Source organism: Gossypium arboreum, chromosome 6 (genome assembly GCF_025698485.1).
Source record: "Gossypium arboreum isolate Shixiya-1 chromosome 6, ASM2569848v2, whole genome shotgun sequence".
In the NCBI taxonomy this organism is placed as follows: domain Eukaryota; kingdom Viridiplantae; phylum Streptophyta; class Magnoliopsida; order Malvales; family Malvaceae; genus Gossypium; species Gossypium arboreum.
The window spans coordinates 108,032,839-108,177,017 of NC_069075.1; the positions used below are offsets into that span (position 1 = coordinate 108,032,839).

The following is a 144,179-nucleotide window of genomic DNA, read 5'->3' on the forward strand; positions in this document are numbered from 1 at the left end:
CGTGGTTTTCATTACAAAAGTGATCATTATAATTGTCACCTATAATTTGGTTACTTTATTTTTTTTATATTTTTAGTTGTTGTTAAAGTGATAACATGCCAGCAACAAGTATTGGGTGTAGTGATAAAGTACATTGCACTTTCACTTTCAATATGAGATGCAGGTTTGAGCCTCGGAAACAATATTATTGAGAGAGGCAACTATACACCACGAACATAGATGTTAGAATTAAATGACCCGAATTCTTATTTAAATAAAATACGATGGAAAATAAAATAAAAGTAAAATCCATATAAAACTAGACTTCTTTTATTTTATTTTAGAATAAGGTTTTTTAAACCTTATTAAACTCCATCTATTTTATATTGATTAGGATAAGGTGTTTCAATCCTACTAGAATATGGCTTTACAAGCCTATAAATAGACATAGTCTATTCCTCTTGTATTGATTCAAATTTTTGACATAGTGAATTTTCTTCTCCTCTGCCCATGGTTTTTTCCAGAAAAGGTTTCCACGTAAAATCTGTGTGCTTTTTTATTTTATTTTATTTTCACAAATTGGTATTAGAGCTTTCGGGTTGTTCATCTCAATCACGGTAATGGCGTCTTTGAAGTATGAAATTTCGCTATTGGATCGCAACACCAGATTTGCATTGTGGCAGATTAAGATGCAAGTAGTTCTTGCGCAGATGGATCTGGAGGATCCCTGCTAGGGATAGATAAGATGCCTTTGACATTAACAGATGAAGAGAAGAAGCGTAAGGATCGAAAGACGTTAACACAATTACATCTACATTTGTCCAACAAAATTTTGCAGGATGTGATGAAAGAGAAGATTGCCGCTGCATTATGGAAGAGGCTAGAACAAATATGTATGCCAAAAACTCTAACAAGCAAGTTGCATATGAAGCAGCGTCTTTATGCTCATCGTTTGGAGGAAGGTGCGTCTGTACACGAACACTTAATAGTGTTTAAAGAAATTCTCTCAAACTTGGAGGCCATGGAGGTTCAGTATGATAAGGAAGATCTAGGGTTGATTCTACTTTGTTCGTTGCCCCCGTCTTATTCAACTTTTAGAGACACGATTTTATATAGCCGCGAGTCTCTCACAGTTGATAAGGTTTATGATTCTTTGACCTCGTATGATAAGATGAAGCATCTTGTGGTTAAACCCGACTCTCAGGGAGAGGGTCTCATTGTTCGTGGGAAACAAGATTGGAATGCTGATGATAATCGTGGTAGGACACAGGAACGAAATCCTCGTAGTAAATCTAAAGGTAGATCGAAGTCTTCAAACAGAGGTAAAACTTGTAACTTCTGCAAGAAGAAAGGACACATTAAATCTAAGTGCTATAAGCTACAAAATAAGATTAAAAGGGAGGCAGCAAATCAAAAGGGAAAACAATCAGAAAATTTCAGTTAAGCTGATGTTGTAGAATACTACAGCGATGGTGAACTTCTAGTCGCTTCTGTCAATGATTCTAAAGTAAGCGAGGAGTGGATACTTGATTCACGCTGCACCTTTCACATGAGTCCCAATCGGGATTGGTTTACAACTTACGAAACAGTGTCTGAAGGTGTTGTTTTGATGGAAAATAATGCTTCGTGTAAAATCGCAGGTGTTGGAATAATTAAAGTTAAGATGTTTGATGGAGTTGTCAAAACACTTAGTGACGTAAGACATGTTCCAGAATTGAAAAGAAATTTAATTTCATTGAGTATTCTTGATTCAAAAGGGTACAGATACATAGCTGAAAGTGGGGTTTTAAAGATTTCCAAAGGGTCCCTTGTTGTGCTGAAAGGGCAGAGAAAGATTGTCAAGTTATATGTTTTGCAAGGTTCTACTGTTACTGGTGATGCAGCTATCGCTTCCTCTTCCTTGTCAGATGATGATATTACTAAACTTTGGCATATGCGCCTAGGGCATATGAGTGAGAATGGCATGGCAGAATTGAGCAAAAGAAGACTTCTTGATGGGCAAGGAATTTGCAAACTGAATTTCTGTGAGCACTGTGTTTTTGGGAAGAAAAAGAGAGTTCGATTCACTAGAGGAATCCATAACACGAAGGGAGTGTTGGAGTATATTCATTCTGATCTGTGGGGGCCATTCAGAGTGCCTTCGAGAGGTGGAGCTAATTATATGCTAACCTTTATTGATGATTTTTCCAGAAAAGTTTTGGCGTTCTTCCTGAAGAAGAAAAGCGATGTGTTTTCCGCATTTAAGTCTCGAAAAATTGTGATTAAAAAATAGACGGGAAAACAGATAAAATACCTCTACACAGATAATGGCTTAGAGTTCTGTTCTGATGAGTTTAATAGATTGTGCAAGTCAGAAGGGATCATGAAACACTTGACAGTTCGTCATACTCCATAGAAAAACGGCGTTGCAGAACGAATGAACAGAACGATCATGGAGAAGGTTCGATGTATGTTGTCAAATGCCAACTTACCGAAGTCATTTTGGGCAGAAGCACCCTCTACTGCATGTTTTTTGATCAACCGATCTTCATTTGTTGCTATTGAGAAAAAGACTCCACAAGAGGTATGGTCTGGTAATCCTGCTAATTATTCTGATTTAAAGATATTTGGGTGCCCTGCGTATGCTCATGTTGATAATGGAAAATTGGAACTGAGATCCATTAAATGCGTTTTTCTTGGTTATAAAGCTGGTGTAAAAGGGTATAAGTTATAGTGTCCTGAAAATAGAAAAGTTGTGATTAGTAGAGATGTTGTTTTTGATGAAACTGCTATGCTACCTAACTTATCTCTTAAAGACTCTTCCAATAAAGAAAATCAAAAGCAGGTGGAGCATCAGATTAATACAGAGTCAACTCCTCAAGCTAGAACAAAAATTGAGAATAGAGTTGCTTCTTCACCACAATACTCTATCACCAAAAACAGAACTAGAAGAGAAATTAAACCTCCAAAGAAGTATGCCGAGGCTGATCTAATTACTTATGCTTTAAATATGGCTGAAGACATAGATGCGAATCAAGAGCCATCTAATTATTCTGAGGCAATTAGCTGTGAAGACTCAGAAAATTGGATGTTTACTATGCAAGAAGAGATGGAATCACTCTACAAAAACAGAACATGGGACCTTGTGAAACTTCCTAAAGGTAAAAAGGTTGTTCGTTGTAAATGGGTGTTTAAAAAGAAGAAGGGACTCCAGAAGTTAAAGAACCTAGATATAAAACAAGGTTTGTTGCAAAAGGTTACAGTCAAATTCCAGGAGTGGACTTCACAGATGTGTTCTCTCCAGTTGTTAAGCATAGTTCGATTCGAGCTTTGCTTGGTATTGTGGCTATGCATGATTTGGAGCTTGAGCAGTTAGATGTAAAAACTGCATTTCTGCATAGAGAACTTGAGGAGGATATTTACATGTAACAACCAGAGGGTTTTATAGTCTCAGAAAAAGAGGACTTTGTTTGCTTGCTGAGAAAGTCCCTTTACGGTTTGAAACAGTCACCAAGACAGTGGTACAAGAGGTTTGATTCCTTTATGACTTCTCATGATTTCAAAAAAAGTAGTTTATACAATTATGTTTACTTTAAGAAAAACAGTGATGGTTCTTTTGTGTATCTACTTCTTTATGTTGATGACATGTTGATAGCAGCAAAAGATAAAGGAGAGATAAGAAAGGTTAAAGCCCAACTAAGCGAATAATTTGAGATGAAAGATTTAGGACCAGCAAAGAAGATACTTGGTATGGAGATTCTCAGAGATAGAAAAGCAAGTAAATTGTACCTAAGTCAGAAGGGGTACATTGAGAAAGTTCTTTTGTGTATCTACTTCTTTATGTTGATGACATGTTGATAGCAGCAAAAGATAAAGGAGAGATAAGAAAGGTTAAAGCCCAACTAAGTGAAGAATTTGAGATGAAAGATTTAGGACCAACAAAAAGATACTTGGTATGGAGATTCTCGAGATAGAAAAGCAAGTAAATTGTACCTAAGTCGGAAGGGTACATTGAGAAAGTTCTTTGTGTATCTACTTCTTTATGTTGATGACATGTTGATAGCAGCAAAAGATAAAGGAGAGATAAGAAAGGTTAAAGCCCAACTAAGTGAAGAATTTGAGATGAAAGATTTAGGACCAGTAAAGAAGATATTTGGTATGGAGATTCTCAGAGATAGAAAAGCAAGTAAATTGTACCTAATTCAGAAGGGGTACATTGAGAAAGTTCTTTGCGCAGAGTGCTAAGCCTGTTAGTACTCCTTTAGCAGCCCATTTCAGACTTTCATCGACTTTGTCTCCACAATCAGATGATGAGATTGAGTACATGTCGCATGTTCCATACTCTAGTGCAGTGGGATCTCTCATGCATGCTATGGTTTGTTCACGTCCAGATTTATCATATGCAGTCAATGCAGTTAGCAGATACATGGAAAATCCTGGTAAAGAACATTGGAAAGAAGTTCAGTGGATTTTAAGATACTTACGAGGCACTACTGATGTTTGCTTACAGTTTGGAAGAACTAAAAATGGAGACATAGGGTATGTTGATGCTGATTTTGCTGGAGACCTTGATAGAAGAAGATCTCTCACAAGTTACGTCTTTACAATCGGAGGTTGTGCAATTAGTTGGAAAGCCACTTTGCAAACTACAGTCGCTTTGTCTACCACTGAAGCTGAGTACATGGCGATTACTGAGGCTTGTAAAGAAGCTATTTGGTTGAAGGGACTTTTTAGTGAACTTAATGAAGACCTTCAAATCAGTACAGTATTTTGTAATAGTCAGAGTGCAATCTTCCTTACAAAAGATCAAATATTTCATGAGAGAACAAAACACATTGATGTTCGGTATCATTTTGTTCGTGATATTATTGCTCGTGGTGATATTGTTGTGAGCAAAATTAGTACTCATGAAAATCCTGCAGATATGATGACTAAGTCACTTCCTATAACCAAGTTTGAGCATTGCTCAAACTTGGTTGGTGTTCATTGTTGAAGTTAAACCCTTAAGGTGTTTTATGGAAGAGGTGAAGAACTTGTTCGTTGAGAGTTCGCGATGAAGAACTTGTTCATTGAGAATTTGCGTCAAGGTGGAGATTGTTAGGATTAAGTGACCCGAATTCTTATTTAAATAAAATACGATGGAAAATAAAATAAAAGTAAAATCCATATAGAACTAGACTTCTTTTATTTTATTTTAAAATAAGGTTTTTTAAACCCTATTAAACTCCATCTATTTTATATTGATTAGGATAAGGTGTTTCAATCCTACTAGAATATGGCTTTACAAGCCTATAAATAGACATAGTCTATTCCTCTTGTATCGATTCAAATTTTCGACATAGTGAATTTTCTTCTCCTCTGCCCGTGATTTTTTCCCAAAAAAAATTCCACGTAAAATCTGTGTGCTTTTTTATTTTATTTTATTTTCACAGTAGATCATAAAATAAACATACTTGATAATAATAATAATAATGACAAGATGCAAATTTTTCTTATTTTACAAAATCATGCCACAGCTTTAATAACAACAATTAGCAATGTATGAATTTAGATATATTAATAATATTGTAAAAATAGATAGGCTGGCAAATTAAAGAAATGAAATTGAACTTGAGAGCTCGACTGTGTTGGTAAAAATAAATTTTTAAGACTTTGTATGTCTAGGTGTGAGTCTCCTATTTAAACCATTTGTGAGCAGTGTTTAGTTTTATTTCTAGTCTGGAATTATTGTAGTTTATATATTTTCAATTCATGCTATTCAATAATTAATTTTGTTTGTATAATCACTGTAATCATCTATTATTATGATTGTATTTATAATTCCAATAAATTGAATCCCAAATTTTAACATAATACTGGAGTTAAATCATTTGGATAAAGCATTATTTAACTCAAAATTTTTGTAACTTTTCCTTCTTCATTGAAATTTTTTATTCACATTAACTATAACAATTAGGTATTTTTTCTTAATTTGGTTCATTAATTTAGATTTCATTAAAGTTTAATGATGTGATCCTTTAAAATTGTGATATATTATCACTTGAAAATTTTAAAATTTTTATATAAAATTTAAAAATACAAAAAAAAAAAAAACAACAAGTGATGATGTAACGTAATCTCACAATATTATTATACTTTCGTAGAATACAAATTTATGGACCACCTTAAGAAATGTTGTCAAATTTCAAGATTAATATGGACTAAGAAAAACTTAAGAATCAAAGTACAAAAAAAAAAAAAAGTTACTAGCCCATTGAGTTAGATTGGCATGTTCATCGTTATCAATGTAAGAAGACATGAATTCAAGTATATTGAATTATATTCTCTTCTTATTTATGGATTAAGGAAGAGTTATGTATAATTCTAGATATTCTATAAAAAATAATGTTAATTAATCTGAAAACCATAATTACAGTACTGTTTTTGGTATAGGAAAATTTTGATGGCGATGATGATCCAAGCGCACAACAATGATCACACCACGTACCGCACAGAATCATGAGTTCATTTGGGTAATGAAAACTGCAGTGAGGAACATGGGCAATAAAGATAATGTAAAGGGAGAAAAAGTTAATTTGTCAGATTTAATTAAACTGAGGAATAAAATTGGGTAATTAAATATACTCAAATGATTAGGCGAATAATAATATAATTATGTTGAAATTCAATCCGATCTAGCAGGTTTGTCGCTGAGGCTTATGCTTTACTATGGGGAGTCGCACTTTCAAATTAAATTTTATTTTATTTTCCTGATAATTGGTGAATTATATTTAAGACCCCCACTAATAAGCACGATTATTAGACCTCAATTTGATGAGTTGGAGGGCCAGGATTTTACCAACTTTATTCCCACTTTTTTTTTTTTTTTACCAACCAGTCAATGTAATTTGTAAATAAGAAGCATTACAGATTACAGCAGGAGAAAAAAACATTTATTAACTTACATTTTGATTAAACATGTTTTTTTTTTTTAATGAAATATTTGGGTGGTGGTGTGTGAGCTTTTAGGAGACTTAGGGTTAAAACATAGAATTTGGAGGGGTGCACTTTTAGGCATAGGAAAGTTATGAGGCGATGGACACATACCATGCACACTAAACTCAACCTCGCCCCAACTCTCATTATAAGGGTTAATATGTTTAATAAGTTTTTAATTGGTATCTAAATTTTTTTTACTTAGTTAGTACTTAAATTTATATTCTGTTATACATATTGTTTTAATTTGTTATCAAAGTTAAATTTTTAAGAGTTAACATGTAGTTTGCCCCTTAAATTTGTCAAAAAAAAATACTTAATTTGGTACATAAACTTGCCTAAAATTATATATATTTAAAATTAATTTATATTTATATTTTTTATTTTTTAATTTATGTCTACTACGTGATATATTGAGAGATTGTCACGTGTCACTATAAGATTGGCCATCAATATCACATCAACATAAACTAACGATATTATTACGGAGATACCAACCCGAGTGACATAATATAAGTTTAATACCAATTGGATATTTTTAAACAAGTTAAAGGTAAACTACATATTAATCCTATTTGTAAATATTAATCAAAGCATGTATGCATTTTCCCATATTCATTTTTATTTAATAATATAATTATTTTATTAATTTTAGTAATTAAATATATTTTACTAACATTATATATTTTTACTAAATTTTTAACATAAACAATTTAACATATATTTTAATAATTACAATACAATATAATATATTTAATTTTTATATGATTAAATTTTTTCTTAAAAATAAATTAAAAAAACAACATATTACAAATCTAAAATGAGTAAAACTGGGTAATCTTAAATTTTATATATTAAAATCCGACTCATATTTTAAATATACTTTATTTTTATAAAAAAAATTATACGAAACAGGAATCTATAATAGATAAAAAAACTAATTTTAATTGAAATTTCAAATAAATTGGGCAAATCCTACACGTAAAAAATGGCATAATTTACTAAACAATTGAGGATGTAATTCATAAAAAGAAATTGTATTTTATATATGTGGGAAAAAAACTAGTGCTATTTTAAAAAAATAAAGAAAAAAAGTTAAAGCTGGAGGTGCTGCATGGGTGGGGTCCAATGTGCACGTGATAGAGGCGAGGGGAGAGATGGTGTGGTAAGTGGTATCTATAAGCCATGTGAGCGCTTAAACGGGCGGTGGTCAATGCCACGGATGCTTCCTCACCTCCACCAACCCAAATCAAATCTTGCATTGCAGTCTCTTGATACGTTAGTATTAGGTTAAAATATCTCATAAGTATCTCAACCCCATTATATTTTTAATTTTAAGAATGTAGTCATTTTACATTTTATCCTTTAAAATTTAAATTTTTAAAAAAAACTCACTTTATAGCAATAACTCTAAAAAAATGTTATAATGAATTAGAATTTGACAAAATAATTTTAATAATGTTAATAGTCAAATTTAAATTTTGAAATTTAAAAATAAATAAACTAATTTCCTAAAAATAAAAACACATTAACTAAATTTATATTAACTTTCCATTAAAATTGAAATGAAAGATAATGGTTTTCAACATTATTATTTAATGTATAAGATTTAAACTTTACTTAATAAACAAATCTTTTATTGCTCAAATCAACAAGTCTTGATAATATTAAACTTAGTTTTCATCAATTGTTATTATTTATTTGATATTTTAAATTAGATTCTTAGATATTCTATCTTGATAATATTAATTATATTATTTTGTATTAAACAAGACAATTTAATTAATAATAAATTGCTAGAAACACTACAACAATTTGGGCTTCTGCAGTATTTTCTACACCAATAATGAAGGACATAGTTTTATAGGGTCGAGAGTTGGAGTTGGAGGAGGCAATTCTTTTTACATTGATTTTAACTTGATTATTTATTAACGTTATGTATTTTTATTTATTAATATTTATGTTACATACGCTTTCTATATTTATTAGATAGGACAAGTACCTATGCTAATGGACAAAATCATACTATAATTACAATAAAAAAACATAGCAACAAGAATGAATGGCAATATATATATATATATATATATATATATATATATTCTTTTGCTCCCTTTTTCAAATGTAAGAACTACCATTGATATAATGATATTGCAAATAATTTAGCAATTATCCAACTCAATCACATTTTTAATTTATGGTATATGAATTCATAATATTTTATTTTAATTTTTATTATATGAATGTAAAACATTATATAGACACGATTATGAGTTGAGTTGTCTACCTAAATTCAAATGTTTGTTTGAAAAGTGGGCCGATTAAGGAAAAAATATAACCCAAAAATAGTCTTGGATAAAAAAATGTCCATTTTTTAAATGGGTCAGGCTTTGAGTAGAATTTTTTGAATGGGCCTACTTGAATTAATTATTTTGCTGTTGTTTTGCTATTATTTCATTATTATATTGCATATATTTTATTGTTATTGTTTGGATATTGTATAACTCTTATTTTATTGTTAATTTTGCTACTATTTTAAAGGCATTTGCATGCTAAGTTGCAACTATTTTAGTATTATTTAAGTATAAATTTTTTTAATATATTTTCAATTTGTTGGAAAACATTTATTTTAATGTTTTTAGTGTATTTGATGTATTATACTTTTTAAAATTTTTATATAAAATTAATCTAAAAATTAATATGGGTAGGCCAAGCTAGGCTCAGACATAAAATTTAAGTCGGGTTTAGACATAATTTAAGTCTCATTTTCGGGCCTAGAAAATGAACCTAAAATTTTATATTAGCCTAGCTTGAATTTGGTCCGACACATGATTAGGTCTCTGAATGACTATATTGAAGCTATTAATTGAATTTTTTCAAAAAAAAAAAGAAAGAAAGAAATTTTAGATTTAAATATGAAATTAAGAAAACAGAATGAAAAGTATTAAAATGAATTGATTAAAAAAGGGAATTTTATAATTCATTATTTATTTAAATTAGTTTAATTATGAATTAACCGATCAAAATTAATTGTTTATATTTTATTTTCTATATAATTAAAAATAATGTGGAGTATGGTTAAAATAATTAAGAAAAGAAGAAGCAGCAAAATGTTTAATATGGTTAACAATTTAGGTATTCATGTTTGACGCATCTCATTATATTTTTAATATTTGTGTAATGAATTATTTTTAATAAATTGAATTAAATGATAGTAAATTGTTATTGCATTTTCTCTACAATAAATGCAGTTTTATTATAAAATTTGTGTCAAATGAAACATCATCCACCACTCATCTCAGATTAACGTTGTAATAGTCTAAATTATTGACAATAACAATTATATGTTCAATTATTTACACCAAAAATGTTTTACCTCTTTTACCCGTTATGGATTCACCCAAACATCCCCTATTTTAACTTTTGGGTTAAATGGTGATTTTTGTTATAAAATAATCAAATAAAAGAATACTTAAAGTAAACAGATAATTTTCTTGTATCTCTTTTTCATTTACGAAAGAGTTCTATTTATAAGTAAATTGAAATTCAATGCAATACAATAAATGAAGCTTATTTAAGTGCTTCATTAACACATTAAACAACTTGCATAATGAATGAGAGGTTTTACCTTCTAAATGAGGGGGTTAGAATACGGGCATTCACATTTATTTGTAACACTCCCCCTTGGATATCCATTAAAGAAAACTGTGCCTCATTAAAACCTTTATTAGGAAAAATCCTATAGAATAAAAACCTAATGAAGGAAAAATAGTACACAATCTCCTATTATAAGTTGTCTCGTTAAAAATCTTTACTAAGAAAACCCAGTGGGACAAAACATTGGTTAAAAGAAAAGAGTACAACGTGTTTTAGACCCCCCTAATGGCAACATCACATAATATCTTTAAGTCGACGCATTCTAATCTTGTTTCGTAGTCTTTCAAATGTTGAAGTTAGCTGTAACGCCCCAAAAATCCTTAATGTTTGTTTTCGTATGTTTGTGTTACACAACTGCATGTCTGATTCAGTGGTTAAGTGTCTTAGGAAGAGTTTGAGAAATCTTGGGTTCAAGCCTTGGCTTGTACAAAAGTTTTGTTTTTAACATGAATAAACTCCTGTCTCTAGTCAGTAGGTTTTTGAATAAATGTAGGTAAAACATGTCAGAAAGAGCTTACTGGTCTAGAGGGTAGGTGGCGTGTTGTTGTTACCTGAGGTCTGAAGTTCAAGTCCTGCTTTGCGTATTGGGGTGTTTCATTTTGCTGCCTTTACCATGTGGGTAGTAAAGGTTGACCGAAATACTGCAAAGTTAAGTGGGGTTTGAATTTGGTGGTTGAAAGGATTATGTTGGAGGGATTTTAAGAGGAAAATATGGGAATTTGAAGTTAGTGGAAGAGTTGGTGCCGAATTTGTATTCTAATCACTCAAGAATTCAACTTTGGTTGTTGTCAACATTTTTTTTGGTTCTTTTCACTTTTTGGAGGCAGAATTGTGCTAGGGAATTTTGCTGGTATCTTTCGTTTTTGCTTATCTCGATTTTGCACATTCCTTCAGGTCCTTTGCTTGTCAATTTACTCTTCTTCCCCTACTCCTCTAACAGGCACTCTTCGCCTTTTCTCTTTGGCTGAATTCCCTCTTTCCCTCTCTCTCAATTCTTTTGGTTCTAACAATTCCCCCTCTTTTTCATCTTTTTGTTTTGGTCGATTCTCTTTGCTTCTCTCCCTCTCTCAATTGGTTTTGCTTTGGCCGATTCTCTTCTTCTTCTCTCCCTCTCTTAATCGATTTAGCTTTGGCCAAATACTACTCATTCTCCTACCCTCACTGTATTGACTTTTCCTTCAATACTCTGTCGATTTTGTGGTCATTACAACTCTTCTCTTTGTTTTGTTGGTTATCATCTGCTTCACGATTCTTAGCACTCATTTGGTAAGTATTCGATTCTTCACTGCTTTATTGCTTGATGTAATTTGTTTAAAGGGTTGTGTATTATTTTGATTAGGAGTCGACTGAGGGATTGGAGATCGTCACTGAAACGATAGGGAAAGGGAAATCTTCTGTTATTGGATTAACGGTATGGATTGTTCCATTGGAAGTTGAATATCTTGTTGGGTTTAGATTAATTAGACTGTATAGTGATTAATTGAATGGCAACTTAATCCATTATAGGTACCTAGAGAGCTCGTGTGTAATTAGGCGACAGAACAGACAAGGTGTGTGAAAACACTACTCCTAATCATAAGCCGGCAAAAGCCGAAAAGTGTGTACAGTCGACACCACACGGACGTGCAGCTACCCGTGTGGTAGTCCGTGTGACTAAACATGGGCGTATGATTAACGAGACCGACCATGTGCAAATTTATGGGTTAGACCATATTGGGCCGTGTGGGCTCCATAAGCATGTGGGCCCCGCACGAGTAAACCACACGGACGTGTGGAAATTATTGGGTCAGGCAGTGTAATACATACGACCAAGGCCACTATGGGTTGTGTGGGCCTACATGGGCACGCAATGTGGGCCGTGGGCCTATTTTCACTGTTTGGCTATTATGGTTGCACAGGTCTCACGAGACAACTGTAGACCTACTGTTGGGTCGGTAAGTTTACCTAGACCCCCTATTTGATAAAATGATTGTTTTGCCCCTATGAGATGTATGACCATATTTTAGCATGCTATTTTAACTGCATCGAGTACATATGTAATATTATGAAATGACGTGACATGTTGCATGATGAGTTGTATGGGGATGGGTTTAATATAATTAGAGGAAGTGTACTGTACTGCCAGCTCTGCTGCAAATACTGTTTAGTGCCATAACCGATACTACTTGGAGTGTAGGGATGGGTGGGTTAATTATATCCCCACATGGAGTGTAGGGTTGGACGGAGATGGAGTGTAGAGGCTGGTTGGGTAGGATTTCTTGATTGTATATCTGTACTGTTACTGTCATTGAGATGGGCTTAGACCCAAACTGATACTGATACTGTAATGGGTTAAGGCCTTAATTGAGATTGAACCATTACTGAATTGGGCTTAGGCCCAGACTGTATATGCTCATTGTTTGGTTATTTGATATGGGATTACACACTGAGTTTCATAATTCACCCATCTGTTTATTTGTACAAGTAGTCCTTAGTCTTAGGTGGATCTATGCTACGAGGGACTCAAAGGTGGTCACACAACCGCACAAACTTTCATATTTGATTTTTAAATTATAAATAATTTTATTTTGGGTATTTTTATTGTAATAAGGCCTATTTGGATTTTATTTTTAATTTGGGATTTTTATTTGTTTTGACTTATAAATGCCAGCAGTAGGAAAATACGCAGGTTTTCAAAAAGATAAATATTTTTCAAAAATACCATGAACACGTAATTGGTTTTAAGAGCTTCCGCAAGAGATAATATTTTAAAAAAATAATGACGTTTTAATATGATTAACTTTTGACAAACGACTCACGTTTGGAAAATAAACGACATGTCTTGAAATCATCTTTAAGATCACACAAAGAGGTTAATTAGAGAATGGGTTTTTCAACGATATCACACTTTACAAAAAACACTTCAATGTGACATTGCCAGATTTGACCATAACGTCCAGGCCAGATTTGAGGTGTTACATTTAGTGGTATCAGAGCCAGGTTACAAAACTCGGCTGTGGATTTGAGTTTCCTTTAAAACTTGGAATTTCTAAAAGAACTGTTTCAAATGATTTGAAGTACTTTGAAATGTTATACTGAATGTGTGGTACACCGAGTCTCCAGTGTCGATTCTGTAAGTCTTCTGAAACTGTTGTTTGTTTAAATTATTTGTTTAAATTGGAATACTCAGATTACTGTAGGTAGTAGACTGTACTAAAATACTCTATTTAAGGTAAACTAAAAACTGTAGTAAGACTGCGATCTGCGAAAACGAACTCTAAATTACTAATATTGTTTCCATAAAATATCCATTAATAAACACTGAAACTGTAAACTGATGCATAAAACTGTTAATACAGATAAAACGTAAATCGATAATGAGCACCAGAGGCATTCGTAGAAGGGGTACTAGAGGCCGCAGTGGAGGCTGTGGAGGTATTCGAGCTGGGTCTTCGTCATCTGGCCACATGCCTAATGTTGAAGCTAGGAGGACACCGACTTCACCTGTGACTGAAACTAGGTCTCATGATAATACGGTTGGGGATGACGCCCTATCCCAAGCCATGTTACGAATTCTTGAGAAGGTCGCTAGGCCCAATACTGGTGCTGTGGGCCGTGGGCCAGTTACGGAACAACTCCAATTTAATGGAGCTGAGATTTTTAGGGGTATTGCTGGAGTTGCTCCTAATGTGGCGAGTATTGGATTGAGGCTACAGAGAGGATCATGGATGATCTCGATTGCACCCCCAAGCAGAAACTAAAGGGTGCAGTGTCACTGTTAAGAGATGAGGCTTATCAGTGGTAGCTTACGGTTAAAGAGGGCACTCAGCCTGATCGAATGATCTGGGGATTTTTCAAGACTGCTTTTTAGGGAAAGTATGTGGGTGCTAGTTATGTGGATACCCAGAGGAGAGAGTTTTTGAATCTGATACAGGGGGATAAATTAATGGCTTAATATAAGGCTGAATTTTTATGATTAAGCCGATATACGCGAGGGATGGTGGCAACTGAGTACGAGCGGTGTGTTTGTTTTGAGGACAATCTCAGGGATAGTTTACGGGTTCTGATAGCTCCGTAAATGGAGCGGGATTTTGCTGCTTTGGTTGATAAGACCAAGATCAACGAGGAAGTAAAGCACGCTGAGCGCCAGAACCGTGAGAAAAAGAAAGGTAGGAACAAGAGAGACTCGGAGCCCTCAAGTTCCTTTTTGAGGCCTAAGAAAAAGGCCAGAGTTGATGGACCGACCAGAGTTGAGGGACCTATTGCTGCTACTAGACCGCAGCCCTGTGCTGATTGTGGGAGACACCATCAAGGCGAGTGCTAGGAATGGACTGGCTAGTTAAACATCGAGTGAGCTTGGATTTTACTACTAAATGGATGGTACTGAGAATTGTGGAGGATGACGAGGTAGTTGTAATTAGGGAGCGTCGGAACTACTTGTCGAATGTGATCTCTACATTAAGGGCTGAGAAGCTAGTTCGTAAAGGATGTGAGGCGTACCTGGCCTACATTAGTGTTTCAAATTATAGGGTTTCTTCTATTAAAGATATCAGAACAGTTAAGGACTTTCTGGATGTCTTTCCTGATGAGTTACCTGGGTTACCTCCAAACTGTGAAGATGAGTTCGGGATCGAGCTCCTGCTTGGTACAGCTCCGGTGTCCGTTGCCCCTTATAAAATTGTACCGAAGGAGCTGTTGGAGCTTAAGGCTCAAATTCAAGAATTATTGGATCGTGGGTTCATCGTCCTAGTGTGTCTCCGTAGGGAGCACTAATTTTGTTTGTGAAAAAGAATGATAGATCCATACGTATATGCATTGATTATCGACAATTGAATAAATTGACCATTAAGAATAAGTACCGCCTACCGAGGATAGATGACTTATTCAACTAGTTTCGTAGAGCTTCGGTTTTCTCTATTACTAATCTCCGATCGGGGTACCATTAATTGAGGGTTAAAGAGATTGATATATACAAGACAACATTTAGGACTCGTAATGGTCATTATAAGTTCCTAGTGATGCCGTTTGAACTGACGAATGCACTAGCAGCTTTTATGGATCTGATGAACCGAGTGTTCTAGCCCTATCTAGATCGGTTCGTAGTGGTTTTTATTGATGGCATTTTGGTGTATTCGGAAACTGAAGATGAACATGATGCACATGTCCGAGTGGTTCTGCAGATTCTGAGGGAGAATTAACTGTATGCCAACTTTAGTAAGTGTGAGTTCTGGTTATGATAGGTAACATTTCTAGGCCATGTGGTGTCTACTGAAGGGATTAAGGTTGATCCTCAAAAGATTGAGGCCGTTTTGGATTAGAAGCCGCCTAAGACTGTATCTAAGATCCGTAGTTTTCTGGGACTGGCAGTGTATTATAGACGCTTTGTAGAAGGGTTTTCATTGATTGCAGCACCTTTAACTAAGCTGTTGCATAAGGGGATACCATTTAATTGGACTGATGTGTAGCAGAAGAGCTTCGAGAAGCTTAAGAAAGTTCTGACTAAGGCCCCTGTCTTGATACAACCAGAGTCTAGGAAAGAGTTTACTGTCTACAGCGATGCATCACATGTTGGTTTGGGATGTGTGTTGATGCAAGATAGTAAGGTTGTGGCATATGTGTCTCGTCAGCTTAAGATTCATGAGGCAAACTATTCGACGCACGACTTGGAGTTGGCTGCAGTAGTACTTGTATTAAAAATTTAGAGGCATTATTTGTACGGTGAGAAATGTATCATTTACATGGATCACAAGAGTCTCAAATATCTCCTTACTCAGATGAGCTAAATCTTAGACAGTGTAGATGGATTGAACTGCTTAAGGACTATGATTCTACGATCGAATACCATTCTGGGAAGGGCAATGTGGTGGCGGATGCACCGAGTCGTAGAGCTATGACTGAGCTGAGAGTGATGTTTGCTCACCTCAGTTTATTTGATGATAGTAGTTTGTTGGCTGATCTCAAGTTAAACCAATGTGGATGGATCAGATTAAAGGTAAACATTTAGAGAACGAGTCATTGGGTCTTCGTTTTCGACAGGTTGAGAGTGGTGATATTGTGGATTTTGGGTTGAATAGCGAATGAGTGCTCTGTTTTCGGGGAAGGACCTGTGTACCAAAGGATACTGATTTGAGGCAGTCTATACTACGAGAGACGCATAGTAGTCCTTATGTTATGCGTCCTGGTGGAAATAAGATGTACCGAGACCTTCGTGAATTATATTGGTGGCCAGGTCTTAAGTGTGAAGTTATCAACTTCGTGGGTAAATGTCTGACTTGCCAGTAGGTTAAGGTTGAACATCAATTACCTTCAAGGTTGCTTCAGCCCGTTAAAATTCCATTTTGGAAATAGGAGAGAGTGACTATGGACTTCGTTAGTGAGCTACCCCTAATGCCTATTAAGAAGGATTCAATACGGGTCATCGTGGATTGATTAACCAAATCTGCTCATTTCATACTAGTTCGTACTGATTAGTCTTTGTAGAAGCTGGCTAAGCTGTATGTGTCTGAGATAGTGAGACTGCATAAGGTACCTATTTTTATAATATCTAATAAGGATCCTCGTTTCACTTCTCGGTTCTGGAAGAAGTTACATGAAGCTCTGGGTAAAAGGTTAGACTTCAGTACTACATTTTATCCTCAGACAGATGGTCAGTCAAAGAGGGCGATTCAGATACTAGAGGACATGTTAAAGAGTTGCGTGATTGATTTCTGAGGCAGTTGGGAGGATTACTTGCCTCTAGCAGAGTTTGCTTATAACAATAGCTATCAGTCTAATATACAGATGGCACCTTACGAGGTATTATACGGTCGTAGGTGTCCTACTCCTTCGTGTTGGACTGAGTTGGGCGAGCGGCGTGTTCTGGGCCCTGAATTAGTTTTTGTTACCGAGGATAAAGTTAGACTAATTCGGGATTGACTGAAGGTGGCATCAGACAAACAGAAGTAATTTGCGGATCTAAATCGTAAAAAGATTGAGTATTTTATGGAGGACTTCGTATTTCTGAAGGTCTCGCCATAGAAAAATGTATTGAGGTTTGGACGTAGGGGCAAGTTGAGCACTAGGTTTATTGTGCCTTACCGCATACTGAAACGTATGGGACCGATTGTCTGTCAACTAGAGTTACCTCTAGAGTTAGACCGGATTCACGATGTATTCCACGTCTCTATGTTGAGGTGCTACTACTCTGATCCTACACATGTTATTTCGGTTGAGGAGATTAAGGTTAGGCCAGATCTAACTTTTGAAGAGGAGCCGGTTCAGATATTGGATCATGATGTAAAGGTCTTAGGAAAGAGATCTTTTCCACTGGTTAAGGTTCTTTAGCGTAATCACAGCTCTGAGGAGGCCACGTGGGAACCTGAGGAAGTGATGCGACAATTGTAACACCCCAAACCCGGCCTGGATGTTATGACCGGATCTGATGCGCCACATTGATGCGTTCAAAACACTTAGTTTGGAAAAGCTGAGTTGGTGTTGTAAAAGACACTTTTAAAGGTAAGTTAAAGTGAATGGAAGCTGCGCACCAGGTAGGAAACCAAGAAGAAGAGGAGGTGAGTCCGTCGGACTGTTTAAGTACCAAGCCCTCTTCGGATCCAATCCTAGACATGCACACCGCCATTGCCACACTCTAACATCTCGTATAATTTTGAGAAAACCGTTGATTATGACCAGCTTAAGAAAATGATTAAGGTTGCAAATCGTTTGCTTTAAATATTTATTTTTCTTGGGAAAACATTTATTTTGCGAAAACTTTGCGGCGTCATCGTGATCTTTTTAAAACAAGTAGATTTTATAAACGAACCCTAGTGCTAGCCGGTTTAATAATCCCCAAAATATAAGTAATTAAAAGAGCGACCTTATTACAACTTTAAGCATAATAAAATAATCCAAAATAAATGCTAAACTTATTTAAAATCCGCAATCAATCTTCATGGCCACTCTGAATCCCGCTTGACTCTAAGTCCACCAATTCTAGGGCTCACGCAAGGATGGAAGAGGAAGGGGTGAGTTTGGGAAAACTCATGTATCTGAAACCCATCCAAAGCCCAATTCAGCTCGAGCCCATTGGGCTGAGCCCTATTCAGATAACGAAGACACAGATGGGTCAAGCCCTTTTCGAATCTGATAGCAAGGCCTTAGCCCCTTTTACATAACAGTGTGGCCCATAGGCCCGTTCAAGAATATGAGTAACAACAATAATAATGAATGCAAGCCCATCCGGGAGACTACTCAACCCACTAACTGCTACACCGCCTGCATCAAGCCCTACACACCATGTGGGGAATATCTCAACCCACCCAAATTTTACACACCACGGTTGCGACAAAAGAACGCTCAAATTCGATCGATTGAGGCAAAGCCTCCAAGACGTGGATGAACCACTTTCATACTTCCTCCATTAATACCCCAATCCAATGCAACATATATTAATAAATGCATATCATGCAAAATACAGTAGTAATCAATCAAGCAGTTCAGCCAACTTAAAACCCTAGGGGTATATCGGTCATTTTGCTCTTTAGGGGTAATTTCGTGATCTACGCTACTGCACAAGCTAATTCAGTAATTTTTATCAGTTTTATGCAATTTGATTCCACCATCTACCTAACAGGCTAATTTGCCCATCTCTTACCCATATTGGTCCGTAAGCCCATTGGGCCCAGTTTTAGCCCATCGAGCCCCTTTTTCCGAAATACGCTAAAACGTCACGCGAACGTGCTTACCACCTTGCGGTGCCAGATCTAACAATTACTCTATGACTTGAGAGCATTCACATACTTACATGACCATGAAATGCCGGAATTTCGGCATTTCGGCTTTTGCCGAATTGAACTAAGAAAGGGTGTTCGGTACACACCTGATTTGCGACAACTGCTACTGAGATCCCTTCCGATATCCTACAGTTGATTAGCACAGTTCTTATTTACAAACCATAATCACTAAACCCCAAACTTACTCATCCATGCTCAAACCATATCCCTAAAAGCCTTTGAAACCTTACCTTCTTTGCCAAAAGCGGTAGCTAGCTCGAATCCGATTTCTCCAACAACCCACGCCTTTAATCCAACACTTAAGAAGACACTAATCATTGACAGAAAACGTCAGTTAAAAACCTTTAGAGCCACATGCCCAATTCGACAGCCTCTCTATATTTTAGGGACTTCGGCTTTTCCTAACTTTGTAAAATATAACCAGATCTGAGATGATGAACACTTACCCCTTACTCCTTTTTGATCTCCACGCAACTGGTGCGATTTATCTTTCAAACGATGGTAAAAACTCGACTCCTGGAGTTCTGAAGTTTCGGCTATAAGCCCCCAATTCTATGGTTTTTCGGCTTTTGTGTGATGAAGGAGATGATAATGCGGGGCTACAACCTTGAAGTAGAATTGCGGTCAGGAATCCAGGATTAAGAAAAGATAATTTGTAAATTAATAAAAGCAAAATAATATAGGAGAACCTGGCTTTGAAGAAATCGGCACAAGCAGTGATCACAGGATTTCGGCTTTTATGGATTCGGCAAAAGTGTTGATGAATAGTAGGTATTATGAATAGTTTGAAGAAGAAAAAATAGAAGAAGAAGAGTAGGGGGGTGGTAGTTTCTGCTAGAGAGGAAAAAGAGAGAAAAGAACAACCCTAAGGTGTAAAAGCAGAAGAAAACGGCACCAACAATACCCTATGTGCCGAAATACTACCCTCATAATCCCCCTGTCGATTTTCCCTCTTCAATTCCCCCCATTCGGCTAACTCCTAGCCTCATCCCAATCCCTTAAATCTCTCCCCTTATCACTCCTTAATCCAAGCAGTTAAACTGATCCAACTCTCCTCTAGCAGAATCCACCTGAACTCCAACACTTACCCCTCCTGCACTAAAAAAATAAATGCACCTATTTGCCAACAAAGGGAATCGAACCCGTGTCTTCCCCAACACTTACACGCCACCTTCATAGCTCCCTAGTGGCGTCACTTAGCCACTTTACCAAAGGCTCATTTTTTGATGCAATTTACCCATCACTCCACTTAAGGCCACTTAGCCAGAACCCCTAACTCCTAAGTCTAAAATTCCAAAAATTCAACTGGGTTTTGGCCAACTCATGGGCCTTCTATAAGCCCATTTACCTACTCAAAATACTAATTCCACATACAAATACAAAATTTGAAAAATCTTTACAAAATATTGAAAATCGCGAATAAACCCGAAAATCAGGATGTTACAACTCTACCCTCCTTAAAGAAATTTCGACCTCAAAATTTTACCTTATCGAGCAGTTGAGGGTCTGTTGACGATCGCCTCCTCGATCTCCCAAGTAGCTTCTTCCTTGCCATGGTTTCTCCAAAGTACTTTTACTAGTGGAACTGATTTCCTTCTCAACATCTTGACGTCCCGATCAAGTATTTGCATGAGTTCCTCCTCGAAAGTTAAATCGATTGTACCTCGATTTCATGAATCGGTATGATATGAGTTGGGTCGATCGATCATCGCTCAACATGGATACATGGAAAACGTCGTGGATACGATGCGATTCTCGTGGTAACTCTAGGCGATAAGCCATTGGTCCAACCCGCTTAACAATCCGGTAAGGCCCAATAAACCGTGGGCTCAACTTACCCTTCTTACCAAATCTCAAAATTTTCTTCCAAGGGAAACCTTCAAGAAAACCATATCCCCACAATGAACTCAATCTCTTTGCGCTTCAAATCCATGATACGACTTACATCTATCGGATGCCTCCTTTAACCGACCCTTATCGACTTAACCTTGCTTTCGATTATGCGCCACCAATTCTGGTCCAAGCACTCGTCGTTATGAACCAAGGGTATTTTGGTGATTTTATAAACCAAGGGTATTTTGGTAATTCTGTAAATTGAGGGTAAAACGGTAATTCTGTAAATCGGGAGTACTTTGGTAATTTTACAAGTCGAGGGCATTTCAGTAATTGGTAAACTAAAGTATTCTAAACATGGATAACAATAAGAATGGGCCTAAAGCCTATTCTCGGCCCAAATGGGCCCACACGCTCGTGTGGCCCTTTTAGCCCAAACCTAGCCACAGATATTCGATTCACCTAGCCTAGTCCAATATTTACTACACAATCAAACAACTTATCCAATTGGGCCCGTAGGCCCATTGGGCCCACATGGCCCCTTTCGGCCCATCGCAGCTCGAAGTAGCAATCCAACAACAAGAGTAGTGATAAATACACACCTGATAGGAGACTGGAGTTAATCCGCGCTCCAAGCACTTCTAGCCGATTCCCAACCCAAACGAGCTCGCCATAACGCGAAAGGGATCAGCCAAGAAAGGTACCTTTGCTCTCCTCATAGTTCTCTCTATTTAAAGCCAGCTTCGCATCCACTCCTATGTTAGCTTACCGATGTGGGATCCCTCCATCATCAGAGTTTAAATTCAACACCAACTCTTGCCATCCCAACATAGCAAAATAATCAACCTTTGCATACCAAGGATTGAACCAAAGTCCTCCTATATGCCAACTCACGCCATCACCACTAGGCCACCAACTCATTTGTGTCATAAATCCAACACATTAAACTTTAAAGCGCACCTACTTGCTTCTAGATTTATTGAAAAGAAAAACCAAAATATATTGCAAGAGCCAAGACTTGAACCTTGGACCCTTGCTTCCTCTATGGCGTCACTTCCTTGTCCCTAAGTGGCGCCACCTTGCCACTACACCACACTCCTTTTTGTGTCACAATTTCTCCAACAATATTCTTAAGGCCTACCTACTACACCTGTGGTTTGATCTACCTTAAATTTTTATTAGAGTCCGTGTTTGAACCCAAGACTTCTCCAACACTTCTCAAGTACACTTAACCACTAAAATAAGCCTTCATTAACAAAATTTACATGCACAACAAAATATTAAAAGCGCCTTCAACCGCTCCCATGCTCAAGGCCCAAAACTTCTAGGCCCAAATTAGTGGTGTTACAACTCTACCTCCTTAAAGAAATTTAGTCCTCGAAATTTCCATTTAACAGGTAGTCATCTAACATCTACCCCACTACGCTACTGCTGCACTCTCGATCTAAATAATTTTAATACGACCTGAGAACATCTAATTACGAAATAAAGAAAGCGTTTATCAAGCACGCATTCAATTCGTAACACACACTTAAATAGGATAAACTTGGCAATCCCGAGCTCGATGCTCCTTGGACCCACATCTAAAGCATCCTCCCATCTTCCTAAGGCATTCACCAAGATGATGGCCTTGCTGCGATCTTTGCAGGTTGGAAAGTTTGGTCGTGCCTTAACATGTTTCACGTAAGCGAAGCTTGGCCTTCGAGAACTAGAATCCTTTCTCTTCTTACACTGCAAGCACCCCGCTTGAAACATTTCCCTAATTTCCTTAACCTTGGTCTCCAATACTTCCTCTACCACTTTCCTTACTAACTCGGCCATTGCCTCAGTACCAAGCTCTGAGTTACCGCTACCCGAAGTTGGCGGACTTTTCTTACCCTTAGAATCCATATCAATACTCTACATTACCAGTACACATCTCAATTAACTACAAAGATCTCAAAAATTTTACTATTTATTCACATGTCTTATGCAGAGATAGTATTTTCAAGTTTCTATTTTCACGTAATCATAGCCTAGCTACGATCTCAGATTCTAGAGTTTTAGGGTTGCCCTAGTTATAATGTCATGATATGGTCTCGTTCTATCTACAATAATATCTTAATACAAATGTAATATGAGGAATGTAAATACTTACAGACTTGGTGCAGGGGATTCGATGTGCCACTTCTTTATCGATCCATAAAACCCATGTTTTTGTTTCTGAAAATAAAAGATTTCATTTGAAAACACTTTTTTTTAAAACTATTGATTTAACCTCGTTCAATAGAAAAACTTTGAACATTTTTGAAAAACCTATAGGAAAAGACTTTTTTTTTTAAAGATTTTCGGACCCGATCCACAGCCGAGTTGTTGTAACTAGACTCTGATACCACTAAATGTAACACCCCAAACCCGACCTGGATGTTATGACCGGATCTGATGCGCCACATTGATGCGTTCAAAACACTTAGTTTGGAAAAGCTGAGTTGGTGTTCTAAAAGACACTTTTAAAAGTAAGTTAAAGTGAATGGAAGCTGCGCACCAGGTAGGAAACCAGGAAGAAGAGGAGGTGAGTCCGTCAGACTGCTTAAGTACCAACTCTCTTCGGATCCAATCCTAGACATGCACACCGCCATTGCCACACTCTAACATCTCGTATAATTTTGAAAAAAACCGTTTGATTATGACCATCTTAAGAAAATGATTAAGGTTGCAAAACGTTTGCTTAAATTATTTATTTTTCTTGGGAAAACATTTACTTATGGAAACTTTACGCGTCATCGTGATCTTTTAAAAGCAAGTAGATTTTATAAAACGAACCTAGTACTAACCAGTTTAATAATCCCTAAAATAAAAGTAATTAAAAATAGCGGCCTTATTTCAACTTTAAGCATAATAAAAATAAAATAATCCAATTAAAGGCTAAACTTCTTTAAAATCGGCAATTAATCCTCATGGCCACTCTGAATCACCTTGACCCAAGTCCACCAATTCTAGGGCTCACCGCAAGGATGGAAGAGGAAGGGGTGAGTTTGGGAAAACTCGGTGTATCTGAGAAACCCATCCAAAGCCCAATTCAGCTCGAGCCCATTGGGCTGAGCCCTATTCAGATAATAGTACACAGAGGTCAAGCCCTTTTCGAATACTGAGAGCAAGGCCTTAGCCCTTTTTAACATAACAAGTGTGGCCCATAGGCCCGGTTCGAGAACATGAGTAACAACAAGTAATAATGAATGCAAGCCCATCTGGGGAGACTACTCAACCCACCAACCGCTACACTGCCCCGTACCAACCCTACACACCATGTGGGGAATATCTCAACCCACCCAGCCCTACACACCACTGTTGCAGCAACGCTGCTCAAATTTCAGTCAGTTGAGGCAAAGCCTCCAGTACGTGGTTGAACCACTTTCAGTACTTCCTCCATTAATACCCCAATCCCATGCAACAGATATTAATAAATGCATATCATGCAAAATACAGTAGTAATCAATCATGCAGTTCAGCCAATTTAAACCCTAGGGGTATATTGGTAATTTTGCTATTTAGGGGTAATTTCGGTAATTTTGCTCTTTAGGGGTAATTTCAGTAATTTTGCTCTTTAGGGGTAATTTCGTGATCTATGCTACTACACAAGCTAATTCATAATTTTTATCGGTTTTATGCAATTTGATTCCACCATCTACCTAAAAGCTAATTTGCCCATCTCTTACCCATATTGGTCCAGTAAGCCCATTGGGCCCAGCTTTTGGCCCATCGAGCCCTTTTTCCGAAATACGCTAAAACGTCACATGAACGTGCTTACCACCTTGCGGTGCGGATCTAACAATTACTCTATGACTTGAGAGCATTCATACCCACATGACCATGAAATCTTTGGAATTTGGCATTTTGGCTTTTGCCGAATTGAACTAAAGAAAGGTGTTGGTACACACACTGCTTTGAGACAACGCTCTTGAGATCCCTTACGATGTCCTACAATTATTCATCACCATTTTAGCATACAAGTTATGCTTAACAAACTCAAAATCCACCCTACCTTATTCTACCAAAGAACCCTTATTGACCATAAGTTGCTTACCTTCACAAGGTCCAATAATACGATTCAAGCTTATCCAAGTCGATACTCCAAGCCTCATTGCTCCTCCAAAGTTGTCTATATCACAGTCCAAGTCAGTCACTTGCCCACAAGGGCAAAATAGTCATTAACACCCTAGGGGCAAAATGGTAATTTTACCCCACAAGGGTATTTCGATAATTTTACCCTACTGGGGTATTTTAGTAATTTTTCAAAACATGGGTATTTTGGTAATTTTATAAACAAAGGGTATTTTAGTAATTTTACAAACCAGGGTATTTTGGTGATTTTATAAACCAAGGGTATTTTGGTAATTCAGTAAATTGAGGTAAAAGCGTAATTCAGTAAATCGGGAGTACTTTGGTAATTTTACAAGTCGAGGGTATTTGGTAATTGGTAAACTAAAGTATTCTAAACATGGATAACAATAAGAATGGGCCTAAAGCCTATTCTCGGCCCAAATGGGCCCACACACTCGTGTGGCCCTTTTAGCCCAAACCTAGCCACGATATTCGATTCACCTAGCCTAGTCCAATATTTACTACACAATCAAACAACTTATCCAATTGGGCCGTCAGAGGCCCATTGGGCCCACATGGCCCCTTTCTACCATCGCACCAAGTAGCAATCTAACAACAAGAGTAGTGATAAATACACACCGATAGGAGGCTGGAGTTAATCCGCGCCCAAGCACTTCTAGCCGATGCCCAACCCAAACGAGCTCGCCATAACGCGAAAGGGATCACCAGTGGTGCAGGCGGTGTAGCGGTTGGTGGGTTGAGTAGTCTCCCAGATGGGCTTGCATTCATTATTCTGTTGTTACTCATATTATCGGGCGGGCCTATGGGCCACACTGTTATGTAAAAAGGGCTAAGGCCTTGCTACATGATTCGAAAAGGGCTTGACGTCTTGTGTCTTGTTATCTGAATAGGGCTCAGCCCAATGGGCTCGAGTGAATTGGGCTTTGGATGGGTTTCTCAGATACACCGAGTTTTCCCAAACTCACCCCAACACTTACACGTCACCTTCATAGCTCCTAGTGGCGCCACTTAGCCACTTTACCAAAGGCTCATTTTTGATGCAATTTACCCATCACTCCACTTAAGGCCACTTAGCGTAACCCCTAACTCCTAAGTCTAAAATTCCAAAAATTCAACTGGGTTTTGGCCAACTCATGGGCCTTCTATAAGCCCATTTACCTACTCAAAATACTAATTCCACATACAAATACAAAATTTTAAAAATCTTTACAAAATATTGAAAATCGCGAATAAACCCGAAAATCAGGATGTTACAACAATAATACCCTCATCTATTCTGATCAGGTAAATTTCGAGGCCGAAATTTTCTTTTAGGGGGTAGAGTTGTAACTTTCCAAAATTCTTTAATGTTTGTTTTCGTATGTTTGTGTTGCACAAATGCATGTCTGCTTCAGTGGTTAAGTGTCCTGGGAAGAGTCTGAGAAGTCTTGGGTTCAAGCCTTGGCTTGTACAAAAATTTTGTTTTTAACATGAATAAACCCCTATCTCTAGTCAGTAGGTTTTTGAATAAATGTGGGTAAAACATGTTAGAAAGAGCCTGCTAGTCTAGGGGATAAGTGGCATGTTGTTATTACCTGAAGTCTGAAATTCGAGTTCTGCTTTACGTATTGGGGTGTTTTATTTTGCTGCCTTTGCCATGTGGGTAGTAGAGGTTGACCGAAATACTGCAGAGTTGAGTGGGGTTTGTGTAACGCCCCAAATTTCGGGAATTCTGTAAAAGTTGTAAAATTTAAAATTCTGTGTTCTGTTTGTTATGTGTAGGATTAATCATGTTGGTGGGCCTCTAGAAGGCCCAAGCTTAGGATAAAACCCGGTAGTTTTAATTAAATTTAATTCTATAAGAGAAAGGGGTTCTGATAAATTGGGCTTTTAGGAATTATTTGTGAAAAATAGATCACAAGGAAGCAAGTGGTAAAGTGGCATGTGACGCCACTGGGAAGGAGGTAGTGGAGTGTGGAAGCTTGGGGAGGACCCAGGTTCAAGTCACAATGACAACAAATTAAGTGATTAATTTTTATGTACAGGAAAGGGAAGTAGTGGAACTAAAATAAAAGTCTCTCAGGAAGAGTTTAAGAGGGTAAGGAGATTGAATAAGGATAGAGATAAGGGAGGAAATCTAGGAGCTGATTGGGGTGAGCTGTGTTGGCTGAATTTTGGACTCTTGAGGAGCAAGAGGTGGCCGGCCAAGGGTTTCTTTAGGGGGGTAAATTCGGCTAGGTTAAAGTGCTAGTATAAATTCGGCAATAGGGAGGGAGTTGTGCCGTTTGCTGCTTTTCTCACCTTCTCCCTTTATCCATTTTTGCTTTCTTCTTATTCTCTTTCTCCATAGCCGAACCTTTCAAACCTCTTGTCCATCTCCACCCTACTCTACATCACTTTCCACCATTAATTTTCTTAGACTAAAGCCGAACCTCAAATCTCAAAATCCCAAAGCTATATTCTTGTACCGCTTTTTCCAAAGCCATATTCCTCAATATGTTTTCCTTTTGACCAACATTCCTCTCCTCTAAACCCCTAGCATCTGTCGACAACATTACCCAGGGTTATAGCCTCAAATCATTATTTTCTATATCACCTAGAAAAGCCGAAACTACTATAGAGTTAGGGACTTGTAGCCGAAACTTCAAAGCTTCTAGAATCAAGTTTCACCGTCGTTTAAAGGTTGAATCTGCATCAGATCTATGTGGAAAGTAGGAAGGAATAAGTGGTAAGTGCTCATCACTCCAAATCTAGTATTATTTTTCAAGTTAGGAAAAAGCCGAAGTCCCTAAAATCTAGGGAGGCTATCGATTTGGGCATAGGGCATAAAGGGTCTTTAACCGATGATTTATTTTGATGATTAATGTCTTCTCAAGGGTTGGATCGAAGGCTTGGATCTTTGGAGCGATCAGACTTGGATCTAGCCATCGGATTTCGGCAAGAAGGTAAAGTTTTAAAGGCTTTTAGGGATAGAGTCGAATATGGGTAAGTAATTATGGAGATTAGTGTTGTGATTTGCAATCTAAGAATTGTAGCAACGTAATTGTAGGCAGTTCGTGCGTGGATCTTGTCAGCAAGTCGTCACAAAATCAGGTGTGTAACTGACACCCTTTCATGGGCTAGATCGGCAAAAGCTGAAAAGCAGAAATACCGAAAAACTGGTATTTTGGGTGCTTGCGAGTGTGCGAATGCTCGTGAGACGTATGGGTAATTATTACTGGTAATCGGAAGTGATAAAACTGCAGTACGCGCGATTTCGTGCGTTTTGATATTTTGGGCTTAATGGGCCAAAACTGGGTTAATGGGCCAACGGGCCCAATTAAGTAAAAACGCTCGGTAAGTGTTTCTGGCTAAACGTAATAGCTACGATATGCATGAAAACCTTAGAAATAGTTAGATTTGCTAGAATACCCCTATGTATGCAAAATTACCATTATACCCCTATGTATGCTAAATGACCTTTATACCCCTAGGGTTAATTTTGTCTGAAAAGCATGATGAATTAAATTTGTATGATGTATGCCATGAATGTATATCATTGCATGGGGACATGGGTTATATTATGGAGGAAGCGCCCGGTGGCTATGCCACAAATTATCTGATTCGTGGCCCCGCCACATATATTCTGATTCGGTGGCACCGCCACAAAAATATCAGATCTGGTGACTCTGTCACATTTTCAGTATCTGGCGACCATGCTGCATATTTCGTGGCGTGTAGCGGTTGGGTGGGTCGAGTATTCTCCCCACATGGTGAAAGGATGGTATGGGGGTGTATGTGGTTGGATATGGTTGGGTTTCTGCATAAGCATGATATATCTGTTCTGGTTTGTTCTAGGCCTACGGGCTTTATTCGATATCTGCTTCCGGCCGAGGCCAACTTATTCTCTCTCGTGGTTTGAACTGATTTAGGCTATGGTTGGGTTGAATTACACACTGAGTTTTCCAAAACTCACCCCTTATTTTCATCCTCGCAGGTAATCCTCAACCATAGTGGGCTTGGAGTTGTGAGGGATTTTGACTGGCCACATGTTTCTACGAACCTGGTTTCTTTCTGGTGAACTGGACGTCCTTTTAATTTTATCTATGGTTTTGGGTTTTAAGTGTAATAAGGCCTTTTAATTATTTTTATGGTTTTGCTTTACTTTTATTATTTTATTTTACTATGATGAAAAAACTATGATGACTAAGGAAAATGGGTTAGCTTGAGGACGCGTTTTCAAAAACATTAAGGGATTTCAAAATAACACGATTACAAGTAAGACTTCCGCTAAGCAAACGTTTTCAAACTTAATCATTTTCTTAAGATAGACATAACCAGACGGTTTTTCTCAAAATTACACGAGTCGTTAGGGTGTGGCAATGGTGGTGTGCATGTCTAGGATTGGATCCGAAGGGAGCTTGGTACTTAAGTAGTCCGACGGACTCACCTCCTCTTTTTCCTAGTTTCCTACCTGGTGCACAGTTTCTATTCACCTTAACCTGCTTTAAAAAGTATCTTTTACAACCCCAACTAAGTTTTCCAAACTAAGTAAAACGGAACGTTTTGAACGCATCGATGTGGCACACCGGATCCGGTCATAACGTATAGGCCGGGTTTGGGGTGTTACAGTTTGAATTTGGTGGTTGAGGAGATTATGTTAGAGGGATTTTAGAAGGAAAATATGGGAATTTGAAGTTAGTGGGAGAGTTGGTGCCGAATTGGTATTCTAGTCACTCAAGAATTCTGCTTTGGTTGGTATTTACTCTTCATTTCGGTTGCTGTTAACATTTTTTTTTTGGTTCTTTTCACTTTTTGGAGGCCAAATTGTGCTAAGAAATTTTGCTGGTATCTTTCGATTTTCCTTATCTTGATATTGCACTTTCCTTCAGGTCCCTTGCTTGTCAATTTGCTCTTCTTCCCCTGCTTCTCTAATAGGCACACTTCCCCTTTTCTTTTTGGCCAAATGCCCTCTTTCCCTCTTTCTCAATTCTTTTGGTTCTAACAATTCCCTTTTTTTTTCATCTTGTTGTTTTGGCCGATTCTCTTTGCTTCTCTCCCTTTTTCAATTGGTTTTTCTTTGGCCGATTATCTTTTTCTTCTCTCTTTCTCTCTCTCAATCGGTTTTGATTTAGCCGAATACTACTCCTAGTCCTACCCTCACTGTATCGACTTTTTCTTCAATACTCTCTGTCAATTTTGTGGTCATTACAACTCTTCTCTTTGTTTTGTTGGTTATCATATATTTCACGATTCTTAGCACTCATTTGGTAAGTATTCGATTCTTCACTGCTCTGTTACTTGATGTAGTTTGTTCAAGGGGTTGTGCATTGTTTTGATTAGGAGTCGACCGAGGGACTGGAGATCGTCATTGACGCGATAAGGAAGGGGAAATCTTCTATTATTGGATTGAAGGTATGGATTGTTCCATTAGAAGTTGAATATCTTGTTGGGTTTAGATTAATTAGACTGTATAATGATTAATTGAATGGCAACTTGATCTATTATAAGTACCTGGAGTGCTCGCGTGTAGTTAGGTGACAGAACAGATAAGGTGTGTGAAAACACCGCTCCTAATCGTAAGTCGACAAAAAGCTGAAAAGTGTGTACAGTCGACACCACACGGACGTGCAGCTACCCGTGTGGTAGCCCGTGTGACTAAACTTGGGCATATGATTGACGAGACTGACCATGTGCAAATTCATGAGTTGGGCCGTATTGGGTTGAATTGGGCCGTGTAAGTCCCACGAGTATGTGGGCCCCACATGAGTAAGCCACACGGACGTGTGGAAATTATTGGGCTAGGCTGTATAATAATCATGGCCAAGGTCATTATGGCCCATGTGGGCCACATGACCTAGGTTGTATAATACTCACGGCCAAGGTCATTATGGGCTGTGTGGGCCACATGGCCGTATGAGCCCGCATGGTCCCGCAATGTTGGCCGTTGGCCCATTTTCACTGTTTGGCTGTTATGGTTGCACAGGTCGCCCGAGACGACTGTAGACCTACTATTGGATCGGTAAGTTTACTTAGACCCCCTATTTGATAAAATGACTGTTTTGCCCCTATGAGATGTATGACCATATTTTAGCATGCTATTTTAACTGTATCAAGTACATGTGTAATATTATGAAATGACATGACATGTTGCATGATGCGTTGCATGGGGATAGGTTTAATATGATTGGAAGAAGTGTACTGTACTGGCAGCTCTGCTGCAAATACTATTTAGTGCTGCAACCGGTACTACTTAGAGTGGATGGGTGGGTTGATTATTTCCCCACATGGAGTGTAGTGTTGGACGGAGATGGAGTGTAGAGGTTGGTTGGGTAGGTTTTCTTGATTGTATATCTATATCATTCATCACATCGAGATGGGCTCAGCTCAAACCGACATCGACATTGTAATGGGCTAAGGCCTTAACTGAGACTGAACCATTACTGAATTGGGCTTAGGCCCAGACTGTATATGCTTACTGTTTGGTTATTTGAAATGGAATTACACAATGAGTTTCATAACTCACCCATTTGTTTATCTGTACAGGTAATCCCTAATCTTAGGCGGATCAGTGTTGCGAGGGACTCAAAGGTGGCTACACAACTGCACAAACTTTCATATATGATTTTTAAATTATAAGTAATTTTATTTTGGGTAATTTTATTGTCTCTTTGGATTTTATTTTAAATTTGGGATTTTCATTTGCTTCGATTTATAATTGCTAGTAGTAGGAAAAGACACGGGTTTTCAAAAAGATAAATGTTTTTCAAAAATACCATGATACGTAATCAGTTTTAAGAGCTTCCACAAGAGATAACGTTTTAAAAAAATAACGATGTTTTAATATGATTAACTTTCGACAAACGACTCACGTTTGGAAAATAAACGACATCTCTTGAAATTATCTTTAAGATCACATAAAGAGATTAATTAGAGAATGGGTTTTTTAACGATATCACACTTTATGAAAAACACTTCAATGTGACATCGCCAGATTCGGTCATAACGTCCAGGCTGGGTTTAGGGTGTTACATTGGCAATGCCTTGGTAAAAAGATCTGCTAAATTATCACTAGAACAAATTTGTGAACTTCTATATCACCTTTCTTCTCAAGATCATGAGTGAAGAATAATTTTGGTGAAATATGTTTCGTTCTGTCACCTTTGATATAACCACCCTTTAATTAAGCTATACATGCTGCATTATCTTGGTATAAGATAGTTGGCATATTTTCTTGTAAAGGAAAATTACATATCTTCTGGATATGTTGGGTTAATAACCTTAGCCAAACACACTCTCGGCTTGCTTCATGCATTGCAGTTATTTGAGCATAATTTGAAGAGGCGGCAACTAATGTGTACTTTGTCGAATGCCATGATATGACAGTACCTCAATATGTAAATAAATATCCCGTTTGAGATCGACCTTTATGTGGATCCGATAAATATCCAGCAGCAGCATAACCAACTAATAGGGATTTTGAATCATTTGAATAAAATAACCCCATATCAATGGTCCCTCTAAGATGTCTAATTACATGTTTAATTCCATTCCAATGTCTACATGTTGGAGAAGAACTAAATCTTGCTAACAAGTTTACAGCAAAAGCTATATCAGGTCTTGTGTTGTTTGCAAGATACATCAATGCTCTTATGACACTTAGATATGCTACTTCAGGACCAACAATCTCTTCATCATTCTCGTAAGGACGAAATTGATCTTTATTCACATCTAACGATCGTACAACCATCGGGGTACTCAATGGATGTACTTTATCCATATAAAAATTCTTAAAGATATTTTCGTAAAAGTTGATTGATGGATATGAATTCCATCTTTTAAATGCTCGATCTGCAAGGCAAGACAAAACTTTGTATTTCCAATATCTTTCATCTCAAATTCTTTCTTTAAATAATTTACTGCATTTTGAAGCTCTTTAGGAGTTCCAATAATATTTAGATCATCAATATAAATAGCAATTATAACAAAATTTGATTCAGACTTTTTTATAAAAACACATTGGCAGGTTGAATCATTTTTATAACCTTCCTTTAACAAATATTCACTAAGACGATTGTACCACATACGTCCAGATTGTTTTAATCTATATAAACTTTTCTTTAATCTAATTAAGCAATTTTCCCAGGAAACTCTATATCCTTCAAGAATTTTAAATCCTTCTCGGATTTTCATATAAATTTCATTGTCAAGTGTATCATACAAATATGCTGTAATAATATCCATTAGATGCATGTCAAGTTTTTCACGTACTACTAGACTAATAAGGTATCCAAACGTGATTGCATACTACAGGAGAATATGTCTCTTCATAATCAATGTCGCGCTTTTGTGAAAATCCTTCTGCTACAAGTCGTGCTTTTTATGTTACGACTTCATTTTTCTCATTTCGTTTTCGTACAAATATCCATTTATATCCTATCGGCTTTACATATTCAAATGTTTGGACTATAGGTCCAGAAACCTCACGTTTAGAAAGTGAATTTAATTCTACTTGAAATTTGTCTTTGCATTTTGGCCAATATTTTCTATTTCTACATTCCTTAATAGATTTAGGCTCAGGATCCTCATTTTATTTTTCTATTTCAATAACAACATTTTAATCAAAATTATTGTCGACAACTATATTTTTTCGGTTTTATTTTTTTCCTGAAGTAACATAATTTATTGAAATTTCTTCGTTATCACCATTTTCAAGCACCTGAGCCTCTTCTGGGGTTTCTTGGTTAGTTATATCTTTGGCCTTTTCTCGGGAACTTGCCTGCACAATATTATCATCTTGAATAATTGCTCCTTTCCTTTCATGAGGATTTTTATCTTTGGAACCGATTGGCCTTCCACGCTGTAGCGACGTAGAAATTTTACTCTCGGTTGGTCGCTAATTGTGGCGATTTATTAAACATTTGAAACCAACTTTCGATTTTATTAACAAAGGGAGCCGCCACCGATCCTTTTTATAGGTGTGATCGGACACCTAATAAATTTATTTTTAAAACAAAAAGAAGGCCAGGTTTAGGTCTACGTGACAGTCCAAAGAAAAATTAGGGTTCGGGAGTTGGTTACGCGCGAGGAAGGTATTAGCACCCTTGCGACGCCCAAAATTGGTATATTATAAACAAGTGTTGTCTTAATTTTCGAAACTGCAAGTCCAAAGTAACATTGAATCGTGATCCGATCAAAACACGAGAAAGTTTAAGTTTCGTTTTCTTTTGAGAAGGATATACTATTTTAACACGAGTCGATTGATATTCACCCAACATAGCGATGAAATCGATGACATAGTGTTTAAATCGGTACGTTGCCTTGCTTATTGAAATAAATAAAACACGAATAAATATTTTAAAATAATGAACAACGAGGTAATATATAAAATGGGCGGGAAACGAAAGATAATAGTTGGAAATACATCAAGGCACATAATACATACAACAATAATATTAAAAACAATGACAATGCGCGACATTAAATGTAACAATAGTATGAAATACGAGAACACAATGAGAACACGATGAATATACATATAAAGATAATTAAGAGTATATATATAAAATATATATATGTATATATAAATAGTAATAGTGTTAGAAATATACTATATATAGTGTTTGAAGTATATACATAAGATAGTAAAATGGTATATGTAACTTGTATTATTAAAATATGTACATAGGGTAATATATACAAAATTTAACTAATAATATTGAAAATACATGTTCATAATATATATAAAACATATATATAATATAATATTAAAACATTTTACATAATATATACACATATAATTACAATGTTAAAAACATATTAATATTAATAATAATACTAATATTACATAAAGATGTACTTATATATATATATTAAAGATATGTGCATATATGATATAATACATGAATAATACGATATTTAATATATACGTAATATGTATAATAAAAATAATAATATACATAATATATAAAATATATACGTATATAACAAAACATATACTACGGTTAATGATTATAATAGTAATGGTATTAAAATACAAAAAGAACAATGTAACATAATAAAATACTATATATATAAATCTATGTACTTAAATAGAAATATACACTATTATAATAATAATAATAATAAATATAATAACAATATTGAAACACAAAAACAAATACAATAAAGATATTGAAGTAAAGTAATAAAATAAGCCTATACGTAAATATATATATACATATATACATAAAACATATATAAACATTGGTAATAATAATAATAATAATGTTGAAATATAAAGGCAAGTATAGCATTAAAAATATTAAAATAGAATAAATAAAAACCTAATACAAACACATATATATATACGCATATAACAAAAGTACATACTAATATACATAATAATAATAATAATAATAATAATAATAATAATAATAATAATAATAATAATAATAATATCAATAATATGAAAATAACAAGGATATTTAAATAAAAAATGAAAATAGACGACAACAGGACTAAAATTAAACTAAAAACAAAGTTGTGGGGCAAATTTGAAAAGAAAATAAGGAGGAGAGGACTAGATTGCAATATGCGCGCAACATGGGAGGACTGAAAACAGAAATATCCCCAATCATTAAAACGCAGCGCTTGGTACGAGGCTAAATTGAAAACCTCAGAGAATTAGGTGGCCAAATTGCAAAATCATAGGAATTTAATTGAGAATCCTCAGAAAAGCGAAAGGGCCAAATGCGCAAATTGCCCTTCCGCTAAAAAACACGCGGATCCTAACCTGGAGCGGGTCGGTCAACCTGACCCGGGGTGAAACGGCGCCATTTTATTCAAAAAAGAAGGGGGCCAAAATGCACCGTTTTGGCCCCTATATAAGACAAAATTTTTTTAAAAAAAGTCAGTTGAGAGAGGAAAAGAAAAAAAAAAGGAAGAAAGGGAAAGAAAAAAAAGGAAGAGAGGGGGAGAGGAAAGGAAAATCCGGCCCCGGGGCCGGTCACCGGGCCCTCACCGGCAGCCGTCCATCACCGGCGCCGGCCACCGCACGTGGTGGCCGGAAGTTCAAAAGGTAATTTTTTTGTTTTTTTCTAGTTTTTTAAAAAAATATATATATTTTATGTTTGTATTAACAGAAAAAATAAAGAAATATATGTATATATATGCGAAAATCGGAAAAAAAAATAGAAGAAAAATAAAAAAGTAACCTTTTTTTCGTTTGCTTTTGTTTTCCTTCGAATACTCACTATTGCTTCTGTATTTGTAGATTGTTTAGGTCTCAATCTATGCTGCTTGTGAATATTGATGGTCACTGTTTTTTTATTTTTGATTGCCGAAAATAAGAAAAGAAAAATGGAACCCTTTTACATTTGATTTAATGGCTCTTATAGCCTTACAATTTTATTTTCTATTACTTTCTGTCCTTTCTCCTTACTGTGTGCAGGGATGGTGGCCGATGGTGGCATGGAAGGCTGGGGCGCTAGGGTATGGTGCTGTAGAGGCGTGCGTGGCAGAATATGGGGCTAGGGTTTCTTATTTTTATTTATTTATTTATTTTATGTTGGGTTACTTTAGTTTAATCGGGTATTGGGCTGGTGATATTTGGGTTTGATGGGCTTTGGGTATTTGGATTTTAGTGTAAATGGGTCATGTTGGGTTTGTGGGTTTAGGGATTGGGCTATAAATGAGTAGTTAGGTTTAATTGTAATGTAATTGGGCCTGAGTAGTTTATAAACGGCCCAAAATTGGCCTATAACACACGCTTCAGGCGTGGATTACTTTCTTTTGCACTAACAATTTGCCCTATTAGGATATCAATTCGTATTGGAGCTTTTTTAGCTGGTATATAAGATTTTGTAATTCTTTTTAGGTCAGTAAATGAATCTGGCAGTTGATTGGCGATGTTTTGCAAATGTATGATCCTTTAAACTTCTTGTTCATATTGACTTATGTGAGGATCAAATTGAGATAATGATGATCCATTCCATGTAATTTCTTTTACCAGTTGTATTTTCACTCCCCCTAATGTTGGGAATGTTGTTTCATCAAAATGACAATCAATAAATCGTGCAATAAATAAATCTACGGTTAATGGTTCAACATATTTAATTATAGAAGGACATTCATAACCAACATATATTCCCAACCTCCTTTGAGGACCCATATTTGTGCGTTGTGGTGGAGCAATTGGAACATATACTGCACATCCAAAAATTCTAAGATGGGAAATATTTGGCTCTTGACCAAAGGCCAATTATAATGGGAAGTACTTATTATAACTTATTGGCTTTAAGTGCACAAGTGCTGCAGCATGCAAAATAGCATATCCCCAAGCTGTAACAGGGAGTTTTGTTCTCATAAGCAATGATCGAGCTATTAGTTGGAGACGTTTGATAAACGATTCAGCTAAACTATTTTGTGTGTAAACATGAGCTACAAAATGTTCAACTTTTATCCCAATTGACATACAATAATCATTAAAAGCTTGGGATGTAAACTCACCAGCATTATCAAGACGAATAGTTTTGATTGCATAATCTGGAAATTGTGCTCTTAATCAAATTATTTGAACGAGTAGTCTCGCAAATGTCAGGTTGCGAGTCAATAATAAAGACACATTTGACCACCTACTATATGCATCTATTAATATCATAAAAAATCTGAATGGTCCACATGATGGATGAATGGGCCCACATATATCACCTTGAATATGTTCCAAAAATGTGGGAGATTCAATCCCAACTTTAGCTAGTGATGCTCTAATAATCAATTTTCCTTGAGAACAAGCGACACAAGATAAATCCTTAAATTCAAGAATCTTTTGGTTCTTTAATGGGTATCCAATTGAATTCTCGATGATTCTTAGCATCATAATAGATCCGGGATGGCCTAATTGGTCGTGCCAAATACTAAAAGTATGCGGCTCTACAAATTTCTCGTTTGTAGTAACATGTACTTAATTGCACTAATAAGTGTATAATATAAACCTGATGAAAAAGTAGGTAGCCTCTCCAAAACATATTTCTTTCCACATTCAACATTTGTAATATATAGATATTCAGTATTTTTCTCATTTATAGACTCAATATGATATCCATTAAGACGAATATCTTTAAAACTCAATAAATTTCTTTGAGACTTAGTGGAATATAAAACATCATTAATGACAAATTTTGTACCTTTAGGTAATAATATAATAGCTCTTATAGAGCCTTCAATAAATTTTGAACTACCTGATATTGTATTAACATGTGCATTACTTATTGTCAAATAAGAAAAATAATTTTTATCTTTAAGTATCGTATGTGTTGTAGCACTATCTGCAAGACACATGTCTCCATTGATTTTGGGTCTATCGAAATTTGTTGAATATTCATATTCTTCATAAAAACAAACAAAATATAATAAGAGAAACATTGTAAATATTTATTAAATATATAAATTATTCTTTATGCAAGAAAATAAAACATACTTAAAACAACATAAAAATGTCAAAATAACATCAATTTTTCTAATGATTCTCAAAGAAATCTGCCACATCTAGGTGAGTTATATTATTAAGGTCATTAAATTTATCACCCTCGTAGGCATGGTTAGTTTTAGTATTTAGTGAATATCTTCATCTTTTGCTTCCATTTCATCATTTTGGGATATAAAATTTGTCTCCATATGCTTTCCCTTCTTTTTAATGGATACTTGATAAAATTTCACTAAATGCTCAGACGTACGACAGGTATGTGACCAATGCTCCTTCATACCACATCGGTAGCATATATTCTCAATAATCTTTGAAGGATTATTTTGACCACTTCTTTCTTGTCTTTCATTATTATTCTTTTTCTGGTGGTTAGAAGTATCAATGTTATGACCACCATGATAACGATTACTAATACGTCCTCGACCACGTCCCTGTCCCCCACTACGTCCACAACCATGGCCGCGACCTCTATATTTTCTATTTTTATAATTATTGTGTACTGCTACATTCACTTCAGGGAATGGTGCAGAACTAGTAGGACGAATTCCATGATTTTCCATCAATAGCTCATTATTTTGTTCAACCACCAAAAGGCATGAAATCAATTCAGAATACCTTTTAAAACCTTTTCACGGTATTGCTGCAGGAGCACATTAGTAGCATGAAAAGTTGAAAATATTTTCTCTAACAAGTCCTTATCAGTTATGTTTTCTCCACATAATTTTAGTTGAGAACTAATTTTGAAAAGTTCTTAATCGTATTCACTTATAGTCTTAAAATCTTGCAATCATAAGTGCATCCAATCATAACGAGCTTTAGAGAGTATCACCCTTTTTTGATGGTCAAATCGTTCTTTCAAATTTTTTCACAACTCAAAAAGGTCTTTCACAGTGAAATATTTCACTTTTAACCCTTCATGTAGATGATGACGAATGAAAATTATTGCTTTTGCCTTATCTTGATTAGATGCTTCTTTATCTGCTAATATAGTATTTCCTAGACCTTTAACATCTAGGTGAATTTTAGGATCTAACATCCATGACAAATAATTCTTGCCTGAGATGTTTAAGGCCGAAAATTCAAGTTTGGCAAGATTTGACATTATAATCACTTGAATTAAAATAAAAAAATACTAATAAAATAATAAGCATTCTCAATCGTAAAATAATTCAATTATATGTACTAAATTTGCTAAATAATAATATGTATGTCAAATATTGGCATAGTGAGGAATAGGCATACTAATAACTTAACACATATTACATTAATTGAAATTTCTTTTAATGAAAAAAAACATGTATATATAATTATCATTATTAGATTTTAGTTGTAAAAATAAATGTGAAAATGTTACCCAAAGCAAATATTTTATCTAGAAAATAAAATAAAAGAATTATAAAAATATGTATACCGTATATAGTTTAACGAGAGTTATCTTGGTAAATTATATCAAGTCGAAATGACATAAACTTCACTATGAACTCGTAGAAGTTCATGTTGATAACATGTTATAAAATAATCAAATAAAAGAATACTTAAAGTAAGCAGATAATTTTCGTATTCTTTTCATTTACTTAAAGAGTTCTATTTATAAGTAAATTGAAATTCAATATAATACAATAAATGAAGCTTATTTAAGTGCTTCATTAAGACATTAAACAACTTGCATAATGAATGAGATGTTTTACCTTCTAAATGAGGGGGTTAGAATATGAACATTCACATTTATTTGTAACACTCTCCCTTAAATGTCCATTAAAGAAAACTGTACCTTATTAAAACCTTTATTAGGAAAATCACATTTGCTTTCATATAAATTTTTTGGGAGCTAAAGTTAGACGTCAAACTTATTCCAATAACAACTTCAAGGTGATTTAAACTAAAAAAAGGCATAAATTCTCATCAATTAAAATAAGACTAACTTATTAATTTCGATATAAAATATATAATTCAGGCTTGGATAGTCTTCCAGAATTTCATGGGCTTTACGGCCCATATTTATTATTCCTTTCTATATCTATTTTTCCCTTTATTCACCATTGTACTTTCGTATAGGTGTTTAAAATTCATTTAATGAGAATTGATATCTAAACTATCAAATTTACTTCACTCTCTTCTCAAAAGATAACCCATGAGAAAGTGATAAAAGGCATATGCATTTTCTTTCTTCTTCTTTTCCTTTTTTTAATAAAACAAACAAAATTAATATTTTAAATGCTATTGTTTAAATTGGATCAGATTAATGGGTAAGACAGAAAATTAATGTATATGACCAATTAACTTATAAATTAATATGGACAAATCAAACTGATTTTAAACAATTTATTTAATTAAACTATATGAATCGTTGAACTAATCAAATTAATTTGATTATCTATCTAAATTTTATAATTACTTTTTTTAGAAGATATATTTAAGAAATGAGGGAAGAAAAGATAGTAGTTGAGCACTTACTAATGATCCAAATAGCTAATTAATCAAACACCAATTAGCACTCTAGAGGTGGGCTCCACTAATTTAAAGATTTATTCTTTGTATCTTTGCATTTCACATAAACTGCCGCCGCCGATTATTCTCTCTATTTTGAATGATAAAATAAATGACAATAGGAAGTCTAAATCATTACAAAGAAGATGGGCCTAATCCTCTATATTCGCGCCGTAAGTTGGCCCACCATTTCGTTGTCGGCCCACTCTTAGCCTCTCACTGGCACTACTTTTATTATTATTATTATTAATAAATAAATAATACTCACTTCCCCATGGCAGGGCAGGGCATGTTTACTTGTGCTTGGCGTCGCGTGGCCTGCCTTGCCCTTGCTTGTTTACAAAGATAATTAAAGCTTCATATTATATTTACTACAACACAAATAGACAATAAGTGCTATCATTTTACATGCTTATATTACACGTTTCTTCTTCTTCTTTGTTTGTTATTTGTACCACACATGGTAGCTATAATCATCCAATCTTAATCCCATTATGGGAACTCTAATTCTTTTTTTCACTTATATATTAGTTTTCTAAGGTAAAGTTTATCAAAATATGGGCACGTTCTGATGATTCATAGTAGAAATAAATTTTGGCTACTTGGTGGGCACTTGTGATATGGGGAGTTACGGTTGAAGAAAGAGGCCGGGAAAAATATTAAATGAGGAACTCGAAAGAGTGATAATCCTTATCATTTTTATGCTTATATTGTGCCTTCCATCCTTATAATTTGTTAAAATTTGATATTCTATCTTGTTTGTGATTCTTAAAATGTTTAGGTTTTATTCTAGAGACTTTGTCTACGATCTCTAAAAAGGACATAAAATATCTTTTTTAATTGATGGAAGATTGTTCAATTAAATATTGATATCAAGATTTATACGTGATTTTAATTTTATCATAAAATAATTTACAAATATATAAATACTGAAGAGTTTTATGCAAGGTGAAAAATGTGAATGCATGACCAATATAACAAACAAGATCAAATCATTTATGGATGAGATGGAAATGCTATATACACTATGAGTTCAAATTTTCACTATGACTCAAACTCCTAAAATAATGCAAGTAAATTATATAAAAAAATCTCATATTACCAAACAAATGTAAGATTATATAAGAAAAGAGGATAGTGAGATTATATTTTTATATCTCCAAATCTTAACATCATATTACTGGGTCAAGAACGTATTACTAATTATGTGATACAAAAAAGTAAAGACTACTGCTCCGCAATAACAATAATAAAAGCAAGCATAAAAGAGGCAGTGGCAGTGAATGACAAAAAAGGAGAGTTACGTTGCCGCAACACAAAGGTCACGCATTCCAAGCGGAGCAAGAGAGTGAGAGCCTAAATCTGACACGCCGAAAGATGCCAACACGCGTACTATTTTTGAGTGGTCACTGTTCCCCACTCACGCTACTGCTCTCCTTATTTATACAATCAACCTAAAATTAATACATCTTTTTTACCCCCCAAGCAAATGGGAACCAATAAACGTTTCAAGTGTTATAATTTTGACGCTTTAGCTTCTAATTTAATTATGTATAATGTTCAATAAAATTAAATTGATAATTAATATTTAATTTAATTTAAATTAAATTAATTAATATATGAAAAAATAATTTATATCTATATATAAGATAGAATTGAACTTAAAATTTTAAAATTCTCAAAACATTAATTTTACATTTAAACTCAGACTTTATGCTTATAATATAATACTTTTACCACTCTAGAGATTAATGAGAAAAATTATTAGTTGAGATTATGTTTTAACTTTTTTTTTCTTTTAAAAGATTTGATATATGCACATTTTGAGTTGAAAATACTTATGTATTGTACTAAGTGGATCTTAATAAAAGAATTTTAAGTAAAAGAAGATAATTTTATTTGCTCAAATTCAATTTGAATATTTATTCAGAAATACGTGTTCAAAACTTATATTTATATTTATATTTATATTATTAAAATTTAGGAAAAAGTGACTTATATTTTGTTTTTCATTGCAAAACATAAAGAAAGTTCTCTATTTAAAAAAAATTAGGGAAAAAATCTTTTAGATCATTTTCTTCAAAGGTCAATGAAGAGAAGCAGGATAGTTGTTGCTAAATCTATCATCGCTTTATAATTGATATGTTGTGCTTTACTATTTGTCTTGTTTCATTATAAATGTATAATATTAGAAATTATTTCCTGGATGTATTTATCTACATCTCATCCCGCCACTTTATTTCGATTTAATTTTTACCACTTACTTTTAACATTTAAATATTTTTAAAAGATTATAAGGCATATGAATATTTCCATAACAAATTTGAAGATAAATGATAATTACATATAGTGAAGTGGCATGGTATGGAAGACGACGAAATAAGTGACATTCATAATCGCTCCACTAAAAAATTTCCTCACCTGATCTACTTTTTTAAAGAGAAATTCACTATTCAAAATTTCGGAAGTGGTTAATTTGATTGAATTGGTTGAGAGCAGGTGAATTGCGCAGCGCGTGAGAGGTTAAAGAAAGAGGGTACACCTGGGGCTCGTAAGGAGCACGTTGTAAAGCGAAAACGGGAATCTTCACGCGTGCGGGGGCCACACCTGGTGTCTCCCTCGTGTGGTCCACACCCTTGGATATGCTCCGCTGCCCTCTACCTCACCTGTCTAACTTACTCACTATTCTAAAAATTCTAAATCTTTATCTAATAATTTTATATTCCATTTCCATCGCAAACAATATAAGATTGATATTTGATATTGTAATAATTTTATATAATCACAATATGATAAAATGATATTACTTTATTCTTTTATTTTAAAAACATTTTTAATTCACTTATATGTAAAATAATATTATTTAATTAATACTAATTTAAGTGACTTTTAACTTAATGAGGTGACTTGATTTATGTAATGATTAAATTAGAAAATATTTTAATTCAATGAAATCAATAAATATGAAATTTTATATAAATTTAGAATAAGTTATTTTAAAATTAATATTTAAGATAATATTTGGTATCTAAATTTAATATTTTTCTTAATTTAAAATTTAATAATTTTTTTTTCAATTTACTACCTCAACTTATAAACTGTCATACGAATTATCTCTAATATACAAACCGAATTAGTTTTTTATGATGTGTCAATATAGTCAATGTATGGCTGGCTTGTAACATGACATAGTTGCCATTTCAAACATAAAAAAACATGAAAAATACTTAATTAAGTTTAATATACGGTGACGTAGCACTACAAGGTATAGGAACTTCCCCCTATATATACTCTGGTGCATGATGAGGAAAGAATTTCTTCCTTGATTCTCAACTCCCTTAAGCTTTATACTTTAGCATCACTATTTTCTCTCATCTTTCACTTTTTGCTCTTTGCTTGACTCAGGTGAATCCATTTTTTTTTATCTCTACGATTATCTCCTCCCTTATTGAACATTAGTATCAACAATTTTATATTTAATTTGTTGTTTTCTTAAATTTAATAAAAAAGTAAATCTATTACTTAGATTGCTCTTTAAAAAAAATATAAAACTTGGGGCGGATCCAAAGAAGTCCTTGACTTGCAGAAATTAATAGTTCAATCTAAACCACATTCTAATACGATTTTTATTTTGATCATAAGAATTTATAATTAATTTGTATTTCTTAATCCAAAATTTTTTACTTCACCCTTATATATATATGAAACAATGCTCCATACTTAGAACAGTAATAGATAGGCCAACAATAGAGTTGGTCTTTCTGCATTCGAACATGAATAGATTCATTCATCACGATTAAAGGAAACCGATTAATTTTAGGTCATTGATAATGGCTTTTCTCCAACTATTAACATTACTAAGGAATATATATATATATATATATATATATATATATATTCTTGAATGATAAATTGGTATGTAAATTATATATATTTAATTTGATATCAAATTTTCTTTATTAGAAGCGATATTCTCATACTCCAAATCACTCTTAAAAGGTTAAATTTTTGACCAAAAATATTTATGCACCAAATTGAAAAAAAAGGTATAACTTGCGTACCAATATGTCATCTAAGCCATATATATATATATGTATATAAATGATTGAGTTCACCGATATTCCTGATGCATCGCGAGGGTAGGTAGAGACCTTGAACTTCTCGGTAAATAGTAAAATTCAACTTTAATCCTTTAAAATATTAACAGTTCAATTTATATCCCTTATAGCCTCTAATTTATTAAATAGAAATAATTTATTTTTGGCCTTTCTAAGAAGTATAAAATTTAATTGAAGTCTCCATTTAAAAAAAAAAAAAAAGAGATTATGTTGACGCATCACACAAATCTTGAATTGACCCGAAGCTCACCCTCGTACTAGCTATGAAATAAGTAAATGGTAATTAAAGAAAAGGCAGTTGGAATGGATTGAAAGCAGGCTAAACATATATAGTTTTTTTTTTATTTTTATTTTTAAAACTTTGAGAAATTATATAATTGTATGCAGCAAGGGTGAGATGAAAGTTATAAAAAGTAAAAATTTTAGCGTTGGGTAAAAGGTAATGTTAATTAGTGTATTTTATTAATTTAGTAATGAGCAAAATTAGAGAGGACCCATTTAATAATTATTATGTCACAATATAAGGGGATGACGAGAGAGAAAAGGTGGTGATATGTTATGAGAAATGGAGGCCGCATGCAAATTCCTTCATTATTTTGCTTCTCTTGTTTCTTCCCAAATGTCAACCCATGCATTTAATTGTTTCTTTTATTTAAATTAAAATAAATCTGAATAGGTATAGTGAAATTTAAATATTTCAAACCTGAACCCTCGTAAACTTCTCCTTGCCATTAAATCACGACTGTTATTGAAGTGAAATTTATTTTTAAGAAAATAATCTTAATTTCAAGTTGGCATGCATGCATAATACGTTATAGAATACATAGAGGGTAATTTCGTCCAAAATGAAGTGGATGAACACGCGCTGAAACTGAGACTGTGAATCCATCCTCCATTATACTATAGTTTCTTTTTTTTTTTCCCCAATGTACAACAGTTGTTTGCATATTTTACACACCAAAACACATAAAAATTAAATTATTAATTATCAAAATTTATAATAAATTAAAACATAAAATACGAAGATTAAAGGATTGGTCTCTTCTTACTATACTCAATTAGGGATTCAGTCCTTCTCCTTCTCTTGTTATTAATATAATGCTTAAATATAAAATTAATATCATTAAAAATTATGTTAATAAACGAAGTGAAAATGTATAAATAATCCATTTCATAAGATTGAGTTAATTTCTTTTCTAAATAATGAAATAATAAAATAACTAATTTGCAAAATTTGAATTTATAATGTCTATATTAAAAATTCTATCACACGCTCTATATGAAAACTGTAAGTGCATACTTAAAATAATATATAATAGAAAATGAAACTTATATAAAACAATCAATTTATAAAAATATAAAAAGATAAAAAACCCACTTAATTGTATAATCTAGTTTAAAAATAAAATGATTTTTTGATAAGTTTCTAATCGAGTTGCAAGGGCTAAGCTAAAATAATTTTTAGGGGTCGAATGAAATTTTAATTTTTATAGTCTATATCTTTATAATTTTTAAAAGATTAAATCAAATTTTTATAATTTTAAGGAGTCAAAGTATAATTTTATCTTTATTAATTTAAAATTTTAAAAAAATTTATAGAGCTTAAATAATAATTTTCCATTTTAGGGGCTATGGCCCCTATCAGTCCCACTAGATTTTCTTCTGTCGAGTTGGTATTAGTTGATGGGTGACACTAACCAATAAGAAACTTAATAAATAGTATAAATAAACATATGATCTAGATATAAAAAATCATTAAACAAAACACAAAAAGGACTAAATATCAAAATAATTATAGTACAGAGCTGAAAATCGAAATTTGACCAAATATGAAATATGATAAAAATAGATAAAGCTATCAAAATTTAGTTTACTTGCAGCGGCAAAAGAAACAAGAAAAAAGAACTTCGCTTAAAACTGCAAAAGTTGAAAAAAAAAAAGGCAAAAATTAGAGAAATGGAACAGTGTTATGATTATGATGTGAAAACCAAACAAAGTCTGATATTCTGTCTGGTATTAAGGAGTCTCTCTTCTTTTAAAGTTCTTTTTTTTCATGCCTTTTTAATACCACACCATTCTTTCCCTTCTCAATCAATCCCAATATCAAAATCAATCCCTTTCTCTTTTTTTCCTCACCCTGTTTCTTTTCCTTCATTTTTGCCTTAAAAAAACAAAGAAAACCCCCATCTTCATATATTTAAGATTACTTGCCCAGACCCAGACCGACAACAAAGACAGCTGTTTTTGATGTTTTCTTTTGGACATGTTTCAAAGGTTTCGTTATACAAAGATCTTCCTTCATTTCTAGACAAAATCCCCAAAGCTGAAGTAACCCCAAAGTAGAGATTTTTTGATGGATTTTTGAGGTCTTTCGCCTGTAATCTTTGTGTTTTCAAGGTTCCCCAGAGATTGAACGGTATAATTAAACTTAATCCATTATTCCAATTTTTACTACTATATGTTCTATACGTATGCTTTTGATATACATAAATATGTATGTATGTTTTGTTTTGATGGGGCATAGAGACGAGATGATGGCGGCGACCTCAGCCTGCAAAGAAGGGACCAAGATAGCTATGGATAATGGCAAGTATGTGAGGTACACGCCGGAGCAAGTGGAAGCTTTAGAACGGCTTTACCATGAGTGCCCCAAGCCAAGCTCCATGCGTCGCCAACAGCTCATTCGTGAGTGCCCCATCCTCTCCAACATCGAGCCTAAACAGATCAAAGTTTGGTTCCAAAATCGCAGGTCCGTAACCCCAACATCTAACCATCTAATATTCCAACCTTTTTTTACTGGTTGCTGACTTTGGGGGGGAGGGGGTTTGAATTTTGTTTGCTTTTTATAAACAGATGTAGAGAAAAACAAAGGAAAGAGGCATCACGCCTCCAAGCTGTGAATAGGAAGTTGACTGCTATGAATAAACTGTTAATGGAGGAGAATGATAGGTTACAAAAGCAAGTTTCTCACCTTGTTTATGAAAACAGCTATTTCCGCCAACAGACTCAAAATGTAAGAATCTTCATCTTCCCTTTCTTTTCACAGTCCATGGCCTATATGAAGTATTTAAAATCTTGTCTTCAATGTATAATATAAAAATCCTTATCATAATAATTGAACCCTTTTCTTGCAAGTCTTTGATCTGCTTTGACTTTTTAGTATTATTAGGTAATATGCATATGGTTGGAGTTAATTGCGGTGGTTGTGTTTTGCAGACGACCCTTGCCACCACAGATACAAGCTGTGACTCGGCGGTGACGAGTGGTCAACACCATTTGACTCCTCAGCATCCTCCAAAGGATGCCAGCCCTGCAGGGTTAGTGGGAATATCTTTGCTGTTTGTGTCCCTTTCTTTTCTAGTTTTTCTATAAAATTAAACCTTTAATTGTTTGTTGCCCTATTGCTTATGTGATTTTGTATGGTTTTCCAGACTTTTGTCCATTGCAGAGGAAACTTTAACAGAGTTTCTTTCAAAGGCCACTGGAACTGCTGTGGAGTGGGTCCAAATGCCTGGGATGAAGGTTACGGCCCTCTCTCTTTCTCTCTTATGTCATTATCTTTCATTATGCTTTATGTTATCGATAATATCTATAATAAAGTAAAATACCTTGCTAATCTTCTAAGCAACCTTCAAGTCCATGCCTGCTATGTCAATATCTAGGGAACCCTTCATTATCCTACTTTCTCCATTGGTTACTAATATAGTGATATTTTCTGTTTCCCTTTACTATTTGTTAATCTTTTCATTAGTTGAATTTGGTGTTTCCTGTTTATTTTCCCTTTATGGAGCAACATTACTTGAATTAATAGTAATCCAATATGAATATGGTAATTAGCAAAAGAGGGATCCCAAAACTTTCTTGTTTGAGTAGTAGTAATTGTCTTCAATGCTTGCCCTTTTTCATATACTAATATCAATTCTTATCTATGCAGCCTGGTCCGGATTCCATTGGAATCGTTGCTATTTCTCATGGTTGCACTGGAGTTGCAGCACGTGTATGTGGACTTGTGGGACTAGATCCTACAAGAGTAAGTTTTTTGTTTGCTTTCTGGCGAGAGGGACTTTTTTTTTTTTTGTTCAAATTTGGTGGAATTAATGGTGTTTTTTCCCCTGTAGGTTGCTGAAATCCTTAAAGATCGTCCTTCATGGTACCGTGATTGCCGAGCTGTGGATGTTATAAACATGTTGTCCACTGCTAATGGTGGAACCATCGAACTGCTTTATATGCAGGTAGACTATCATTTTTCCCCCTTTAAATTTGCAACTGAAGGTTTGAATTAATGGTGCAATAGCTTATGGTAAAAGTTTCAAATTTTGGTTGCCTTCTTTTAGCTCTACGCGCCTACAACATTGGCACCAGCTCGCGACTTCTGGTTGCTGCGCTACACATCTGTTATGGAGGATGGTAGTCTTGTGGTATGTTTCCCACGGAGCTTTTATTATTTGTTTGCCTTTATGTTGTCAGAAATTTGTTATAGCCCGACTATTATAATAATGATATGGTGCTTAGGTATGTGAAAGATCACTTAACAACACTCAAAATGGTCCAAGCATGCCGCCAGCAGTAAATTTTGTGAGAGCGGAATTGCTGCCTAGTGGTTACCTGATTAGACCTTGTGAAGGGGGTGGTTCCATCATTCACATAGTTGATCACATGGATTTGGAGGTATATAAATCTCCTTGCTTCCGTTTTGAAACATAGAAACTTTTTATTGTACAAGGCAACGGTTTCAAATTTCTTCTTGCTTATATGTAGCCTTGGAGTGTTCCTGAAGTGTTGCGGCCCCTTTACGAGTCCTCAACTTTGCTTGCTCAGAAGACAACAATGGCGGTAAGACTATTCCTTGCATCTTTACTTTGAATGTAGAGCTAGGAGCTAAACCAAGACACTAAATGTCTCATGGTATAACCTTGGCATTAGCTCAGGCTTTGCGTCATTTGAGGCAGATTTCTCAGGAAATATCTCAGCCAAATGTTACTGGCTGGGGGAGAAGACCTGCAGCTCTGCGTGCACTTAGTCACAAATTGAGCAAGTATGTTCATTCTTCTCTTCAGTAATTCACCATCTATGTCAGTGTAGGTAGATTCTTAATTGATGGCAGTCTAACATGTTCTATTCTCCAGGGGATTTAATGAGGCTGTTAATGGGTTTACTGATGAAGGATGGTCCATGCTGGAAAGTGACGGCATTGATGACGTTACCCTCCTTGTGAACTCATCTCCTGGAAAGATGATGGACATAAATTTTTCTTATAGTAATGGATTTCCTTCAATGGGAAATGCGGTTCTATGTGCCAAAGCATCCATGTTATTACAGGTCAGTTTCTAGATGTGTTACAAGCATATCAATTACATCAGAAGATTTACAAATACTAAACAATGAAAAACTGTTTTTTCTTCCCAATGTTGTGACGATGGCCTCGATATTAAATTTGTGGTATAATGAACCATCTTATAGCTTTCTCAACTTTTACTCTTGTCAAACAAAATTTTATTTCTATAAACCGATGCTTTCATTCTTTTTGTAGAATGTGCCGCCAGCAATACTTCTCAGATTCTTGCGGGAACATCGATCAGAGTGGGCAGACAGTGGTATTGATGCTTACTCTGCTGCTGCTGTCAAAGCTGGACCGTGTAGCTTGCCGGTGCCTCGAGGGGGAAGTTTTGGGGGTCAAGTCATTCTTCCATTGGCTCACACAATTGAGCATGAAGAGGTAAGTGATATTATACCGAATTTTGGCATCAATTGATTAAATGTATCCTTAAAATCACTATCACTTGTTTGTTACAGTTCATGGAGGTTGTTAAGCTCGAAAATGTGGGCCACTATCAGGACATGATCATGCCAAGTGATATCTTCCTCTTGCAGGTACTTAAGTGTAAAGTTTCACCAACTATCCTCCAACCGGTGTTATTTTACAGCGTTTAGTTCTCATTTAACACTGTTCATTTATGTTTTTCCTTGTATGAATCTATCAGCTTTGTACTGGAGTTGATGAGAATGCAGTCAGCACCTGTGCTGAACTCATCTTTGCTCCCATTGATGGCTCATTCTCTGAGGATGCGCCTATTATCCCCTGTGGTTTCCGCATCATCCCCCTTGATTCTGGAATGGTTAGTGTTCTAAGATTCTTTCATTATATTATATTTTATTTTATTTTTAGTTTCTTACCAGATAAATATATAAATCTAATTTAGGATGCATCCAGTCCAAATCGTACACTTGATCTTGCCTCTACGCTTGAAGTTGGAGCTGCTGGAAACCGAGCAACTGGTGATAAATCTAGTCGTGGGAGCACAAAGTCTGTGATGACAATAGCATTTCAGTTTGTATATGAGATGCAACTTCAAGAGAATGTGGCAATCATGGCTCGACAATACGTCCGGAGTATTATTGCCTCGGTTCAAAGGGTAGCATTAGCACTCTCTCCTTCCTTCTTCGGTTCTCATGCAGGTTTAGGGTCACCCCCTGGTACTCATGAAGCACAAACACTTGCTCGCTGGATTTGTCAAAGCTATAGGTTTGTCAGTCAAATCCATGTCTTATTCCTTTCCGTTTCACATGTAATGCTTTGTTGTTAACATTATTTATGCCATTTGGATTTGTGTTAACCGAAATATTTTGGATTGTTTATCTCTTCACAGTTGCTATATGGGGGACGAACTGCTCAAACATGAAGGAAGTGAATCCATTCTAAAAGTGCTTTGGCATCACACAGATGCGGTTTTGTGCTGCTCTTTGAAGGTATTTAGTCAAAGGATCATGTCTTTGAATCAAGTTATATGTTAGCCTTGTCCCAGGTTTAGCCTTCCCTGTAACACATGAATACGAGTCTCCTTATGCCTAGCTGCTTTTCTGCTTTAGTTGGCTACAATTGATTATTGGTAATATATATGTAGGCACTACCAGTTTTCACATTTGCAAATCAAGCGGGACTTGACATGCTCGAAACAACTTTGGTATCACTTCAAGACATTAGTTTGGAGAAAATTTTCGATGAGAATGGACGAAAAACCCTATTTGCTGAGTTCCCACAAGTAATGCAGCAGGTATGATACATGTTCTTTGAAATGAATGTTGAATTATAAGTGCAAAAAATAACAATCGAATGCATTAAATATCTGGAATATCTAAAGGAAACCAATGCAAAAAATATATGATTGATTCATTTATGCTCTGTGTTCGGGTTGATCAGGGTTTTATGTGCCTTCAAGGTGGTATCTGCTTATCAAGCATGGGGAGGCCAGTCTCGTACGAGAGAGCCGTTGCATGGAAAGTGGTAAATGATGAAGAAAATGCTCATTGTATCTGTTTCACTTTCATCAACTGGTCTTTTGTATGAAAATTCTAAGAGAAAATAGGATTTAGATATCAACCTAGATCAGAAGATGCTCCCTTTCCATTTTTTTCCCAAGACTTCTGTAGTTTGGAGAAACCTTTGAAGTGGTATGATACTGTTTTACAAGGATATCGAATCAAAATGGTATGGAGGGCCTAGATTTCGGTTTACCCCGTTTTTTTGTATTTGCTCCCTCCTTAATTGATCGATCACTATTGTAAGTTAATCATGGCGTTGAGCAATGGACAGCTTAGTTCAGTTGGTTCATGCAGGTACAATCATCAACAAAGCTCTATGTCCTATGACGTCTACTTTCATTAATTTGCTATGTTTTCTCACCCTAAATCAACCAAAGCTCATTTTTTGATATCAGAAACCTAGTTTCCTTTCTTGCAATTGTACACCATGCTCCATATTTAATTTGGTTATTATTAGTTGATGTAATTTTCAAATTTTATCATAACCAAAACATTTGTTATTTTCATAATATTATCTTATGTATTAAAATATTATCATGTTAACTTACTAAATTTACATTTTACTTATAAAAAAAGCTAATTAATGAATTTAACAATTATTGTTTGCAAAAATTTTCAAAATTTGAAAAGTATATAGGCTAAGAATGATCAAAATGAAGAATATGGATTAAATATACAAACTTATGCATGGTCAAGGGCTACTAATGAAATTTAACTAAATAGATTTAACATGAAATTTAACTAAATAGATTTAAATGTTATGATTTATATTATGACTGAAATTTTAGATTTAAACAAAAACACCAGAACTAAATTGATCAATTTAAAAAGTATAAGGACTAAAAATAACTAAATTTAAAATATAAGAACTAAATTCACTACTTACATATAATACTGAGATTAATAGTATAATTTGACCTATAACATAATTGGCTAACACATGAACTGTTTTAAGTGGGTGGTGGTTGAGTAGACCTCTCAATTTTAATTAGAATATGAAAATACAATTCAATCAATTGAATATAAATCTAATCCATTATGATTCAATTATAAAGGTTAACAATTTAGTCGTCTAAATTTTAACTTAGTTGACATTAATGGTATTGTTTACTCTATTATTTAAGGTTAATGAAAAGTTATGAATAATTTTAAGTGTTGTATTAAAAAAAAAGAAAAAGTTAACAATCCAAATTCAACCAACCACAAACTCAAAACAATTGGAAAATATAACTTTAAATAACTAGAATTTGAAGTGATAGTAATCTGCAAGGACTCGAAGAATATTGACTTCAACCCTAGAATGATTCAAAAATTTTAAAAACCTGCATCGTTATGGCCAGGCCCTGCCATGGTTGGAAAGTGGAAACCAAAGAATTTGCCTGAACATATACAAAGGCAATACATACATATATGAAGTATTAATGATTACATAAAAGAATAACATGGTTTGACCATTGCTGTTAAGTGCGAAAGCAAAAAGCAGAAAATGTAGGAATGCGAGGCTAAAGTGTAAAAAGGCAGGCATTTTTAGCAGCTATCATTTTCTTACATGCAGGCAAGCCATATACGTGATCCTAAAACATACTCATTTGCCCTTATTCCAAAAGTGTGTTCCCACGTCTATAGTATCAACATTATTATTATTTTATTGCGAAGCGAATTTTTTTAATTTTAAAATTTCATGTCAATAAATTTAAGTGGAGAATTTTAATAAAATAATAATTAGAATTAAAATTTTAAATCTGAAAAGCAAAAATTAAATATGAATATAAATGTTAAAATATAAAACAAAATGGGATGTGTGAGTAGCGAAGCCCATTAAATTTGTTTTAAAATCCTAACCCCATAAGTAGTAATGAGAAAAAGAGAAAAGGTTCCACTTTGCTGAGCTTTATGCTCGGAAAAAGAAATTATATCAAAACTGAGGTAAGCAGACAGTACAATTTTCCAATCCTATGGGGTTAGTTTTATTTTCTGAATTCGGGTTTGGGTAGGCTGCATTCAAAAATTTGAAGTTATGTGAGAATTGAGTTTAGGTAACCCCCTTGATATATATATATATATATATATATATATATATATATTTATTACCATTTCTTACTTTTATATGATTTAATTTTATAAAATCAGCATAATATAAATATTTTGTAAACTTTCGAATTAAGATAGAGGAAATCATTTGGGAGAAGACAATTTCAAGTAGTTATAAGTGAAAATCATCCGGTTCCCATTCCTAACCATAAGTTTTTTTTTTTAATGCATTTACATCCTATAAGTCACTGACCCACAATATACTATATTTTCTCTATTTTACAGTTTAATATTATTTGAGTCAGAAATGAAAGCACTCCTCGATTCAAAAGTTTAAACTCAATTCAATTACTTAAATATCACTTTGTGTTATTTTTAAACCATCCTTAAACCCCTCCTATCTCTTACTAATTATATTCACCAGAAAAGGAAATTACATGTTAAAGTTTTCTAGATATGCAAGGTTTAGTAATTTTCAACAAAATTGATACTATTAAATGTGCATTAATAGGAAGGATATATATATATATATATATATATATATGTAAACCCCTTTGGAATGTGTAAAATATAAAATAATTTATTTATGTATGTAAAAATAAACACAAAAAGTAAGATATAATAAGAAATTATACTTGATTGATCAAGGATGTATAATTTAGTAAGTAAATTATAATAAAATAAAATCCAAAATTTTAAAAATAAACCCATATATGATTTATTGACGGTACTATTATAGTTGATAAGTTTAAAAGCATTGTGTAAGGAAGGAAGGTGTTTAAACCAGTGAGTGGTTATTAAGATTGATCTTGGGGACACAGCTATTGCTTCTGCCAATCTTATTTGGTGTGTTGGAGCTTCGATTCTGGTTGCTTCTTTTAGCTATATCCCTCATGGCGCAAGTGAGGGACAGCTTGGGATTGAGCCGCGTGGTGCTGTTGAATCTCTGGCAAAACTCCCTTTGACACCTCACTGCCTCTTCCATGCCGACCATGGGACTTCGGTACAGCCTTTCGTTCACAGCTTCCGAGCACAGCCCGCACACCCATTTCCCGCAATGCCGACCCTTCACTCTCCTGATGTAATCGGCGGTGCAATCCTCTTCGAGCCCACAACATTCGCATTCGGCTTGCTTCACCTCATCGTCAATTTCTGTTGAAGAAGATGCTGTATTTATATACCTCTCCATTTCCAAAGCAACATCAGATACCACCTTTCTGAGATGCCTTTGCTCAGTATTCTGCGGAAGATTAAGCTTTGAATGTACTTATAAGAAGAAGAAATTTGAACTCTTACTTGATCTTGATTAATTTAAATTTCAATTATAAATTTCAATTAAAAAGTGAGTTAGTTTGTGAATTCATCAACTTAAAATGATTTTAATCATGATTAAAACTAAAATGATTTAAATTTATAATAATTTCATTTGAAAAACAAAAATTTAAATTCAAATCATCTAGGTTAAAAATAATTGAACTCGAAATAATTTAAACTTGAAATTATTTAAAAGTTAAAATTGATTCAAAATGAATATGGCGAAAACCAACTTCACTTATCTAACTGATAGTTCTAATAAGAAGTAAATAATTATCAATATATGTATAATTGTAATATAACATACCATGACTGAGAAGGGATTAATTTGACAATTCTTTAATGGTTTGGAAATTTGCTATCAAAGGAAAATAAAAATAAAAATAGAAAAGAGAAGAGTGAGGAGAGTTTTGAATTGGAAGACTATATATAGAGCGTGTAGCTGTTCAATTTTACACTTTACGGTCTAAAATATCTGTAATCTAATTTCCCTGTATTTCTTTTTTAGATTGAATCACTTCTTTTCTCATCATAACCTGATAAATTAATTAGCAAATTGTACCACTAGGAGCGAAATGGTTGTGCTGAGATTTGGAAAGGGGAAGATAGCGATGTCAAATGTTATTTGGGGAGCCGGGCCGGGCCGGGGGGGGGGGGAGAATACATGCACGAGGAGGAAGGACGTGCATATTATTAAAATAAAAAGATGGCTAATCTATATTGAGACAGTGTTTTGGCTGTTTGAAGAAGGTGTGGAATATTGCAATCCCGTGAGGATTCACGAGCACCCTTCACTGTCTAATTTTTATATAATATACATTGCCATTGGATTCAATGCTTTCAAGGTTTTATATAGAGAGAGGCAGGCGTGGAAGCATTTCTATCCATCAATTTTTATTTTAAAACAAAACCTTTCTTCATATCAACTTGTAGAGTAATATAGTACTATTGCTTCATGTTACATCTAAATCATCCATCCGTGATATCTCATTATGTTAACCACTTTAATTAAGAAAGAGTTCGTCCATATAAATATTCTTTTAATTGAAAATTTTACTTATTTATCATATAAACTCCCGTTTAGTTATATTAATATTTATCCAAAGATGACTGTTATTACATTCAAATTTACGTGCAATAAAAACCCCATAATTCTATTACCAAAGTATAACTCGGTACATCCCATTACATGTTAATGGAGCTCTTCATCACCCTCCAACTCACCCTACATAGTATGACATTGGTCTAGAAGGTGCGATCTTTTCCATCATTAAGAAGACTCCAAGCTTTCACTCCATTGCTAAACAATCATTTGCGTCATTCAACGCATTGTGTAATTCTCCTCCAACCTCCGACGCGACATCTTGTATCAACACTTCCATATCAAGTAATATTATTTTTTGGTGCAATAGATTTGTGCATGCACCCAACTGTAAATGGATAAGGGATAGATTAGTGAGGAAAGTGAGATAATATACTTTTTTCAACAAAAAAGTTAGAAAAATATTTTTTTAAAAAATGGATAGACTGATTTGCATGCACATCATGAGAATAGGAGCTTATTAAAATGGTCCCATCCTAGGCTGCCAACCCTAACAACACAAATTGCAGACGAAGATAGAACAACAATGACACTTAAAAGAGGAAACCCATCTTCTCTCGTGTTGCTGATGTGTATGTATGTAATATACTTGTATTGCATGGTTTTATCAGTAATAAAAAGTGATATATAATTAGATTCATATACTTAAATTAAAGTTTACGGTATTAGTTTTTTTTCCCTTTTTGGCCAAGACATTATGACGTAGTTTACTTTATATATAAAGTTCTTTTTGGACTTACTACATATAAAGTTCACTAAGAATCTATTACTGTAAAAATATATATTTTATACATAGCTATTAAAATAGCTAGATATAAAATAAAAAATAATTAGTACATATTTAAATCTGAAAATAGAAATCGATTGAGTTTTAATTCGATTGACTTTTAACTCGATTGACATTAATACTGTTGTCAGTGTAGGAAGACGTGAATTCGAGTGCATTGAAGCATAATATCTTCCTATTTAAGGGTTGGGGAGGAGGGGTTATGACTAGTTCTAGGTATTGTATAAAAAATAATAATAAAAACCTAAAATGAGATTAATGTTCAAAAAAAAATTGAAAGTAGAAGAATGAATAAAAACTTTTGTAAAAAAATAAGAACTCTTCAAAATAAGTGAAAAAAATTTCCTTCTCTTTACCAGAAACAAGTCATGTGAGTAGCTAAAAATTACCAATTGTAATTAGTTTATTGCTAACTCATATACTAAACGTGTGGAAAATGTTGTAAAATATTCATCCATTTAAGGAACCAAGAATATGAGTTGATTAACTTGAGACGTGTTGGATACTTTCCTTAAGGATATTTCGTCGTGTAGTGCTTCCCCCAAGATTCAACAACCTTTTTTGTCAATCGTTGGAAAATAGAGAGCATGAAGAACTAATTAATTAAATACTAAACTAGAAAGAGGGAGAAAAAAGCTTTAAAAAAACAAAGAGTGTAAAGAGAGGAGAGGAAAACATAGTGTTGGAAGAAAAGAGGAAATATATTAGAACTTGATTGAGTTAAAAGTGCAAAACCATACTTGAGCCTAGTATCATATGCAGGGGGAAATTGGCCTATTTAATTTGAATCAACCTTTTGGGCTCACTTTTAGTGCGCACGTGTCCATCTTCTTGTTTTAGCTATTGTAGGTCCAATGTAAAGCAATGCTATAAAACATCATCTTAGGAGGTTTCTTTAAAGGATTTGGGATTGTGGAATTCTTTGAAATACTTAAAAGCTCCTAACAATCCCTCACATATTTCAAAGAATTATGAAAGAATTTTATGCAATGCAATAATTTTGGTATCCTTTAAACTATGAACTAGAACTTTTGACAAATGAGATATAATTTATTAAATAATTGGTGAAACAATTTTGTATGAACCAATTATTCATTATGTAAAACTAACATTTCCATTTATCACATTATATCTATGATTCGTTCTTCAGCGTGGTTGTGTGCTAATAGGTCATGCGCGTGCCTGGCTTTCATGAGTGCTCTAGAAATTCTGTCATAAATCTCATTGAAGCGGTCCTACTTCACACTCTGTACAGATCAATCCATCAAGTGTATTCTGTATATCAATACACTGCCTATAAATGATATGGATTTGATTAAGATTTTTTACTCATCCTCACCATTCATGTAGTTTTTGTTTTAGCACTATTTGCATCATAGGAGAGACATAATCTTATAGTGCTTAACAGGTCTACTAATGACTTCGTTCTTACCCATACGAACCTAATTCATGGACCTCCAATCATATAGTTTGGTTTCCATCATTTTTGACCTCATCCTTTCATAATAGTCCCATTCCCCTCAATGTTTCATTTATTAGTTTCTTTCCCAAGGGTTTAGTAAAAGGATCGACCAAAATCAACTTTGACTTCACATAAACAATTGATATTACTCCATTTTGTATTTGCTTAATCACATAATGTCTTAGATGAATAAGTTTATTTTTTCCATTGTAAGTTTTACTCTTTACAATGGCTATTGCTGATTGGCAATCACAATGCACAGACACAAAAGCTATTAGCTTTGTGCCCAATGGAATATTTGTTAAGAAGTTTTTCAACGACTCAGGCTTATTACCAGTTGATTCCAAAGCAAGAAACTCAGACTTCATGATAAATTTTGCTATAATAGTTTGGCTGATCTCTAAAATATTGCACCACCACCAAGGGTGAATATATAACCACTAATGGATTTTATTCATCTGAATTTGAAATCTAGTAAGCATCATTGTATCTTTCTAATATAGTGGGAAACCCACTAAATAAGATGCCATAATTCACGATAGTCTCTATATATTTCACATGTCTAATTATAGTAGTGATTGCTTATGATTTGAGTTTTGCTTAGTCGACATACATTTATTAAATGAGTTAGACTTCTAATAGTTTGTGCATATTTTGATTGAGTAATAGGCTCACATTTATTTATTTTTCCAATTGAGAGCTATTATCATTAGGAGGACCCACTAATATGACATCAAAGTGTCCAAACTTATTTAGAAGTTTCTCAACATAATGTTCTTGTGATAGCATCAAACTATTACATTTCTTTGTGATTTTGACATCCAATGTAACATTTTCTTCCCCCATATCTTTCATGTCAAATTTGGAAGCAAGATACCTTTTTATCTTGAGTATTAACTCATAATTAGTATTAAAGATCCACATATCATCAACATATAAATATATTATTATACAATCACTATTAACAAACTTTGTATAAACACATTTATCAACTTCAACAAAGGACAAACCATCGTTTACTAAAGTTTGATCAAATTTATCATGTCATTGTTTAAGAGCTTGTTTTAAACCAAATAAGGATTTGAGAAGTTTACAAACTTTAAATTCTAGACCTAAAACAACACAACCTTCAAGTTGTTTTATATAAATTTCTTCTTCTAATTCTCCATTTAAAAAATACTATTTGTCACACCCGAAAATATTAAAGGTTTGAAAAATTTGAAATTTTGAGTACTTAATTGGAAAATTTTCTATTTAAGCAGGTTCTAATGTAATTATGTGAACTTTACGGGCTGGTTGGGTAAATAGTTAGATTTTAAATTTAGTTTCATCAAATTAGAACTAAGAGTTTCTGTTAGTGGGAAACAATATGATTAAAGGTGTTAATAATACTGATTGACTTGAGATTAAGGGAAGCGGTGGTGGAAAGACTATATATAGAAAGAATTTTTCATACTGATATTCATTTTTCTTTTGTACTTCTATCTTCTTTTCTAGTTCTTTCTGTAAGATAGGAAAACTAAGAAATGGGTTGCATGAAAGAAAGTGTCACATCCCAAAATATAGGGAGTCATATTAATTAGGTTACAAAATTATGGGGTTGAAACGAATATAAAAAATTAAGGTAAAAAATATAAAATAAAAATTAATTAAATTATTAAGATAATATAATCAGATTTTATTAGAACGAAACTTATAATATAATCCGATTTTATTAGAACGAAACTTGATTACGAGGTTTAATTTGGAAATAGTGAGTTTTAATTGAATTAGGACCTAATCGAAAAAGAGGTGAAATAAAATATTAATAGTGAGTCCGGACTATGTGTATTAATAATTATATATGAACTAAAATAGGGAGTATTAAAAAACTATAATAGTTAAATAAACTAGAAAAAAATTGAGTAATTATATAAAGTAATAGAGAATAGGTAAGTTGAGCCCTAAATAGATATGTACAATTAATTGACTAAAGTAAACATGAAATAAGATATAGTTTAAATGGTAAAGTACTCCCCTGTTCTTCTTGTGATCCTAGGTTCAAATCTTATCTTTCCCTTTTATTTTGAAAAATGGACAAGCCTCCTTTCCAGCAAGAAGCAATAAGAATAATTAAGCGTAAAAATCAAACAAGAATTGGGCAATAGCTCATTAGTTAAGGTGCCAACCCTCTCATTAAACTTGTGTTTGAGTTGCGTCTCCCCCTTTTGCTTTTCTTTTAATTCAACCAACTTCTAGCTTTGGAAAATTGCAGAATACCCAAATGTTTCTAACCCTTAGAAATTCACTCCAATCCTTAATAGAATTCATATCTTATTATTATTTAAAATTTAAATAGAAATAAAATTCCATAGTTTTTTTTATCTTCTTATGCTAACTAGAATTCAAATTGCTTATTCCTTCTATTTATTCTCTATTTTTCCTTCAAAACTCATATTGCAAAATTCTTTCAAATTCTTGGGTTCTTTCTTTTTCTCTTCCATTGATAAATCGGTTTTCAATCAAGGAATTCAAAACCATCTCTCTTTTCTTGAGTAGATCATCAATCTCTCTAAAGCTAAGGTTTTTAAGTCTTCAAAACAAGTTTGGGATCTAAACTTAAAACATTACGTGTGATTAATTGTAGTGTTAGGAAATTAAAAGAGTTGTTATGTGAACAATATAATATGCGAACCTAGAGGAAATATCATGCGAATACTTTAGGAATTGTAATGTAAACACGTAAAAGTTATATGTGAACCCATAGAAATTATATGGGAACCTTAACTGCTTAATAGGTGAGTTATAGGTATTTAATTATTCGAACCCTATACATGCTATGTGCAAACTATACGTATGCTTTATGCGAACCCTTGTATATGTATCATTGTTATTCTTTGTACACACACCAAATATGTGTATATGTGAGATTAATTGAATACATGATTGCATGGCATTTGATAATAATTTGTGACAATAAATGTGCTAAATAAGCATAGTTTCAAATTTTGATAACGAGTATGATATGATAAGTATATGTGCATATTACATTAAATTGGGAATGGAGGACAGAGGAGTTCCTTTGGAGACAATGGCAATTTAAGTCCACACCGAAAGTTAGTATTGCACAAAGTAGGCAAAAATGTCATCCAAAATGGATAAGCTAGGATGGTAAGCTAAAAAGCCACCAAACTAGGTTAACCGTGATGATAGTTTATGTGCAATGCCATCTAAACTGGATAAAACGGGATGGTCATTTTAAAACACCATCAAAATTGGACCAAACTGGGGTGGTAGTAATAGACATCGTCACAGGTGACTAGTGAATGACCATCATCGACGGAAATCAAATTCGGGATGGCCAGTTATTGTTATGTGTTTTACGAGATGGTGTGTCGAGCAATACTTGAGGGCGGTTCAATTTATTATATGTATTGATTTATTGCATGTTCATAATAATTATATTTTGTATATGTATTGATTTATTATATGTTCCTCTTATTATGCCTAAATTATTATTATGCTATGAATTAAATATTTTATTGTTCAATTGATTATATATAATGATTTAAGATTAGTCTCACACTGAGTAGTTGTAAGCTCATTCCCTCATTTCCTTACCTTTCAGGTAAATCAAAAAAAGGATCCAAATCGGCATCGGAGGACCCTTGGATTAGAAAGCCATTTTTTTATTTAAGTTCTACTATTAGGTTTTATTTAAAATTTTCCTTAATCATTTATTTTGAGTTTGTAATTATTTAGTACTTTCTTGTTTTTATAAATCTTAGGTTTGAAATTTGTTACTTTATTTATGCATGACATTTAAATATTACTCTAATATTTGCATGTCATTCGGTTTAGAAAACTATCTTTTGATTTTCGTTGCTCTATAAAATATTGAAAGTTTTGAATAAATTTTTCCTCAAAACCTGAACCATTTTTTTTCTTCAAAATCTCGCATTAATATTAATTTTATTGTAATTAAATTACTAGGTAAATTCGGTTTAAATTAAAGAATGTTTTTTTCCTAAAAACTAAAAAGTGATTTTCACTCAAAGTAAAAAGAATGGCTTTATGGGATCACTTCGGTGATCGAATGTAATGCATTTGACTTAGCCAAACTCCTAGGCTAGGTTGGGGGTGTTACAGGAAGAATATAAGGTGTTAGCATAAGTACTTGAGAACTTAGCAATCTTGTAACATCCCAATTTAGGCCTAGTTGGAACAATGATTTTGGGACCACAAAACTGACATAAGAAAATTTATTTTTATTATATTTTTATGGTCTACAATTTCATGGGATGATTTTGTGAAAATTTTGTTCAAAAATTTTGACGTTTGGGCACTCAATTTAGTCAAAATGACTAAATCATAAAAAGTGCAAAAGTTGAGTTCTACATGCTAAAGGTGTCCAATTGTTATGAAATTTTAAGTTAGAGGTCCTTATATGGTAATTAGACCATTGGTTAAGTTGGTGGACAAAAATGGACATGGTTAGACATGTTTTCAAAGTTTTTCATTTAAGGGTATTTTAGTCATTTAGTTATTAAAGTGAATTAAAAACAAAATTAAAAGCCAAATTTTGTCCATCTTCAACCTTTTGGCTAAAACTTGCATGGAGAAACCATGGCTAGGATTTTTCAAGCTTCCAAGCTCAATTGTAAGTCCATTCTATCCCCGTTTTTAATGATTTTTACGTTTTTGCAATCCCCGTAACAAGATCTATCTATATCTACCATTAATTGAGCTAGAGTTCATGTTTAAAAATTTACCCATGTGTGACATGCATGCATTTTGATGTATAATGGTAGAAAATGAGTGTTGGGTGTTAAATAAACAATTTTTACTGAGCGATTTTTGACGAAAATGTCTAAAAGTACTGTTTTGTAAAAGTTGTAAAAATGGTATAAAAGGGTGTTATGGTGAGAATTTTAGTTTGCTATAGTTATGAAAATGGTTCGGCCAGGCTTATAGAATGGGAAAATTGAATAAAAATCATTTTACGAGCCTAGGGGAAAAAGTGTAATTTCAACAAAGTTTAGGGCCAAAAATGTAATTTTTCCAAAATATGATTTTGAGTCCATTTGAATAATGTGAGTCCTAAATAGGCTATATTTGAAATGATAGATCAAGAAAATTGAGATTCAGGCTTAAATCGGGAAAATACAAGTTTTGGGCTAAAATGATAATTTTGTCGTTTCCGTATTCGAGGTAAGTTTGAGTGATTTAATAAGCATATTATTCATGTTATTATGGTTATACATGAAATATATCTTGCTATGATTGTATTGAATTTGATGTTAATGGACATTTGATGGAAATTGACATTTTAATTGAAATGAATAAGTTTGTATGAAAACTAGGTGATATGTTATTTTTGGTTGTATGGACTAATGCCCAAATAAACATGAAAATGTGTTGAATTGAATGTACACTGCATGATCATCTATCCATATTGATATACTTGATGAAAAGAAAAAATCTCGGTTGAATAAAAAGGGATATCCGATGGAAAGATTTACATGACATGAGATCCTGCATGTGTTGCAGAAAAGAATTTAGCCCGGACAGGTAACCCGTTGATCTCAATATAGAAAGGATTTAGCCTGGACAGATAATCCGTTGATCTCAATATAAAAAGGATCTAGCCCGAATGGGTGTTCCTCAAGTGATCGAGCCTCCCGAAGAATATAGGTGCATTAAGGATTTAACACGGACAGGTAATCCGATTAAGGACTAAATTTATCCTAGATTGATAATTCAGATCCAAACTTATGAGAGTGTATGTCATTGTAAGGGATTTAACCTAGACTGGTAATCCCGACAACACTCTGTGAGTTATGATACGGGGGATTTAGCCTGGACTGGTAATCCCGCCGTAATGAGTGAGGTTCACGGGAGTACGTACTTGAAATGATCTCTTGCATGACTTGACGATAAATGTGATATCCATCGAGATTTCTAGGAATTCAACGGGAATTAATATGAGAAATGGAATGGAAATACTTGAAATGATAAACTCATCTATGTTTAGATGATACTAGTATGATGTATATGATTGTCATGTTTAGATGAGTGGTAGTGCTAAGAGATAGCACAAGTACGTACTCGAAACTCATGAGCATGAGTTTTCCATGTGAAATGAAATGGACTTGTGATAAGAGTGCAAATGAATGAGTGATATTTATGAGAATAATTTCTGTGACAAATTTGTGATGCACTAAGATAGATTAGTACAATACCAGCAGTCTGAATTTGAAAATCCACCAAAAATAGTGGAAATCGAGTTAGAGGCTGAGTAAAATATGAAATTAAATCTTATTGAGTCTACTTTCAGATAAAGGAAATAGTGTAAGCAAAGGAATCTCATATGAGGAGATAATTGAATTTTTATGAAACAAGGTCAGAGTGATCTCGGACTTCCCTATCTTAATTTTGGAAAATCATTAAAAATTGTACAAAAATTATTATGGGTTATAATTTTTATGTTTAAAATACTTTTTTTTAAGGGAAATAGATGGAAGCATCATCCGAGTCCCGTACTATGATATAATTAATTTATAGTGAAGAGAGGTTGGAACTGCTAGATAGTAAAACAGGGGTAACTTTAAAGAATAAACTGTACTTATTGGCTAGACCAAAAATTCAAAAAATTTTATGGTAAGAAGATATGTGAGTCTAGTTTCAGGGAAAATTAATAGTTCTCAATTCGGAGTTCCGTAGCTCTGGATACGAATAATTTAGTGACCGTGACTCAGGAAAATAGCTTGACTGGACTTTGAATAAATAGAAAGAATTTTAAAAATATCATGTTATCACATTGCTTATTATTTTTCATGCGAGCTTACTAAGCGTAAAGCTTACTCCTTCTTTTCCATTTCTTTAGCATTTTTAGGTCGGCTCGGGGTTGGAGATTGTTGAAGGCAGCATCATACTATCGAGACATCTTCTTTGGAATATTAATATATTTATGCTAGCGATTCCAAGTTAGTGGCATGTATAGGGACTTAGTTTTATGATAGATGTTGTTATGAGTAGCCAAATGTATTAGCTTATAATGATTCGTTATATATAGCCATGATATGTGGCTTATAATGATTATGGCTTGTAAGCCTATTTATTCATGTTAAGCCCTAATGTTTGTGATGTGGATATGCTTGTTGAAAATGCATGTTGGTGTATAACATGTGTGTATGATGAATGCTTCATGACCAATCGAACTGGTCATTGCTATGAGAAAATGCATGATATAGAAAAAGAAGAAGAAGATGATGATGTTGATTGAACTTGAATGCGCAAGGTCTAATGACACAAGTGATAAGTGAATAATTCTAGATTATTAGTAAATGTGGTGCAATAGTAAGGTTAATGGTCATAGATGTTTGCATCTAGACTTAATATTGCACGAGCTTGCGAAATACGTGAATAATGACATGTTGATGTTAAGAATATATCTTACTGAAGGAGGTTAAATCACCAAAATGATGCCATGATATGTGTCCTTAATATATGTAATGAATTGTGGAAATTAAGGGTAACACAAAGGCTTGGAAAATAGCCTAAGTGTTAGTCACACAAGCAGAGACACGACCATGTGTCTTAGTCGTGTGGAGGGCACAAGCTAGCACATGGTCGTGTGGCTTGGCCGTGTGGTTCATTTTGCGTGATGATGTAATAGTCAGAGAGTTACACGGCCTGAGGACATAGGCGTGTTGAAGACATACGGGAGTGTCCCTGTGTCCACACGGGCGTATGACTCCGCTTCATGAAAAAAATTTCATAAATTTTACCGAACCTTTCAAAGTTCCCGGTTTAGTCCCTAATCACTTTCATAGCACGCTTAAGGCCTTGTAGGCCCAAATAAGGGACTTTAAGATAAAAATTGAAAAGTTTTAAATTTGAACGAAATTTTATGGCCCAGTTTGCATGATTGTTTGTGTTTAAGTTCGGTAATGCCTTGTATCCTGTCTCGGCGTCAGATACTGGTAGGGGGCATTATAAATCTAGTAATCTTTTTAACTTTTACGTATCTTTTGATTTAAGAAAAGGAAGGACAGTCAGGGGATTTCAACATAGTTTATTTTGAACTGTGATGTTTAAATCATAAATATCATTTATAGCTTTTTTGCATGCATATGGATTAAGGTTTTTTACCTTTGTATATCTTCATTTTGATTTTTATACGATTTTATATTTAGCCAACCAAGAAAGAGGAGGTCCAAGTGATAAAGAAAAGGCTAAACAGGTATAAGTTGTATCAACTCAGGTATTTTGTTGGTGAGTTCTAAACTTAAACTCTTTGTGGTTGTTTGATATATATATCAGTATTGTGTTATCATATTGTGGTTAACTTCATGTTCTGCTACTGCTGATGATGAGCTGCTAATGGGGTTATTTACGCAACCAAAAATGATGAGGGACAAACCTCACAAATATGAGTCTAGGCGAATCCCTATCGTAAACATGCCAGAAAGATGGAAGCCTTTGTGGAGATTTAAGAGATGGAAGCCTTTGTAACAATCTAAGAGATGGAAGCCTTTGTGGCGATCTAAGAGATGAAATCCTTTGTGGCGATCTAAGAAATGGAAGCCTTCATGGTGATCTAAGAGATGAAAGCCTTTGTAGCTATCTAAGAAATGGAAACCGTGTGGCAAATGAAGAAATGACGCCTTTATGGTGCACTCTAAAGAATGGTCCATGTGACAACCTTCTAAAAGAAACGCCTTTGTGGCGGACCCTAAAAGAAAGAAATGATTTCCATGACGTGTTCTGAAGGGATGAAATTATTGGTGAATAAGGAAGGAACAATATGAAAGGTGGATTCTGGACTTAAAGCCTTTGTGTCAAAGAATAAAAGAAATGCCTTTGCAGCGGGTTACGAAGGACTATCCTCTATTGCGAATCCTACAGAGAGAGTTTTCACAGCACACACTAGATGAGCTACTCTTATGGCATGTTCTGGAAAGGCTTCCAAGAATAAACCATGAAGGTCATTTTTTTTCTGTGGACTCTATACTAAATGATAAGCATATTTCTTATTATTTCTAAAGGCAAACAGTAAGATCAGTAAGTACGAAACATATTTTTGGGTATTATGGTAAGGTACACAATATGATTAATATTGGTGCAAAGATGGGCATTTTAAGAGATATAACAAAGTAATGAGAATGTATTTTCGAAATAAATGTAAACATGATGAACTCGAAAGGAAGTATCGATCACCTGTGTACGGATCTCTTCCTGAAGTTTGAGAAAGTTATGGCCTGGTGGATGGAGAATGTACATAAGGTCTCAAAGGCACTTAAGAGAAGTGAATGGTCTCAGAGTAAGGTATGGTAATGAACATGAATAAAGTAACACAAATGGAGGTAGCTTTTGTTAGAGACTTGAGTAAGAATAAGAGCAGCAAGATGGTTCTTGAAACATTAAATGTGGCATGCAAGTATGGTTCAAGTAAATGGTGTTTTCTTTACCAAGTTCCGTTGAACTTATCTCTATGTGTTATGTTTCAAGCGAGTTTTAGGGGTTTTTCCTAAAGGGACAACGCTAGGGCTATGCCGAAGAAGTGGCATATTTGGCTATTATACATACAGAACGAGCTTGATGGAGAGGTCAAGTCTAAGTTGATATATATATATATATATATATAGAAACCTTTTCGCTGGATAGCTATATTAGGCTGAGGCCTCAATTTGGTCGTAATTGTAACAATTTCTTGATGTTTGTTAGTAAGATTTCTTCATGATTTATACTTACACATTTACTTAAAGATATTTTAAAGTTGATCAGTTGTATTCAATTGCAATTTGTATAAGAAGAACTAAATTTTAATTGCATAAAACCGATAACGCCCAAGATTTGGATCTGATTTATCATGTTGAGTTTGGTACGTTACATAGTCATTTAAATTGAATTTTTTTTTCATTTGTTTGTTAATACAAATTCAAGGTGCTTTTGCTGTTGCTAAGCTAGCACCAAAAAATTGGGAAGGGAAAATCACCATCGTATTTTTGCTCAATCATTATGTATTTTTCCTTTACTAAGAACATGTTTTTCCTTAAATTATTCAGTATTGCTCTAGTTTCTTTGCGAGTTACCAACATAAAAAAAAGCCCCCATTAATTAACTATGGGCAACTTCAAATGAGTTTAAAACATCCACGAAAAATGGATGCAAAGGTAGATAGAAACCTTCTTCAAACACATACAAGGCAATAAAAAATAGGGTGATTCAATTTCCCTCAAACCTACCTCACTCAATTGGAGTTTTCACTTAAAAATTGAAAATATTTACTTAAAATTATTGAAGCATTGAGTTCCCCTACCCTCCAACAGTTTTCACATCTCTTTTAAAGTGGTTAAACACTCAAATTCTTCACTCATAGTAAGCATATCCTCAAGTTTTTTTTTGTGACATCAAGGATTAGACTTTCAAGTAGGAAGATTAAAGCAAGAATCGAAGAAGAAAGATAGAATGAAAACACAAAATAATTTAAAAATACAAAGGAAATTTAAAAGAGTAGAAAAACAATAAAATAAAGAAACCAAAAATAATTTTTAAAGTCACCTATTTATATAGGAATGTTTGACTCTTTAGTTTACATGAGACATAGTGGCAAAGTTAACATGCACCTCACTCCTACACTTCTCTCCATAAACAGTATAACTTATCCACTTATAACAAAACACGTGGCTTGATTATGCTATTTCCTTTGATATCTTTGGTTAATCAGCATCGTCAATTCGGTGTATGCTTTTAAAACTTCCTCCAAAAGTCTAAATCAAATCCTACTTTAAATGTTAAAATTCAAATTTTAGTTCAAATAATTTTGAAACTATTTTCATTATCCAAATTGTATATTTCAAATGTCCCATAAAAATAATTTTCATATTTCCAAAAAAATAAAATAAAAATGTATGGACCTTTTCCAAGCTATATCCCCTATAAGTGAACCGCACAACCTTACCAAGTTTATTGAGCGAGCCTGGCAAAACTCAAACCGTAATAGAATGTGAACCTCTATAAAACTATTCTCATCAGATGTAAATGGATGCACTTGGAGATTCAAACTTATTGATTATCCAGATATCCTAAGGGGTTATATCATAGGACGTCACATCACCGTCATTGCAAAAGAACAAGGTATAACTTCAGTGTCAGTGAGCTCAAGGGATGTGGTCATCTTTTTCCCTAGTATATATACTCATCACAATACCTAAGAGAGGCTGAATACCTAGTAGCTCTCCGCCCCAACCAAAGGTGAACCACCACTAAATCAACATTTTCCTCCTTATTAATTCTACTGATTGACAATATTCTTAAATGTTTTAGGGTTGTTTTGGATTTTTGTATCAATTTTGTTGTTAGTTCTTGCACTACATATAAGTTGTGAATCTAGTCCTTGTATTTTAAACTAGCCATTAATCATGTACTTTTCAAATTTTAAAAGGCTTAAACAACAAAACGATACCTAAACTATACTAGTTTTCCCAAATTGGTACCTAAACTTTTTTTTGGTCAAAACTGGTACCTAAACTATTAAACTGTTACCCATTTTACCCCAACTGTTAGTCCTGTTAGAAAAAAATTTCAGCCAATCCCAACTTGCGACATAGGCATCTATTTATTTTTATCAAAATATTAGTAAAATTCATAAATACATTTAAAAATAGTTAAAAAAATTAAAACATTTTTAAATGTAAGTAAAATTTTACTTCTTCAATATATCCCCAAAACATTTCACGAACCCTATTTGGTGAAGAAAATTTCAACAACTCTCTTTACTTCAAAAATTTCATCAACCCTTTTAATTATCTTCTCACAACCTTTAATCCATTGTAGAATTGATAGGAGGGTAAGTTTGAAGAACTAATTTTTTATTAAAACCTTTGTTTGACTGAAGAATTTTTTTTTTGGTATAGAGCAAAAGCTTAGGGTTCTTTCTTTATTACTTGGCTTGATGTAGATGTTGATTGTAAGCTTAAAAACTCATGGTGGGTTGAGGGTTTTCCATTGTTCTAGTGGATTAAGAGCACCGATTTATACTTCAAATACCCCTTAAGGCAAAAGGAAGAACTTCTATGGCTGTTCAAAGTATAAATATGTATTTTAATTTGTTTTGTTTTTTGTTTTTGTTTTACACCATATTTGGCGTAAATAAATGTTGGGTAATTGTATATATCTATGAGTTTTTATGTTGAAGGCTTAATTGGCTGAATTTGAGATGTACTAAAATTTGGCTAATGAATGCTTACTTTTGATATTATAGGGTTAATTTTTTAAATGAGTTCGTTTGATATGAAGTTTAGTTTGATGATGTTATTTAGTTAAAATGAGAGATTTTGTTTTTGAATTAAATTTATTTGTATATTCGAATAGTGTAGGGTGGCTGTGATTTCTTTAAATGGGTTGAAAAGCAAGATGGCAATGGAAATCTTGATGAATTGAAAGAGTAGATCCAAGTGCTATTGATTGAGAATAGAGAAATTAGAATTGAGAATATCGAATTGAAGAAAATGATGAAGGTGGATGAAATAGAGATGTTAGTGAGGAATGTTGCAAAGAAAAAGGAAAAATTAAGAGGGCATAAATTGTTGGTGACAAAGACTAAGAATGATGTGTACTTCTATAAGGTTGCTTTCATTGCATCATGGATAGTTTTTGTTGTCCTATAAATTTGTGGTCTAAAGTGTAGAATAATTATGTGTAATGCTTTTGCATTGTTTATTGACTTTGGAATGGAATGGAAGTTATGGGACTTATGAAATGTAATGAGATGGTTTAGCTTTTAAAAATATGTTTATGAAGCATGTTTATGAGCAGATTTATGTCGAGTTACATAAATTTGACATATTTTTTTACTGGGAAACAACACAAACAATATTTTAGAATTGCACTTACAATTGTTAACAATTGATATAAAACCTCATTGAAAGGCATAGGCTTCTTGCAGATGCTGGATTACATTGCAAGTAATGATCAAGTTTGGTTGATGTCGTTGCCAAAATACTTAACAGTAGCCCTGTTGCAGATGTGATGACAAGAAACAACCAAAATCCCACAAAAAATGAGAAGCAAGTTCAACATATTGCCCTGATAAAGGCATAGGCTTCCAATTACAAATTGTAATTATTTTAAAGACAGAAACATACCCTAGAAAAAACCCATATTAAAAAATTGAACAGTTGATTAATAGATTTTAATGTTTTGCCTAATGTATGAAAGTTCAACAGTCCATATTTATGATTTTTTTAAAAAAATTGATAATAAAACAAAATTAAGTATAATAATAAAAAAAAGAATCATACACTACTTTCTATTGGCACAGATACCCCAAGAAGTAATAGCCAAAAGATATAAATCATGGCAACAGAAGCATTAGAATCTGTAAATAACATTGCATACAAAGGGAATATAATATCAAAAATCTTAAAGTTTGACATGTTGACATTGATGTTTTCCAATAATACAAAAAGAACATAACACCAAAAATCTCAAATTTTGAGCATTTCACAACTGCAATCTAATTAACAAACTGCCTCTTTCAAGTTGGCCAATGGCTTGATGAGGATGGTTGTGCAAGTCTTGATGAGGCTATAAGCTAAGATGGTTCAGATATTAAGGAAGTAGTAGAGGATGTGGGTGTTGAGAAGGCAACAAATTGGGGGAATGTTAGTGCAATTAATGAGGAGGCTTATTTATCATCATTTGCCATTGTCTTCCAGGCTGCCAAAAAAGGATTTTTTCTAAGAAACATTTATGAATCAAAAAAACCAATATCAAAGTGGTAACAGTTAAGTTTTGAGGGTTTAAGGGTATTTACATTAAGAATTTGCATTCATGTTGTATTGTTGATGCATATGCCTATGTCATACATTCTTGTTCTCCCTTTCGCACCAAAGGGTTTACTCATCATTTCTTCAATTTCAAGATATGAGTGAGAAATAGTTGATGTATCCATCCTTGAGGCACAAACTTTCCTTCTACTTGTTCATTGAGGTACCTACGAACAAATCAACAAAAGAGTTGAATAAATGTGAAAAATTAACAATTGTTGAGTTTATATCATTCAATGCCATTTCATCTATCTGTAACAACCCGTTTTTAGTCAAATCAGAATAGTGGTTTTGGGACCACAATTCCAAGGTCAAAATAATTATTTTATTATTATTTTAATGTTGACAGCATGATAATATGATTGTGTGAAAATTTCGTTAGAAATTTTATCGTTTGTGTGCTTAATTTGATAAAAAGGACTAAATCGCGTAAAGTGAAAAAGTGGAGTTCTATTAACTAAGGGTGTCTAATAGCTATGAAATATTAAAGTGGAGGTCCTTATGTGTTAGACCATTTTTAATGTTAGTGGACATTTATGTACATATATTACGTGATTTTAGTGTTTTAACTTAAGGTTAAATAGGTAATTTGGTTATTTAAGGTAAATTAAATAAAACAAAAACCATAATTTGATGCTCATCTCCATTCTTAGGGCTTTTCATTCGGCCAAGCTTATATAGCTCACTAAGGTAATATTTTTGTCTCGTTTTTATGATTTCTATGTTTTTGAGATCGTTGCAGCTTAATCTAGCTAGCCCAAGGACTAATTTGCAAAACTATTAAAGGGGTAGGGTTTTTCCATTGATGAATCTATGTGTATTTTGATGTTTGATGATAGAAACTGCATGCTTGTTGTTAGATAAACAACATTTGTAAAGTGATTTTTGACAAAATTGACATTCAGGGATTTAATTGAGAAATATTAAAAATTCATGGTGAAATGTGTGTAATAGTGAAAATTTTGGACTGCTAGGGACCTAATTTGAAATTTGGCTAGCATGGGTATAAATTGAATTTCATGAATTTTTATTTTTATGAGATAGAGACTAAATCGTAAAGATGTTAAAATATTAAGGGCAAAAGTGTAAAGTTGCCTTAATGTGTATTTTAGGCTAAATTGAGTAGAATGATAATTAAATTAGTTAAATTTGTTTACATATAGATCAAAAAAAGTGAAATTCGGATTTAGATCAAGAGAAAAACAAGGTTTTGGACTTGTCGATCCGTTCCATCGTTTTAGCAATCGAGGTAAGTTCGTATGTAATAAGCATTATTATATTTGTGTTTTAAATGCTTTAATATTGCATAAATTATGAAAACGACCTTGCAGACATATTTGATGACGATTCGAAAAATGTGAAATCCTGGTTGAACCTTAGGAATAGATTAGGATATGAATGACATGTCATTAGGGATTATGTGATTTGGGTGCTGGTTCGTATGTCCTATCGGTGGCTGAGTTATCCGACATGTGTTGCAGATTCTCGTCAACTTGTGTGAGCAGCACCATGCAGCTTCGTCATGACCGTCAGCTTGTGTGAGCAGACCCGTTAATAGCTAGAGAGTAAGCATTATATATGATATGAGATTGAGGTAACTTCGTCTATATATGTGGTACTTAGGGCGTGAATTTCTCGGGTATCCGATAGTATTTTGAATGGTTTAACGGGTATATCAAAGATATGAAATGGTGAGAAATAGACAAGTATCAGTAGAAGTATGTACGAAAACTATGTAAGCATCGAATCCATGGAAATTATGAGTTTATGGTTAATTATGTGATTGAATATATTTAACATTATGGTTAAATGTTTTATAGTATGTTATGCTCATATTATGAATGGTAATTGAATGTTGAGCTTTGCTTATTATTTTCATACGAGCTTACTAAGCTTTATAGCTTTCTTTGTTTATTTTTTCGTGTTTTATAGTGAAATCAAAACTAGGTCGGATTCAGGAATCATCGGAGACCTCGTCACACTATCAAGCTATCACTTTGGTACTTTTGAATTTAAGTATTTTGAGTATATGGCATGTATAGGATTCATGGTCATTTTGATATATGTTAGTAATGGTTTTAGCCATTTGAGTTGGCTTGTAATGGATGAATGGTTTGTATTATGATTTTAGCCATGTGAATTGGCTTGAGTTTGACATGTTTTTGCTCATGTATATATGTGTGTAATTGATCTTGTGATGTGTGGTTGATTAGTGATAGAAGATGATTGTTATGAATAGGCATTATGGATATCAAATGGTTAAGTTTTGAATAATGATATGCTAGTGAATCTAGGCAAAATAATGCATGTTTGAAAGTGGCCATTATGTGAATTATGAATGTGCCGTTTGGTATGAAATTGAATGCAATATTGGGGTATTTGTGTACCTTGTATATGTTGGTATTGAAATGGTATAATTTATGCTTGGTTAAGGTTGGATGAATGCCTATTTATGTCATGTTTGGTGCCATTTGATTTGGTGTAGGTATATGCAAAATTGGGTGGAAAGATGGCTTGGTCAATAGCCTATTTTTGTCTACAAGGGCGTGTGTCTCAACCGTGTGTGACATTAGGTCAGGTAATGTAACAGTCCATTTTTAGTCAAATCAGAATAGTGATTTCAGGACCACAAATCCAAAGTCAAAATAATTATTTATTATTTTAATGTCTACAGCATGATAATATGATTGTGTGAAATTTTCGTTAAGAAATTTTATCGTTTAAATGCTTAAATTGATAAAAAAAACTAAATCGCGTAAAGTGTAAAAGTTGTGTTTGTAACACCCCCTTACCCGAGACCTTCGCCGGAGTCGAGCATGAGACATTTCTAAACTTATTTTAGCATTTAAACAAGTTCAAACAATTCTCGTAGTAAATTGTCCATCTGCGTCACAGTTGCTAAAAAAAATCATATCTCGAGTTACAGAAATCGAAATCAAATTCCATAAATTTTTCCTGAAACTAGACTCATATATCTACTCACTAATTCTTTTTCTAGAATTTTTGGTTGTGCCAATTAGTACAGTTTATTAGTTAAAGATTCACCTGTTTTAGTGTTCAACTACTCTAACCTCTGTTTACTTTGAATCATTTTTCTCTTTGTACAGAATTCAGATGACTATACAGTTTATTTCTATTAAAATTAGACTTAATAAGGAACCTATACATATAAAGTGTGAGTCCTAATTATTTTTACACAATTTATGGTGAATTTATAAAGTCAGAACAGGGGATCCAGAAATTGCTCTGACTCTATTTCACCAAAACGTAAATATCTCATAAAATAAAACTCTTTTACTTATTTTGTTTCTTCCAAATTAAAATAGATTCATTAAGCTTAAATTAAATATTTTATTCATCATCTAATTCTATTTCTACTATTTTTAGTGATTTTTCAAACTCACGTCACTGCTGCTGTGTGATTCTGTTTTATAGCCAATTTCACCATTTTATGGATTTCCATAGATTAGTTAGCACATAAAGCATACGTGTTATCAAATATAATCTTTATTAGCCACTCCAATAGCTAATCATTCTCAAACATTTCCATGTCATCCATGAGCCATATCATAAGATTATATACACAAAATGATTATAATGCTATACATGCTATATTCCCAAAATATACAAGTCATTATACCGAAATAGTTTGTTGATAGTGTGAGCGCGCCTCCGACCGTTCCCGATCTCCTAGCCGGCTTGACAAAACTATAAAGAATAGAGAGGAGGGAGTAAGCATAATTTCTTAGTAAGTTCACATGTAAATAGCAAGTAACATAACCATGCAATAATACGAAATCCACGTTTGCATAATATCACCAAAGCATTCATATCATATTTCTCATTCATGATCCTACCATATTATTGTTATATTGAAGTCTCAACTTGGGGTTAAGTACATACACATACAAATTTTCTCATTCACCACACTTACCAACATGTCACCTTCGTTTTAGGTACTCACCTTATCCACTTAAGATTTACTCATTGAACACATTGGAATATGATTTGAATACACGGATTTCATGCACATAGGTGCCATACCCGCAACTAGACAAACTCAATAGCCTGCGGAAATTATGTAGCCAAGCTACCATGTAGCCCGCCCATAAGTGAACTCGGACTCAACTCAACGAGCTCGAAACTCAAATATCTCAGTGACATGTCACTTGTATTCTAATATATTCCCAAGGTTCAAACGGGCTTTTTCCTCGATCACACATCTTTTCCGTCTTCCACGGAATATCGAAATCGATTCTCAGTAGCAATTCATATTTAACAAGTAGCACACATAATTTGCATATTACTCAATAATAACCACAAAGCATAATATTTCATGATATTAATCATCATATCATATAAATAACATTAAATTACTTAAAATGACAATTATGTTACTACAGTTACACTTGAACTTACCTCAGTAGAAAATAAAGAAATTTTGCAATTTAGTCCACAATCTTTTCCTTTCCCCGATCAAGGTCGATTCCACGTCTTTCTTGGTCTAAAATAACACATTTAGCTGATTTAATACTCACATTTATCAAAATAGTCCTTAACTCTAACTTTGGAAAAATTACGATTTTGCCCCTAAACTTTTGCATTTTTACACTTTTGCCCCAAAGCTCAAAAATTATTTTTTTCCAAAATTATTATGTTTTATGACATGCTGATCATTTTTCCCTTCTATGGAAACATCAAATTCTCACTCTAACATGTAGTTATAAACATTAGGTATTTTTACCGATTATGTCATTTTACTCGTTTTCACGTAAAATCGTTTAGCAAAAGTTGGTTAACACAATTTAAAACTTCATATTCTACCATAAAACATCAAAATAAACACATTTCACCTATGGGTATTTTTCCAAACATAAACCCTAGGTTAAATTATTGCTAGAATAAGCTAAATCAAGTTACCGGGACTTCAAAAGCGTAAAGAACATTAAAAACGGGGCTTGGAATCACTTACTTGGAGGTTGGAAGCTTGAAACAAACCCTAGCTATGGAGAACCCTTGAAATTTCATCCTAATGAAGAAGGTGGACATATTTTTCCATCTTTTTCCTTTTTTTAATCTTTTAATTACCAAATGACTAAAATACCCTTCATTAAAAACTTTGGTTATTTCTTCCTATGTATGTCCACTTTTGTCCATGAAAACCTAATGGTATAATTACCATTTAAGTACCTATACTTCAATTATGCTCTTCAATTAAATCCTTTAACACTAAAACTCATATTTATCAACTTTTGCAATTAAGTCCTAATAGGAAAATGAGACATGCAATTCATGAAATTTTCTATCGATATTCTAACACATGCATCTAATCACTTAATAAATTATAAAAATTAAATGGAATAAATTTTTCTACTTCAAAATTGTGGTTTCGAAACCACTATTCTGTTTAGGCCCTAATTCGGGATATCATAGTGTTCTATTAGCTAAAGGTGTTTCATAGCTATAGAATCTTGCATTTAAGGTCCTTAAGTGGTAATTAGACAATTTTAATTGTGAATGGACAATTTTGGGCATATATTAAGTGATTTTGATGGTTATTAAATAAGGTTAAATAAGTAAATTAGTATTAAAGTAAATTAAATTAAAGAAAAAACAAGATATCATCTTGTTTCTTCATCATCAAACTGAAATTTTGCTAAGAAAAGCTCTATTAAAAGAGCTTCAAGGTTCGGCTAGGCTCCTCCTCTTGCATGGTATGTATTTTGACTCGATTTTTAATGAGTTCTACGTTTTTGAGATTGTTGCAACTAGGTCTAGCTATCCTAGGGACTATTTTGCAAAATCGTTAAAGATTTTGAATGTTTCCATTGATGAATAAGCATTTGTTTTAATGTTTGATGATAGATTATGAATATTTGATGATAGTTATACAAGTTCTGTTAAGTGATTTTTAGTGAAAATGCAAATTAAGGATTAAATTGTTAAATATGAAAACTTTGTGGTTGAAATGTGAAATAAATGAAAAATATGGGCTGATATAAGTACTAGAGAAATTTGGCTAATATGGGTTAGTCTTAAATTTCATTAATTTTTGTTTTTATGAAATAAGGATTAAATTGTAAAAGTTGTGAAATATTAGGGGCAAATGTGTAAAAGTACCTTAAAGTGAATTTTGGACTAAATTGAATAGAGGGATGATTAAATAAGTTAATTTTAATTACATATAGATCAAGAAAAGAGAAACTAGGATCTAGATTGAGGGAAAGACAAAGTTCTCGACTAATCGATCAATTTAGCCCTTTTGACGTCCAAGGTAAGTTCGTATGTAATAAGTTTCATTACAAATATATTTTATATGCTTTGATATTGTATAAACTGTGAATACGAGACTACGGATATGTTCGATAGTAATTCGACAACGATTCGGCATACGAAATCCCGGTTGAACCTTAAGAATAGATTAGGATACTAGTGACATGTCATTAGGGAATTCATTGATTTGGCTTCGGGCCATGATATCAGCACTTCGTGTGCAAGCTTTATTGATTTGGCTTCAAGTCATGATATTGGAACTTTGGGTGCGAGTTACATCGATTTGGCTTCGGGCCATGATATCGGCACTTTGGGTGTTAGCTTCATTGATTTAGCTTCAGGCCATGATATTAGCTCTGAGGGTGCAAGACTCCCAAGTATCCGAAATTTATTCTAAATGGTTCAACAGGTAAATGAATGATGTGGTTGAGTATAAGATTGATATGATATGGTACAGGTATGTACACAAATCATATAAGCTTTAAATCGAAGAAATTGTGAAGAATACATAAAGTTTTGTGAACGAGTATTTGAAAGGTTTGTTAGTTAATATGAATTATATGTGTTTATATTAAATTGATAACTTATGTGTTTATGGTTATATTAAGTCCATTTCATACGAGCTTAATAAGCCATAAAACTTACTTTATTTAATTTTCCATGTTTTTTAGTGAATTTAAAGCTAACTCAGAAATCGTCAGAGATATTGTCACACTATCCTACTATCACCTTGATACTTTTTGAGCTTATGTTTTAAGTATATGGCATGTATAGGGACTTTATTTATTTTGGTATATTTGGTAATGTGTTGTGCCATTTGAAATGGCTTGTAAATACTTATGCTTTGGTTTGTATATATATAGCCATGAGAGTTAGCTTATTTCGGTTGGTTTGAAAATGTATATAAATGTATATATGTGGCTTATGTTATGAACATGAGATCGATGTTGAAATGTTTATGGATAGTAGATATTGTGGTAGTCAAATGATAGAAATTTGAGATGATATATGCTTGTGAAATTGAGCATAAAGATGCATGTTTAAAAATGCTTACATAGTTGAATTGTATAAGTGAAGTTTAGTATGAATGGAATGGTATATTGTGGTATCGATATGTTTTTGTATTAGTTAGTGTTTGAAATGGTTTAAATGATGTTTGATTGAGAGTAGTTGAATGCCTATATGTGCCATGTTTTGTGCTAATTTGGTTATGGTAGGTATATGAAGATTTGGTGGCAAAATGGCTTGGTAAATAGCCTATTTTTGTCCACACGGGCAAAGACACGGGCGTATGTCTCAGCCGTGTGTGACACAAGGTTACATTACACGGCCGTGTGTCACCTGGTGTTGAAATTAAAATCAAGTTAGTATGCTCCACATAGCCTCACACACGAGTGTGTGACTTGGCCGTGTGGCATAAGGCAGTATACCCTATAGTTTGGCACGACCTAAAACACGGCCTGGAAAACGGGCGTGTATGGCCATCTTTAGGGCACACGGGCTTGTGTGTTGTCCGTGTGACCCAAGTCAGAGAGTTACACGAGGTTGGACATGGGCTGAGACACGGTCATGTGCTCCCATTTCGAATGTCTACACGGCCTGTGACATGGGCGTGTCTTTGGACATGTGAGACATAGGTGGGCCACACGGGCGTGTGTCCTTTATTTTTAAGAAAATTTTCTAGGTGTTTTAAGAGTTTCCAAAGTTATCGGTTTAGTCTCAACCATCTCGAATGCATGTTTTGGGCCCCGTAGGCTCATATTAGGGACAATATGATTGGTTGTGATCGAATTGTATTTGAATTGATTAAATTGTATGTGAAATGTATGTTTAATTATGTGATAAGTTCGGTAATGCTCCGTAACCCTATTCTAACATTGAATACAATTAAGGGGTTTTACAGGTTATACGGCCGTGTGTCCCCTGGCGTTGATTAAAAATTAAGTCAGTATGTTCCATATGGCCTAGCACACGGGCGTGTGACCTGGCCGTGTGTCATAAGTCAGTATACCCTACAGGTATGGCATAGCCTAGCACACGAGCGTGTGTGGCCATTTCGAAGGGCACGCGGGCTAGTCACATGAGCATGTGGCTGGCTGTGTGACCCAAGTCAGAGAGTTACTCAGGGTCGGACACAGGTTGGGACACAACCATGTGATCCCATTTCGAATGTCCACACGGCCTGTGACACAGGCGTGTCTTTGACCTTGTGAGACACACGGTCGGGCCAGACAGGTGTGTGTCCCCTGTATTTTGTAAAATTTTCTAAGTTTTCCAGAAATTTTATAAGTTATCAGTTTAGTCCCAAACCACCCCAAATGCATGTTTAAGGCCTCGTTGGCTCGAATTAGGGACAATGTGAATGATATTGAATAATGTTTTATATTGAATTGAGAATGTATATGAAATGTATGTTTTATTGTATAATAAGTCCAGTAATACTCCATAATCCTATTTCAGCTTTGAATATAGGTGAAAGGTGTTACACTATCGATGGCTCTGTTGGGGGATACTGTTGTGAGTCAGTTCCTTCATTTTGACCATTTGCTAAAAAAAAAGGTAAGAGTAATTGAAGTCATTTCTATTAAGATTAGAGAACCACATATATAAAAGAAAATAAGAAGTTTTAAATAAGTTTACTGATATGTTTTGAGTTGGACAGGTTTTAGAATTACGGCCAACTATCCTAAACCTTTAACAAGTCATTTTGATTCCTCTTTTGGATAGTTTCTTTCTATTCGATGTCTCACCCTCTTCTCTTCTCCTTTTATGTTTGGGTCTTCCAAAAAGCTTCATTTTCAAAGGGGGGTCGTTCAGCCCCATTCTAGTGTCCTTCCAAAAATTCTCACTTGGGATAGTAGGAAGTATACAATTGTACAACATTTGTACATATCTTTTTTGTAATAATCACTTACATATTCTTCAACTCTTTGTTCTCTAAACAAAATTACAAATACAACATGTGGGCATGGAATTCCTGTTAGATCCCAAGATCTATATGTACCATTCTAGCTCCTAATATACCATCTTGCCCATTCCAATAGACATGACAGAAAGAACTTAAATATTTATGTTCTTCAAATTTTTTTTTACTTATTTTTTGGCATAAATCAGTGGACCAATTTTCACACTTTTTCTTATTTTGCACTACCCTATTCATGACGTAGTGTCTAATATCCTCAAACAAAGAAATGATAGATTTAAAACTAACTCTCACAATTGCGGAGTTGAAAGCCTCACTTAAGTTGTTATTGATTGCATCGCACTTTGAATGAGTTTTGAAAAAAGCTTTTGACCAATGTTTTGATTCCTTCTTCATTAAAGTTTCCAAAACAACTTCTTTTAACTGGCCAATTCTTATAGTATATTTTTGAAAGATACCTTCAATTGTTGACTTACAACAAGGCAAAATAGTTTATGTAAATCACCACCATTATTCTCTTTCCTCTTGTTTGCATATATGTGTCTTGCATAACATCTATGCTCAACATGTGGTAATATCAAGGGCATTTCTTCTAGCAAACCCTTTAAAAGAAGTAAAATTGGTTATTCTAATATTATTATACACATAATAGTAGTCAAATAAAGAAAAAGTATATAGAAATTCCCAACTTTCTCCATATCACTTATTACAATGAAGCCTTTCCCATCTCCCATCTCCAAGTTTGGTTGAAGATGTTTCAAGAACCAAACCCAGGATTCCCTGTTCTCCGCCTCTACAACTACCCAAGCTATAGGGAAAATATGGTTGTTACCATCCCTATCCACAATAGCTAAGAGTTCTCCCTTAAATAACTCTTTAAGGTAACAACGATCTAAAAAGAAAACTGGTCTACAAATTTTTTTAAATCCACCCTTTAAAGAACTGAAACAAATATATAACCTCCTAAACTTAGGGTTCTCAGTAGGAATTGGTCTCACAACTAATAAGTCAAAGTTACCATTTGGATCTCCACTTTTCAAAGCAAAAACATAATCAAATAAGTGGTTAAACTCATACTCTAAGCTACCCCTTATATGTTCTATAGCCCAAGACCTAGCTCTTTGACAAATATTCTTGTTTAGCTCTACTTTTAGCTCTTCTTTAGCTAGTCTTTGAATCTCAAATAGCTTTAACCTAGGGATAGTATTGATCTTGCTAAAAAGGTGTTTCCCTATGAACTTATAATTTGCTGATAGTATTGATCTTGCTAAAAAGGTGTTTCCCTATGAACTTATAATTTGCTATTTTGTTCTTCAAGATTATGTAATAAGTATGTTCACTATCAAATGTCTTGACCTTAAAGCATCCATCCTCATTATCCTTGGCAACATATATCATCATGGGCACCCTTGAGCTTTGCACTTAGCTCTTGTCCTAAAATTTTCATTTCTAGCTAATTTAAAATCAAATCTATAGTGGACAAAATAAGCTGAAAGAGCTTCCTTAAATTGATTAGGGCTCTCAAAGATCATTCCTATCTCAAACCTAGGCTCAAGACTACCCTCATTAAAGAAAATTTTCCTACTTTTCTTACAAATTAACTCACCCTTAGAATTTGAATCATAGCTACTCACATCATTAGATCCTATATAATCTATCTCACCCCTAATACCCTCAACATTAACCTCCTTTGCTCTATCCTTCTAAAGGCTACTTAGGTTAACAACAAGCTCTAAATCTTCAGCTCCCACTGACCTATTTTTCTTTTTATCTATAAAAACCCTATACTTGTTTCTAATATTCATTATCTCATCATCATCATCATCATCATCATCGTTATTACTAACCCATCCTTCCGTACCTACCTCTTCTGGTTCACTACTTTGACAGTCACTACCATCTTCATTTACATCTTCACTTATATCACTACTTACCCTTTTAGTATTTACTCCTTCAACTCACTAGTAGCAACAGTTTCCTTGTTTAACTTCGTAGGACCACTAATCCTCTCTCCCTCTAACTCAGGTTCTAGCCTAGCACCCTCACCATTTAACTCAACTTCAATTGAACCCCTATCAACACTAACCCAAGATATTTTCCCTATAGCTTGAGTTTAAAAAAAATAAATTAAAAAACATAAGATACCACTAATTTACCGACAATCAAAAAATATCTCAAATAGTCAACCTAAACCATACTTAAAAAAAATTAATTAGTAACAAAAATATAAATTAGATTATACAACAAATATGGTACCTTTTTTTAGCATTTTTGGTGTGTTCCACTTTCTCAATATAAAATTTCAAGAACCCATTGTTAAGTAATTTGGTATATATATTGATTCGGTCAAGATAAGGAAAAAGATAATAATAAAAATAGATTAATGGTTTAACAATGAATAATTAAAATTAAGGAAGTTTCTTTTTGCACCCAATACAACTTTTTAACTGAAAATTTCAAGAACCTACTATTTGCCAAAAAATTACATAAATTAGATTATACAAATTAATTATAAAAACACTTAAAAAGATAGCGTTAGCTTAAGCCTAAACCATACATTTATACAACTCGTTCAATTTGCCCAAATCAATTAGGATTTTATGGTTTGCCTCAAATAAATATCAAATAATTATGGAATTAGAAAGGTTTTAATAATAAAAATGGCAAACAAAAAAATGACAAACAAGGGTTCCAAGAAGAAAAAAGTTCTTCCATCAAACAGGGTTTCAATAAAAAAACATTGGTTCTTGAAAATTACCCTCCTATCTATTCTACAAAGGGTTGAAGTCTACAAGAGATTAAAGGTTCCCAAAGATGATTGCAAAGGTTGATGAAATTTTTGAAGTAAAGTGTGCTGCTGAAATTTTGTTTATTGAATGAGAGTTGCTGATTTTTTTTGAATGAAATAGGGTTCCTCAAATTTTTCGAATGAAATAGGGTTAGTGAATTTTTTTTATTTTACTTGCCGTTTAAATTTAAGTTAATATGTTTTAATTTTTTTAACTATTTTAAAATGTATTTATGAGTTTTACTAATATTTTAAAAAAAAATAAACTTCTACGTGGCAAGTTGGGATTGGTTGAATTTTTTTCTAACGGGATTAACAGTGGGGGTAAAATGGGTAACGGTTTAATAGTTTTCAGTTTTGACCAAAAAAAAATTTAGGTACCAATTTGAGAAAACTAGTATAGTTTAGGTATGATTTTGTTGTTTAAGCCATTTTAAAATTTCAATCTTGGCCAAACAGTATTTGTTAAATTCATTACTTTCTATTATTTTCAAAAGGCTTAAATACAAAATTAGCCTTAAACCATGTCACTTCTTCCACTTAAGTACCTAAAGTTTTTTTAAGAGCAAAAAAAAAAAAAATTTTGTCAAAGTGGTACCAAAACTATCAATTTCGTCTCATTTTACCCTCTAAACATGATACCATCCAATAAGAACGTGATATGTGGCATGTTCTTATTAGACTTCTTACACTTTTTCAATAAAATGAAACGAAATTGATAGTTTAGACACCAATTTAAACCAGAAAAATTTGTGCCTAATTGAGAAAAAACAATATAGTTTGGGGGCCAATGTTATAGTTAAGCCTTTTCAAAATATGATGCGACAAACATATTATCATATGTGCAATATTATGTCAGCTTACAACTTCTACATATTACTCACGTAAAAGTTAATTAATGGATTTAACATTATTTGTGTCAAGAGTAAAATTTTGAAATTCAGAAAAATGTATAAGCTAAGAATGATCCAATTAGATAACGTGGACTAAACTTACAATTTTATATATACTACAAGACTAATATGAGAGTTTAACTAAACAAATTTAATTGCTACTCTTTGAGTTATGACTGAAATTTCAAAAATTAAAAGAATTAAGATTAAAATTGACCAATTTAAAAAAATACTAAAACTAAAATTAACTAAATTAAAATATAATAATTAAATCTATAATTTAAGCAGAATACAAAGATTAATAATAAGGTTTGACCTTTATTTTCTAAATCTTACAAAGAGGAGGCTCTACTACTGAATATTTGTTTTACTGTGTTACCTACAAAGGATAGTGTGTGTCTTTAATAATCCTATCCCATGATTAACTGGATTTTGTATCAATACTCAACAAAATAATAGTTAAAAAAAAACTCCGGTTTTTTAGATAAATAATCAATAAAAATTAAAAAAAATTATGAAAATGACCCTAGTACTAGATTATTTAAAAAAATGACATTGTTTCTACAGTAACAATAGGTGCCTCCATTTCCCACGACGGCACCACCCCAAAAAAGTAACTTAATAATTGCTTTATGATTACAAAAATCATGATATGAAAAAAAAATTATTTTTTTTGTGTCGCCACTTCCCAATGCAGCACCCATATAAATTTTTGTATTTTCACTCGTATTTCCACAATTAAATGAATTTTTTTATTTTTTTGGTGCCGCCTCCTTTAATGGAGACACAAAATTGGATTAAAAATTTGTTTTTTGGTGCCGCCTTCTTCCATGGATTGACCAATATTTGTAAAAAAAAAAATTTCCTCTAATAACTACATGAGATGTTGCTGCACCAGTATTATTTTTGAAATTTTTTGGTGCCACCACTTCACATGGTGTGTCCAAAATTGTTTAAAATTTTTTTCCATAGTCCCTACTATAAATATGGCAACACCATTAACTATATATACCCCCAACCTAAACTCAACATAAGAAGAGGTCTTAAATTTTTTTTTTGTTATGTTAAAAAAAAATTGTTATGTTGAAGGAAGGGGAGATATTTATTATTATGGTGTTCTTTAACAAAAAAATTGTTTCGTCATGACCGTTATATATAAACGACACGTAAAATATGTCATTTTTAGGGTCATAGTTATGCAGATAAGAGTTTTTTTTGGTAGTGATTATGCGATTAATAGTCCATCCCCTATCAAAATACCCTATTTAACACTAAGGGAGATGGGGCTTTTAGTAGTAAGTGATTACGCGGTCACAACCGCAAATTGATTATTCTGTCAAAGGAGAAGCGTCGGTGTGAGAAGTGCTTTCAGGCGGGGAAGTGCTGACGGAATGTTGTACCCTAAGAGCAACCAAAGATGAATACTGTCGGGTTCCTGATTGACCTTGTTCAAGCAGAAGTTGATAGAATCAGAAAAAATATTGATTTTACTAGATTATCAACTCTATAATGTGATGATTTCAATTGAAGTTTTATCATTATTGTAATATTTGAAATGTTATTGTGTTAAGCAATATTTAATCCGTTAATTATGTATATAAAATATGATTAGTGGAAGGAAAAACGTTTAGATGATGAGAAAAATAAATTTATTGTTCCATGTAATTTGATACATAAATAAAAATGTTTGCTTTTACAAATATTTTTTGCTTTAAGAAAATGTAAGATTTCATTTAATCATATGAAAAATAGTGAAAAAAGAACAAATATACAATATATATGATTGGAGTTTAATAAAATAATCCCGAGTTAAATAAAGAAATTTGAATATAATAATAGAAATGAGGAGAGAATAATATTTGAAAATGGAAAAAATATGAAATTTTAATTGATAATTTTGATGTATTAATAAAAATAAAAGAAACAAATTAATAAGAAGATGTTAGTAAATAACTAAAAATTGGTTATTATGTAAGGAAAAATGAAGAAAAAATGAATAAAATAAAATAAAAAAAGATTGACGGGTGACAAGCCCATCAATCTTTTTTTTTCTCTTCTTCCCTCCCTAATTAAATGGAAATGGTCCCCATATGGCTGTTAATAGAAGAAAAAATTCCCCACAGCCACACGGGAATTAAAAACAATTTAGAAGGTAATTTTTTTTATGTATTTTATTAAGTTTATATTAAAAGTATGATTTGTGTGTTTTATTATTGTTTTTATGATATCTTATAGTAGTTTTTATATTCAAAAAATAGTGATGTTTTATTAGATCTAAGTTTGAATTAAATGTATAATTAGTTTGTTTTATTAATGTTATTATTGTATCTTATATCAATTTTTTTTGTATTTAAGAGGAATGATATTTTTTTGTTGTCTTTTTAAGTTTTAGGTTTGTATTGAAAGTATGATTAATTTGTTTTATTAATGTTTTTGTGGCATCTTATATTAGTTTTCATATTTACTTGAAATGTTATTTTTGTTGTTGTGTTTTATTAGCTTTAAGTTTTTGTTTAGGTTTGATTAAATTTTTTTATTAATGTCTTTGAAGAATCTTATATCGGATTTTCATATTTAAGGTATGGGCATATTTTTTATAATTGGTTAGTTGAGTTTATTTAATGTTTTGGGAATTGTGTTTATTAATGTAATTGTATGTTATATTAATTTATTTATTATTTCGTATTTAAGTTATATCGTTTTTCATATTTAAGTTATGAGCATATTTTTATAATTGGTCATTGAGTTTATTTAATGTTTAGGAATTGTGTTTATTAATATAATTGTATGTTATATTAATTTATTTATTATTTCGTATTTAAGTTATATCGGTTTTTCGTATTTAAAGTGTGAGCATTTTTTATAATTGGTTATTTGAGTTTATTAATATAAATGATATGTTATATTAATTTATTTACTATTTCATATTTAAGTTATATCGTTTTTCAGTATTTAAGGTATGAGTACACTAATCAAATCAAACGATCACACATACGAAAGATCAATAAGGTAAAAGAATTAATTATGTCTTACCAATAAGTTGAAATGCTAAATTTGCGGAATAATTTTTTTTTTATAGTTGATCAATTTTTTTTTAATTAACAGCATAAGTATTGCGTTTTGAGGGCGTGTAGCCATGGGTCGGGCTATCTTCTTAACAATCGTATAATGCCATACTTGGTGTAACACCCCTAACTCGTATCTAATACCGAAACAGGATTATGGAGCATTACTGGACTAGTAACTCAATCATTCAAACATTTCATATATAATTCTCATTCAAATAAAAAACCATTCAAATTCATTCATATAGTCCCTAATATGACCCCTCGAGGCCTTAATTAGCTATTAAAAGTGATTTGGGACTAAACAGAGCACTTAAAGAATTTTTATGAAAACATGGAAAATTTTTCAAAGTGCAGGGGTCACACGCCCGTGCTATAGGCCGTGTCCGACCCTGTGTAACTCTCTGAATTGGGTCACACGGCTAGACCACACGCCTGTGTGCCAGGCCGTGTAACCTTCAAAATAGCCTCACAAGCCCATGTGTCAGGCCGTGTGAAAACTAGAGGGTATACTGACTTGTATCACACGGTCAAGCCATACGCCTGTGTGCTAGACCGTGTGGAGCTAGTGACTTAGTTTCTAAATAGTATCAGGGGACACACAGCCGTGTGTCACACACGGCCGAGACACACGCCCATGTGGACAAAAATAGGCTATTTTCCAAGCCATATTCCTCACCCACATTACTACCAACCTATACACATCAATTGGCATACAACATAACATAAATAGATACTCAAGACCAGCCAATATCAAGTTTATAACATGAACATTTACCTTACAACATGATATAACAAACAAATTCACTCAACCACCTTAAAACCTACACAAAAGATCATTTATATATATTTACAAACCAAGCATACCAAAATAAGCCAAATCACATGGCTATACATATAACCAAAACAACATAAGACATATAGGCCACATTAGCCAAAACACCTATACATGCCATTTATCCCAAAATGTAAAGTCTAAATACCCAAAATAGAGTTTGATAGTGCGACGTGATCTCCAACGATTTCTGAATCGAGTGAGCTTCCAAAATACTATAAAACATGAACAAATAAACAGAGTAAGCAATTAAGCTTAGTAAATTCGTAATTAAAAGAATAAAACTTACCATATAACTAAAAATTTAGGTAGATAACTCAAAACATAACTTAACTCAATTTGGCCAAAGCCTATCATACAACCCATAATCAAGTTAGTCATATATTCACATAAAACCGAAAATCATATATGAATTCATCAATTTATCAAATTTCCTGTACATGTAATATCTATACTATCTAATCATATATCAAATATCAACCATTTCCATGCAAATACTTGTACTTGTCATATCGGACTTGTATAATCCAATAGTAATACTATGCCCATTGCACCATCTAAAATATCGTAGGATACGCAGGTGGTACACACAAAGTGTAATGAACGATAAATCGTCAATTCTTATACATGTATGCTCATACAAGCGACAAACAGTAAGCTCATCCGAGCTGAATATCAGTAAACTCATATGAGCTGCGGTGTGTCCGCAACACATGCAGGATTTTAACCAAAATTGGTAACCCTAATGATATGACACGTCATTTGTATTTTACGAATTTCTAGGGTTCAATTGGGGCTCGGTATTTTTAATACTATATCCATTATGTATTCGATATTTATACACCATAATTTATAAATTCACATACACATAATTCAATTAAAGTATATAAATACACAATGAAATTATACGAACTTACCTCGAATTAATACGGAGTAAGTCGACCGTTCAATCCACTACTTTTTCTTTTCCTCAGTTTAAATCCGGACGTGGATTTTCTTGATCTATATAATATCAAATTTAACTAATTTAATAATTATTCTATTCAATTCAATCCAATTTCATAATATGACAAAATTACCATTTGCCCCTAACATTTGACTTCTTTACAATTTAGTCCCTAGACTCATAAAAATGAAATCCATGCAATTTCATCTATACACAAGACTAGCTGATTTTTGTATATACCTATATCAGCCCATATTTTTCACAATTTCACTCATTTAACACATAAATTTCACATTTCCCATTTTAGCCTCGAATTGATAATTTCACTTAAAATCCCTTAACAAAAGTTGTTTATTTATCAACTAAGATTCATTTTGTTTCATTAAACTTCAAAAAATCAAGATTCTCTCATGTAAAAACCCTATACTTTCCATCATATTGAAAATTGACCCCCTAATTAGTTAGCTTAAGCTACAAGGGTTCCAAAAACATAAAAATCAATAAAAACGGGTCAAAGAATCACTTACATGCAAGGGAACTAAGTGGCTGAAATTTTAAGCTTCAAAAACCCCTATTTTACTACAATTTTTAAGTGGAGAAGAAGATGAACACTATTCTTTTTTTTGTTTTTATTTTTTTTATCAAATAAATCACCTAATACCAACCAACTTTGACAATTTCATGATTTTTTTTACTCCATGTACATCTACTAACTCCATTAGTGGTCTAATTACTCAATAAGGACCTCTATTTTAAAGTTCTATAGCTATTTGAAACCTTTAGCTAATAGAACTCAACTTTTGTACTTTATGCGATTTAGTCCTATTTCACAAATTAAGCAAACAAACGGTAAAATTTCTTAACAAAATTTTTATACCATAATCTTAACATGCTATAGACAACAAAATAATATTAAAATAAATTTTATGGTCTCAGATTTGTGGTCCAAAAACCACTTTTCCGATGTCACTAAAAACGGGTTATTACACTTGGAAATGGTTGGATCTGGATCAGTCAATTTAATCGAGATGCTTGAGTTGCGGCTTAACTTAATATTCGTATTAGTTCAGAGGTGGCAGCCAAAGACCCACATATTCCATTTACCGTGTGGGGAGTGCACCATCACGCTCGAGGATGTCGCGCTACAGCTCGAGCTACCAATGGATAGCTATGCAATCACTGGATTCAATAAGGTGGCTGAACCTACAGTTTTGTCTTCTGTTTGCTTGGTCGATTGTCGGGTTGTGGGGAGAATAAATTTACTAGTTTGAAATGTTGCTGGTTAAAACAAAATTTCAAAAATGTATCAAATAGTGCCCATGAGTTAGAGCTTATGTGCGGTGCTAGAGCATTTATTATGCAACTGGTAAGGGGTATTGATGTTAGATGCAAACAATAATAGAGTACACATTATGTACTTGCCCATATTGTTTGATTTACGCACCGTTCGGGAGTATAGTTGAGGGTCGGTAGTATTGGCAACATTGTATCGTGAGCTATGAAGGGCTACAAAGTACGATAAGTAAGAAATAGGTGGTTGTCTAATACTGTTGCAATCATGGACGTTGTATAGGATGTCGGTTTTGGCATCAGTGAACCCTCAATCACCAGTATGGTCGATTATAAATAAGTAAGTAAATATCAAGAATAACCCAATCAACAATTCAATCTTTTTTGCATTAATTTATTTGTTAATTTTTTTTTGGTAGATGGTCTATGTACCCCGCTATAGGGAGGTTCGCACAGCTTGGGGTGTATCATCAAATGATCGAGGCTTACTCTAGGGAGGAGATAGAATTTTTATAAAAAATATCAATAAAGATCGTATCATGATTTTTAATTGATCACATCATTTCTTTAAGTTTATGTAACTATGTTAAATATTTGCAGGTTTTGTGGATGCCTTATTCCGCTCTGGACATCATCGTCAATATTTCGTAGTAGGCTCACGCTCATTCAGCTGTGTGGTGCATCAACGTTTCAGTGTTGAATTTCTCAACCATTGAGTGGTATAATGGTAATCAAGTTCTTCAGCAATTCAGATGCAAACATGTTCCGGACAACCTCACCATCTTTGACACTGTCCATGGTATCAATAAAAGGGGGAAGGAGTCAAAGAATTGGGCAGTCGAGCATCAACAATTTATCGTATGTTAGAATGCTCAGTTGCAGCGTAGGCCTCAATTGGAAATGTGTTTGTTTGACTTCAACCCTTCTATTGAGTACCAACAATAGTACTTGGAGAATGGGGTGTTATATCTATCTGGGGGAAGTTAATGGTAGTTCCGAGACACATACAACGACGTGGATCGAATCAACCACGTCATCGTCGAGTCCATCTGAACCTTGCTACCCAAGCACACCTCGAGGCCGGCCCTGATCCCAAACATTTGCAATCACATTCACAGTCCGAGGCCAAATTTTTATCATCCAAATATGCAAGTTTTTAGTTGTGACCCTTATAATCCAGACATGAGTGGTTGTAATAGTAATTTTGAGTAATCGCAATCAATAATGATAGAGGATATATTTCCATCAGCACCCTCGGACACCCAATACTACTCCCCTGACGAATTTGATTTCTCGAATTTGTTCAATACACCTCAAGGTTCGAGGCAACATGAGGAGAATGATGATGACGACCTTCACCTCTAACGGTAAAGAAGGCCACCTCAACGGTACACCCCACAGCACACCCCGGACACAACTTCAAGCTTGAATGTATTTTTTGTGTAGAAAAGTTATTGGTAAAATATTGTACATAATTTGTGTTAATGCTTGAATAGAATGGTATTAATTTCCATAAATTATGTATTAAGTGGATGTCATCTATAATTAATTAATTCCATGGATATCATAAATTGAACAAGATTTTAATTTTGCAATGACCCCAAACAAAAGAAAGAATAAAACTCTTAAAAAATGTGCAAAAAGTGTAGTAACCAGGTTAAATGCATTAAGTGATAAATAAATTATTTTCATATGTTTTAATTTTAATTTTTGTGAATGAATGAGGCTCTTCAATCTTTATAATCCCCCCGACCTTGAGGATTGTTCGGGATGGTAGTTTTGATGTGGACACATGTTCCAATTATGACCGACTATTCTACAAATTCATTAAAGTTTTTGTCCCAACGGCTCCCTTATGTCCATGTCATTGTGAATTCGAGTGACCTGTAGTTGACCTTTGGGTTTCCAATGAAGCCTTTTGTTTGTGATCAACTCGAATTCAAGAGGGGAAAATTCCTATGTCGAGACATCCCACAACACAAAAAGTTACCCCAAATGCATAATGTATGTTCCAACATGTAGACGTCATCAATAAATTGTTGACAATCTACATTAGCCCATACACATGCAGCAATAACATGTGCACACAGATGTTGAAAGGCCTGGAACATTACACACTAACACTACCTCTATCGAAGATCAACACCATAGGACCTAGCTTGTACACCCACTTGACAATCGATGTGTTTAGTTACCCAAAAAATTTTCATGTGCCGTGAATATAGTTCTACATTCATCAACCTTGATTTTTGAGTGTTCACATCCATTGCCTTTTACCTATGCTCCATGAACACGTATCCTGCCTCCAACTACTTCATTTGTCTCAGTTTCATTCTCAGCATCAATGTTGCGAGCCTGTAGAACGTAGCTGAGAAAATGGCAAAAATTGGTAGATGACATGTACACTTCAAGACGAAGTTAATCCCCTCCAAGAGGTTGGTGGTCATATGGCCATATTGAGACCCATAATCAAAACTTTGAGTTTATTTCCAAGGCTCCATAGTACTCAGAAATTCCTGAAAAGAAGGATTAATCACACCGTGCATATCAACCTCAAGCCTCGCCATCATTTCCCTGAAACAGTGTGGTTCTAGATCACTCGTACCCTACATATGTATTAAGATATGACATATTACATTTTCATTATATTCCCCAAATGTATTGTGATTCAAGAATTTACCCATTTTCACCGAATCTTTATGCTAGTTCGCATTCTTGAACTCTCAGTTAAAATTAACTGCGATGTGATGGATCTCCACAGAACCCCGTATTGTTGACTGGCAACAATCAACCATTCGATCTGTTAGAGATAATACAAATGTCATCTTCTCTAACAACATGACTCTGCAAGTTCATTAATAAAAATTCCCACGATTCCATGTCTTCCTTTTCCACGATTGCAAATACAATCGGTAAGACATTCCGATTCTTGTCTTGTGCAATCGCAATAAGGAGTATCTGGGTATATTTCTCGTATAATCAGGTATCGTCAACTTACACAAGAGGCTTGTAGTATACAAATGCCCGAACGCATGGATCGAATGTCCAGAACATCTAGTGGAAAACTATTCTCCCCGATTGATGTTGGCCATCCAGGTTATAATAAAACTGCATTTGCAATTCCACGACAGTACCTAACATGTACTATTGCATCGTGACTATCCATCCTTGAAGTTCATTGTATGACACATATCAATCACGGTACAACTACTCCGTTAGCATCTGTTTCACCCACCATGCTTTGCTATACGACACCTAGTACTGGAACCGGGCTTGCATTTCAACAATGATGATACACACTTGTATGGTTGGCATATCTTTCACCATCGGCATGATGTAGTTGCAGATTGTTTTCGCATCTAGTGTGAGATGGTCTTGTGTCACATGTGTGGACGTGCATGTATAGGGCTCTTCAAGTTTTCGAATGCACTGTTGTTGAGTCCTCTACCCCAATGCAGCTCAAATCCGCCATCAGCAACCTTCCCTAGACTTCCAAAATTGTCCAACATATAATGTCAGTGTAGGCTTGATGACTTTGTAGTTCACCGACACTTTCATCTTGTACCGCTTGATGGCATGTAAGTAGTCCTGCTTATTTGGGAATCGTTACCTTACGAATAAATCTTCCATTTCTGGAGATGCCATCAACTAGTGAGCAGGTAGTATATCTTCAAACTCGGGGAACTTAAGTGCAGGTGTCGCATCGGGGTCAACACTCAACATGTTTTCCCTAGGGTCATTTCGTAAAATAATTCCATGACTCGAATGTTCGACCGAAAGGGGTTGTAGATTTTTACCATCCTTTACGCTTTCATCATTGATATTATCTGAGATTTCATCTTGATCGAGGTCACTATATTCTTCATCATCGTGGTGAGAATGAACATAATTATCAGACTTTTCTTCATCGTTTCCATCAGTGCCCCTCACCTTGGGATGTATCTCTAAATGGTTGGTCAGAATTGAGTTATTATACGTTGTCGACCCATGCTTTGTATTTTCAGTCTTGTTGATGGCCTTCCATAACACGACTGTTCTGTCCATCTAACATTGAGATCAAAGTCAAACCTGTGGTGTTGACTTAATGGAACGACATTTTAAACGGACTCGATGTCGACTAACTCGGCAAACAATAGAATTGGTTCAGTGTTGTTGTCCCCATTCAAGCAATAAATTCCCACCATTGTAAAAAGTCTTCTTCGTCTACAAGTTCCATCTACTGAAATTTCAACAGATTGAAGGAAATCGAAAATTTGTGGAATAGTCTGGACATTTTCCTCCTACTACGTTGAGCTATTGTGGTGCCAATCATTTCTTTCATTTCTTACAGCCCCTACATTTTTATCGAATCTCATTCCAACCTTCTAACGAGATTGAAATACACAACTAACCAAAATGACTCCATCAAAATGAACATAAACAATAATTTGGTTATTCATTTTTTATACAATTTTTATGTTGCTCACTCCAACTAAAAGAAAAGACTGCTTTTTTCTTCTTCTTCTTTTAACATTTAGCAATAAACACATATAATGAACCATGCCCAAAATGGGGGCTTATATAACATATTGATTTTGGTGCCGTCACTTTTACAGGCGACACCTAAAAATTAAAGAAAATTTACTTGGTGCTGCCACATTTGGTGTAGGACTAGGAAAATAATTTTTTTATCCGTTTTAGTGAATTTATATGATGAAGTGGTGGGAAAAAACCCAAAAAAATATACTGGTGCCACCACATCTTTAGTAGGGACCAAGGTAAAGCGGCGACACCAAAAAATTCCAAAAATAATACTGGTGCCGCCACATCTCATGTAGTCATCAGAAGAATTTTTTTTTATTACAAATATTGGTCATTCCGTGGAAGGAGGCAACACCAGAAAACATTTTTTTTAATCCAACTTTGTGCCTACATTAAAGGAGGCGACACCAAAAATAATAAAAAATATTTTTTTGTTTGATTATGAAAATACGCGTGAAAATATAAATATTTATACAGGTGCCGCTTTGGGAAGTGGCAGCACCAAAAAATTTAATTTTTTTTCATCTCATCATTTTTGTAATCACAAAGCAATGATTGAGTTACTTTTTAAGGAGGTGCCGCTATGGGAAGTTGAGACACCTATTTTTACTATAGAAACAATGTCATTTTCTAAATAATTTAATACTAAGATCATTTTCATAATTTTTTTTTAATTTTTTAGGTTATTTATTAAAAAAACTCCAAATTTTGAAAATAATTTGAAGTTACTGTGTGGACCAATCTCAGTCATCTTTTTTTTTTTTCGGCCTCACTCCCTCAAATGCCATGCCAAGTCTTAGATTCATGTTTTCTTGGGCCAATGAGACTTTTCCATGATTTATGACCCTAAATAAAGGTTCAAAGAAACAGTTTCTTGTTTCAGCTTCACTCAAATTCCGCTATACCAATTTTAATGGATATTTTTTTGTAATTTGAAAGAATTATTCGAATTTATTTACTCATATTTGTTTTATCAAGCTGATTTTTTTTCTAAATATAGCTATGGTTTACTTTTAATTGTTCCATTCACCTTCTCTTCGTACAATTATAGATGTCATATTAATCAAATGTTTCAGTTATTGAAACCATTAGTTTAATCATTAAATGATATTTAAAATTTTATATGATATAATTTAAAATGAAAATTTTAAAGAAAAATGAAATATTATCACATAACTTTTAAAATTAAAAACTAAAAATTAAACAAAATAGAAAAAAAAGATAGAGTGAACATAGTTTCTATAAAAATTTTGAAAACTCATAAACCAAACTTTTTACAACATCTATTTTTATAATATTTATTTTTCTTTAAATTTTCATTTTAAATTATGTCATATAAGATCGACATTTCATTTAACGGTTAAATTAATTTTAACAACGAAAGGAGTTTATTAATATAACATTGATAGTTTGAAGATACAATTAGAATATTTTAAAGTTTAAGACTCAAATTAAAATTAAAGTCATAGATGTTTAATGCAATTACCTCTTTAATTATATTTGTAACACCCCTAACCCGTATCCGTCGCAGGAATAGGGTTACGAGGCATTACCGGACATATCAGAACAATTCGCATTCATCTCATAATCAATATAGCATTAAAGTCACACATCATTATAGAGTCCCTTACGTAGGTCAATGAGACCTTAAACATGCATTAGAAAAAGGTCGAGACTAAACCGAGCTCATACAAAATTTTTCAAAACTTAAACATTTTTTAAAGTTATAAAGGTCACACGCCCGTGTGATCAGGCCATGTGCCTCACATGACATTAGACACGCCCATGTGTCTAAGCCATGGAAAAACAGGGCATACATACTGACTTGTCCACACGGCCACAAGACACGCCCGTGTGCCAGGCCGTGTGAAAATTAGAGAGGCTACTGACTTGGGTCACACGGCCGACCACACGCCAATGTGCCAGCCCGTGTGCTACACATGACCAATAGACAAGCCTGTGTGTCTAGGTCGTGTCAAAACTATAGGGTATACTGACTTTAAATCGTAGGGTACCCCAAGGGACACATGGCTGTGTAACATAACCGTGTGTCACACACGACTGAGACACACGCCTGTGTCTCTGCTTGTGTGGACAAAAATAGGCTATTTGCAAAGCCAAAAAAGGGTCATCCCTACAAGTATAAAACAAATCACATTTTATACCAAATTCTCAACAATTCACAACCAAAACATACACCATTCATGCCATACTATCATTAATAAATTTCATGCTTGTCACCCATACCAAATCATGCCAAATCATAAGCTATAATCATACCAAGACATATGTTCCATAATCTTAATACACTTCATTTATTCTCATAGCATCATTATACCATTACCTCAAATAAACACATACCAAAGTCTTACCAAATTGACCATTACTATTGGCCATACATGAACACCTCATATTGACATAATTGTTTCACATGGTTTACAATCCATACTTCATTCTTATACACAATCAAAACCAAGCCATATCACATGGCTAGATATTCACATCACAAAACATACCAAAATAACTCTAGCCTAAACATCATATACTATATATATAACTCTCAAAATGGTACCAAAATAGATATCCGATAGTGTGAATAAGTCGCTGACGATTCTCGGATCCGAGCTAGCTTTATAACGTTGTAAAACAGAGAACATTTCACATAGTAAGCCTAAAAGCTTAGTAAGTTCGTACCAAATATAATCAACAGTTTATATAATATGAAACATCATCTAATAATCACTTAGTAGTTCACAAATCATCTTTATATTCTATTCCATCACACTTAAAATGTTCATACAAGTTTATCAAGCTTCATACACATAGTATCATCTACCACAAAGGTATCATACATACCTGATCTTTCCCGTATTTATTCATTTCATTCTCACCTCTCGTTCAAATACATTAATTTGTGCGGAAGTCTTTCCAAACTTTAAGAATCCACACACTTAGTGCATTAATGATTAGCCAAAGTTATAACAATCTCACACACTTAATGCATTAATGATTAGCCAAAGCTATAACAATCTCACACACTTAGTGCCATATCAACTAACCGAAGCTATCTCGATGCCGCAAACTTAGTGCCTTATATAACCAAAGCTATTCTAATCCGCACACTTAGTGCTATTTATAGCTGAAGCTATTTTGAATTGTAACACCCCTAACTCGAGTTTGACTCTGATTCCGGGTAAGAGGCATTTCCGTTCACAAATCACATACACACATACAAGGCGAATCATACGAGCCCATTAAAATTTAAAACTTTTTCGAACTTTGTCTAAACTCCTTAACATGGGCTTACGAGGCCTCAAACATCCAATGGAAACCATTCGGGACCAACTTGGGTCCTTTAACCAACTTTAGAAAGATAACCTTTGAAACAAGGCACACGCCCGTGTCGAACTTGTACAAAGGCGTGCTGAAGGCCCGTGTGGCTCACATGGCCTAAGCATCTAGGGACACGCTCATGTCCCTTACCCATGCAGATTTATTTTTCAATTCGAACCTACAGGGGTTTTCACACGACCTGGCACACGCCCGTTTCCATGGCTCGTGTCCCTCACACGGCCGTGACACGTCTCTGTCTCAGCCCGTGTTCGAAAATCGTCAAATTCTGTTTTTGACGTTAGCAATCCTTAAGGGTCACACGGCCAGGGCATATGCCCGTGTGCTAGGCTGTGCCCCTCACACAGCCGTGTCTCTGACCTTGTGTTTACTACAATACATTTTGACTTGAAAATTTTACGTGTAGGGGACAAACGACTGAACAACACGTCCATGGGGCTAGCCATGTGTCACACACGGCCTAGACACACACCCGTGTGTCTATCTGTGTGGACAATATAAGGCTATCTGCCAAGCCCTTGCCACCCTGAAACACAATCTAACATCAACCAACATATTAAAGTTTAACTTAATATGATTTCTCAACTAAACAACCATAGTTAAGACCTATATACATTACATATATTTAACCATGTCGACAATTTCGCATTCATGAAAGACTAGCTCGCATTCACATAATAATTTTCAATATTAGCCATTTTCCATGGTCTTATACAAAGTGAATCAAATGCTAAAGTAAGCCAACATATTTGGCCAATTAACAATGACACAAAACTCAAAAGTCAGGGTCATATACATGTCATAATCAAAATAAAAGATCTAACTATACCAGGTGCTTCGGATAATAGTGTGATCGATGCCTCTGACGTCCGATAATCCTCGAGCTAATTAGGAGGCACTATAAGAAAATGGAAAGGAGAGGGAGTAAGCATAAAGCTTAGTAAGTTGCATACAAATAAATATAACAACTTTACAATTCATCAACATGCTCACAATAAAAAAATAGGCATAAGCACAACTTACTCATCGCTATCCCACACAATTCACATAGCATATATTGAGTTTACATCTCATACATTTAAAATAGGTACCTGTACCACTCACAATATAGTTATACCTTTCTTGTTTAGATTAAACTATAACTCTCACCGTTGAACCAATTGGAATGCTATCGGATATTCACTAAGCCTTAAACATAGGGTGCAGTACCAATGCCATGTCCTAGACATGGTCTTACACTGGCTCATCCATCAAGTCGATGCCATGTCCTAGATATGATCTTACACTGATTATCGAATTTGAGGTCGACGCCATGTCCTAGACATGGTCTTACACTAGCTCTCACATATCCGTACCGATGTCATGTCCTAGACATGGTCTTACACTGACACCTCTATACATGCCGATGCCATGTCCCAGACATGGTCTTACACTGACACATCTCGTAGCCGATGCATGACCCAGACATGTCTTACACTGGCTTATATCTCGAGGCCGATGCATGTCCCATACATATCTTACTCTAACTCTCGTCTCAATACTGATGCCATGTCCCAGACATGTTCTTACACTAGCTCTCATAATGTGGCCGATGCATGTCCTAGACATGTCTTACACTGGCACACAAATAACTCGAATGTCATGGCATGAATATCCGATTTATTTCCCAATGTTCAAACAGGATTTCTACTATCTCAATATTCATTATACATAATCACTTCCACTTTATGCTATATCGATTCAAACACAAATAATAACAATGTAGTTGTATTATTTATATACAACTTACCTCGGTATACAAAATGTAGGCGAATAGTTCGACTTAGCTCACTTGCTTTGCTTTTCCCCAATCCAGGCCCGGATTTTGTAATTCTTGATCTAAAATGATAGAAATACATTCCTTTCATCAGCATATTAATCTAGGCACTCGAAAATTCATGATTGGGCAAAATGACTTACCCCTAAGTTCGAAAATCGATTTTTATCACATTTTCTAATTAATCAAGCCTAGCCGAATACTTTTCATACTAGGAGTAGCCTACAATTCTCATTATTTCACACATTTATCACCTATTTTACAACTTATGCAAAATGGTCCTTAGTTAGGTTTTCCATGAAAACTACTTCAAAGAAATTGTTTATTTCACAACCATGATTCATTTTCTTCCATAAAATTTCAAAAAAAAAACATGAACACTCTCATGGAAAAACCTTAGACTTTCCACCACTTTGCAAAATAGTCCCATCATTTGAAAGCTCATGCTATAAGGGGTCCAAAAATACAAAAATCATCAAGAAAAACTATCAAAATCACTTACTTGTGAAGGTAAAGAGTGGCTGCAATTTTTCAATCTTCCAAACCCTTATTTTTGCTGGTATTTTCGGTGGAAGAAGGAAAGGTAAAAAGAGATGACAACATTTTTCTTTTCTTTTATTTCTAGATAACATTAAGTCATCAATTCACCTAACGCTTTGACTAGATTAATTTCCTTGTCTCATGGCCGGCCAAGCATCATCCTAGGGTCTATTTTCCCTTTAAAGACCTCCAATTTTGATTTTCTAGCTATTTGTCACCCTTAGTTATCAAAATAGGACTTTTACACTTTATGCGATTTAGTCCTTTTCCACAATTAAGCTCTCAAACGTTAAAATTAATTCACCAAATTTTTCATGCACCTTTATAATCATGCCATCACACATAAAATAATATTAGAATAATTTCTATGGCTTCAGAATAGTGGTTTCGTCCCCTAAAATCGGGCTATTACAATTCTCTCCCTTAGGGATTTTCGTCCTCGAAAATCTTACGGGTGAATAAGTTTGGGTATTGGTCTCTCATAGTCTCTTCGGGTTCCCACGTGGCTTCTTCGACCCCATGTCTATACCATAATACTTTAACAAGTGCAATACTCTTATTCCTTAAGTGTTTTACCTCTCGAGCCAAAGTCTTAACCGGCTCTTTGCCATAAGTCATGACCGGCTGAATCTCAATTTCTTCCAGTGAAATCACGTGTAAGGGGTTAGATCAGTAGCGATGCAACATCGATACATGGAACACATCATGAATTTTCTCTAACTCACGAGGCAAGGCTAATCGATATGCTACCGATCCAATTCTCTCGGTCACCTCATAAGGTTCAATGAACTACGGACTCAGCTTGCCTTTTCTACCGAATCTAAGGACTTTCTTCCATGGGGATACTTTCAAAAACACATTATCACCGACTTGAAATCGATCTCTTTTCGTTTCAAATTTGCATAGGATTTTTGTCTATCTGATGCGGCTCTCAGGCAATCACGAATCGCCTTAACCTTTTCTTCGGCCTCCTTGACCAAATTGACCTCGTGAATCTGATTCTCTCTCAGCTCGGTCCAATATAAAGGTGTTCAACACTTACGCCTATACAAAGCCTCATAAGGCACCATCTTCAGACTTGATTGATAACTGTTGTTATAAGTGAATTCGACCAGCGGTAAATACCTTTCCAACTGCCTTGAAACTCGAGAACACAACACCGTAACTTGTCTTCTAATATTTGAATTACTCTTTCCGAATGACTGTCGATTTGCGGGTGGAAAGCTATGCTAAAGCCCAACTTTGTTCCCAAAGCCTCTTGTAATTTCTTCCAAAACCTCGAGGTAAACATTGGGTCCCTATCCGAAATAATCGACAAGGGTACTCCATGAAGTCTCAAGATCTCAGAAACATATAGATCGGCCAATTTCTCAAGGGAATAGTCATTACGCACTGGTATAAAATGCACCGACTTTGTAAGCCTATCGACAATAACCCAAATGACATCCTTTTTCTTTGGCATTGAAGGTAACCCCAATACAAAATCCATGGTTACCTGGTCTCATTTTCTTTCAGGAACCATTACCAGTTGAAGTAAACTCGAAGGTACTTGGTGTTCAGCCTTCACTTGCTGACAAACTAAAAACTTACAAACAAACTCTGAAATGTCTCTTTTCATCCAGTACATTTTTTTCAAGTCGTTATACATTTTTACACTACCCGGATGGATAGACAAGCAACCACTATGTGCCTCTCGTAAAATCATCTGAATAATCTCATCACCCTTGGGTACACAAACTCTATCTTGGAATATCCAATATCCATCGGTACCAATTCAAAAATCTGATTCAACACCCGACTCACATTAAGCCATCTTAGCTTGCAAATCCTTATCACCTTTCTGAGCTTCACAAATCTCTTGAATGAACATCGGTCTAGCTCTTATTTCGGCTAGAATCGAACCATCATCAATTATGATCAATTGAGCATTCATAGCCCTCAAGAAGAATAATGATTTCCTACTTAATGCATCGACGACTACATTCGTCTTCCTAGGGTGGTAGTCAATCACTAATTGGTAATCCTTTATCAACTCCAACCATCTTCATTTCCATAGATTCAGCTCCTTTTAAGTCACCAAATAGTTTAAACTCTTATGGTCAGTAAATATCTGACATTTCTCGCCATATAAATGGTGTCTCCAAATTTTCAACGCGAACACGATGGCGGCCAACTCTAAATCGTGGGTCGGGTAATTTTTCTCATGTGGCTTCAGTTGTCTCGAAGCGTAAGCTATGACCTTACCTTCTTGCATGAGTACGCACCCTAATCCATTCAAGGAGGCATCGCTATATACCACAAACTCTTTTCTCAGTTCCGGTTGCAATAAAACTGGGGCTTCGGTCAATAAAGCCTTTAATGTCTCAAAACTCTGTTGGCACTTATCATTCCACTCGAACTTGACCTTTTCTTGTAGCAGTCTAGTCATTGGAATAGCTATCATTGAGAACCCTTTAACAAATCGTCTGTACTACCCAGCTAAGCCTAGGAAGCTTCTGATCTCTAACACATTCCTTGGCAGTTTCCACTCTACAATAGTCGACATCTTACTCGGGTCAACTCTGATCCCGTCGCCTTATACAATGTGTCCCAAGAATCCGACCTTTCGTAGCCAAAATTCACTCTTACTAAACTTGGCATACAACTGCTTATCTCTTAAGGTTTGTAGAACCATCCTTAAATGTTCCGCGTGTTCACACTCATCACGCAAATAAATCAATATGTCATCGATAAAGACCACCACGAACTTATCCAAATACGGCTGAAAAATAAAGTTCATTAAGTCCATAAACATCACAGGGGCATTTGTTAACCCGAAGGGCATGACGAGGAACTCATAATGGTCGTACCTCATCCGAAAAGTAGTTTTCGGTATGTCTTGCTCATTATCCCTTAACTGGTAGTAGCCAGACCTTAAGTCGACTTTAGAAAACACAGTGGCTCCCTTCAACTGATCGAACAAATCATCGATCCTTATCAAGGGATACTTGTTCTTCACAGTCACTTTTTTGAGTTGTCGGTAGTCTATGCACAATCTCATCGATTCGTCCTTCTTCTTGACAAAAAGTACCGGAGTACCCCACGGTGAATAGCTCGGTCTTGCAAAACCCTTATCAGTTAGTTATTGCAACTGTACTTTCAATTCTTTTAATTCTGTCGGAGCCATTCTATACAAAGCGATCGAGATAGGTGCCATACCAGGGACCAACTCGATACCAAATTCAACTTCCCTCACTGGAGGCAGTCCGGGTAATTCCTTTGGAAACACATCTGTAAACTCACATACTACAGGCACTATCTCAATTTTCACTTCAGACTCTTTAGTGTTCAACACAAATGCTTGGCAGGACTCATACCCTTTTCTCAAATATTTCTCGGCAGTCAAAGACGAGATCAATACTGATGAGATATATGGTTCACCTGATTCAACTCGAATAATATCGCCACTCTCACATTTCATTTCAATAAACTTGTTACAACAATTCAATATCATATTATGAGCAGTCAAGCAATCCATGCCAAGAATTAGATCAAATTCACCAAACGGTTGTAGTATAAGGTTAGTCAGAAAACAATGCCCTCTAATCATTAAAGGACAATCTTTATACACTTTATCAACTATCACATGCCTGCCTAACGAGTTTGACACTTTTATCACAAATTCAGTAGGCTTAAAAGACATGTTCATACTGGGTACTAATTTCATACAAACATAAGAATGGGTAGACCCCGGATCAATTAAAGCAACAATAGAAATATCGTGAAAAGAAAAAATACCCATGATCACATATGGTGAAGATGCCTCTTCACTAGCACGAATGACATAAGTCCTTGTAGGCACTTGGCCCTCAGACCTCACAGCTATATCTCTAGGAGCACCTCTGCTACAAGCCCCACTGCCCGGGTTCTTTTGTGGTCTACACCTCGAAGGAGCACTATTCGCCCTCATATCTTACTTTTTCTCTTTCTCATTTACTTCGGGGCAGTCTCGGATGAAGTGGTCTAATGATGCACATTTGAAATAGCCTCTTTCATTCCCTCGGCACTCACTGAAATGACGCCTACCATATTGCAAACACTCCGGGCTATTTGGATATGGCCGAGCACTACCAACACTTGCGATGCAAGTGGTTTGAGCTTTAGACGTCGTGTGCTGCTTGTTCTTGCTCTTGCTTGAGAACCCTACTGACATGTTTGATCGAGTAGGAAACTCTCTCGATCTCTTAGATGAGGTCTGCTTTGATTTTCCCATCTTTCTTTTCTTTGAGTCTCGGGACTCGATGTAAGCTTTTCTCTTTTCTTTGGCCAATTCCTCAGCCTTACATGCTCTCTCCACGAGCACTACAAATTCCTTCAATTCTAAGATGCCAACTAATAGGCGGATATCTTCGTTCAGACCATCTTCAAACCTCTTGCACATGATAGCTTCTGTATCGCTTCAGCTCAAAAAATTCTTTCCTTTCCTGGTCGATAAACCTCTGGCTAATGTACTTCTTCCGGAACTCTTCTAGGAAGAATTCCTAAGTTATCCTCTCTTTCGGTACAACGGACACGAGAGTATTCCACCATTGGTAGGCCGAGTCTCGTAGGAGTGACACTGCACACTTCACACACTCTTCAGGCCGAGTCTTGTCTACTGGAGGTTTTTCTCTCCTAACCATATCTACCCCTTGAGGAGCTACAAGGGCATACTGAGGAATCGGAGGAGGTGGGGGAGGTGGAATGTTCGTATTCGCACGAACAAACTCCGTATACCAAGCATCCATCATATGGAGGTAGGCTTCTCTAGCCTCTCCGCCTTGTCCCATTGTGACGGGCTCGCTTTCGACAGGTGCGGTCTCTTTAGCGGGAGCTGGCGCATTACTTTCCACGTCATCCGCCGTAGCTACGTCAGGATCCATTTACTATATAAATAAAAACATAATTTATCTCATCAAGAGTCGTCACACTATCAATATACAATTATGGCATGTATAGCTAGACTCGTACTCACGCTAAGTTAGTCTTAGAACTGACTAAACTATAGCTCTGCTACCACTAAATGTAACACCCCTAACCCGAGTTTGACTCCGATTTCGGGTACAAGGCATTTCCGTTCACAAATCACATACACACATACAAGGCGGATCATACGAGCCCGTTAAAATTTAAAACTTTTTCGAACTTTGTCTAAACTCCTTAATATAGGCCTACGATGCCTCAAATATCCAATGGAAACCATTCGATACCAACTTGGGTCCTTTAACCAACTTTAGAAAGATGACCTTTGAAACAGGGCACACACCCGTGTAGAACTTGTATATGGACATGCTGAAGGCTCGTGTGGCTCACACGGCCTAAGCATCTAGGGACACTCTCGTGGCCCTTACCTGTGTAGATTTATTTTTTAATTTGAACCTACAGGGGTTTTCACACAACCTGACACACGCCCGTTTCCATGGCTCGTGTCCCTCACACAGCCTTGACACGCCCGTGTCTCAGCCCGTGTTCGAAAACCTTGACATTCTGTTTCTGATGTCAGCAATCCTTAAGGGTCACACAGCCAAGGCACACGCTAGTGTGCTAGGCTGTGCCCCTCACACGGCTGAGACACAAGGTCGTGTCTCTGCTCGTATGTTTACTACCATGCATTCTGACTTGCAAATTTTACGTACAGGGGACACACGACTGAATGCCAATGGGGCTGGCCATGTGTCACACACGAGCTATACACAAACCCGTGTGTCTAACCGTGTGGACAATATAAGGCTATTTACCAAGCTTTTTCCACCCTGAAACACAATCTAACATCAACCAACATATTAAAGTTTAACTTAATATGATTTCTCAACCAAACAACCACAGTTAAGACCTATATACATTACATATATTTAACCATGCTGACAGTTTCACATCCTTGAAAGACTAGCTCCCATTTTCCATAGCCTTATACAAAGTGAATCAAATGCTAAAGTAAGCCAACACATTAGGCCAATTAACAATGACACAAAACTCAAAAGTCAGGGTCCTATACATGCCATAATCAAAATAAAAGATCGTCCTATACATGGTGTGGTTGATGCCTCTGACGTCCGATGATCCTCGAGCTAATTAGGCGGCACTATAAGAAAATGGAAAGGAGAGGGAATAAGCATAAAGCTTAGTAAGTTGCATGCAAATAAATATAACAACAACTTTACCATTCATCATCATGCTTATAGTACAAAAATAGGCATAAGCACAACTTACTCATCGCTATCCCACACAATTCACATAGCATACATTGAGTTCACATCTCATACATTTAAAATAGGTACCTGTACCACCCACAACATGGTTATACCTTTCTCGTTTAGCTTAAATTCTAACTCTCACCGTTGAATCATTTAGAATACTATCGGATATTCACTAAACCTCAAACATAGGGTATAATGCCGATGCCATGTCCTAGACATGGTCTTACACTGACTATCGAAATTGAGGCTGACGCAATATCCCAGACATGGTCTTACACTAGCTCTCAAATATCTGTGCCGATGCCATGTCCCAGACACGGTCTTACATTGCCACCTCTATACTTGCCGATTCCATGTCCCGGACATGGTCTTACACTGACACATCTCGTAGCCGATGCATGTCCCAGACATGTCTTACTCTAGCTGTCGTCTCAATGCCGATGCCATGTCCCAGATATGGTCTTACACTGGCTCTCATAATGTGGCCGATGCATGTCCCAGACATGTCTTACACTGGCACACAAATAACTCGAATGTCATGGCATAAATATTTGATTTATTTTCCAATGTTCAAACGGGAGTTCTACTATCTCAATATTCATCATACATAATAACTTCCACAAACAAGCAATTTATGCTATATCGATTCAAACACAAATAATAACAATGTAGTTGTATTATTTACATACAACTTACCTCGGTATACAAAATGTAGGAGACTAGTTCGGCTTAGCCCACTTGCTTTGTTTTTCCCTGGTCTACGCTTGGATTTTGTAATTCTTGATCTAAAATGATAGAAATTCATTCGTTTCATCAGCATATTAATCTAGGCACTCGAAAATTCATGATTGGGCAAAATGACCATTTTGCCCTAGACTTTCACGAAATGACCATTTTACCTATAGGTTCGAAAATTGATTTTTATCACATTTTCTCATTAATCAAGCCTAGCCAAATACTTTTCATACTAGGAGCAGCCCAAAATTCTCATTATTTCACACATTTATCACCTATTTTATAACTTATGCAAAATGGTCCTTAATTAGGGTTTCCATGAAAACTACTTCATAAAAATTGTTTATTTCACAACCATGATTCATTTTATTTCTTAAAATTTTGGAAAAAAAAACATAAAAACTCTCATGGAAAAACCCTATACCTTCCACCATTTTACAAAATAGTCCCCTTATTTGAAAGCTCATGCTACAAAGGGTCCAAAAATACAAAAAATCATCAAGAAAAACTATCAAAATCACTTTCTTGTGAAGGTAAAAATTGGCTGCAATTTTTCAAGCTTCCAAACCCCTATTTTTTCTGGTATTTTCGGTGGAAGAAGGAAAGGTAAAAAGAGATGACAACATTTTTCTTTTATTTTATTTCTAGACAACATTAAGTCATCAATTCACCTAACCCTTTGACTAGATTAATTTCCTTGTCTTATGGTTGGCCAAGCATCATCCTAGGTCCATTTTCCCTTTAAAGACTCTCAAATTTGATTTTCTAGCTATTTGACACCCTTAGCTATCAAAATAGGACTTTTACACTTTATGCGACTTAGTCCTTTTTTCGCAATTAAGCTCTCAAACGTTAAAATTAATTCACCAAAATTTTCATGCACCTTTATAATCATGTCATCACACATAAAATAATATTAAAATAATTTCTATGGCTTTGGAATAGTGGTTTCGTAACCATTGTTCCGACTAGCCCCAAAATCGGGCTGTTACATGAATAACACACTTAGTGCCAAACATGGTCAATTTATCATCGTGTTCAAACCATAATCAAATATATATACAATTTATGCATTATCAAAGTATTAAAACTTAAATCGTAACATCATTTATCACGTACGAACCTACCTCATACTCGGAATTGACGATTCAGATCGTTTACTCGATAACCTTCGATTTCCCTCGATCTAAATCTGATTTCCTCTTTTCTCGATGTATATGTATTCAAAATTAACCCTTTTATTCAACAACTCATTCAATTCAATCCATATATACATATTTAGGGCATTTTTCAAATTAGCCCTCGTATTTTCACATTTTAACAATTTAGTCCCTAATTCATAAAATCACAAAATACACAAAATTTATTTAAACATATGCTTGGCCCAATTTTCTCCTAACTCATATAAGCCCACATATTTCATTTATTTCACATTTTAGTCCCTCAAAATATCATTTTCACAATTTAGCCCAAATTATTCAAATTCATCAAAAATTCAAAGACAAAACATATTTATCTATTACATATCTTTCATTTTTCATCATTTAACAACGCAAAGCTCACAATTTCATCAATGGCTCAACTCAAAATCATCAACAAAATCAGAAATTGAGACATGGGCTTGATAAATTACTAATCAACGATCACAAAAACGTAGAAATTATAAAAAACCGAATCGAAACCATACCTTAATCAAGTGATCAAAGTGTCGAACCCTAGCAAGCATTTTATTTTCTTTTTCTTTGATATTTTCGGCAAGAACAAACAAATAATTAACTAATTCCATGCTTTGTTTTATTAATCTAATGACATTAATACATTTTACTAAAATAGCCTTATTATTATCATTTAAATTCCACTAACCCTTGGCATATATGTCCATTCATAAATTCAATGGTATAATTGCATCATAAGGACCCCACAAATATAAAGACATAGTAATTTGGCACTTTAGCAAATAGAACACATCTTTTGCATTTTACGCGATTAAGTCCTTTTATCAAATTAAGCACACAAATGATAAAATTAACGCACGAAACTTTCACACATGCTTAAACACATACTGTAAACATAGAAAATATTATTAAAATATTTTTCTGACTCGAATCTGTGGTCTCAAAACCGCTATTCCGACTAGGGTCTAGACCTGACTGTTACAATATCTCTATGAAATTATTAAGTTGTATATTCATTATTTTTTTCGAGATATAATTTAACTAATTAAACAACAAAATTTCTATTTAAAAACAATATATATATATATATATATATAATAAGAAATATGATAATTACAATCAAACATATTCACAACACAGTTACAAATTATGCCTACAACGTCCCACTATTATATAACGAGTTATTTTTTTCCTACTAATCTAAAACTTAAATCTTTCGATTTTAAGTTTTAGTATACGTAAAATATTATATATCATATAGAGACCCCTAGTTCACCATTGCTCGGTCACGAATCTCCTTGGCGATAGCCGGCATGCAACTCGAGCTCCTCGCGATGCCACCCTTCTTGGGACCGCTTTTGTCTCTGGGACTCATTGACTTAGCCCGAATTCCCGAGCTCTTCTTCAATATTTCTCTCATTGCCTCGGCTTGGTACAACACTGGGTGAGTCCGACCGAACCGGTTGAACCTCACACAAGCACTCATATGCTCGTTCAAAGCTTCTTCCCTTTTGCCTCCGTTTTTCACGACCTCTTCGTTGATTGCTTCGGCACAAAGCCCACACACCAGTTTCCCTGAGAACTTGTCACGGACTTGGTTAATGTACTCGGGAGTGCACTCCTCGGACATGCCGCAGCATTCGCAGCTGGCCTCCTCGACTTCGGATATGGATGGAAGCTGCGTTGCGTCGATGGCTTCTTTGGTTAGCTCAAACGATATATCAGATATAGTTCTCTGGAGGCTTTCCATTGAAAGACGTCGAGGCTTGTTGACAGTACCATTGTTGGGGTGAGTTTGGGAGTTAGCTATGTTGTTTTCTTTATTCGGTGCCATGGAGGAAACCAAAATATAATGTAGTCCTTCATTGGAATGATTTAAGTTATATATAGATGCTGTAATTTTCTCTAGAAGTCTTTGGGGAAATGTACATGGACTGCTGAAACTATTAATGCGGCCTCAAAACTGCAATTAATAAGAGAGAGAAAAAGAGAGACAGGTCCAGAATAAGGTAATTTTTTATTAAAAAGTTAATTCATAATTAAAATGATTTAGAATCTAAAATTATGAAGTTACTTTACAAATAATTTAAAATAGTTTACACCTAAAATGATTTAATAAATAATATTAAATGATTCAATCTAAAATAATATAAAAGATGTGAACTCAAATTAAGTAATTAAAATTTAAACTTAAAATAACTTAATGATTTAAACCTTAGTAAAAATAGCTGTTCCAAACTCATTAATAACTTGGTTTGAGCCAAAACAAAACTAAAGTATGATGAAATTTAAAATAATTTAAACTAAAATGATTAAATAGGAATAAGTAAAGTGGCAGAAGGAGGCGGCTGGTAGTTTTAACTACATCCAATGTAAAAGTATAAAATAGTAGAAAAGCTACTGAGAATGAGTGAAGTCAGGTAAAGTGGAGAACTAGGTAGTTTTAGGAATATAATGACACTTGGGATGCCTTGATGAAAGTTATTGTTGGATCAGGTTTTTATGGTTACTCACGAGATGGTCTACTCCTACCATACGAATTTCCAAGTGTGATAATTTTTGAGCCAACATTAACACACATAAACTAAAAAACTCCATTTTCACGAGAACTACATCAAAGCTTGCATGTGATTACACAAATATATATATACATATTTAATAAGAAGTGAGGGTTTTTTTCATTCACATGGGTCCCGGAGAAAAGGAAGAAAAAGTAGGATTTTTGCTTTTTCTTGAAATAAATAGTAAAAACTCTTTTTAATACTGCTTTTTTTTATTATCCACAACCAGATTAACCGACATGGAATTAGTGTTTATATGTGTAAATTTTAGGGTCAACAAAGTTAAATGAGAATGCCTGCCCTTTTAAACTCTATACCCAATTTGCATGAAATCCCATGCATTTCTCCATGGAATGGTAAAATCAGTTGAATTAAATCCATTTTTGGAAGCGTAGAACTGAAGTTGTCTGTACATATTTTGTAGGGATTATTTAGTACTCTGATTTTGAATTCTGGATTAACTTCGCAATACAAAAATTGGTTCTTTCCTTTCTTATAAACCCCAAAATCTACATCAACAAATTTTAATATAAAGTTGGATCTGCAATTAACCTATTTCAACCTAACCAATTACTTTCTAATGGCTCTGTATTCTCAAGTGGGCTAGACCATAATAAGTGTGCTTATGAACCCAGAGCCCTAAGGGAATATCTATATTGAATTCATTTGGGGCAAAATGGTTTGGGCCACTTGAGTTCACAAACATCAACCAATTTGATAAAGATAATTCTCCTTTTCTTTTCTTTTTCTTTTTCTTGTTAATTACTCAAATTTTAAATTAAATTTTAAACTATAAAGTTTTTTAATTGAGACCTCAATGTATCGATATCGTATCTATAATGTTATTCTAACCTGACTATTAGCTTGGACATTAAATGCTAGCTCGAATCTAATATGAAGTATATTTAAAATACAGTATCAAATTATAAACAAGTGTCTATTGTATGGATAATTTAAATGTAACATTTAAAAAATAGTCCTCTTAAATTTTATTGACATTATCTATTTTTAAAATGTTAGGTTTAAGTTGTGCATATGGTAGATACATACATGCTTGTAATTTGATCCATATATTTTAAATATGCTCCACATTATATCCATGTATCAATATTATAGTAGTTAGGTCTTTTTTGCCAATGAAATATCAATTTACGCATTAAAACAAGTGGAATTTAATGTGGAGTACATTTAAAACACACAGTTCAAATTATAAATACATGTATACCTACTAAAATAACAATTTAGATTTGACATATTAAAAAAAGATAATGTTAATAAATTTAGGAGGGTAATTTTTTTATTATTTTGACATGTTAGACCCAATTTGTCTATGCAATTAGCAATTACATGAATATAATATGTTCTAATATTATTTTGTTATACCCTATGCCAGGTTCTCACCCACACCTTGAGATGAAGCCCACACCATTAAGAATTACCTTCACATCATCGCTTTGATAAGCTATAAAAGTAACATCTTTTAATCTCATGCTTGGCATGTTTTTGGATGATTTATTATATAATTTAGTAAATTTGATGCTCCTAATCCATTAATTTCATGTTTCTATACTTAGGAGAGCATAGAGAAGCAGAAGGAGCGGAAAATGGGCCAAAATTGGACAAAATAGCCTACTTTCAGGATCCACACGGCCTGGCCATTCCCACAAGGGTTGAGCACACACGGGCTAGCCACATGCCCATGTTCCAGCCCATATCGATATCGCTCCCTGTTTCCCAAACACGCGAAGAAAGCCAATTTTTAGGGTTTCTGAGCAATCTAAAGTCTATAAATACACACTAGAAGAGGACCTAAGGGGACACGCAGAGAAGAACGAAGAAATTACTTGAAGAACGCCATCAGAATCAACTCAGAAGCAGGATCTCCTTCAAGATTGAAGATCTCTAGTCAACTTCTCTAGAAGTTTTTGGGTTTTTTTTATGTTTTGTTATTTTCCTAATTTTGAGATTTTTCCTTCCAAAGTATGAACTAAATTCCCTAGATACCTAGGGAAAATGAAACCTATGATGGATCTTGTTATTTAATTTCTGAATTATATGATAAATACTTGATTTCTTGATCTCAATTATGTGTACTTATTCCATGTTTTAATGTTTTCAGGATATTAATTCATGATTGATGTGATTATTTCAATAGAGCAAAAGTCTCTGTTTAAGAGTAGATTAGGCATAATTGAGTGGAGTTGCATGCAATCCTAAAAATAGGACGACATAAATCTACCGGATTAGAGTCAAATCTAATAGGGGAATCCATAAATCGAGTTAATGCGACAATAAGGGTTTTAATTAGAAAGAGATTTCAATTAATCAACATAGAGTCATTATCTTTACTCTCGAAAGAGATATTAATATAATTTAAGGATTTCTACGGATCAAGGCAAGTGAATAAATCGTTTAATTCATATTCAAAATAATAAGTGAAGTCTTCCTAGGTATTATCTCTCTCATTGGTTCATTCGAATATTTTCTACTTAATTATCTATTGCGTCTTAATAATTAGTTTAGATAAATTTTAGATTAAAAACAACCCTTTCAATTTATAGGCTAGATAAAAAAAATAGTAATTACTGGTACTTTTAGTCCTCGTGGATATGATATTCCTAACTCACCATAGCTATACTACTATACGATAGGTATGTTTGCCTTTGTCATGATTTTAGTTAGTTAAGTGAATCATCATCAAGTTTTTGGCGCTATTGCCGAGGATTAAGATATTAGGAACACTTAATTTTTATTACTTTAGCCATTTTTATTTTTATTACATTTTATTTTTATTTTTTATTTTTTATTTTCTAATTTTTCTTTTATTTGCTTCTGGCAGGTTCCTTTAGTTTATGACTAGAAAGACTCGTCTAGACCACTTTTATTTGAAAGCAAAATTGAAAGTACAGCTCGTAGAAACCGTAAAAAAGCAAGGAAGAGTTGACAAAGTACAATAGAAGAGCAAGAGGAAGTTATTAATACTGAGAAGATGGCAGAAAATTAGAATAATTAGCTACTTCCTATGAATCCTGCAAATCCAAATTTATGCCAAGCCCACTCTCACTAGGGCTGAATCGAGTATTGTTAGACCTGCTATTGCTGCAAAAAATTTTGAATTGAAACCTAACACTATTCAAATAATTCAACAGTTTGTTCAGTTTGATGGTTTGCAAGACGAAGACCCAAATACTCATTTGGCTAATTTCCTAGAATTCTACGAAACTTTTAAGATTAATGTCATTTCTGACAACGCCATTCACCTTCGGTTATTTCTATTCTCATTAAGAAATAAGGCTAAACAGTGGTTGAACTCCCTAACACGAGGTTCTATCACTATTTGAGACCAAATGACCGAAAAGTTCTTATTGAAGTATTTTCCACCGGCCAAGACAACTAAGTTGAGGAATGATATCTCTTCCTTTGTGCAAATGGATTTAGAAACCCTTTATAATGCATGGGAGATGTATAAGGATTTATTGAGAAAGTGCCCTTGCCATGGGTTACCTCTATGGTTACAAGTTCAAACTTTCTACAACAGTTTGAACCCCTTAACTAAGCAACTGATCGATGCAGCCGCTGGTGGTACTTTCAATAATAAAACACCTGAGGAGGCTTATGAGTTTATAGAGGAGATGTCACTGAATAATTATCAATGGCAAGTCATGATGACAATCCGACAAAAGCAGCTGGTGTTTTTAACTTAGATGCGGTCACCATGTTATCAAACCAAGTAGAACTCTTGAATAAAAAGATTGATGGTTTATGTTTCTACATAGGTACATCCGGTGATGCAATGCGACACAAATAGAGGTGGAATAAACAACTCGGAATATTTACCTTATGGTCTTAGCATGGAAAATAAGCAAATAAATTATATGGGTAATAATTCTAGACCTCAAAATAATCCTTATAGTAATAACTATAATACAAGATGGATTCTCATGGGAAGGTTAAGGAAATAGTTAAGCCTTTAACGAATTTGCTAGAAAAAGATGTGCATTTCGATTTCAGTTAGGAATGTTTAAAAGCATTTAATACTCTCAAAGATAAACTAATTAATGCTCCAATTGTAGTTGCACCTGATTGGAATTTACCCTTTGAACTAATGTGTGATGCAAGTGATTTTGCAGTAGGTGCAGTTCTTGGACAACGAAGAGACAAGCATTTTCAATTGATTTATTATGCTAGCAAGACATTGACAGTTCCACAAGAAAACCACATTACAACAGAAAAAGAATTACTAATTGTGGTCTTTGCATTCGATAAATTTAGGCTATATTTGATATTATCTAAAGTTGTCGTTTACACTGACCACTCGGCTCTTCGTTATCTCCTCACTAAATCAGATGCAAAACCTCGACTTATAAGATGGATTTTATTATTGCAGGAATTCGATTTAGAAATTCAGGACAAGAAAGGAGCTGAAAATCTTGCAGCGGATCCCCTTTCCAGGTTAGAGAATTCACATCTCAAGGAGCTTAATGAAAATGAGATAAATGACTCATTTCCTGAGGAACAACTCTTGGTTATACCTGACTCTGAAGTTCATTAGTTTGTAGATATTTCGAATTACCTAGCTGCTAACATCCTACCAAAACGGTTGACACATCATCAAAAGAAGCGATTCTTTATTGATATAAAAAATTATTTTTGGGAGGATCCTTTTCTTTTTCGTGTATGAGTAGATCAAGTAATTTGGAGATGTGTTACAAAATTAGAAGCGAGAAAAATCTTGGAACACTGTCACTTAGGACCAATAGGAGGACATTACAATGTGACTAGGACAGTACATAAAACGCTTGAATCAGGTTTTTATTGGCTCACACTGTTCAAATATGCTAACAGGTATTTTACTTCTTATGATAGATGTCTGAGAGCAGGTAATATCTCTAAACCTGATTAAATGCCTCAAACTTATATGCTCTCATGTGAAATTTTTTATGTCTGGGGTATTGATTTTATGGGCCCATTTCCTAGCTCATTTAGTAATAAATATATCCTAGTAGCAGTCGATTATATGTCAAAATGAGTAGAAGCTCAAGCTTTACCCACTAATGATGCTAGGGTGGTAGTTAGATTTCTCAAGAAACTTTTTTCTCGATTCGAAACATCTAGAGCAATTATAAGTGATAGGGGTATGCATTTTTGTAACGCTCAATTTGATAAAGTTCTTAAGAAGTATGGAGTACATCATAGGACAGCTACCCCTTATCACCCTCAAACCAGTAGACAAGTTGAAGTCGCAAATCGAGAGCTTAAGCATATCTTACAGAAAACCGTAGAATCAAATAGGAAAGATTGGGTGATGAAAGTAGATGATGCTTTATTGGCCTATAGAACGGCTTTTAAAACACTCATAGGAACATCTCCTTAAAAACTTGTTTATGGAAAAAGTTGTCATTTACAATTTGAATTAGAGCACAAAGCATTCTGGGCTATAAAAATCCTAAACTATGATCTTAAACTTGCAGGTGAAAAAAGATTGATACAGCAGAACGAGTTAGATGAGTAGTGAGCGAATGCTTATGAGAACTCACGATTATATAAAGAAGCAACAAAGCGATGCCATGACGCTCGTTTGAAGCAACCCAAATAAATTGAAGCTGGAAATCTTGTCCTTTTATATAATTCAACCTCAAGTTGTTTCCTGAAAAGCTAAAATCAAGATGGTTAAGTCCATTCGTAGTACAAACTGTTTTCCCCTACGGTACGATAGAGGTAACTCATCCAGAATATGGCACATTCAAGGTAAACAGTCATCGACTTAAACTTTATAGTGGTGAGGATCTTAGAATTGATAGAGAGGAGCTTCAGCTCCGCAAACCTTCGTAATCATGCGCACAAGGTAAGTCTAGCTTAAAATTTAAATAAGCACTTCTCGGGAGGCAACTCAAGTGTTAACACTGCTAATTTCATTATTTTTTATTTCATAGTATTTTTTAAAAAAATTAATAAAAAGTGTGTTTTTTGACCCATACGGCCTGGACACACGGGCGTGTCTTTGGCCGTGTGCACTAATGGGAGCTCAACAGTGAGTTACACGACTTGGCGACGTGGCCATGTAACCCACACGACCTGTATACACGGGCATGTCCTTGACCGCGTGGATTTTGAGACTTAGTTTTTAAAATTTAAGGAAATCAACAACCCACACGGCCTAATGACACGACCATGTAACCCACATGACCTGAACACGGGTGTGGCCTTGGCTGTGTAGACCGTAGGACTTAATTTTTCTAAAAATTGATAGAAGCACGATCTAAAGTATTCCACACGGGTGTGTAACACAACCGTGTGGACCACACGGCCTGGACACATGGGTGTGTCTTAGGCCGTGTGAAACCTGGAGCTTAATTTTTTAAAATTAAAACAAGACAGAAAGTTACATGGCCATACCACACGGGCGTGTGGGAAGTCACACAAGCGTGTGGAAGGTCACACGGATGTGTCTGAGGCTGTGTGAAGATAGGGCTTGTATTTTTAACGTACACAGGCTTAACACAAGCCACACGAGCATGTGACATAGCCATGTGGCCCAACACGGGCCTCACACGACTGTGTCCCTTTTTAACCCCCAAACCTTCATTTAATTTTACTTTGTCTTCTTTCCCAAAACTCTTTCGCCCTAGTGCCGCTGCCCACACTCCCCACTATTATTTCGGCCACCGTCGTTGTAACAATCATAACTCGTATTCGTCATCGAAATAGGTTTACGAGGCATTATCGATCAAATCACAACATACGACATACATTTCACAAACATAAATCCATTATCACTTAAATATCAATCAAACATAATTACATTGTCCTTTATAAGGCTCTATGAGACCCTAAAACATACTTGAAAGAGGTTTGGGACTAAACCGATAACATTTGAAAACTTTCAAAAACTTATAAAATTTCTCATGCACACAAGGATCACACGCCCATGTAAACAGGCTGTGTGCCTCACACTGTCACCAGACATGCCCGTGTCACAAGCCGTATGGAAACAGGTCATACATACTAACTTGTATCATACGGTCGGAGACACACCCGTGTGCCATGGCCATGTAAAATCTGGAGGGTATACTGACTTGGGTCACATGGCCGGCCACACGCTCATGTGCCAGCCCGTGTGTCATACACGGCCAGTAGACACGCCCGTGTGTCTAAGCCGTGTAACTTACTGACTTGTTTAACTAAGTTACAGCAGACACACTTTCGAGTTACACGCCAGTGTGCTCAACCGGATGGGGCGAAATTAGGCTTAGTTTAAGCCACATTTCTCACCCTCCTCAAGCGAACCAAAACCACATCATTTCATACCATTTCAATACATTTATAGGCAACCAAAACATGTTATTTCACATACAAATCATAATCCAAAACATACTAAAACAATATGCCATTACCAATAATTTCACCTATCTTCTCTATGCATTTTTCTCATCATTTTATCATCTATTCTAAACCTCAAGTCATACCAATTAATCATCATAACATCCATGACAAACATGTCAAAACACAAGGTTATTTATATACATCATATTTCACTTACCAAGCTCATAATATAAGCCAACCCAAATGGCCAAATACACATCAACATTTACATCATTTATGAGCCAAATCTTGTAATTGCCCGGTTTAGACCCTATTCAGAACAGTGGTTTTGGAACCACAAATCTGAGTCAAAAATATTTTAATATTATTTTTGTTGTCTACAGCATGTTAATTTATATGTGTAAAATTTTTGTGATTTAATTTTATCGTTTAAGTGTTCGATTTAATAAAATGACTTAATCACGTAAAATGTAAAAGTAGATTTCTATATTTTAAAGTGCTTATTTGCTTTGAGGAATTAATTATGGGGTCCTTATGTGGAAAATTGGCCATTAAATAATAGCATGGCCGATTTTGGGCTTGAAATATATGGTTTACTCATTAAATTTATAAGGTTAAAATGGTAATTAATATATTAATATGTATTAAATAAAACAAAAACAAATGGCCATGCATGTGTTCATCTTTCTTGGCTGAATCTAAGAAGGAAATAAAGCTTTGGAAGCTTTAAACATTTGGCACCTTTGGGAGCTTAATTCGGGTATGTGTTTTGCTTGATTTTTGATGATTTTTACGTTTTTGAGATCGTTGCTTTGAATACTAGCTAGCCCATGCTAATTTTTGAATTTGATGATGTATTCATGAATTGCCATTGATGATAGCTTGTGGTTTTTGTTTTTTGATGATGGAAAATAAAAATATGTTGTTAGATTAATATGTTTAATTAAGTGATTTTTAGTAAAAATGCCTAATTGGGATTAAATTGTGAATTTTGTAAATTTATGGGTCAAAATGTAAAATAAATGAAAGAAATGGGCTGCTAGGGGCCTTGGTGAAATTCGGTCAAGCATGGGTGTGGTGAAATTTTGAATATTTTGTGTTTTGTGAAATAGGGACTAAATTATGAAAAATGTGAAATGTCAGTGGCAAAAGTGTAATTATGCCATTTATGTGTTTTTGGATGAATTTAATTGAATATATGATTAAATAAGTCGAATTTATATTGAATTAGATCAAGAAAAGAGGAAATCGGAATTGGATCAGGGGAAATCTAAAGTTGTTGAATAGTCATTCTGGTTCGTTCGTCTTTGTCCGAGGTAAGTTCATAAGTGAATAAATGATGTTAAATTGAATGTATTTATTTTAAACATAGCCGAATTACATTGTATAAATGTGTAACTACCTAGCCGAATTGTATTTAGCATGGAATGATTTGTTACGAGCATGAAATGATCGAGTTATGACGTCTGAAAGCCCCGTACAAACCTTAGGAATAGTTAGGATACATATGTCATGACATAGATTTCTGATATGTGATTTCGTGTAAGACCACGTCTGGGACGTTGGCATCAATTTGTTATTTACGTGTAAGACCATGTCTAGGACATCGGCCTCGTATATGAGTTCGTGTAAGACTCTGTCTGGGACAGTGGCATCGATATGTGATTACATGTAAGACCACGTCTGGGACATTGGCGTTGTACGAGCTTTTCGACTATCTGAGTATCCTTATTAATTCTGAATGATTTAACAGGCAATATTGAGTTAAGATCGAATGTGAAATCGAGCTAAAAGGTCCAGGTACGTGCTAAGTTATATGATTATGAAAGTAAGGTAAGTAATGAATCATGCATGATAAAAGAGAAATTTGTATATATGCTTATGAGCATGTTTGTATTCGGTCAAGTTTAGTATAATATGTTAATGTTTATGTGATGATATATGAATTTGCAAGTAGGATAAATGTATATCTGATTAAGGTTTGTTTGATTCTGCTTAGTTTAATTGAATTTTGTATGTCATTGAAATGATTTATTTGTTTATGACTTACTAAGCTATTCAAGCTTGATGTGTGTGTTCGTTCAATGTTATATAGATTTTTGGAAGCTAATTACGAGCTCAGGGATCGTCAAGGAAATTTGTCACACTATCGATCACTATTTCAGTATTTTATAAGTTTGAACTTTGAACCTATGGCATGTCTAGGCTAGATGACATATTTAATCTTAGAGTATGTATATATATGTAGCCATGCAAAAATGGCTTGACCATAATGTTAATGTCTATGTGTATAGTTTGTGACTTAAACTTATTTTGGAGGTAAGTTTCATGGTTATATGCTTAGAGAGATTGGTTTATGTTTCAGCAAAGGTGATTAAATCATATAGCTAATTGTTTAGTTATATGTAAATGGTATTCACTATGTGTGGACTATGTTATGTTATGGTATTTGACTATTAAATATAGTTTTTTTTTTTTTGAGTTGGTTTGTAATGGTAAAAATTTCATTGATGAATTGATTTGGAAATAGTGGATAATTTGCACATGAGTGTTCAGCTATGGCTTTAATTTCATGTTGATGAGTATGTAATATTGGTATTTGGTATGTATATATATATTTATGTGATGTTGTCGTATGCATTGGTCATTTTTGTATTGAGTTGAAATGGAAATTTTAGCTTAATTTGAAAAGTAAGAACTTGTATCATTTTTGTGGTTATATTTGATTGCCAAATAGATGAGATGAGATTTGATTTTGTGTATGTATTCTAGGCATGATAAGTAGCATGTGGTTTAGGTGAAATTCAAATTGTTATATGTGCTCAAAATGTTTTGAAATGATATGGTAAATTTTTCTATGGAAATTAAGCCATGTAAATTGGATGGTTCGGTTACAGGTAAGCATGAATAAAAGTATGGAGTAATATGTATGATTTTAGTTATAAAATAAAGGTAATATTATATGCTTGTATGTATTAATGTATGCGCATATAATTTGTAATGTGTAAGTTATTAAGTTAGACATGCTAGGTTCGGCAATCAAGTTTGGATTTGGTTATTAATACCATGGTTAAATGTGCATATGGCTAATATGTTTTAAAAAAATCAAACTTAACCATCTTATGAAGTTGTTTGTGCCGATTATAATATGATCAAAAGCTTTGATTTATGATTCATTTGGTATAAAATGTGCATGAATGATTTATGAAGTAAAATAATTATTTTTATTATGTGTTCGAATATTATTAACATGATGAGCACATGATTTGAATGATGTATTATTAAAGCAATTATGATATGACTTTGGGACATGTTTATTGACTTGTAATTATGATATATGTTTGATATGGGTTTAGTTGAACCTTGTGATATGATTTGTACATGCAGTATGATTTATGTTAAATATTTAATTAGTAATAATATATATACATAAATATGACTTATGTTTTATATGGTCGTGAAATGTTCTGATTTGTCCAATAATGTCTCTTAACCCTAGTCTGGCGAAGGATATGGGTTAGAGATGTTGCAAATCTCATGGCTAATATCATATCTCAAAAGACATCATCATATCACTAGCCTATACATGCCATATACCATATTTACAAAGCATCAAAAGTACCAACAGGTTGATCGATAGTGTGACGATGTTCTTGATGATCCCCGAATCCGAGCTAGCTTCGATTATCTAAAAAGAAATAGAGAAAGAACACATAAAGTAAGCATTAAAAGCTTAATAAGTCATATACAAATAAAATTAACACATGAATCAACATTATTTCCATCAATAGGCAAACTATAAGTAAGCACATATAAGCTCACAAACCTTTTCCAATGTATACATATTCAATATCATGAATGAATTCATCAAATACTTCTCTTTTCAATACTTGTATGAATCTGTCACTTAACTCATTCACACATTCTTTCTTGACTTGACTTTGCCCGTTGAACCTTTTGGAATTGTTAAGGATACTCGGAAATCACATATAGCTCTTGCAATGCTATATCCCAAATATGGTCTTACATGTTATCAAATATCGATACCGATAGCCCAGCTATGGTCTTACACGAAATCAAATAATGATGCCAATATCCCAGACATGGTCTTACACGTAACCACATAATGATGCCAATGTCCCAGTCATGGTCTTACACATAATCACATCTCGTTAATCCTAATGTCATGACATTCGTATCCTATACTATTCCTAAGGTTCGTACGGGACTTCCGATATTGTAACCCTATCGATTCTTGCTCATATTTGATTATTCAACATTCATAGCAGTTCAATGACAATTAAACATATATAATTCAATTTAAAGACATTTATTTGCATATGAACTTACCTTGTATTCGGGATAAACGAACTGGATCGACTATTTGATAACATTTAATTTTCCCGATCTAAATCCAATTTCTTTCGTTCTTGATCTAAATACATTCAAAATTAACTATTTTATTCATCAAATCATTCAATTCAGTCCGCAAACACATATTTGGGTATTTTTACCATTTAGCCCCTAAAGTTCCATATTTTTACAAATTGGTCTTTATTTTACAAAAATACAAATTCAAGCAATTTAATCCAATTTCACCATATTCAAATTTCACTAGTGTCCCTAGTAGCCCACATATTTCATATTTTTCACATTTCAAACCCTCAATTTACACATTTCACAATATAATCCCTATTTGACATTTTTGTCAAAAATAACTTTACAAAACATTAAAATCTATCATCAAGTTTTCATATTTCATCATCAAACATCCAAAATCTCAAATAATCATCAATGGCACTTCACAAAATCATAAACAAATTAAAAAATTTTAGGCATGGGCTAGCTAGAATACAAAGCAACGATCTCAAAAACGTAAAAATCATTAAAAACCGAGCTCAAAACATACCTAATTGCTTGAATTATTCGTACCAGAATGAATAACCCTATTTTCTCTTCTTGTTCTTCAAATTTCGGTGCATGGAGATGGAAAATAACATTTTAATTTACTTTGTTTTATTAATAATAACTTGATTTATCAATTACCAATATTAACCTTTAATATAAACATATAAAATCACTTAATATATGGACAACTATGTCAAATTCCACTATCAATGGTTTAATAACATCATAAGGAACTTTCATTTAATAAACCATAGAAATTAGACACTTTTAACAAGTAGAATGCAAATTTTGCATTTTATGCGATTTAGTCCTTTTTCTTAAATTGAGCTATTAAACAATAAAATTAGCTCACAAAATTTTCACACATACATACAATCATGCTATAAACACATAAAATAATATTAAAATAATTTTTCGACCACAAATTTGTGGTTCCATAACCACTGTTCTAATTTAACGAAAAACGGGCTGTTACAGTTGCCCCATTCCGATGTCGACCATCATCATCGCACCTCTCCTCACTTACCTTTCTCTCCCTCCTTCCCTCTCCCTCGTCCCAAGCCCCATCTTCACACCTTCCCTTATCACCTCACCCTCTCCTTTCCCTTCGCCTACCGGCCCGAGACCCACCCAACCACCCCCATTCTCCCTTCCCTTTCCCATCCCTCCCCCCCGTCCCCAACCTCACGCGCCCCTTTCACCCTCCCCTCTCTTTTCTTTCTCCTTTTCCCTTTTTTTCCCCCAGCCCTGACTAGCCACCCTAACACACTCCCCCTTCCCCACTCCTCTGTTCTTCACCACGCACACACCCACTGACCATCACCATTTTCCGTCTGTCAACCACCAGCCACCGTGCAACCACCGTCAGTTACACTCTCTTTCCTTCTTATTATTACTATTATTATTATTCTTTTTATTAATTATTTCTTTATTATTGCTTTATTTTCCTTGTTTTATTTTTATTAGCTTTATTATTAATTTATTGTTTATTATTATTATTTGTTATTACTTTCTTAAGTTGTTTATTCTTGTTCAGTTTAGTTATTTGTTGTTAATTCTTTATTTATGTTTAAGTTAGTTTTGGCCATTAGCAGTATCTTACATCATTATTATGTTTTTATTCATATTCTACTTGCTTAGTTATTTTATAAATTGATCATTTCTTTAGTTATCATTATGCCTATAAGTCAATTCTTTATTCGGTATAATTCTTGACCTAAACTTGGATGTTTATTTCTTTTTTGCTTGCTTATTATGTTGATTCGCAAATTGAATTATGAGATTGCTTTCTTGCAGGTTTATTATGACGAACATAAGAGGCAAGACTAAGACTGTCGTTCCCGCTTTGAAAAAGCAAAAGGGCCCCAGTGGGACCTCCTCTTCGGGCACATCCGCCGAAGCTCGCCACCCTTATCTCTGATTCTCGGTGGGCCCTCAGGAGGATTTATATCAGCTCCTTCGAGTATGACCACTCGGTCTAGGCCACTATATCGATTGGGCCGCGTTGAAGCAGGTCTGCCACGCTAATGACGTTCGCACCACTATTACCACAGCTCCGTGGGATCGATTCTTTGCAATCATTGAGCCCACCTACATGGAGCTGACGTTGGAGTTTTGCTCAACATTTTTGGTACAGAAGGTCATGACGGTTCATGACGAACCAGGCATCATCACATTCCGACTAGGTGGTTTGGTGTGTTAGATGAGTGTTCCCAAATTCTACGCTGCTATGGGACTTTACACAGAGGAATTTATGAGCGTTGAGGACTTTCTTCAACTTCATAGGCATATTCATCACTCACCATCGCGTTGTTAGACTGATCTTACAGTAAGCTATATACTATATGACGTGAGTCGCTCGAAGGCGACTTCTCTCTCTCTCCAGCCTTACGGTACATTCACGCACTCTTAGCTCACACTTTGACAGGTCGGAGAGAGAGCATTGGAGTCGTTAGCACTCATGACGCTTATTTTCTATGGAGCATGGTGCACGAGCATATATTTGACTTGGCATGCTCTATCGCTCTAGCCTTTTGCCATCAAGCTGACCACTACAGGAAGGGCCCAATCTGTCTAGGCTCTTACGTAACTTGCCTCGCTTAACACTTCGGTCTCCTAGATACACCGGAGCAATCCTCCACACTTACACTTGTTGGCCAGATGTCTCCACAGGGCATCTCAAGCATGATACACATGAGGATGATTGAGCAGTGTCGAGGAGTAGATCCTCCTTAGTATAGATTGTTTCATTCTGATGCTCAAAATGAACCTAAAAACTTAACTGATGATGTTCCTCCATATCACGAGGACCCACCACAGCCTCCACCTTCGAGTCACCGACCTGTTCCTTCTGCTGCTAGCTTCTGAGGAGTTCACGAGTTTCTGTCAGTACTGCTTTCAGAGGTTCGAGAGTATTGATGCGACATTGCAGCAGATTTGTCAGCATTTCTATATTGCTCCTCCAGTGTCGACGACTCACGATGCTGATGCGTCTGATGATGAGGACCATTGAGTCCATTTAATTTAATATAATTTAATTTTTATTTTTATTCTTAGTTTTTATTTTTATTTTTATGTTTATTTGTATTTTCCTAGACTTTTTTCACTTTTATATTTTGAACTATATTTTATTTATTATGGTTGTTTCTAATCGAGTAACCCTTTAATCTTCTTCAGCCTTGTATTTATTTTCTTATCAGTTGCTCAGAATCATGCTCTACATCTACATTTATCTACAATTCCGCTTTTCACTATTTTGGGAATTTCATCCAATATTTAGGGCAGTTTCAATTCTCTCCCTCTCTTTTGATATTTTTGTACATTGAGGACAATGTACATCTTAAGTGTGGGGAGGTTATTTATATGATTATTAGAAAATTCCTGAATTATGCCTTGTGTTCAAGTAATTTTCTCATATTACTATTAGAATGATTTTTTATCGATTTGTGGTTATCATTGATATGTTTTAGATTAAATTCATAGGTAATTATGCACTGATTGTTTAAACTTTAAGACATGAGAGAATCAAGCATGATAAGTCTATTTTTAGAATTAAAATTTGTTAGGTTGTTTCCCTAAATTTAAGTATTACCTTGAAGTTTGAGATTTATAAGATTGACATCAAAAACCATAACTTTTGTGAGATTTTAAGCCTTTAGGGCATACACTTTTCTTACTCACTTTATTATTGGTTATGAGTGTGTCAATGTTGATTGGTTATTCTAGAACTTGCTTCGATTATGCATGTCGAGACCACACATTTGATTTGATATACTGAGATGATAAAGGCACCTAGGTTTTAGCCCACTTATCCCATGAAGCCTACCTATATAATTAACCCTTAGTGAACCCCTTTGAGCCTAAAACGTAGTTCTTTGATCTACCTTGTAACACCTCTAACCCATATCTATCGCCGAAATAGGGTTACAAGGTATTACCAGACAAGACACAAATTCCGAACAATCGTATGCGTACACTTGCTCAAACTCTTAAAACAATCAAATATTAACATATATAACTAATTTAAATTCTTTACGAATCATATCATAACATTTTTCAAACATATATCCAGTTATATGATTCATGTTTGTAATAATTGATTGAATTATTTATGACCAATCAAATTTTCATTTCACGCGATTAAGCCCTTTTATTAAATCGGGCACTCAAACGACAAAATTAAGACACGAAAATTTCACGGATATAAATTCACACATAATAAACACAAAATAATTTTTAAAACTTTTTCTGACTTAGATTCGTGATCCTGAAACCACCGTTCCGAATAGGGTCTAAATCGGGCTGTTACATACCCTTAATAGTAACATATAACTCATTCTTTTTGATTCATTGAGAATTTTTCCTATTTTATTGACTCCCTTTTTGTCGAGATTTAATTTGGTTAGTTGCCTAACTATGTTCTTTTGTTTAGATGGTAAACTATTTCTTATTATTCCTTGCTAAAAAAAAAGAAAAAAATTAATTATTATATTACATTTATACGTTTATTTTTATTATTATTTAGATCCATGTCAATTGAGGTTGAACAGTTATATTCATATTCTGAAAAGAAGCTCGTGTTGTTCTTAAATAATTTCGATTGATGTAATTCAACATTTGTTTATTTTTTTAGTTTGGCAATTTATTAATTTGATCTCGATTCTAACCTTTTTTTTCAGCTTTTATCCACACCTTTAACCCAAGCCACAATATTACAACCCTTTAAAGACCTTTTGATTTGTGTATCATCTCATTTTATAGTGGTGGAGATTTGATTTTCATGCAAGCCTATGGTAATGACTTTTCATGTTTGACTTTTTAGTGTTTAATTTGAGAACCTTAAACACTTTGAGTGATTTGAGTGAATCTTTAGTGAGGATGTCAATTCTTATCGGTTTTGAATTAAAGGTAATTATTTAGATAAGGGGAAATACCTATGTTTTCATGCTTTAAAAATGTATGACTTGGATTGTTTGAATCTTTAAATGCTCTTTTAGTTGAATTATCAATGTATGATTATTTGTGAATTATGACAAAACATTATTGATGAGAATTATGATTTAAGAAAGTTTAATTTTAATTGTGAGTTGAGGATTTTGCTTGAGGACAAGCAAACGCTTAAGTGTGGGGATATTTGATAAGCCATAAAAGTAACATGTTTTAATCCCATGCTTGGCATGTTTCTATACTTAGGAGAGCATAGGGAAGCAAAATGAGCAGAAAACGGGCCAAAATCAGACAAAACGAGCTACTTTCAAGATCCACAAGGCCTGGCCATTCCCACACGGGCTGACCACACGCCTGTGTGAGCCATACGGGCTGGCCACACGCCTATGTGATAACCCGTGTCGATATCGCTCCCTATTTCCAAAACACACGAAAAAAGCCAATTTTTAGGGTTTCTGAGCAATCTAAAGTTTATAAATACACACTAGAAGAGGACCTAAAGGGACACGCAGAGAAGAACGAAGAAATTACTCGAAGAATGACGTCAGAATCAACTCAGAAGTAGGATCTCCTTCAAGATTGAAGATCTCCTTCAAGATTGAAGATCTCCAGTCAACTTCTCTAGAAGTTTTTGGGTTTCTTTATGTTTTGTTGTTTTCCTAATTTTGAGATGTTTGCCTTCCAAAGTATGAACTAAATTCCCTAGATACCTAGGGAAAATGAAACCTATGATGGATCTTGTTATTTAATTTTTGAATTACATGATAAATACTTGATTTCTTGATTTCAATTATGTGTACTTATTCCATGTTTTAATGTTTTCAGGATATTAATTCATGATTGATGTGCTTATTTCAGTAGAGCGAAAGTCCCTGTTTAAGAGTAGATCTGGCATAATTGAGTAGAGTTGCACGCAATCCTGGAAATAGGACAACATAAATCTACCGAATTAGATTCAAATCTAATAGGGGAATCCATAAATCGAGTTAATACGACAATAGGGGTTTTAAATAGAAAAAGATTTCAATTAATCAACCTAGAGTTAGTTATTTTTACTCTCGAAAGAGATATTAATATAATTTAGGGATTTCTACGGATCAAGGCAAGTAAATAAATCGTTTAATTCAGATTCAGAATAATAAGTGAAGTCTAGGAGAATTCTTTCTTAGGTATTGTCTCTCTCATTGGTTCATTCGAATATTTTCTACTTAATTCTCTGTTGCGTCTTAATAATTAGTTTAGATAAATTTTAGATTAAAAACAACCCTTTCTATTTATAGGCTAGATAGCAAAAAGATAGTAATTACTGATACTTTTAGTCCTCGTGGATACGATATTCTCTACTCATCATAGCTATACTACTATACGATAGGTGAACTTTCCTTTTTCGTGATTTTAGTTAGTTAAGTGAATCATCATCACGCCTCAAGCCATTAAGGATAACTATCACACTCACATCAGTGTCTTATTTTATTTAATGATCTCAACTCTCCATGTGAAAAATAAAATAAAATAATAAAAAAACACATTGATTTTATGTGGAAATCCTTTCGGGAAAAAACCACGGGCAGAGGAGAAGAAAATTCACTATGTCGAATTCGAATTATTACAAGAGGAATAGACTACGTCTATTTATAAGCTTGTAAAGCCATATTCTAGTAAGACTGAAACACCTTATTCTAATCAATATAAAATAAATAGAGTTTAATAAGGTTTAAAAAACCTTATTCTAAAATAAAATAAAAGAAGTGTAATTCTATATGGATTCTTCTTTTATTTTATTTTACCACTGTATTTTATTTAAATAAGGATTCGGGTCACTTAATTCTAACAATCTCCACCTTGACACGAATTCTCAATGAACAAGTTCTTCATAGCGAACTCTCAGCGAACAAGTTCTCCACCTCTCCCATAAAACCCCTTAAATGTTTAACTTCAACAATGAACACCAACCAAGTCTAAGCAATGCTCAAACTTGGTTATAGGAAGTGACTTAGTCATCATATCTGCAGGATTTTCATGAGTACTAATTTTGCTCACAACTATATCACCACGAGCAATAATATCATGAACAAAATGATACCGAACATCAATGTGTTTTGTTCTCTCATGAAACATTTGATCTTTGTAAGAAAGATGGCACTGATTGTCACAAAATCTTGTCTTGATTTGAAGGTCTTCAATGAGTTTACTAAAGAGTCCTTCAACCAAATAGCTTCTTTACAAGCCTCAAGAATCGCCATGTACTCAACTTCGATTGGTAGACAAAGCGATCGTAGTTTGCAAAGTGGCTTTCAACCGATTGCACAACCTCCGATTGTAAAGACTGTGAGAGATCTTCTTCTATCAAGGTCTCCAGCAAAATCAGAATCAACATACCCAACGACTGCATCTAGTTTTTCCAAACTGTAGGCCAATATCAGCAGTAAATCGTAAGTATCTTAAAATCCAATGAACTGCTTTCCAATATTCTTTACCGAGATTCATCATATATCTGCTAACTGCATTAACTGCATATGATAAATCTGGATGTGAATAAACCATAGCATACATGAGAGATCCCACTACACTAGAGTATGGAACATGTGACATGTACTCAATCTCATCATCTGATTGTGGAGACAAAGTCGATGAAAGTCTGAAATGGGCTGCTAAAGGAGTACTAACAGGCTTAGCACTCTGCATACTGAACCTGCAAAGAACTTTCTCAATGTACACCTTCTGACTTAGGTACAATTTACTTATTTTTTTATCTCTGAGAATCTCCATACCAAGTATCTTCTTTACTGGTCCCAAATCTTTCATCTCAAATTCTTCACTTAGTTGGATTTTGACCTTTCTTATCTCTCCTTTATCTTTTGCTGCTATCAACATGTCATCAACATAAAGAAGTAGATACACATAAGAACAATCATTGTTTTCCTTAAAGTAAACACAACTGTTAAAACTACTTCTTTTGAAATCATGAAAAGTCATAAAGAAATCAAACCTCTTGTACCACTGTCTTGGTGATTGTTTCAAACCGAAAAGGAACTTTTTCAGCTAGCAAACATAGTCATCTTTTTCTGAGACTGTAAAACCCTCTGGTTGTTGCATGTAAATATCCTCCTCAAGTTCTCCATGCAAAAATGCAGTTTTTACATCTAACTGCTCAAGCTCTAAATCATCCATGGCCACAATACCAAGCAAAGCTCAAATCGAACTATGTTTAACAACTGGGGAGAACACATCTGTGAAGTCCACTCTTGGAATTTGACTATAACCCTTTGCAACAAGCCTTGCCTTATATCTGGGTTCTTCAACTCCTGAAGTCTCTTCTTTCTTTTTAAACACCCATTTACAACAAACAGTCTTCTTACCTTTAGGAAGTTTCACAAGATCCCATGTTTTGTTTTGTGGAGTGATTCTATCTCCTCTTGCATAGCAAACATCCATTTTTCTGAGTCTTCACAACTAACCGCATAAGAATAATTAGATAACTCTTGATTCGCATCTATATCTTCAGCCACATTTAAAGCATAAGTAACTAGATCATCCCCAGCATACTTCTTTGGAGGTTTAATTTCTCTTCTAGTTCTGTTTTTGGCGATTGAGTATTACGGTGAAGAAGCAAATCTATTCTCAATTTTTATACTGGCTTGAGGAGTCGACTCTGTAATAATCTGATGCTCCACCTGCTTTTGATTTTCTTTATTGGAAGAGTCTTTAAGAGATAAGTTAGGTAGCATAGCAATTTCATCAAAAACAACATCTCTACTAATCACAACTTTTTTATTTTCAGGACACCATAACTTATACTCTTTTACACCAGCTTTATAACCAAGAAAAATACATTTAATGGATCTTGATTCCAATTTTCCATTATCAATATGAGCATACGCAGGACACCCAAAAATCTTTAAATCAGAATAATTAGTAGGATTACTAGACCATACCTCTTGTGGAGTCTTTTTCTCAATGGCAATGGATGGGGATAGGTTGATCAAAAAACATGCAGTAAAAGCTGCTTCGGCCCAAAACGAATTTGGTAAGTTGGCATTTGACAACATACATCGAACCTTCTCCATGATCGTTCTATTCATTCGTTCTACAATGCCATTTTACTGTGGAGTATGGCGAACTGTCAAGTGTCTCACGATTCCTTCTGACTTGCACAATCTATTAAACTCATCAGACCAGAACCCTAAGCCATTGTCTGTGCTGAGGTATTTTATTTGTTTTCCCTTCTGTTTTTCAATCATAATTTTCCAAGACTTAAATGCAGAAAACACATCGCTTTTCTGCTTCAAGAAGAACACCCAAACTTTTCTAGAAAAATCGTCAATAAAGGTTAGCATATAATTAGCTCCACCTCTCGAAGACACTCTGGATGGCCTCTCAGATCAGAATGAATATATTCCAACGTTCCCTTCGTGTTATGGATTCCTCTGGTGAATCAAACTCTCTTTTGCTTCATAAAAATACAGTGCTCACAAAAATTCAGTTTGCAAATTCCTTACCCATCAAGAAGTCCTCTTTTGCTTAATTATGTCATACCATTCTCACTCATATGCCCTAGACGTATATGCTAAAGTTTAGTAATATCATCATCTGACAAGGAAGAGGAAGCGATAGCTGCATCACCAGAAATAGTAGAACCCTGCAAAGCATATAACTTGGCAATTTTTCTCTATCCTTTCATCACAACAAGGGAACCTTTGGAAATCTTTAAAACCCCACTTTCAGCTGTGTCTCTGTACCCTTTTGAATCAAGAGTACTCAATGAAATTAAATTTCTTTTCAATTATGGAACATGTCGTACGTCACTAAGTGTTCTGACAACTTCATCAAACATCTTAACTTTAATTGTTCCAACACCTGCAATTTACATGAAGCATTATTTCCCATCAAAACAACACCTTCAGACACTGTTTCGTAAGTTGTAAACCAATCCCGATTGGGACTCATGTGGAAGGTGCAGACTGAATCAAGTATCCACTCCTCGTTTACTTTAGAATCATTGACAGAAGCGACTAGAAGTTCACCATCGTTGTAGTCTTCTACAACATCAGCTTCGCCAGAATTTTCTGGTTGTTTTCCCTTTTGATTCGCAGCCTCCCTTTTAATTTTGTTCTGTAACTAATAGCACTCAAATTTAATGTACCCTTTCTTTTTGTAGAAGTTACAAGTTTTACCTCTGTTTGAAGACTTCGATCTACCCTTAGATTTACTGTGAGGATTCTGTTCCTGTGTCCTTCCATGATCATTATCAGCATTCTGATCTTATCTCCCACGAGCAATGAGACTCTCTCCCTGAGAGTCGGGTGTAACCACAAGATGCTTCATCTTATTATACAAGGTCAAAGAATCATAAACCTCATCAACTGTGAGAGACTCGCGGCTATATAAAATCGTGTCTCTAAAGGTTGAATAAGACGAAGGCAACGAACAAAGTAGAATCAACCTTATATCTTCCTTATCATACTGAACCTCCATGGCCTTTAAGTTTGAGAGAATTTCTTTAAACATTGTTAAGTGTTCATGTACAGGCGCACCTTCCTCCAAACGATGAGCATAAATACGCTGCTTCATATGCAACTTGCTTGTTAGAGTTTTCGACATACATATTTGTTCTAGCCTCTTCCATAATGCAGCGGCGGTCTTCTCTTTCATCACATCCTGCAAAATTTCGTTGGACAAATGCAGATGTAATTGTATTAACGTCTTTCGATCCTTACGCTTCTTCTCTTCATCTGTTAAAGTCGAAGGCATCTTATCTATCCCTAGCAGGACATCCTCCAGATCTATATGCGCAAGAACTGCTTGCATCTTAATCTGCCACAATACGAATCTGGTGTTCCGATCCAACAGTAGAATTTCATACTTCAAAGACGCCATTACCGTGATAAAGATGAACAACCCGGAAGCTCGGATACCACTTTGTGAAAAAATAAAATAAAATAAAATAAAAAAACACACAGATTTTACATAGAAACCCTTTCGGGAAAAAACCACGGGCAGAGGAGAAGAAAATTCACTATATCGAATTCGAATTATTACAAGAGGAATAGACTATGTCTATTTATAGGCTTGTAAAGCCATATTCTAGTAAGACTGAAACACCTTATTCTAATCAATATAAAATAGATGGAGTTTAATAAGGTTTAAAAAACCTTATTCTAAAATAAAATAAAAGAAATGTAATTCTATATAGATTCTTCTTTTATTTTATTTTACCACTGTATTTTATTTAAATAAGGATTCAGGTCACTTAATTCTAACACTCCAAGTTCACGAATTCTCAAAAAGATTACATCCAACCCACATTCTAAGCTAGGGCTGAAGTTAAATTCCACAAGGAGGTCATCATGAGATGAGAATTCAATCTAGACCCTTCTTATACCTTTCATAATATGAACCATCTTCATTCTAATGATTTTTCGTGTCTCATATAATATGAACCACTCTTATTATACCATCAAATGCTTTGTATAACTTTTAATATTATAACAGGATTATTTTTATTTATATTTCACATAAATATAGTGTATAATTCTACATATTCCTAGTAAACTAAATGATGATATGGTAAAAAAAAAATCCAAATATACCATCATGTTATTCACTAACAACGTACAAAGTTATAACTCAGACAATACATCAAATATAGAACTCTAAAATTATCAACTAAATTTGGACCCTATTTACCTAACCAAAACAAATCTCACTGTTTCGGCCTGAAGTCATCATCATATATTTTACTCTATTTTGGACCACAAGTCATCATATATTTTCTCTACTTTGGACCACAAGACAATATCTATATATATATATATTTAAATTGTAATAGTATCCATGGTTCTAAAAAATCAATTCTTAGAAGCATTAAATTAAATTACTTAATTTTAATTTATTAATGAAAATATTTTTTTAAAAACTCACACATGAATACACATAATATTTATGTGTTTTTATTTTAATATTTTAAACTACCAAACCGCAAAGCTTTTAAGATATTCATATATATCTATATATATATATAGATATATATTGATAATTGGAGAGAGAAATAGGTTTACTTGAATTTAAACCTAAATTCTCATGCCTATAATATAATATTTTTATTATTGTGTCAAATATATTATAAATATTAATATCATATTATTTTAATTGTATTTTCGTCTCATATTCATATAAAATAATCTTATCATTACCTAAAATCATATTTTATATTCCTTTCATTTATAAACTAGAAAAGTATTGTTGCTATTGAAATAGTAAAAGAAACAAATAAATAGAAGTCCTTATCTGAAAATAACATGCACCATATCTTTCTTTGGTTAATAATGACCTATTGCTTATAGAATCCATAATTATCAAACCATCATGTGATAATGTGAGGAAGCCAATTGCAATCATCTCTCTACTTCTTTCCTTTTCAAAGCTTATGAATTTTAATTAGAATTTATTTAGCCGAAAGCAATTCAAAAAATTTTGAAAATTTTAAAATAATTTATTTAAATGCAAAGGTTAATTATGTTGTTAGCCTTTATATTTTGCAAAATTAAAACTAAAAAATTATGTTCTCTTATTTTTATTTAAAATATCAATTTAATTATTAAAATTGTAAGTATTTTTGTCAAATTTTATCAAGTTAAAATTTTGATTAGATTGTCCTCATATGATGTGGGATATGATTAGCAAAAAAATGCAAAATTGACAAATTTTGACAAAAACTACTAACGGCAATAATGATTAGACTCGAATTTTTAAATCGAAAAAATAAAAAGAATTGAAAATTTAACTCTTAAAGTATAAGAATTAAATCTCAAATTCTATACAAATATAATGATTAACAAAAATTTAACTAAATATAAATTATTTTGATTTTTAAAATACGTCAAATGACAAAATATATATTTTTAAAAGTTAAATTTAAAATTTCTTAACAAAATTAGTGAAATTGACAGGAAACGCGGCTAATGAAATTACATTTTATTCCATTTTTTGGTATAATGATTTATTTGCCCTTCTAACTTTAATAAAAAATAATTTTAGTTATCTATTTAATTTTTCATCTTTCTTAGCTCTTAAACTTGCTTTGTTAAACAAATCATTCTAAAATAGATGAAAAATTAACATTTGTTGACTTGATATACACGTGAATTGTCATGGAGGGTCACATCAATAATTAATTAATTTTAAAATTTAAAATTTAAAAATATTTAAAAATATTTTATAAATTATAAATTATTAAAATATAAAATTATAAAAATAATTTTAAAAATTAATTAATTGCTAATATGGTATACATATAACATGAATTGTCAAGTTAATAAAATTAATAAACATCAACTTTTCTATTAATTTTGAATGATTTCAACTAAAACAATTTTTCTTTAAAATTGAAGTGCGAAAAATCATTAATTTTATTTTTCAAAAACGCATTTTATTCTCTCATTCTCCTGCCTAAAATAGCTGAAAGACAGTGACGTTTTCTCTTTTCCTTATCAATTCAACCTATTTTACTAAAGGTTTTAATTTTTCAATTTTATTTTAAAGAATTTATATTTTATTTTTTATATTTTAAAATTTAAATTTAAATTTTAATATTATTAAATTTATTTAATTAAATTTGTTGGCATAACCTTTTAAAAGAATAAAAATACTTACTTGCAACAAAGAAACTTCGTAAACAACCTAAATTTAAAATAATTTTAATAGTATTTACAATTTAACCTAAATTTTGAAATATAAAAATAAATAAATTAAATTCCTAAATATAAATACAGGGACTAAATTTTAAATTTATGAAAATACAGAAATTTATAGCTTCTTTCATCCGTTAATTTATTACTTTAAATATTTTTATTTAGAGATAAAATAATGTTTAGTCCTTGAACTTGGTGATTTTTTCAATTTAGTCTTTTAAAATTGTTTTGATCCACATTTTGGAAACTTGACAATTTTTTTATTTTAATCTTTATGATGACGTAACACTTTAAAGTTAGATTATGTCAATTTTTATTTTTTTAAAATTTATATTTTTAAGTGATAACGTTGTATAATATTAAAATGTTACATCAATCACATGAACTAAAATTGAAAAAATCTTAAATTTTAAGATTAATTTAGATAAAAGAAATTAAAAATTATTAAATTTAGTAACTAAATATATATTGCTTTATCGTTTTTATTTAGCAGGTTAAAGAAAAAGCTAAATATATTTCTCTCACTAATTAAAATAATTATTGAGGCTCTTTTTTACACTCCCAAGAATGTCAGTATAAAGTTAGGGCAGAGGGGAGAAAAGGATGTTGTTGTCACCATAAGTGGTTGGCAACTTCATTTTGGATCATCCATTAATATGCCTTCCTTTTTCACATATAAGACAAAAGAGACATAATAAGTGGAAATTATGTCTAAACAGCTTTAAAAATTATGTGCTGCTTTCTTAATTATTCCATCTGTTATACTATACAAACAGATTTTACATAAAAAAAATTATCGGAAAAATCATAATTAAAAGAGGATAGATTTATTAATGTTGAAAAATAAAAAATAAGATATTTTAGGTTATGCGTAGATTTTAAATTTAATACTGATTCAACTTGTTATTTAATAAATGAATTGTATCTCGAAATTTTCAGATCGAATCAAATGAAATTTGAATTACACAACTCTATTAATTATTTTGCTAATGTAATATTATGAAAAATTTATTTCAATTATTACATCTATGAAAAAATAGTACTTTTATAAAGGTGTGAGGTATTTTTAAGATCCAACTTTAAAATTGAAATTAGTATTAATTAAAAATGAAATATAAGTTTTTAATCACTTCACGTGTAATTCAATCCACCAACAAAATAACATTTCAAATTACGATTAATATTATAAATATTAATTGAATAATTGTCTTCAATTTAAATCAATCCCAAATTACAACTCCTATTAATTCCTCTACTATAAAAAAAGAAAAAGAATACTAATATTATATTATATAACAAATGAATTGTTTATGAATTTAAATGGCAATGAAAGATTTTATGTAAGATCTTCATCAACCATGGATTCAATTCTTAAAATTTTAGTTGCTTTTAAATAGTTTTTATTTAAAAAAAATCATTTATTGACTTTGATATCCTATAAAAACACAAACATGAATGGAGTTTTGGAATAATATATAGGTAAAAAATATATGCCTATTATTACTAATAAATTGATCAAGGTCTATAAAATAACATAAGATAGTTGGAAGGCAAAGTTAGGAAAATAAGGGCAAAATGATTTGCTATAAAAATTCGCATTGCCACAATTCACTAATTTCCTTAAAATTAAATACATCTTAGTTAACTGTGTTTATGTTTCTCATGGTCCACTACAATTTTTTATATATATTTTAAAGGAAATTATTTATATTCTTTATTCATATAATACTTTACTAGTTATATATATATATGGTGTTTCTTTTGAGAAAATAAAAATCTCCATGCTTTTACTTTGTCCAAATCAAACTCTTTTAAAGGTCTTCAATTGGTCACTACAATTAATAATAATCAAATCAAATTTTCATTAATTGATTTCAGTGAAATTATAAACTATTGTCAGACTAAACTTTTATAATGGATGTTTATATATATATATATATATATATATATATATAAATAATGGATCGATTAAGTGGTTGGAATTAATTCAATCAAATTTCTATTTATTTAAATTTTAACATTTTTCATATAATCTTTTTATATGTTATAAATGTAATAAACACATGATAATTTTGTAATTCTAATTTATACAAATTTGTAAAATTTATTATTAATATATATATATATATAAAACTCATAATATATATATTTATTTATTATACTTTAGGCCTATATTATAAGAATATGGTGAAGTTTAGCCTTATGGCATTATTAAGAAAGTAAAATAATTCGTCTAAACATCTTATCACATCAAATAAGCTCTCACAATTCTCAAGATATATAAAAGGAAGAGTTCCTAATAACACTCATTAATCTATTACATCCCGATTTGATGGATGCTTGTTTAATCTTTTCAAGCCAACTTTAACAACACCTTTAATTCACATATGTTATTCTATCACTCCACCTATGAAATAAGGAACTCGATGGCTAAGACCTATACCCAACCAATTTCCCCTCAATAAATACTTTCCCTGCGATACACAACATATATAACCTATACTCTACTAAAATTCAACTTCAACCTTCTCACTCTAACATTCTAATAACTTTCCACACCAATTACGATGTAAACACTGCCGATGTCAACAATTATGAGCTTGTTTAGTAGTGCTTATAAAAATATTTTTGGCTTGAAAAGCATTTCAAGAAAAAAAAAGTTGTGATGAATAAATTACTTTTGGTTGAAATTTTTTACTTTTGAAAAAGGAGAAACTAAAATTTTTAGTTTTTCCTCTACCAAAAAACCAAAAACATTTTTGTGCTTAATTACTTTTTCACCCTTCCAACAACATAGTACTTTTCTTTATTTTTTCTTAGTGCTTAATTAATTACAAATATATTAAAATCATTAATTAAAAATAAAAAATATTTTTAAATAATACAAATGTGTTAATATCTAATTATAAATATTTAATGGTTATATTTAAATATGTAAAATATAGTTTATATATTCTAATTAAATTTTATAAATAATTAATATTTATTACTTAAAATATTTAAGAATTATACTTAATACATTAAAATATTAACAACAGTTATACTTTTTTTATATTTTAATAAAATATAATAATATTAACTAATTTGAATATTATTTAAATACATATTTGTTACTTAATAATATCATGTCTAAAATGAACATTTTATTTCTCAAAAATACTTTTTAATAGCAATATTAAATACTCAAATCTTAACTAAACTCATTAAAATACTTCTTAAAATATTTTTCTACGACATTTCGTAAAATACATTTCAAAAACATTTGAAAAACATTATTAAACTAGCCATATATATCCATTTCGATAAGGTGGTGTCATAACAATTCTCAAGTAATAAAATAATAAGTTAACTTTAAAAGGTTTGTATTAAACAATCACATTCCGTCAAACAGGTTTTTCTTTCAAATTTTATCACATTATCACACTTATTCTCACATTTGATAAAATTTAAATAAAAATAATTTATACTGATGTGATATAATTATGAGTAAATTACATTATTAGTTAATAAATTATGGGTAAATTTTTTTATCACTTAATTAAAAAAATTATAATTTAGTCACTGAACTATTCGAAAGTTTTTATTTAAGTTATTAAATTATTAAGTTTTTCTTTCAAAGTTCCTCCAGCGAGATGATCGATACAGTGAATCGGTGTTCATTGATGAGTAAAAGAACACATCTTAGATTTAAGTCTATTTGAGAGTCAATGTCGGAGATCAGAGGAAAAAAATGTGTGAATTTTAGTTTACAGATTTTTAACTTATGACGTTCAAAATTGTTTCATAAAAAAAAAAAACCAAATTGTAAAATAGAAGGAGAAAGAGAGCTTTTGATTTGTGCTGGCCGTGCAAATAGAAAAAGTCATATAGCACAGATTTTAACAGCCTAGTGACTTAAATAAAAATTTTAAAATAATTTAATAACTAAATTGTAACGTTTTTTAATCAAGTGACCAAAGCAAAACTCACCCATAATTTAGTGACAAATTGTGTAATTTAACTATAATTATTTCACAAAATTTTTTTGTGTGTGATTGCGGAGCTTGCGTTCAAGAATGACACGCGGTGACGATGCTGAAGCGAAGTTGCGAGGCTCAAAAAGAATTTACGTCGTGTGGGTTTGCGGAACAAATACAATTGCCTCATAACCTCTAGCCGCATGGTGCCATTGGCTGGCTTAGCTTTTAGTGTTCAAACTTCACACGTATGACTTGGTTTGGTTGCCTTTAAACTTCAAATTACAAAAGAATAATAATTCACTTACAATTTTTATTATTCTAATAAATTGTTATGTCATTTTTAGGAAAAGCTTGAGAAGAAGGTTAGAGTGTTTGAACTGAATTAGGCTTCATACAAGATAAAAGATGAAAGCATCACAATTTGTATTCTAGGATACTAATAATAATGTTTATGCTTTGCAATAGAAGAAAAAAGTGAGAGTAAAAGTATGAAAGCTTAGGATGTATCAATATTCAATAATACACAAGAATTGATTGATTTATTTGATTTGTCAAATAAATATTTTTGTCGTCTTTATTAAAAAACTCATTTTTAACCGTTATCTTGAAAATTAAAAATTATTTTTCTTTTATTAAGTAATGTTATTTTTTAGATTACATAATTTTATTTTTTCTTATCACAATTTAGATTACATAGAAGTGGATACATATATGTTAGCATTAAATTTTATGGGAATCAAACCAATAAAGGCTTAAAACTAAAATTATTATTAAACATAATTAAAAATAAAATGCAGTTCACCTAAAAAGGATTTTGTTCAATGATTCAATCAAATTCCCCTTAGAACTCAATCGGCTCGAAGCCAAGCCATCAAGCTGGCTACGCGGAATGTCGAGTTGTGTAACCTTGACTTTTTTAGTTCCACTTTTAATTGAATTTAAACCAGATTTTCACTTTCCTTATTCCCATGATGAAGCGCACGCTCCATATCATCACCGTGTATCTTGCTTACAAAATTCAAATCGTATCCACCACTCAATCATAAAATTCCACGTTACAGACCGCAGTTAATTTTGGTTTCTGTTTCGGCCTAATTCTGATTTTAGTCCCTATATTAGGTTGAAATTAAAACTTTAATCATTCTACTTTAATTCAATATAATTCAATCTGTTCTTATTTAATGTTAATAATAGATGACGTGAAAATTCAATCAACTATGTTCAACTTATAATAAATTAACTTGGCAATATCATCTTTAAAATTAATATTTTATATTCTTAAAATCATTTTTAACCGTAATACTTAACACTTAAATCTTAAATTAAAAATTTTAAAATCAATATCAAATTAGATGTAATAATATTATAATAAGGAAATTAAAATAGATGGATTATTTTGATAAAAAATAAAAGGCTAAATATTTAATTTCAGCATAATAGAAAGATCAAAACTATAATTAAACCTTTTTATTAGTTTCCTTGTCCGAAAACCACCCCGCGCGCTATAAATATCCCAACTGAATCCCAACACTATCGGTTTTTTCTTCGTTCTCCTTCTTATCATATATACGTAAGACTTAATTTTTCATTATTTTCCATTTTTAACGAAGTTTTATTTTATTTTATTTATTTTATTTATTTTTCTTTCTCTGCCATGTCAATGGCGGGGGAGACGGGGATGGAGCAATTAACGTCGGGAGCAAGCAATCGTATAATTCCCATCTTAAGAACGCTAAGAATACCGCTCATTTTCCTTCAATCAATAATACTGTACCTCCTCCTCTTCCTCTTCCC

The 144,179-nt window shown here is 33.6% G+C and overlaps 4 protein-coding genes and 1 non-coding gene across 6 annotated transcripts in view; 2 read left to right on the plus strand and 3 right to left on the minus strand.

Moving 5' to 3' along the window:
* The first annotated feature begins 47,184 nt into the window (after positions 1-47,184).
* Positions 47,185-52,933, plus strand: LOC108484018 (homeobox-leucine zipper protein ATHB-8-like). Of its 2 annotated transcripts, none has more exons than XM_017787621.2 (19): positions 47,185-47,718; positions 47,827-48,051; positions 48,156-48,315; positions 48,519-48,619; positions 48,734-48,824; positions 49,237-49,332; positions 49,421-49,534; positions 49,637-49,720; positions 49,815-49,970; positions 50,061-50,135; positions 50,231-50,337; positions 50,429-50,621; positions 50,833-51,018; positions 51,096-51,173; positions 51,284-51,418; positions 51,503-51,825; positions 51,950-52,049; positions 52,205-52,354; positions 52,501-52,933. In XM_017787621.2, the coding sequence occupies exons 2-19, from the start codon at positions 47,834-47,836 to the stop codon at positions 52,645-52,647; spliced, it is 2,514 nt and encodes an 837-aa protein (XP_017643110.1). In that variant the 5' UTR covers positions 47,185-47,718; positions 47,827-47,833; the 3' UTR covers positions 52,648-52,933. The 2 variants fall into 2 exon arrangements, with proteins under 2 accessions (XP_017643110.1, XP_017643111.1); XM_017787622.2 differs by having other exon boundaries at positions 50,252-50,337.
* A 2,413-nt stretch (positions 52,934-55,346) lies between these two features.
* On the minus strand, positions 55,347-106,322 carry LOC128293815 (uncharacterized). The gene is made up of 3 exons (XM_053029357.1): positions 106,151-106,322; positions 105,609-105,793; positions 55,347-55,893 (listed from the first exon to the last, which is right to left on the minus strand). The coding sequence occupies exons 1-3, from the start codon at positions 106,320-106,322 to the stop codon at positions 55,432-55,434; spliced, it is 819 nt and encodes a 272-aa protein (XP_052885317.1). The 3' UTR covers positions 55,347-55,431.
* Positions 106,323-111,556: 5,234 nt separating this feature from the next.
* Positions 111,557-112,421, minus strand: LOC108484842 (uncharacterized). The gene has a single exon (XM_017788734.2). The coding sequence runs from the start codon at positions 112,330-112,332 to the stop codon at positions 111,766-111,768; it is 567 nt and encodes a 188-aa protein (XP_017644223.1). The 5' UTR covers positions 112,333-112,421; the 3' UTR covers positions 111,557-111,765.
* Positions 112,422-116,454: 4,033 nt separating this feature from the next.
* Positions 116,455-116,561, minus strand: LOC128294829 (small nucleolar RNA R71). The gene has a single exon (XR_008285136.1). It is a non-coding gene; the product is annotated as a small nucleolar RNA R71 (small nucleolar RNA).
* A 27,315-nt stretch (positions 116,562-143,876) lies between these two features.
* Positions 143,877-144,179, plus strand: part of LOC108484469 (uncharacterized) — a 2,978-nt gene continuing 2,675 nt past the window's right edge. Inside the window, exon 1 of the mRNA XM_017788262.2 lies at positions 143,877-144,179. This exon is cut by the window's right edge and continues 255 nt beyond it. Coding sequence (XP_017643751.1) covers positions 144,040-144,179 — 140 coding nt within the window. The 5' untranslated portion in view covers positions 143,877-144,039.

Excerpts from the sequence above, each read along its gene's own strand:
- LOC108484018 (XM_017787621.2), top strand. The coding sequence starts at position 47,834 with ATGATGGCGGCGACCTCAGCCTGCAAAGAAGGGACCAAGATAGCTATG. Across the intron at positions 49,333-49,420 it reads TGGGACTAGATCCTACAAGA|GTTGCTGAAATCCTTAAAGA; the intron begins GTAAGTTTTTTG and ends TTTCCCCTGTAG. Across the intron at positions 51,174-51,283 it reads GTGATATCTTCCTCTTGCAG|CTTTGTACTGGAGTTGATGA; the intron begins GTACTTAAGTGT and ends TGAATCTATCAG.
- LOC128293815 (XM_053029357.1), bottom strand. The coding sequence starts at position 106,322 with ATGAGGGCGAATAGTGCTCCTTCGAGGTGTAGACCACAAAAGAACCCG. Across the intron at positions 105,794-106,150 it reads TTCACCATATGTGATCATGG|GTGAACCATATATCTCATCA; the intron begins GTATTTTTTCTT and ends GAGTTGAATCAG. Across the intron at positions 55,894-105,608 it reads AATTACCCGGACTGCCTCCA|AATACTGAGCAAAGGCATCT; the intron begins GTGAGGGAAGTT and ends AATCTTCCGCAG.
- LOC108484842 (XM_017788734.2), bottom strand. The coding sequence starts at position 112,332 with ATGGCACCGAATAAAGAAAACAACATAGCTAACTCCCAAACTCACCCC.